This window comes from Amblyomma mixtum, chromosome 9 (genome assembly GCF_055824585.1).
Source record: "Amblyomma mixtum isolate Tamu chromosome 9, ASM5582458v1, whole genome shotgun sequence".
NCBI classification, from domain to species: Eukaryota; Metazoa; Arthropoda; class Arachnida; order Ixodida; family Ixodidae; genus Amblyomma; species Amblyomma mixtum.
In genome coordinates this window covers 47,384,400-47,513,961 of record NC_143020.1, presented here as the reverse complement: position 1 = coordinate 47,513,961, position 129,562 = coordinate 47,384,400, and the positions used below count along the sequence as shown (strand labels likewise).

The window sequence follows — 129,562 nt, the reverse complement described above, 5'->3', positions numbered from 1 at the left end:
GTAGATCTGTTTGGTCCTTTTCTCTAGTATCATACTTGCAACCACAGGAGAGTCGTTGGTATTCCTTACCATCATCGTTAATATTACGCAGCTGCTCTCCCATTGGCTATTGCATGTCTGGTCCCTATATTCCTGCTGCCCTCTGCTATCCTATGGCGTGGGCCTCCGCGAGTGTTCATTAGTGGCCGAAGACCTGAGATCATCACATCGGATTTGAGATATTCTAGTCGCTATCTTGAAGAAATGAATGGTTTGACAGAGCATACCAACCGGACCCTCAAAAAGATGCTTACCTGGTACTTCTCCTCTGACCACAAGCACTGAGACTCCCATAGGCATACAGCACCGCCAGACAAGGAAGGAACAACAAGCGACAGTCCGGTCTTACTATTTGTCCGCTTTCTTCTACACGAACTCGATGCCATTCTTCACTTCTTCGCCGACAATATTCCTTGGAATGCTTAGATTATCTGCAATGCTGAAAGAGGCCGCTGGATAGCTCTCCTGAGAACTCACGCCTCACAAGAACGCATCAAAGCATTCTACGATGACTTCCACCGCCAAGTCGCGTACCTTCCTGGCGAGTGGGTCGGCGTCCAGTAAGGAAGCGTGGCTGAAGCTAAAATTCTCGCGAATTGCATTCATCTCTACGTTATCTAAGAGAGGATCAGTCGCCTAACGAATCGAATTGCGGGCATCACGAGAAGTAGTGACGCCCGTAATACGTGCGATGAAACCCTATCATTCTTGCGGAGATGCCTCACTCGCCCAGAAGGAGACGCCTGCGGGTAAGGGAGGAAGAGTTTCGCAGTCCTAGGCAGGGAAACGGAGTGGAAGCAAACAAGAAAAAGATTACGGTCTTCATCCGAGAGAGAGAAAGAGAGAGAAAACTTTATTTACACAGGAATTCGGGGCACGCCCCAGGGTCCCCGCACGACCCCACTGCACTGAAGTGTTTATGTTCCTGAGGTCCATAACACTGCCAGCACGGCCGGTGGCGATGGTCTGCACGGCCGGGTCCTCCGAGCGCAGCAGGGTCTCCCAGTCCTCCCAGGTCTTGAGGTTTTCTAGGTCCCGCGGGAGAGGGTCCGCCGTGCAGAGGGAAAGGATGTGGAGGGAAGAAGCGAAGGGTTCTGGCACATGCGGAAATGGAAAAGGATGGATGATAGTGGGCTAGGCTAAGGGGTGAGGGGAGAGTGTGTGCCTGTAGTCTCCGCCAGAGTGTTGCGTGTTTGTTATCTAGGGAGGGGTGGGGCGGGGGTAGAGCTGGCGTGAGGCTCTGTATGCCTGGGTCAGCTCACTGAATGTGTGCATGCGCTCCTTCGTGAATCCCCGATCCGAGGCCACCTGAGCCCGGTTTAAAGAACCTCGGGCTAAAAGGTTGGCAGCCTCGTTTCCGGGATTCCCGGAGTGCGCAGGCATCCATGTCAGCTCCACATGGCGGGGCAGGGGTGCATCGGGCGAGTCCAGTATGCCAAAAGCAGGGACATGAACTCGGCCTCGACCAAAATTTAAGATCGCAGTTTTAGAGTCACTAAATATATACCGGGCTTCCGTGCGAGTGATAGCAAGTGCAATGGCGGCTTCCTCTGCAGCCTCTGGGGACGTGTCTGGAGGGAGAGGTAGTGTGAGGTGGGTGGATGAAGAGTCCACCACAGCTGCAATCGCTTCATCAGCCGTGCAGGCAGCGTCCACCCATACGGCGTCCGGCTCGGGGCCGTATGCTTGATTAAGTGCCTTCGCACGGGCTCTGCGGCGCTGCTCATGGTGGGACGGGCGCATATTCCTCGGAAGCGACCTAATGAGAAGCTCCCAGTGAAGGGGTCGTGGGATGGCGAGAAGGGTTGGGTCGTTGGCCGGTATTCTGATGCCGAGGGAGTCCAGGATATACCGATCTGTGGAAGTTTGTGTGAGCCTGATGTATTGGACCTGTCGGTGGGTCTCCACCAGTTCCCCGATCGTGTTGTGGAGGCCCAGGCCTAGTAATCTTTCTGTTGGTGTGTTGAGGGGAAGATGAAGTGCTACTTTGAATGCCTTGCGAATCAAAGCATCAAAGCGTTCATGTCATGTTTGGATAGTTGTAAGTATGGGGTAGTGTACAGCACACGGCTGAGGACAAAGGCACAACACAGTCGCACCAATCTTTCGCCTTTTTCATCCGATTCGATGCTACTTTGCGGCACGTGTACCTGTCTGCTGGATACGTGTCCCTGGTCTGTCGAATGAACTAGAACGACTCGCTTCCACATTAGAGACGTTACTATATATACGTGAGATTTTCAAAATTTTGCCTTAGTGTACAGTAAAAATGGGCCATCTGTACGAATGAGCAGAAAATTTGCATTGCCCGTTAACGTAACTGGCCAGCCAGTTTTCGTTTCCACCACTACGAGGCAGTATGCCCGCTTGCACGAATAATTACCCTGCAAGGATAGAGAAGCACTAATACATGAGCCCTAATGCCGGGGGCGCACGAGGAAATGTACACCTGTGTTGAGCAATACGGGCGTAATCAAAAAATAAAATCTCTGAAAGCAAGGGAGCTTTTCGATGCGATGGCTATTAGGCTTAGGGGTCAGAGTTGCATCAGCAAACCATCTGTTAGATTGCTTGAAAAGGAAGTTGATTGTTTATTTCCGTAATGGCGTGGAAGTGGGCGTTCACTGGTGCATGTGTTTCCGGGTCCCATTTTTGCATGTCTTGTACCACTTCCTTCCTTGTATATTTCGTGTAAAGCGGAATAAACAGAAATTGATAGTCAGCGCTGGTGGTCGGTTATTTCTTTATTTCTTTTCTCTTGTAAGCTGCGCTGTGTAAAGCCGCTTCTAAGTATGTGCCAACTTGCCCAGATCTCTGCCTTAACACATGAGTTGAGTGCACATAAATCTCAACCCCATTTGACCTGCGTTTACGTTTGACTTTGACAGCTCTCTATAACACAGATGCTTCGGTTTCAAAAGTGGAAATGATACATCGCATACCACTGCGTAGGATGCCGTATTTATGCATGTTCTGCTCGGTGCGATAACAATAAAAATAGAAAGCTACAATATATAAAACGCTCTGAAGAGACGCGCTTAAATCACTAGTGCGTAAGTTAAAGCCCTGGCGAGAGGCACAATGAAAATAGCTTTTCTCTTAGTGGCTACGCTTGATTGTCTAGCGATGGAGCTCAGTTCCGGTGAGTCGCTTTATTACTGCAATTTTTACTTGTGGTCATTGGATATAAACGTGGGAATTTCACAAAACAGGTTAGGTGTTCATCTTAGGCAACTTAGAACGCTTTCAAATGTGTGTTAGGCGTCACTTATATTTCAGTAATTTGACTTTGGCTCAGGTACAGCCTTTGTCAAAAGTTTAGAGCCCAGGGGGTTTGCTTCTAAGCACTATTGTGGCGCTCCGGCAGCACTTGTGGAAGTCCTACACATCGGAGGGAGCAGGACCAAAAATCTTCTTACCTTCAGGAGATTTGGGACACTGAGATCGCATTACGAGCAAAGCAATGCAGTCCAGAAGCAAACCCTCTGGGCTCTAAACTTTTGACAAAGGCTTTATGTTTAAGAGAACAAGCAGGCTTCTAAATCTGGAGCACTATCCTGACCTTCGTGAACCCTGGAATCTCTGACTAACATCCACACCTTACGCGCCATCAGCACAATAACTATACACAGGACAGGACTGAGGCCACTGCCATGTTCCGCCATTTAAGCACTTTACTCCCGCAAAGCCATAAAGCTCCACCGATCCACTAATTTCAGCCCCCTGCTGCGCCTACCTTCTCTTGGAATTCAACCCTTTACCTTTAACCACCATCGGATATCTTTCCTTCATATTACTTCGCCTGCCCACATCTTCCTGATATCCCCCAGAATATCAGTCGTTCGCCTTCACTCCTCTTACTGACTCACTTTAATTTCCCAGCCTTCCTTTTGCGAAAGAAGGTATTCATTATTAGAAACTGTTTCTTTTTACTAACCCAAAATTATCAGCTTCCTGCATTGTTAAACCCTTTCGGACCTGGTGGCATCCCCTGACACCACATCACAAACGTGCCGCTCGTGCCTCAGTATCGGATAAAAAATCCGTTATTTCTACTAGTATAGTTTCTGGAGGAATCCTATTAGTACCGGAATCTCTGTTGTCGCATTTAAACACAAATGGGCGATCTAAGAAAAAAGCAGCAGCACTACGGTGAGCATCGCTGAAGAAGCCGAAATATGTCAAAAGCACTTGCTAGTTTAAATGAGTAAAATGCTTTTCCGAGCTCATGTCCGCATCTTAAATCGTACTAAATGCGTAGGGACTTCCTTGTGCCACGATTATACATTTGCGATTTAGGCACTGAAAGGGCTGAACGGTTGCAAGCCATTGCTATTAAGTGATGGATAATCTTTCTAAAACTACACATATTTACGTTTTACGCGGATGCTCTTAAACTGATTATTTTGCTGTACTGCTGACTTCAATATTTCTTGCGGCAATTAGATGATACTTTAACTAATTTTTTTATGCCCTGAAAAATGGAAATTTTCCCCATCGCAAGAGTTGAATGTTGGGATGGAGCCAGGCAGTGACAATGCAATCTTGGCGAACAGCAACCGGAGCAAAGGAACAGTTAGAATAAATGGGCTCTTCACCTTGCAGTGCGATTGCCTTTCTTACCGCTCTCATCCACCCGGGAAAATCGGCAGCGAGCAGCGAAAAGCTACCAAGGTCTGCTAAACTGCAACTGGCGCTACGCCATATAGGAGCGCCTGTTAAAAACGGGGTCGTGGCAGTTGCCGCCATTTTCGGCTTGCGAATGATACGGGGTGGCATTTGGGAAAGGGCAGGGTTAATTGGAGAGACATGTGAGAGGTATTTGCCCTGCAGTGGGCGTAGTCAGGCTGATGATGATGGTTACTATGATGTCGGGTTGTCATATTCACTGGACTTTGTGGTGGTGGGGGGGGGGGGGGGGGTCGGGTCTCAGAACTGATTTGTTCCATTGGACATCGACTACTACTGAGCGCCTGAACACCTCTTTGTCCAAGGTCTCCACACATCACGAGCCGACCGGTTAGGTGCAAGTGCTGTGCAGCGAGTTCCTAGTGCTTGTTGACAGAACACAAAACCTGCTCAGAAGGTGGATAAACACCGAGGGCCTGAACACCAAAGCAAAGGGTAAAATTTGTACATTGGTTTTTGAGGAAACAAAATGCTCAGTATCTGTCTCACACATCCCGGTGGACACTGAACCAGAGGGAAAGCGCATAACTGCCCTCTCGGAACAGCGGACATCTCAATCGTGCTTTAAGTTACTTGGCGGTAGTGAGAGATGTGCGCTGCATGCTTTGGCATTGACAACCTTGTGCTAGAAACGCTGCCACCCGCCAGGGTGGCAGGGTGGGTGACGACTTTAATGTAGATATAGAGACAAGCAGGAATTTCTTACAACGTATGCTGGAGAACATCCCGTTCCTCTCGCTCGTAACGGCTCCTGCAGCTGTGACAACCTCTCGAACTACATGTGGAGACCTCGTCTTTGAGAACCAGGCATTGGTGCAGGAAGTCTATTCTATTTCCCTGGCCACAAATCGTCCTTCATGACAATCAAGAACTGTTAGTGGAGTGTTTCTTGAAGAAGGAGTATGTGTGAAAAATAACAAGTTGTCTGTAATTGTACAGTCGGGGACAAAAGTCTCCTGACCACGTGTTCCTCTAACGAAGCCGATAGCTCTGCTAATGGTCGGCGGCTGGAGACCACACTTGTGGAGGTAAAAGTTAAATTTTTGTTCTTTCATCTCCACAAGTGCGGTTTAGAGCCGCTATTTGATAGTAAAGCTATAAGCTTCGTTTGAGGAACACGTGGCCCGGAAACTTTTGTCCCAGACTGTACACACATGTCTTGCTCCAATTATTTGCCTCAGTCTATCGAAAAGCTGAAACAGCTGATGAGCTGCGCTTAAATTTCGCATTAGGGAGTAGCGTAATCGTCGGAAATCTTTTTATAGACAGAACTATATGCTTAGCACCTTGAAGGGTCAAGATATGTGGAGACCACGGAATATATTTCCCGTCTCAGCGGCCTGCTGCCATCGGGCGGAGAAGTAAACGGCTACTGCTGCAAATGACACTTTCCTCTTCGAGTTCAGTCTTTCCAATCTTTGTCCACAGGCGAGTCATTCGTCTCAAGATACAAAAATATCACCGCGTGGAGGTCATTACCAAGAATCAGTGAATAAACAACAGCGCAGCAGCCGCCGCCAGTCTTTCTTTTATTCTTGTTCTAGGCCCTACTAATCTCCTGACGGATTCTATATTTCTCATAGCGTAGAGGTTCACAACTTCCGCATTTTTAATGGAAACTGCCTATCCAGCTTTGTAAGCGATCGCTCAAAAAGCTACTGTTATGCGCATATGTTAGCCAGCTGCAGCATAACTGCTTGCGGTTACTGCTTGAGGAGATTGCAAGTTCACTTCGTCCTCAGTGGAGAGTTGTGAGTGTATCTTTACAAAACAATAGAATTGCGTGGTTATTGTGTCGAGTTGTCATGTGTCATCAGTAGAGCGGCCATAAATATTTGACTGAACTAATCATTATGAGCGATTTAGCACCTTAGACTTACATTGGCACCACATGTTAAGTTTCGATTGCCAGATTGCGTGTAGAGATACTTTATTATTTTGAGTGAACTTGACCACGAAGACTAAAATTAACTTGAGTCTCTATGAGGTCTTTTGCGTTAGTGCGTGTCAAATCGGTCGATACGCCTATTCAATAGTTAAAAATGTCGCATAGATATTGCATGCCTACCAGAAGGAAACTCTCAAAGGCACTGCAAAGGTATCGATTGTGGCAGGCGTCCTCTGAGAATTTTTCGCTAGCACATCTCATCTCAGCATATACAAGAGGCCTATGAAGGGTGCTGTAAATAATAAATTAACCAATAGGTAAATAATCATTCAACAAAGCGATCTGCATGCGGGAGTTGTTCGCTTCACCAGAGCAATGTTATGATCGCAGTCAATGTCCACAACATATTCTTCGGCAGAAGGTTGAGTTTGTATGATGCGCATAACTTGGCCTGTACACCTCAAGGCCAGCACAAATTGCAACTTACGATCAGTCTAGCGTTAAGAGATCTCCTATGTGTAGCTACACCAGGAGGCAGTTGGAATGCTGCTCCCGACATATCACTTTAGTGTGCCTTCAATATACTCAGTTCTGCTCTTTAGGTTGGTTCTAAGCACACGAACCTCTTACTGGATAGCACCGAGAATGGTACCGCTGGTAAAAAGAAAAAGCAGCAGAATACCACATGCATGTACCTCCTCCGGCTTCTGCTCATAGCTCTTCTCCTTTTACTCCTGAGGAGGTATCTTATCGAGTACCGCGTTTAGCTTATCGAGTGCAAGAGTGTTCATCAAACTTCATTGGTTATCGCTCACCTAGAAAAACGCGCAGAGTCCGGCAGGGGAAGCGTCTTGATAGTTCAAGAAGCTAACAGTGCTTTAATGCTGCACTTGAGGAGATGTAAGCGTGACACATAACAATCAAAGTAATAAGGCAAAGTAATAAATAATAGCTTGAGGAGTTCACAGGAAAATTAAGATGAATGGCCACGGGCTCATCCCATGACAACGGTATGGCCACTATTCCTGTAGGCAGCAGGTTCGTCACCAGACACAAGGAGAAGTGACAGAAGGAAAATAATCAAAAGGCAGCGACACTCTCCTGCTGGAGCCTGCATTCTTTCATTCTTATTTCTTTTCTTTTGAAGTTTTCTATGATCTGTCAGTCACCGCATTTGTCTTAGCCAATCCCCTCCAGTTGGTACGCGCCAGTATTTCCTTGAGAACAACAGCAGCAACGACTGAGAGCGTTTCAGGGGTAGCGGTCGTGGCTGCCAGTTTCGTATTCGCAAACACCGTTTGATCAAACTGCGCTATCTCTAGACCCACTGACCGACATCCGAAAATTCGCAAAGCGTTCACACCAACCGCTCTCCTGTTCGCCGGCAACCGATTAACAGTTCGTTTCAAAAGCCTAAATGCATCTGTTGTACTGCTCTGTGTCACGTATACTAAAAACTCCTCACCATTCGAAAGGTACTCCACATGCAGTTCCAAATTTTTTCTCGTTGGCTGATGCAGTAAGCCAAAGAAAACAGTGGAAGTCAAGTCAAGTGCTTTTTTAGCTATACAGTAGTTTTTCCATCTTAACTATACATTCCAATAAATAACTCAAACAGACACTTAAGATCCGCCTTAACGGTATGACTCGATAGTTTAATGAGTCAATTCCCATATATGCAGCAGGCTACTGTCTTCCTTATATTCATAGATCCTTGGCGGTCCTCACACGCCTCCAGGCGCAGTGGTGCAGCGGTTAAGCGATGCGCCACTGCCCTGCGATGGCACGTGCTCGCCGCGGTGGGTCTTGCGCGGCCAAGATTGCACTTCCAGAGCTACCAATCAATAATTTATCTGCCATCTTCCATGTTTGTCGTTTGCACACAATCCGGTGGGCAGTTTGCGATAATTCCGTGAGGTCACAAGACCTAGGTGCCCAGCTGCCTCTCAGATTGCTCTGTGGGCATCATCTACCAAAGTTATGCTCGTGATTTTAACTCGATAGCGTTAAGGACCCCATGTCCGTCAGCAAAAAATCACGGAAGCATTAATAAATAAAAGTCTTTCCGGTCGTAGCTTGGATTAGCCCACAAGGTTTTAACTGACGTAGTGTATTGAGTACCAGGACGTCCTAACTTGTCATGCTGGCCTTCGTCGGTACTGAAATGTAGCTGCCGCGTTCGCCGGGTGCTTATGCAAGTTCCTGGCGGGGCGCGGGGCGGCGGGGGGGGGGGGGGGGGGGGAGAGATCAGCCATACGAACTTCACACACAAAGAATTTATTGTGCACTCAAATAACATGTCACTGAAGAGAAGTTTATTTGGACCCAGGAGCATAATAGGGACAGCCGTCCCTCTAAAAAACAGAAAAACACAGTGTGGTGACAGACGTCGCCCGATGCGGACACATACAATCACAAGCAACGTAAGTGTCCAAAACACAAAGTGTTCAAGCTACAAGAGTTCAAGAGGGTCCATATGAACGGGGGAAGCACGCGGGAGGAAGACCGCGCACCAATTCCGCGCACAAACATCGCGCACTACACTGACGCGCGACACTCAAAATGGCAGGAGCCGCACCGTCACACGGCCCCTGATTGCGACGATGAAGCGGGTGCTCCACCGTCGCAGGAACTCTTCTTCCGGCAGCGTCACCCTGTCTAAGCACGCCTGCTGGAACAGCCGTGCGTGCACTAGCTGCAACGCTGCCACAAAGTGTGGCCAAGCGAAGCGTAAAAGTGCGCGGCAGGCATGCAACGCGAGTGATGTAAAAAATCTCTGCCTCTCCCGTAACCGAGAGTTGAGTAAGCATGAAATGTTTACGGGCACAACGCGGCCGCATAATCATGGCGTTATCGGCAGGGGCGAGCAGTCTTTGCTGTGGCGTATCACTCGCAAAGCGATCGCTTTCCGCAGGACGCTTGCTGGGGATACCAAACAGCTAACCCAAAAGGTAAAGCACTAGCAGCGGCAGTAGAAAACTGTGACTGCACCCTCCTCACAGACTCAGACACTCCAACCAGAATCGGAAACAGCGTCAGTACCGACACCTGCCCCGACCTCACATTCATACGGGGAGCGGAACAGGCAGTGTGGGAGAACCTATTAGAAAATCTGGGCAGTGACCACTATATACTTAAAACACAAGTAACCTCAGACAGGCTAAAGCGCCAGCTGGGATCGGCAAAAATTACGGATTGGAGCGCTTTTCGAGAGGCATGCGACGGGGATCTCGCCGCGAAAGGGATCCAATCGATAGAAGAGTGGGGAAACATACTGAAAGAAAAACAGCGCAAGTACACTAAAGAAATCGCGCGAACGACGCAGACACCCGAGGTGGACGCCAGGCTGCTCAAGCTATGGGAAGCTAGACGCGGGCTCACCAAGAGGTGGAAGAAACAAAAGTACAACAGAAAACTAAAACTTAAGATCGCAGAAGTCACAGCGAAAGCAGAAGAGTACGCGGCGCAATTGGCAAGGCAAAACTGGCAACAATTCAGTGACTCCCTCAACGGAACTTTGAGCACATCGAGGACGTGGCATATACTCAAGGCTCTCATAGATCCAACAAAAACCAAGGCAGAAAACAGCAAAGCCATCTACCGGTTAATCCACCAGTTCAAGGGACCAGATTCAGCACTCCTGGAAAAAGTACGCGTTAAGTGCTTCGGGGACACACACCCAGCAGCTTACGCAGAGCGCTATCGAGGAAGTGAAAACGACACCTTGGACAGACCCATCACGCGAGACGAGGTCTACGCAGCGATTCGAAACACAACCAGAAACACGGCCGCGGGTGCAGATAAGATCAATAACGCACTCATCCGCAACCTCAGTGATGAGCTAGTCGCAGAATTAACGGACTTTCTCAACAAACACTGGGAAGGGGAGACCGTCCCCGAGGAGTGGAAGCATGCGGAGGTTGTCATGATTCCTAAACCAGGCAAGAAACTACAAATTGAGAACCTCAGAGCGATATCGCTCACATCGTGCCTAGGAAAACTGTACGAACGAGTGGTGACGCTGAGATTGCAAGAGTACATCGAGGACAACGAACTGTATCCCCACAGCATGTTCGGTTTCAGAGCAAAACTATCGACCCAAGATGTACTACTTCAAATCAAAGAAGAAGTACTTCGGAACGTCCCCAAGAGCGGAGAAAACATAATACTGGCATTGGACATCAAGGGGGCTTTTGACAATGTCAGTCACGAGGCTATCCTTACGGGCATGAACGACCTGAACTGCGGAAGGAGAATCTACGGCTACGTCAAAGCCTTCCTCTCAAATAGAACGGCAACGATTGGCCTGGGGGAGCTCAGATCAGACAAATTTCTTACTCCAAATAAAGGAACACCTTAAGGATCGGTCATCTCCCCTACGCTCTTCAACATAGCCATGATTGGCTTGGCAAAACAGTTAAAAGCAATCGACGGCATACACCATGCCATGTATGCCGACGACATCACCATCTGGATCAACACAGGCTCGCTCGGAGAGAAAGAAGAGAAATTACAAAAGGCAGCCACCTGCATAGAGAACTACGTCAGAGCAAGAGGGCTAGCATGCTCCACCGAGAAATCAGAGCTCCTAAGAGTTTGGAGAGGAAAACAAAATCGCACCGTCCCCACTAGCGACGACTTAAAGTTGAACGTCTACCTCGAGGGGAAGTCGATACCGGAAAAAACACTCATCAGAATCTTGGGGATGTGGATACAGTCAAACCAACGCTGCACTCACACTCTCGCCCTACTCAAAGCATCCACTCTACAAGTGGCCCGCATGATCACGCGCATCTCACACAGACGTCATGGCATGCGAGAGGAGGACACACTCAAGTTGGTCAGAAGCCTGGTAGTCAGCCGAGTGACATACAGCCTCCCCTACTACAATCCCATCAAGAGTGAGGTACAACAGGCGGACGTGATTCTATACGCAAAGCCTACAAAACCGCACTCCACCTTCCTCACAGCACTTCAACCGAAAAGCTCCTAGCCCTAGGACTACACAACACTTTCGATGAATTGAGAGAGGCACAACTAGTCTCCCAACTGCGCAGACTACAACAGACCCCATCTGGCAGGGAGCTCCTAAAGAAACTGGGCCGCGCCGATCAAATTCAGAAATACAGAGGACAGAAACAATTCCGGACGAATATCGCAACACACTAAAAGTAACGCCAATACCCCGGAACATGGATCCCAACCTACACAAAGGACGCAGAGAGGCAAGGGCTGAATACCTACAAAAGACATTAGCACCCCAAGAAACCACGGTATACGTGGACGCAGCCACATACACCAGAACAGCGGGGCAGCACAACAGCAATGCGGTAACAACGGTGACTGTCTCAACCCTACGCGAGATCACCAGCGCATCACTACAAGACTACGATAGTCGAGGCTGAGGAAGTGGCCGTCGCTCTAGCGGCAGCGGAGGGCTATCGGTCTAAACGGTCTCTAAAAATCCTTACAGACTCACAAACAGCATGCCACAACTACCTACGCGGCAGAATAGGGCACAGAGCGCTCCGCATACTCCGCTCTGGGGGCCACATAACACAACGACAAACAAACGAAGAACCAATCAGGCATACGATAGTATGGACGCCGGGACATACGGGAGTAACAGGGAACCAAGAGGCAGACAGGATAGCTCGAGGGTACACTTATTACCGAGCATCCAACGTAGGCGACCTCGAGTGGAACGAACCTGTACCCCAAGATTATTGGGCGATACTAAATTATTACAAGGGCTGCAGAAAGCGGTATCCACCACCGGATAACTCCCTTAGCAGAGAGGACTCTGTCGCGTGGAGGCAGCTACAGACGGGCTCCTACCCGAACCTACACGTACTCAACAAAATATATCCAACACAATAGAGGGGGGACCCAAAAGAAACCGAACTGAGAGCGCGCTGCCGTTCGTAGACGTAGTAGAGAGTTTTACTGCTAGGTGGGGTTAGTAGAGACCTTCACGAAGCAGCTGTGCAGACGACATAAGTTTGTAGGTAAACATCTGAGCGTAGTGTTGTGTTTCGCTTGCAGTGATTTTGTTCCGCCTGCGAAATCTTTATCGCAAATTTAAAAGAACAAAGAGTGTGTTTGAAGTTTTGTTTCCTGCTTGAAAAATCAGCAACAGAAGCTTACCAAATGTTGCAAAAGGGTTTTAAAGAGGATGCTATGAGCAGCACATAAGTTTTTGAGTGGTTTGGGCGCTTCAAGCATGGTGAGATGAATGTTGAAGACCATGCTCGTTCTGGGCGTCCTTCAACGTCTCGAAACTAAGAAAACGTTGAAAAAATCCGTCAGAAATGAACGAAGATTGTCGTTCCACGATCGACCAAATTTCAGAAGAGACAGGTGTGAGTTGCAGCTCGTCTCAGCGAATTTTGACAAAGCAGTTGCAAATGAGACGTGTTTCCGCTAAATTTGTTCCTCGCATTCTCACACAGGATCAAAAGAACATTCGATTGAATTTGAGCCGGGATTTAAAAAAAGAGATTGAAAGTGATCCAAACTTCTTGACCAAAGTCATTACAGGTGATGAGAGTTGGTATTACGGGTATGACCCAGAAACTAAGCAAGCGTCAAGCCATTGGAAGTCTCCCAACTCTCCGAGACCAAAAAAAGCAAGACAGTTGAAGTCGAATGTGAAGACAATGATCATTGTCTTTTTTGATGTTCGGGGAATTGTGCACCAAGAATTTGTTCCCTTGGCCAGACTGTTAACCAGCACTTTTATTTGGAAGTTTTAAGACGTCTGCGAGAGGATGTGCGGAGGCAACGCCCGGAACTTTGGCGATCAGGTGACTGGTTCCTTCATCACGACAGTGCCCCCGCACACACGGCCTTACGAGTAACCCACTAATTGGCCTCTCGGGGATGGACTGTCGTTCCCCACCCTCCATATTCACCAGACCTACCCCGTGCGACTTTTTTCTCTTTCCTATAATGAAGAAAAGTGTAAAAGGGAAGCGTTTTGGTGATGTGGAGGCCGTACAAACAGCTTCGCAAAGGGCACTGGACGATATCAACGTTGAAGAGTTCCAGAGATGCTTCAAACAGTGGGAAAAAAAGACTTGATAAGTGCATCGCATTTCATGGAGAGTACTTTGAAGGTGACTGAAGGAATTTTTTGCAAGAGTTAATAAACAAAGTTTTTATACAAAAAATCCGGTTTTTTTTGGGTCCCCCCTCGTACAATGACAAATGCCCTTGGTGCCAAGAACCCCCCACGCTGTACCACATAACGTGGGCATGCCAGAGGATAAGCGTGGTACCAGTGATAACAAACCCGAGTGCGGAGCAATGGGAGGGAGTGCTCTCCAGCGATCGCCGGGTCGACCAAGGTCTGATTCGGCGAGCAAAACTGGCAGCAGCATCCAGCGGAGCCCTGGACTAAGGGCAACCGACCTTTGAGCAAGATGGACGAAGCCATCTCAAAACCGCCGAACACAACCGAATCTAGAGCTAATAAAGTTTTCACTCACTCACTCCTACCTCTCCTTTCATCAGGCTCCATTGCTCGGCTTAAGCAGCTGTGTGGTTGCATTCAGCCAGCGTCCGCCGGGACGCGGTTGTTGCGACGCGCGTCTATACTCTCTTTTTTTACTCTGTCCTCTTATCTTTCAACTCTTCTATCTGCACGTTGCAGCGGTGGTGCTCGGCTTGAGCCAGTTGGCAGGCCCGTGCAATTTCCTTTTTATCCTTCTCTCAGTCGCAACCAACCAACCTAAGCAGCTGTGACGGTGGCGGCATTGAAATGCAGGACGATGCAGAAGCGTACGCAGACACGACGAGACGCAGGCCTGACAAGAATGTATATGCAGAGCGTTCGAAACTGTCTAGAGTGCGTAGAGGCGAAAGCGTTTTGCGCACCACTTTGCCTATATGACAGTGGTGCCGTCACCACTGGATTACGTCACAAATAATTCATAACGAAGTAATGACAAATTACTAATTAGTGACTAATTACTGACTAAATACTAGTTAACTGCTAATTATTGAAGCTTAAGCTTCACCTTTAGCAGTGGAACGCCACAGCGTGTTGTAGCCCTGCCAGGCAGTCCACGGAGCGCCACCACCCGTTCGATGCGATGCCTTGCCCTTTGAACGCGACGCTTTTTGAGGAAAGGAAATTACGCAGTAATCCTCTGTCGTCTCGGTGGACACCCAAACCGCACCGTACAGGAAGGGAGGAACGCCACCACCCGTTCGGCGCGATGCCTTGCCCTTTGAACGCAAGGCTTTTTGAGGAAAGAAAAGGGCGCAGTAATTCTCTGTCAATGTCGGTGGACACCCTAATCGCACATTAAAGGAAGGGAGGAACGCCACCACTCGGTCGGCGCGAAACTACCGGCGCTTGTATGCCGGTCCTGTAGGAGGGCTTAGAGTCTCTCCTTAAATCTCGTACGGTGCCGGATGCTCTCCTTTCAGCTCCAGAATGTGTGGAATTCCGTGCGTGGATAAGTGGAATTCAGTGCCCGGATGTTTGCTATCGGTCTCGGCGTGACTTCACCCCACTGCCGACAACGGGAGCGATAAGCATTTTATGCTTAAAACAGAGCTTCGCGCACACGGAAGATCTGATGATATATGCCCGCTCCGACAGCGACAGGCGAAAACGCGCTGCTACTGCCAGACGCTGCTCTGCGGTCGCTCTCAACTATGTCCACGTTTCGCGGGCTACCTTCCCTGAGGAGAGGATTTCTCTGGAGGAGGAATTCTGGAGGCCCGTGTACTGTGCAATGTCAGTGCACGTTAAAGAACCTCAGGTGGTCGAAATTTCCGGAGCCCTCCACTACGGCGTCTCTCATAGCCCTAGTCGCTTTGGGACGTTAAACCCCATAAACCAACCAACTACTCCTAGGACCTTAACCACAGAGACCCACTCTACATCGCCAAGCATGTCTGACGAAAAAGCCTTGAAGCGCAGGGCTTGGCTCTTGCCCCTGGTAAGCACGGCACCGGACAGCTCGCTGTATTTCGAAAAAAAGCCATAAGAACGCTACGTAACTGTCCTCGTCCCGCAAAAACAGGGACACGTCGTGAGCGTACGCGGAGGCCTTCACCTGGCCTTGGCCCGGCAAAGGGAAACCGCGCACCGATAGACTAGCTGCTATGCGACGCAGGAACGGGTCGAAACGTACAACATACAATACTGGCGACAGGGGACAGCCCTGTCTAATGCCGCGTTCTAAGCTGAAGGGATCGCTCAACCAGCCGTTAAACAACGAACGAGCTGTAAGGCCAGAGTACAGCTGTTCTAGATGCTCCACGAACTCCGGCGGAAAGCCGAAAGCCCCGAGAACGCCGAAAAGGTAGCCGTGCTCGACACGATCCAAGGCTTTCGCTTGATTGAGTGAGACGAAGCAACCTGGTATTCCCGTTCTGGAAGTGAACGTGAGCAAGTCGCGCGTTAGTGCGAAAGACGAGAAAATCGAGCGTCCGGGCACGCTGCAGGTCTGCGCAGGGCTTACGAGTACCGCTAAAACCTTGCTCAACCTTTTGGCCAGCAGTGACGCCGCGATCTTGTAATCTGCATTAAGCAGAGTGATCGGGCGCCACGCCTGCGGGTCAGATGGACACCCGCCTGGCTTCAAGATGAGCACTACACGAATGTCTATAAAATACTCCGGCCTCTCGGCGACCCCGACAAAGGCAAACGGTTTACCATCTGGAGGAGGTGTTCCTCCAGGACGGTGTAGAACCTTAGAAGCAAGTGGGAATGCCGTTAGGGCCTGGAGCTGAGGCGGTGTTCATGCCTCTGACTGTCTCGAAAAGCTCCTCGGAGCTACCAGGGGCGCTAAGCTGTGTGCCAAGGTCAATCGACACCTGTGGCAGTTGTCCGCAAAAACTACGAACGGCGTCTGCGAAGGAGGCCGAGCCCCGCTGTCCGGCGCCCGAAACAAACAGTTGCGAAAAGTGAAGCGTAAAGGAGTCAGAAATCAGAGTCGTACTGCTGCTCCTGGACCCGTCAGGCAGAATCACCTCCAGCACCAACAAACCAGAACAAATATTTCTCCCACCAGTTGCTCTCAACGCTCGCGCCCCTGCGCCATGATGTAAAACAGGCGTGAGGGCCCCGGCCATGTTTTAATTTCTACTTCCGATGCTCATCTCCACCCCTGCGACCGAAGGCTAGCACTCCACGCTCGCGTGTGATGTCTCACAACCCGCGCATCTCTTACTCTGGAGTTGAGGTTAAAGAAACAACAGTTGACATGGCGGTCACCACGTGCGAAAGCAATATTCAACGGCAGCTGTTAATTCGGTATGTTATGGCTGAGAATATAAGCGTGACCTCTTATCTGTGTAGTTCTGTGCTACTCTTTTCAGTACACAACACTTGGTCGTGAACGCACCAGCGTATACAGCTCATTCCGTCGAAAAGTTGTCGGCGTCGTAGTTGTAGTTGCCGGCACCACGCGTCGGAAAAAGTCTATAATGCCAACCGTTTTCCGCAGAATGTTCGAGATGGTTAATACTATTCAGCGTTTCGAGCAGCGTAAATTTACTAATGACGTTAGATAGCTTGCCGCAAGAATTCGAACCGGCGACCTATAATCAGGGCTGCGAGTGTCCACCGAGATGTGTGAGACAGTAACTGCAACTTCCTTTCCTCAAATCCAGTTTTCGTTTCCTTCATTACGGCACCTCTTTCCCTCTTTCTCTTCTTTCACTCTCACCTACCTCCCTTTCCTTACGGCGCGGTTCGGGTGTCCACCGAAATGTGAGACAATTACTGAGCCGTTTCCAGCTAGGAAATTGTGAACTATAAATACTTCGCCACACCTCAACTCTCAAATGCATTCGGTTGAAAGCTGTTTCCAACTGTCAAGGCATCGGAAAGTGAAGGGCTCCGGAAATTTCGACCACCTGGGGTTCTTTAGCGTGCACTGCGGGATCGAACACGCGTGTTTCGGGTCAGCAGCCGAGCACCATAACCACTGAGCCACCGCGGCGGGGCCGGAGTCAATTAACGTCCATCTATAGCAAGGGTAGAGAGCATAAGGTACACCTATGGATCCAAAATGAAAACCGCGAAATCTCTACCGTTCATCAGTTTCCCGCCAAGGAACGCTTGCCTAATGCTCAAACTTTGGAGAGCATTAGAAGCCTGGTTCATGAATGCTAAAATTTTGAGGCGTTGTCGTCTGTGCGAAGCCTCCCCATGAAACGACGCCAGATGACGGGTGGTTTAGACGGAGCGCCAGCTCTCTAGCTCCCATCTACTACGTCTTCGGTCCCCGCCGTGGTGGCTCAGTGGTTACGGCGCTCGGCTGCTGGCCAGAAACGCGGGTTCGATCCCGGCCGCGGCGGCTGAATTTCGATGGAGGCGAAATTCTAGAGGCCCGTGTACTGTACGATGTCAGTGCACGTTAAACAACCCCAGGTGGTCGAAATTTCCGGAGCCCTCCACTACGGCGTCCCTCATAGCCTTAGTTGCTTTGGGACGTTAAACCCAACAAAACCAAACAAAATGTCTTCGGCTAGAGCAAACCGCTATCTGTACTGACAGACCGGCTATCAGGAAACTTTTGCTACATTAAAGCACATTCTTACTGAAACACCGCGTATAGAAACGTGAAAAGGCCACTTTACTGACAGGTGTTAGAGATTAGTTCCTAGTGACGACCTCGACATAGTGAAGTAAGCAGTGGCTACAGTGTTCGTAGTGGTATAGCTCGTGGCTGCTGAACTATTGCACTAGGTACAGGAGGCAAAGGAATCTTGTCTCGCAATTTCGATCGATTGTCCAAATCATTGCATGTCATGCGTTTTTGTTTCGGTGATGCGTGAGCAGTACGGTGTCCATTATCGCTATGATAACTCCCGTATGCATCTGAACCGGAGTCGTTTAGTAGTGGCGACAGTGTGCTGAAGCACATAGGTTCTCCAGGTCCGAAGTACTCTTCCTGATAAGTTCCACGTGTCTCTTCCAGAGTTAGCCGTTAGCCCTCTACATTTCCTCTAACAAATGTGCTCAGTTAGCAGCGCCTGCTGCAGCTGACCAACATTCCTTTCGTAGGCAATGTTTCTTAAGGCGACACCATCTGCAGGTTAGAAGGCACGCTGTTTTCCTTGCTTGGTTGATGTGGCAGGTTGCCGGTTCAGTTGCCCCTCGAATTGTTCCGAGCGCAATAGATTGATTTTGATTAAGCTGTCGTCCGAACATGAGCTCTGAGGGACTTCTTCCTGTATCAGCGCTTGGTATAATATTTTTTTGGAAAAGGAAGCGTGCAAGGCTCATCTCTATGTTTTCTTGGCCTAACTGTTGTAGCCTCTATTTCGTTTCGTTTACAAGCCACTCTACTCGATCATCTAAAATTAGACTCAAAGCTGCAACTCAAGCTTGACGAATGTAGCTACGATCCAGAAACAGCTACACTTCTTCGAAAATGAAGTCGGGTCGGTTCTCAGAAAGCAACATCTGGCATTCTGTGAGTAGCAGAAATTCTTCTCAGCTCCTTCAAGACAGCAGCAGGGGAGGTGGATGAAACGATGCGCACTTCAATCCATCTCGAGCAGCTGTCAATGACGAGAAGAAATGCCTTTCCTTCAAATAGACCAGCCACCTAGTTGTGTAGACTGAACTATGGATTTTTTTTAGTTCCCAGGAATACACTGCGGGATATGGTGGAGCATTCCGTCATTTTCAACACGCACCATATTGACGGACTCGCTGTTAGAAGTACTTGATCATCCCTGGCCACCAGAGAGAGAGAGAGAAACAACTTTATTGCCATAGATTGGTGGGATTTAGGGCAGGTGGGCTTGGTGTGGCCCCCAGGTGGGGGCGACTTCCTGGGCCCACGAAATGAGTGGCAGTTGGATGCTCTTGTCTGGCCTTTTGAGGAGTTGGTTCCATCCTTCTTCGGAGGGAGCTGGCAGTAAGGTTCGAGGGGGCGGATTTCCCGCGCAACCCCAGAGGATGTGTGCCTGGGTGGCGATTTCTCCCTGGTAACAATTTTGGCAGACGGGGTCGTATTCCCCGTCTGTGATGAGTGAAAGTCTAGAATGGCTAAGGATGGAGTGCGTCTGCAACCTGCGGAGCAAGCTGGCTTGCGCTCGATTCAAGTCGGCGTGTGGAGGCGGGAACTGGCGTCTCATCTCTCTGTAGAGGTTGGTAATTTCGGCAAAGGTCTGGGGAGCCTCGGCAAGAGCGTCTGGGTCCGTGGGGCCGGCCGCCCGGTTGGTTAGTCCTCGGGCTAGTCGGTCGACCCCTTCGTTTCCAGAGTTACCCGCGTGGGCGGGTACCCAGACCAGGTTGATCTTATGGTCGAGAGTGCAGCCGCGAAGGATGCGTGTAGCCTCTTGTGAATTGTGTCATCGGGATTCGTACAGAAGGCATGAAATTCAGGAAATGTACCACAACTTGCCATAATAGAGGGACTACAGCAACTCTGTTGACAGCTGGTCATAATCATTACACCCGGAGCTTCACAAACTTTTGGGCGTCTAAAACTTAACATCTTCACCACTTATGTCTTGGTTTTTATTAGACGTAAAACGCGTTACAGAGATGTCGTTCCCGGCGAAACGCGCGGTCTCCTGACAAGGGCTGGGAAGGCACCATCCGAGAATGCAAGCCACAGGCGGAGAGGGGATGCTTGCAACAAGCGGGATTACCGTGTGTTGCGGGGAATGCCAACGTCTTATTTTGCAGCGCGCTCTCGCGCACCACTGCAACGCATTAACAAGCGCCCTTGAATCGTGAAAGCTGCGACGTCGGCAGCCTCTAGATATAACACACACATTACGCATTCACCACTCTTGGTAAGCACCGGCGCAGGCTGGGCTCGAGCAGGGGAACGCGGACGCTTCATCGTGCTCATTATTTGTGTCGTTGAGAAGTAAAACCCAACCAACCCGGCAACATATTTTGCTAAACATTCTGGATAGTGCCCTTGCGCATAGACTGCAAGCGTTCTGACATTCATGATCCCAATTTGTTTTCTTGAAAATGTAGCGAAAAGATCATTTTGCTGCTTTTCCGTCATGAGTAGGGCTGGGGTGTGTGCTGAGTGATAACGTGTAAGCGGCTCCATCGTTTCTCTGCATGCGGGGCCGCTTTGTGAAGAGGCCATTTGAATGAAATTCAAGCCGCAAAATCTGCGCGCTCTCTTAAATAGGCTGCAAAAATTTGTCTGAATCTCATAAAAAAATTCGCTGTCGCATAGCTTGGTTAAGCCCGGTAATTGCGAAAGCAATATCCGTACCTACGCCATGGTTCAGCTGGTAGTGTAGCTGGTGGTGGTGCTTGTGGTTAGACTTGTGGTGATGCATCGGTTATACAATCCAATCCAATCCAATCTAATCCGATTCAATTCAATCCAATCCAATCTAATGTTAGGCCGCCGTTCATGTGCACCGCCGTCGCACACGGACGGCGCGAGATGGTCGCCCAGCTCTTCGGCGTGACGTCACAACACCTGTGGCGCGCCTAGCGGAGAGAGCGGGAGTTAGGCCTGCCGTTCTGTGCACCGCCGTCGCATACGGACGGCGCGAGATGGTCGACCAGCTCTTCGGCGTGACGTCACAACACTTGTGGCGCTCCTGGCGGAGAGAGCGGGAGTTAGGCCGCCGTTCATGTGCACCGCCGTCTCACAAGGACGCCTCGAGATGGTCGCCCAGCTCTTCGGCGTGACGTCACAACACCTGTGGCGCTCCTGGCGGAGAGAGCGGGAGTTAGGCCCCCGTTCATGTGCACCGCCGTCGGACACGGACGGCGCGAGATGGTCGCCCAGCTCTTCGGCGTGACGTCACACAGAGGTCATGCGAAAGGTCATTTCCTGTGCACCGCCGTTGCACCGCAAAGGCTTGAAAGTGAAAGTAGTATTGCTTTCCAATAAAAGACATTGATATAAGGGAGCAGATTCCTGCATATGTCCATTATTTGGGGTCAAAATTCTCGAAAATTGAAAAACTGTACGATACTAATATTGAAATATTGAAGGTAATTGTTCATTTTCTTATATGTTGCAAAATATTTCTTTTATTGCGTTCCCGTTTCTCGCATCGAGCAGTTAAGGCTGCCATAGAAAAGCTAGCTTCCCATTTGGAAGATCGCGCCAGATTTTAGAAGAATTTTTTGGGAGCAACGATAAATATAGCTTATCGTTTAATAAGTGGGGGTTACGTAAGCCTCCATCACATTTGCAGATTTTTGCAGACGGACTCAGTGGTGGGGAACGTTTCCCTCTTTTGTTGTACACGATGTCAGCAACAAATCTGCCACATCTGCACTGGCACTGCTCTGTTATGTAAAATGATTTCAGTTAGGAGCATGAACATTCTAAATAGTTTTGCAATGTCACCACATACACTAATCCATTGAAAACAACGACTCCGATATGTTAATGAGGTGTGTATTATAATGATAGCCCGAGTGTGGAAATGTTTGTTGTTAATTTGAGAACCTAGTGTGCGATCTTCGTATTGCGTTTGTGTCATGAATGTGTTATTGCGTGGATTTCATGTATAGTGTTTTGGCTTACCATGCAATGATTTATTTATTTCATTTCCACAATATATATCAAATTTACGTGCATTATTTATAGATAATCAATATATAAAAATGAAACCACCTTACAATTCTCTCCCTGCGAACAGACGCTACAACTTACATCTTCCTCGTAACATTGCTGTGTGTCTTAAACAAGCCGATGCTTTTTAGCGGCTCCAATCATTTCCAGTCTTAATCCATGATTTAGTCGATGATAATTTTTTGTGGGCAATAAAGGCCTTTATTTAGGCAGTGCTGCGTTTATTCGTTATCAGTGTACTGGTCTGACGTAATCTATTCGAACTTGCACACGAAAGGAAGAAAGGCTAGCGTTAGTATGAATTTGGTAATGAAAAGTCCAGGCTAGACGCACACATTAAATTCTTTGCAGGGTATATGACCAATACACAGTGTTAGAGAGAATTACTCTTTACCAGGTGCATAAGGAGGCGTTCCGACCCCGTTTTACAGAGGCCTGCACCGCCGTATTTTTACCCACAGATTACGACTGAACGTTGCCAGCAGAGCTGATTATGATGAACTGTTTTATATCGCAAATATGGCAGGACCGCAGAGGTGCTACCGAGCTGGTTTCGAAACATGTGACGTTAGTCACAGTGACGCCAAGGAACGACAGACAGAACATTCTTCCTAAGCTGCTCTGCGACCTTTAGCGCACGTGATCAAATCATCACCTTCTGCTAATTCTGACGCCTCAAGCGATACAATTCTCTCTCCTCCCGCCAGTTTTAGCGCATTCGAATGTTTGATCGAGAGAAGAGCTTGCTACGGGCCGGAATGTTTATTGATATTTTATGTTTATTTTAACATCGATTGTCACTCTCAGTGCTTTGACATTTTGGTGACTTTAACATTTGGCATTTGTGTGACTTGAACAGATTGTCGGCTCCAGTTCTCGCGAAGAGAAAATAGAAAATTCTTTAAGTAAAACGTCTAGAACTACGTTGCCAGGGATCAGCGCTTCTTTCTCTTTGGTATTTTAAGTCAACTAAAATGTCACGTAGCACATCGTACATAATTCTATGAGCCGTCGCGGTGGCTCAGTGGTTATAGTGCTCGGCTGCTGACCCGAAAGACGCGGGTGCGATCGCGGCCGCGGCGGAGGAATTTCGATGGAGGTGAAATTCTAGAGGCCCGTGTACTGTACAACGTCAGTGCATGTTAAAGAATCTCCGGTGGTCGAAATTTCCGGAGACCTTTCACTACGACAACTCTGATAGCCTGAGTCGCTTTGGGACGTTAAACCCCAATAACGAAACCAAACCATACCATAATTCTATGAAGGGAACAAATGATATTTACTTATGCAAACACGCCGGTGCAGCAACAGTTCCGTTGCTGCGCAGGTCAACGTTGGTCAACGCAGGTCAATGCTTGCTCCAGCGTTGTCCTGTGTTCTTCTTCTCCTCGTGTCTCGCTCTTTCGCTGGTGAAGTTATGTCTGATGTACACCAACTAGCCCACATAGGTACCTTGTTACAGTTTATTTCTTCTTCTGTGGACAACTTTCTATTTGTTGGGTCTTCCGGTCACCAAATTTCCATGTGTCCAGCGTTGTCCTGTGTTCTTCTTCTTCTCGTGTCTCGTTCTTTCGCTGGTGAAGTTATGTCTGATGTACACCAACTAGCCCACATAGGTACCTTGTTACAGTTTATTTCTTCTTCTGTGGACAACTTTCTATTTGTTGGGTCTTCCGGTCACCAAATTTCCATGTGTCCAGCGTTGTCCTGTGTTCTTCTTCTCCTCGTGTCTCGTTCTTTCGCTGGTGAAGTTATGTATGATGTACACCAACTAGCCCACATAGGTACCTTGTTACAGTTTATTTCTTCTTCTGTGGACAACTTTCTATTTGTTGGGTCTTCCGGTCACCAAATTTCCATGTGTCCAGCGTTGTCCTGTGTTCTTCTTCTCCTCGTGTCTCGCTCTTTCGCTGGTGAAGTTATGTCTGATGTACACCAACTAGCCCACATAGGTACCTTGTTACAGTTTATTTCTTCTTCTGTGGACAACTTTCTATTTGTTGGGTCTTCCGGTCACCAAATTTCCATGTGTCCAGCGTTGTCCTGTGTTCTTCTTCTTCTCGTGTCTCGTTCTTTCGCTGGTGAAGTTATGTCTGATGTACACCAACTAGCCCACATAGGTACCTTGTTACAGTTTATTTCTTCTTCTGTGGACAACTTTCTATTTGTTGGGTCTTCCGGTCACCAAATTTCCATGTGTCCAGCGTTGTCCTGTGTTCTTCTTCTCCTCGTGTCTCGTTCTTTCGCTGGTGAAGTTATGTCTGATGTACACCAACTAGCCCACATAGGTACCTTGTTACAGTTTATTTCTTCTTCTGTGGACAACTTTCTATTTGTTGGGTCTTCCGGTCACCAAATTTCCATGTGTCCAGCGTTGTCCTGTGTTCTTCTTCTTCTCGTGTCTCGGTCTTTCGCTGGTGAATTTATGTCAGCTATAATGGAGCGTGCAAAGCGCAATAGGCGGGTAGCACTCGGAGTATTCTGGGCCGTCGCGGTGTCTCAGTGGTTATGGTGCTCGGTTGCTGACCCGATAGACGAGGGTTCGAACACGGCCGCGGCGGTGTAATTCCGATGGAGGGGAAATTATGGAGGCCCATGTACTGCGCGATTTCAGCGCACGTTAAAGAACCCGAGGTGGTCGAAATTTCAGCAGCCCTTCAGTACGCCGTCTTTCATAGCCTAAGTCGCTTTGGGGCCTTAAACCCCAAGAACCAACTAACCAGTCGGGGTATTCTCAGGCAGGAGAATAGACGTGGTACTCAGATATGCGAAAAGTTAACTTTCTGAGAACGTTGCAGGGCCTAATTTGGTAGTGGTAGCGTCGGGGCTAAATTATGTCCTGAATGGTGACGCCACGCTAGTAGTGGAAACATTAGCTAAGAGAGTTGACGATATAAGGGCGATGGCACACCAAGGGCAGATCGTGCCGTTCACAGTACCGGAGGTGCAAAGAAGGAACGGAGAGGTTGCTAACGACGTTGTGACTCTCCATGAAGAGATAAGGAAGTTAAGCCTGTAGAAAGGCTTTGACGAGGCAGACAAAAACAGGGAAGTACGCAGAGCAGGCTTTCGCAGAGGCTTTACACGAAATGGCACCCATTTAAGTGGAAAGTCAGGGGCAGAGATCGGCTGGCGCCTGACAGGGCGGGTGGTACTTTTTATGAGTGTCAAGGCGGCTCAGGGCGTAGGGGTAGGTAGAAGAGAAGCAGAAAGTGTAACAATGGCGGCTCAGCCCAACAAAATGACACTAGGAGGCCCAGGAAGAAAACTACTAAAAGAAATTAAACGCCAGGATCAGTTACATAAACATGCAAGGGGGTAGAAAGAGAGCGAAATGGTTAGAAATGGAACAGCAGTTAAAGGACGAGGAAGTGGCTGTGCACGCTCTATGTGGCACTTCTCATAAATCAGGTCTGCCAAAATTGTTACCAGGGACAAATCGCCACCCAGGCACACATCCTCTAGGGTTGCGCGGGAAATCCGCCCCCTCGAACCTTACTGCCAGCTCCCTCCGAAGAAGGATGGAACCAACTCCTCAGAAGGCCAGACAAGAGCATCCAACTGGCACTCATTTCGCGGGCCCAGGAAGTCGCCCCCACCTGGGGGCCACACCAAGCCCACCTGCTCTAAATCCCGCCAATCTATGGCAATAAAGTTGTTTTTCTCTCTCGAAGATCCACCGTTAATCGATCGCTATTTCTGGGAAGGAGCAGCGGAATAACAGCGGTGAATAAGGGAGGAGGATAGGTATGCTGATGAATGACAGAACAAATTGGCTAAGAATAATATCATCTTGCAAAGAACATGTCTGGCTATCAGGTACGATTGCCGGTAAAAGGACATGGCTAGGCGCACTTTGTTTAGGGACAGGCGACAAATGCAGGCAAGAAAACAAGGATCTAGTTAAGTGTCTCATTGACGATATAAAGCAGTTTGGAGACAGTGCCAATATTATTCTGGTGGGCGATATACATACCCACGTCGAGGATGTGAATGGATACGCAGATTGTAACGGGAAGTTACTGTTAGACTTCTGTGAGCGACACAGCGTAGTCATTGTAAACAGAAAAACTAAATGGGGGGGACAAATCACGTGGGGATTCCGTAGCAGGCAGACGACCATTGACTGCTGCCTAATGTTGCAGGGCATCTATAGCAAGCTCACAATAATGGAAGCAGACAAAGAGGGAAAGTACAGCCTGGGAAGTGAAATGATCATATACACTTTAGTCTACAGTTGGGAGCCTTGATCAAAAGAGAAATGCAGAGAAGTAAAAAAAGAACGCAAAATTAAACGATGAACAAATAGCGCTTGTAGCAGACGACATAGAGGAAACAATAGAGAAACGCACCATTTAAACATTCGATTGTGATCATTAGAACTACTCATCAGTACAAAAATTAAACAAGTAAAAGGAGTAAACCAGTGGAGAAGAAAGAGGAAGCCACGAAGCTGGTGGAATGTGGAAATTAAATAGGCCATCGAATAATGACGTGTGGCTTCTGGATAGCCCCCGGATAGCCCGCCAGAGAACCCACGCCTCACAAGTATGTGCCGTAACCCTCTACGATGACTACCACCGCCAAATTACCTACCTTCCTGGCCTGTTCATCTGGGTTCAGTGTCCAGTAAGGGAGCGTGGCTGAAGCCAAAATTTTAGCTAACTATATTGATCTCTATGTTATCGTAAAGAGGATCGGTGGCGTGACAAATCAGATCTTGGGCGTCAGCAGCAGTGGTCACGCCCGCAATCCGTGCAGATGACACCCTGTCCCAATCGCACAGATGCCTCACTCGACCAGTGGGATACGCCAGCGGTGGGGGAAGAGTTTCGGAGCCCTAAGCAGGACACCGGAGAGGTAACGCAGAAGAGGGAGCTGACGGGTCTTCGCACAATTCGATCATATCGAAGCGGGTAGATGACGACTAAGGAACGAGTGGGATAAACGAAGACGACAACGAAGTTCTGGCTGTGTTCTCGGTGCTGCTCACAGCTGTTCCCTTCGCTTGTGTACATATCTGTATATATATTTTTTTCCTGCAATATATTTGGTGGAGGTGCGGATTTGCCCTGCGACTATCGACGACGGAGCTCCGCAGCGGTCGCTAGCTGCCTTCGCTAAACATGACTCAAGGCGCCTCCCAGCAAACTTCAGCCCCGGCCATGCCATCACTCGGTCCTTTTCTCCATCGTGACCCTGGGACATTTTTCGGCACCGGCACCGACGACGTTAGCGTCGACGACTGGATCCACATGTACGAACACGGGAGTACCTACAACCGCTGGGATCCAACCGTTATGCTCGCAGGTGTCATCTTCTATCTAAACGACACCGCCCGAGTCTGGTACGATACCCACGAAGATGGTTTGACCATCTGGGACGTGTGCAAACATGAACTGCGCGAACTGTTTGGATGGCCGCTCGGCCGAACGATCGCCGCTAAGAGGGACCTTGGCTCCCGAGCTCAAACTTCTACGAAGTCCTATATTCCGTACATTCAGGACGCGTTGGCCCTCTGTCAAAAAGTTGACAGTAAGATTCTCGAATCTCACAAAGTGGGCCGCATGTTAAACGGGATCGCTGACGATGCCTTCAACTTGCTCGTATACAAGAACTGCACTACAAGAATGTCGATGCTTCGAGGAAAACAAAAGCAGGCGTATTAGCCATCCGTACGCACGCCTCCTCAACACGGCTGCGGCTTCCTCATGTGAAGACCTCTGGTACCGGGAAACTACAGTCCCTCCAGAAAATATGACCCGCATCATTTGACGCGAACTCGAAGCTATGTCCCCCCCCCCCCCCCCCCCCCGCTGCATCTACATGATGGCGACAACCACTGCCCACCATCTCTCTGTTACAAGCCGTCGTCCGTCAAGAGCTTGCAAACCTTGGTCTCCAGCCCGTCAGCCCCGTATATCCTTCACCCCCCCCCCCCCCAACGAAATCACTGCGATTGTCCTAGACGACCTTCGTACTTCACTCCACGTCGACGAAACCCTAACGACTGGCGGACAACCGACGACAGGCCCATTTGTTTCCTCTGCCACCGCATTGGCCACATCTTCCGTCACTGTCGAAATTATTGGACCCGTCGTAGAACATACAGCCCTCTAAGCTCTCACCGCAATGATTAACAGCCCAGCCATTTCACGCCCTCTCCCGCCCAGCGCAGTGCTACCGTCGACGGCCAGATTCCCCGCTCCAGCCGCTCTCCCTCCCCCCTGCGCCGGCAGTCTCGCTCGCCCCAACGCCGTCGCTTCTTTCCTGGCCCCTACAGACGCTCGCAAGCGGAAAATTACACGCTGCAGTGTGTGGAGGCAATGGTGCAGTACAGCCCCAGTCCCAAAATCCTCGCTTAGCTATATGCGCACACCAGAGTTTGCTCGCCATACATGTCGATGGAGTGCCTGTGAGAGCCCTGATCGATACGGGTGCGCATGTATCCGTCATGAGTTCAACGCTGCGACGCCACCTCAGAAAAGCACTGACCTCTGCACCAACAGCCGCTCTCCGCGCTGCTGACGGCCGAACGCCTCCTCTGGTTGAACTATGCACCGCCCGTGTGACCATATCCGGCTGCTATACATCCGATCTATTCTCTGTTCTGGACCAGTGCCCTCGTGAAGTCATTCTTGGCCTCGACTTCCTGTCTGAGCATTCAGCCCTCATCAACTGCCCCTCTAGTGTTGTTCAGCTTGACCTTCCTCTTTCTGCTCCGTAGCCGTCCCCAGTTATACTTCGCCTTTGCGCTGTCGACATTGTCCGCCTACCGCCTCAAGCCGCAACTTACATTTCTTTCCCATCTGTTCCCCCTTTCCCTGGGGGTAACTACGTAGTCGATCCAGAACTTGACGTCGCCCCCACGCGAAGCATTGCGCTTGCGCACACTGTCTTTCCTACGCTGGCAACCCGAGCGTTCGTTCCGGTCCTGAATTTTGGCTTGTCCATCCAACCGCTCCTTGCGGGAGCGGTTGGATGGACCGCTCCCGCTCCCGCATCCAACTCGGCACGCTGTGCCCTGCTGCCGAATGTGCATATCAGTAGTGGACAGCTGCTTACCTTCCACTCATCAATGCCGGTTTGCTGCAGCCGCGTCAACAGAGTCACAAACGGACTACTACGCCGACATGATAGCTTATGACCTATCGCCGATGCAAGCTCACCATCTTAGGTGCCTCTTATCATCTTTTTGCGACATTTTCGACGTGGATCCACGTGATTTGGCTCGTACCTCTGTGGAGACGCAGCGCATAAACACTGGTGATGCTGCTCCTCTCCACAGACGGGCGTACCGAGTGTCCTGCACCGAACACACCATCATAAACCAAGAGGTGGACAAGATGCTCACAAAAGACATCATCGAGCCCTCGTAAAGCCCTTGGGTTTCAGTCGTTCCGATATAAGCGAAGGTCGGCAGCTGGCGCTTCTGCTTTGGTTATCGGCACCTCATCCGCATCACAAAAAAAGACGTATATACTCTCCCGAGGATCGATGATGCTTAGATTGCCTCCGCGGCGCCAAATATATCTCATCAATTGATCTTCGATCAGGGTATTTAAAAATTGCTGTTGATAAAAAGGACGGCGAAAAGACCGCCTGCGTAACATCCGATGGCTTATACTAGTTAAAGTCATACCGTTCGGACTCTGTAACGCGCCACCTACATTTGAACGAATGATGGACTGCCTTCTTCGCGGCTTTAAGGGGTCTACCTGCCTCTGTTACCTAGATGATATGGTTTTCGCGCCTACTTTCGCCACGCACCTCGAACGCCTGTCCAGTAATCTTTCAGTGTTCCGTAACGCCGGACTCCAGCTGAACTCATCGAAATTCAAATTCGGTCACCGGCAACTCCCTATTCTCGGACACCTTGTTGACGCGTCTAGTGCACGCCCAAATCCCGTCAAAATTCAAGCCCTGAAGTACTACCTCTTCCAAGGTGGTCTAAAGCTGTGCGCAGCTTTGTCCACTTGTGCTCGTATTTTCGCCCTTTTATCAAATATTTCGCCGGCACCGCTCGTCGCCTCACCAACCTTCTTATGAACGACACCACCTTTACCTGGAGCCCTGCTCAAGAGAACTCATTTTCCTTCATCGTTCATTTGCTGTCCACTCCGCCCATCTTAGCCCATTTTTACCCGTCGTCTCCCACAGGGGTTCGGACTGACGCCTCCGGATATGGAATCGGCGCCGTGCTAGCCCAACTTCAACACGGTCAAGATCGAGACATCGCTTATGCCAGCCGCCTACTTTCCGCCGCACAGCAAAATTTCTTAATTACTAAGCGCAAGTGTCTCGACCTTGTCGAGGCAGTAGCTTAATTCAGACCCTACCTGTTCGGCCATTCTTTCTCTATTTTCACTGATCAACACGCTCTCTGCTGGCTGTCTTCACTAAAGGATCCCACCGATCGCCTTGGTCGCTGGGCTTTGCGCCTCCAGGATATTGATACTCCTTCGTGTACAAGTCAGGGCGTCATCACCAGGACGCTTACTGTTTATCACAATACCCTTTGAAGCCACCTGACCTAGAGGACACTCGGACCCTGCCTTGCCTCGTAGCTATCTGTGATCTCACCGATTTTGCCTACGAACAGCGCTAGGGCCCATCTTTACGACCTATATTTGATGGCATCCTCTCTGCAAACCGATCTCCATCTGTGAACTTTGATGTGCTCCAGAATGGCATTTTGTATCGCCGCAAACTAGGCTCCGATGATTCTTCGCTGCTGCTCGTCATACCCCAACGTCTACGCTCTTCTTTCCTTGAAGAATTCCATGATCTCCGACAGCCGGCCACTTTTGCGTGGCCCGTGCGTACGCTCGGGTGCGGCACCGCTCCTTTTGGCCTGGTCTGTATCGTTCCGTCAAGCGTTACGTTGCCGCTTGCGACTTGCGTCAACGTCGAAAACGGCCCTCCACTTTTACTGCCGGTGTTCTACAACCCATCGACGTAACTCCGGAACCTTTTCACCGTGTTAGCCTCGACCTTCTTGGCCCTTTTCCCACGTCCCTTTCCGGCAACTAGTGGATCACTGTCGCAACTGATTATACGGCTCGGTACGCCATCACGTGTACTTTGCCTACCAGCTGCGCGTCCGACGTCGCCGAGTTTCTTCTACAAGACGTCATTCTTCACCATGGCGTCCCTCGTGAACTGCTCACCTACCGTGGTCAGTATTTTCGGTTCAGAATAGTTCATGACATTTAGTTCGTGTGCCACGTAGCACCAGCTCGCGACAGCTTACCATCCACAAACCAATGTGCTTACGATAAGTTCAACCACACGCTCACCGACATGTTAGCCATGTACGTCTCGCCAGACCACCGAGATTGGGACGCAGCCTTGTCTTATGTGACGTTTGCGTATAACTCTTCCCTTCATGACATAACAGGCTATTGCCCTTCCTTCCTTTTGTTTGGTAGGCATCTCACCTTGCCTGTGGACACACGCATGCTGCCTTCTTCAGTCCGCACCACTGCTTATGCTCTGGGCGCCATTGCTCAGGCCACGCTGGCGCGCCAACTAGTCCGTAGTCGGCTCCATTGCTCTCAAGTTTCCCAGAAGTGCGCTTACGACCACTGTAATCGGGCAGTCCAATATAACTCAGGATCACTCGTCCTTATCTCGACGCCGTCTTGCAGCGTCGGTCTCTCCGGGAAGCTTCTTTTCCACTACAGTGGCCCTTACCGTGTGGTGCGCCCTGTCACCGACGTGAACTATGAAATTGCTGCTCTTGCCTCCTCGCCATCGTCTTCTGGCCCCACCATCGACATCTTCCACGTATGCCGTCTTAAGCCTTATCACGAAGCTTATATGTCGCAACCTCAACGCCGAGGCGGCGTTTCAGCAGCCAGGGGTCCTGAAGCGGGTAGACGACGGCGACAATGAGCGATGGAAGGAGTGGGAGGAGACGAAGACGACAACGAACTTCTGGCTGTGTTCTCGGTGCCGCTCGCAGTTGTTCCCTTCGCTTGTATAAATATGTGTTAATAATTTTTCCCGCAACAATACCATGCGGCATCCATGTTCCTTCCTGCTGGCTGTGTACCCCTGGTCTGCCGATGTCACAAAATTCGGCGCAATTATGAAAATAAAGAAACAAAAAACAGCGCCGCGTGGACGCGTCTCGCCGGCGAGCCCAACGGGGGAGAAGGAATCCCCCGCGTAGTGAATAGCGTGTGCGCGTGGCTCCCTCTCCCCTCCACCACCGCTCACCGACACGGCGTGCACGGAGGAATGAGTCAACCATGCCGAAGATTTCTCTCGAACGTCCGAGTAGCTTCTACTGCTAACCGGGGAAAAGGGTGTAGCCTTGCGTGCGCTACAACATGTCCCCCTCCTGTGCGCTCGTACGTCGGCGAAGGCGCCATGCCAGAGCTAGCCCGAACCTTCGAGATGCGGGCCTCGACCTCTGACCAATTGGGACGCGCGGCCGTCGACAGAAAGGGAGGGTGTCTGCACAGGCGAAACGGCGTGTGTATATACGCGCCTACTCTGGCGTGTAGAACAAACAGACGTGGAAGCGAGCCTATAAAGGAAGGAGGTTGACCGCTGTCAGATTAGTCCGGACCGCCGTTTAAGCTTCGGAGAAGCGCGCCCGTTCGACTCCCGTAGAAAACACCACTCGGCCAGCCACGGACCAACGTGGCAACGTGCGCCAGTCTGCGGGACGGCATCGTCGTGGACCTCTGGTCGTCGGACTGTCGCAGTGCCCGGCGAACAAATTGTGTTTTGTTTGTTTACCTCTCTCTCTTGTGTTATTGCACTTTAAGAGAAATATTGCCTTTGTATTGTATTCTCTCTCAAGTTTAACTTTGCACGAGTTGCATTGTTTTGTTAACCACTTTGTATGTGTTTGTACTAGTGATTGTGAAATCCACTGTATCATCTCATTGCTGTATAAACTTCTTTCGTTTGTTTGTGATCCTTCGGCTCCGACCCATTCTCTGGCTTGCGACCGGCGAAAGCTGGGCACCAAACGACCAAAAACCTCTTGTCACTTGGTAGCTGGTCTCCGCTGAGCTTGCCACGCTGAGTCGAGGGCATCTCCTTTGAGTCAGAGACCGCTGCCCCCACACGCTCTAAGGGTGTCTGGGAGCTTCACGCTTAACAGTGCGCGAAGTGTGGGGGACAGCCGAATTGGCAAGAACGGCGCATCACTACGTTCGAGACTAATCTATATATGCCTGCATTTTTTGAAATATTGCCTCAGTGTGTCATAAAAATAAGCTCCTTGTACCACTGACAAGAAAAGTTGCATTACCAGTTATGTAACGGACCTGGGAGTTTTTTGTTTCCAACCATATTAGGCAGCATGTTCACTCTCCCGAACAATTACCCTGTAAGCATATCGAAGCCAAAATGCAAGAGTTCACCGCACATAACATTCAACCCCGTTTGAACTGTGTTCAAGTTTATTTTTGACTCCCTTTTTTACACATGTTCCAGGAGTCGTCTCTAATGAACAGATGCTCCAATTTGAAGGGTGCTTATGATGTATCGCATGCCAGTGCAATGCTTGCCGTATTCTTTAAGCATCATTTATTTGCGGCAATAAAAGAAAAGTAGAAAGCTACAATATATAAAGCCCACTAAAGAGACTGGGTAGTGTGCAGATTAAGGCCCTGTAGAGAGGCAGAATGAACATAGCTTTTCTTTTAGTGGCCATGTTTGATTTTCTAGCAGTGGAGTTTAGTACCGGTGAGTTGCTTCATTAGTGCAAATTTTTCTCGTGCTAACTTAGATAAAACGCAAAACGCTCACAAAATAGGCTAGGTCTTCATCTTAGGCAACTTCGCAGCGTTCATAAGCGATTTAGATATCACTTGCATGTCAGTAAATGGTAGTTGGCTCAGTTATGTTTAAGGGGAAGTCCAGGTTTCTAAATCTGAAACCATATTCTGAGGGGGGGGGGATCTTTTCAAACCTTGCAAATTTCTGAAAACACCATCATCCTACGCTAAATCACCGCAATAACTATGCCCAGACCAGGATTGCCGCCTCTCTCATGTTCCGCCAATCAAGCACTTTACCCCCGCAAACTTCTTAGCTCCTCCGCGCCCCTTATTTCCGCCCCCTTCTACGCTGGCCTTCTCCTGGCCTTCTCAAAGGGATGCTACCCCTCCAAGCTTTTCATCTGCGCATGTATTTTTGCACAATGTGCTCAAAATTTGTGGTTCTAAAACACGGAGGGCAAATACTTTTCGAAATTCTAATAACTGATAGGGGCATTACTTACGGTGGGGCACAAGCCCTACAACAAATAAATTTACAGTTAAAAAGTAAGGTATTCAATATTGCATAACCAACCGACTAGTTAGCAGCTCTTAGCAGTATTCTGATGTGCTACACGCTGGTAGTACTGGTCTAGATGGTTTAATGTCCCAAAGCAGCTCAGGTTATGAGGGACGCTGTAGTTAAGGACACCAGAAATTTCAACCACCTGGAGTTTTTATCGTCAGTTGACATGGGACAGTACAAGGGCCTCTCGAATTTCACCTCCATCGAAATTCTACCGCCGCGGCCGGGATCGAACCCGCTTACATCGGGTCAGCCGAAATTGTATGCCAAAGAAAGAGCTCTTCTAGCTCAATATGCCTATATCCTCTTTCCTGATGCGTCATACGCCTTTGTTTGTTATATTCTTGGGGGTCTTAATGAAGTTAGGTGCCTGGTTGGTCTTCTCTTAAATCAAAGTGCATGTTTTGGAATTTATGGCCAAATGCAAGCACGCTTTCATTTACCTTGGAAGAGTCGATTTTGACTATTCTGACCGCTTTTTTAGAACGGCCCAATGACGTAACCGTCTTCGGTCGCGGTTGGTTGAAGCTATATGTCTAATTAATCTAAACAGAGCGCGATAAATTTTTGCGATTAGTTTGGTTTTTTTCGCAGTCATTTAAGGCAAGAAAAGCAGGTTTTCTGGTGCTTTGTGTTGTTCGCGTCAATACTGGAAGCCTTTTGCTCAAAAATATCCTGTTTAATTTAACTGGTGTCAATCGGACTTGTGTGTCAGGCCGTTCTTACATCGTGTGATTCAAGAGCATCTACTCGGTTCGAATAGGTGGTCAGTAGTGTTTAATATCAAGCTTGGGTTGTGTTCGGTTGGTCAAACTCGCAACGCATGATTGCGTAACAGTCTACTAGTCGCTCCAGAGCATCGAGAAAGGAAAAAAGTTAGTATGGTTCGAGCCCAGGCTTAGGCTGAACGTCTTTCTAAACCAATTGTATTACCTAAGAAGGTAGATGCGCGGCTAGCTCGTAACATGAAACCTGAAGTAGAGCACGTAATTTCATGTCGGAGGGGCACGACTCCGCGAAAAGATAACGGCCACTTCGAGCCTCCTTAACAATGAAGGTAAATAACCTGAAAAGTCAGCATATTCTTGTAATCGGTGTTGTATCCCGACAAGATGACGTCAGTGCGCGGGATAAATACTGCTTGTCCTGTTCATGTGATCGGAGATGTGGTTGAAGGCAGCCGTTTCTGGGCTACTGTTTTCATCGGCAATTTCGCATCCTTTTCACAGCCCACACTATCGTCGCTACCTTTACGCGATGGCAACAGAAAAACCGCAAAAGACGCCTTTTTCGGCGAAACTCGGAATTAGCAAGCGAGTTGAATGATGGTATAAGAAATTCGAAGTCGCCGGAGAGCGTATGATTTGCAAACGCCCCGAGTGCCATTCTCAATAGCAAGTCTGACGTTCGATCTGAACGGGATAACAATCCCGTCACACGCAGCGCCAGACGTGTAGGCACTGGTACGTTTGAAAATGTTGTAAGTTGTTCATGGGCGTTCGATCATAAAACATTCCCCTCTCCCGCCTCAAGACTGAGCAGCAAGCAAAGGAATTTGCTTTTGTTCTCAACAGACCCGGCTTGCACAGCGGCTCCGGTTGGCTGCCACGCTTTACAGAACGTCATGAAATTGTCGGTGAGGCAATCACCTGCGGTAGCTCGGCAGCGGGCGTCAGCACCGTGAACAAGTGGATTGAAGAAACTTGGGGCGACATAAGAGCAAAGTAGCAACCGTATAATATTTTAATGGAAAAAAAAAACAACTTTAATAAAACCACCTAGATTACACTGCTCTATTTTGACAAATGCTCCCAAAAAACACGCAAGCATTTGGTGATTTCTAGTTCCTGACGCCGAAAATGAGCAGAACAAGAATATAAGTGTTGTTCACCATCTGCATGGGCGGATAGATGAGGCTTCGACCTTTCGGTATCAAAAGAAACAGGCCTATGCGATTGTTGCTGCGCCTAAGTATTCAGTGACATGCAGGTGTAGTTGAAAACCGTGGACCACATGCGAACTTTACCCCAAGTGGCTTAAACCCTGGAGCAAATATCGTGTAGGCCAAGATCGAAACCCTTGCCACCTCTAGACAACTGCTTTGCGCACTGCAGCCACACAGGTTTCTGGAGCGATTACTTTTGCTTCTTGCCGCCGAACGATACGTCGGTGGTTCAACCACTGGACTCGGGTGATAATCCGCGCGATAAAGGTTAGTTATAGAAAACGATTAATTGAGGGTCTTTTACGTATCCTGAACAAAGATGGGGCACTAAAAATCCTACCTTTAGAGATTCCATCTGTGATGAGTGGATTGTTGAATGACGTCCAATATGAAACTATGAAGAATTATTTCCGACAATCTATCTTTTCCCAAAGAGACAATGCAAATTTGTTTTTGCGATTGCCTCAATGACGCCTTCGCTGATCCTGATATTTTACAGAAACAGTTGTTAGAATCTCCAGGTGATATTGTGATAGTTGAACAGATGGTGAATTTTGTTCTGTGAACATCTTAGAGACCACGAAGGTGCTTGCGAACGTCGCCTCGTTGCCGCTGTTGCGGCCGACCAATACGATACTCAAGCGAAGTGTAACGAGTATTATACAGATCTTGCGCCAACGGGCTTCGACGTGCATTGTGTGGTGATATGCTTCGAATCTACAACTCGGCGATAGAAGACAGCGGCCCCAGTTCATCGGAATCAATGAGAAGCATAGAAAAATGTGTTCTCTCGGGAGCAATGAAGATCAAGAGACATAAAGAGAAAGCCACGGCTGTTTTCCTGGGTAACCTGGGCGCTGTGACTATCACAGAAATGCACTTTATGCATCTCAGTTTGCTTATATGCTGATAAACTGGTTGCTGAAACCCGTAAGCTTTTTATTGCGCGTTCTATATATGTGAGTTCAATTGTATGACGCCTGGCCGGAGCTTCCAGAGCCCGAATCGCACAAATTCCTTGCCCAACAGCCATACAGAGATAATGTGCGAAAGCCTCGGCACCGCGAATAGGCTATAAACAACCTAACCTGACGCAACCTTCGCAGATATTATGGCACCTGGTACATAATCACTAATACACCATGAACCACTTGCTCACCGAGGTGCGAAGTCAACTCTCATGGTACTATTATCAATACAGCAGCTCCATTGGCTATCTCGTGATCACCAGTTTCCTTCACAGATTATATGCGATTGTCGGCATTGCCAAATTACTTTATGTACATCTGTGGTGAGGCTTCTGGTGAATCAGTTATCTAATTTTATGCTAGTTGTTTCGCAACGCCTGGTGGCGTAATCAAGCATATGCGTTTCCGGGTGTGTCTCATGGTCTGCATTGAAATTCGATGTACCTCTGAACCGACCAGGCTTCTCCACGAATGTTCGAGGCCACAAAAACCAGTGTTTGCGTGGACAAGCATGAGGTGTGGGCCACCTTGCTTTAGGAGGCCGATTCCTTGCTAGATATACCAGGCTTCATTGATTGCGCGTCTCCATCTATGAACAGTCATGATGTGAACGATGTTATCCGCTCGCGAAGGGCGGCGGTGCATGTTGACGCGCGCTAAGAGAATGCTTCCCTCTCCCCAAATAATTGGTGTACCGTATTTACTCGCATATAGGTCCACCACGATTATAAGTCGACCCCTATACTTTGGGCTCTCCGAGAAATAAAAAAAATATGCGAATATAAGTCGACCATATATAAGTCGACCCACTGAACTAGCCCTTCTGCAAGATTTTAACTGACGCAAATTTTACATTTTTAATATATGTGTTATACGCGACTACGGTTTCGACATGCATGCCGGAGCTTTTGTTTTGATCACGACCCCTATATAATCTATAATACACTGCCTTTGGTACCTATTTAAGCGCCAAGATATACTGCTTCCCAAGCTCTCTACCACGATAAGACCACAGAAATGAGCGAAACAGCAATGCGGGTGCACACAGCAAGTTGCTGTGCACACTTGCGAACACTAATCTTTCCGCGCTGCGGTGGCTCAGTGGTTATGGTGCTCGGCTGCTGACCCAAAAGAAGCGGGTTCGATCCCGGCCGCACTGGTTGAATTTCTTTGGAGGAGAAATTCTAGAGGCCCGTGTACTGTGCGATGTCAGGGCATGTTAAAGAACCCCAGGTTGTCGAAATTTCCGGAGCCCTTCACTACGGTGTCCCTCAAAGCCTGAGTCGCTTTGGGACGTTAAACCCCCTAAAACCAAAAACCAAACTGATCTTTCCTTTATTTTTTATGTGTATATACTGCGACCATATAAAGTAAGTACCAGTGTAGCCGGCACTGCTTGAAACGGTGGGTGTGACAACAGAACTCTATTATGACGAGGAAGTTAGAGCGCAAAAAAAAAACAAAAACAAAGTGGAGACGTGGACGGGACAAGCGCTAAATTTCAACAACTGCTTTATTGAAGCGCGGGAAGGGAACCTAGCGGGGCCACCGCACATGCGCTAAACCTCTTGTCTCCCAAACTTGCGGTTGTTAAACCCTGAGGCGAGTGTGCAGAAGGTGGTGAAGGCATACATGTTTTTTTTGTGCTCTAACGTCCTCATCATGAACTACCAACAGGCCCCAGTTTCTACTGTGCAGAACTCTATTAGATTGCTACTTTTGCTCTCTTTGGTCACGAATATAGGTCGAGGTTCTTTGGTCACGAATATATGTCGATAACTAATTATGGGCAACATTTCTGAAAAAAAAAGGTCGACCTATATGCGAGTAAATACGGTACCTCATATTAGAAGGCGGTAACAGTATCTATCAACTGTAGCTCTCATGTATTACTACGTTAGGTCAGCCGCTGGCCATTCGTGTCAGGTCAACCTAGGCTGGATATTGTTACTGTCTTGGTGCTCAGGATTGGCTGCACGTGAGACCAGCACAGTTGCCCTCATTCTACGTTGCGACTTCCCACTTCTAGCCCTTGGGATAGTAGTGTTGCTCACGCCTTGGAGGATGCGTTCCTCCTCCCGTTAACTATTCCGGTTCAGTAGCGGATGCTATTGCACACAGTGTGGCATATGAGCTGGAGATTGTGCGGGGATGGGCTCTCACCATTGATTTGTGGCACTGTACCTCGATTCCTGAGCTCCTTAACACCGCTATTGCCCTAGGTCCTCACGCGTCAGGGGCACACCGGTTGTGTGCAAGCGCTGTGCAGCGAGATCTCAGTGCTTGCTGACTGCACACAAAACGAGCTCCAAAGGGCGAAAAACACCGACTAGGCAGACGTCGATTGACCATGCCCTAACATCGGCTTTGAAATCTTGTGGGACGCTCGGCGACAAGCACGATTTGCAGCTCTAAGAGAATCTGGTTCCCCATAGAAACTCACAGATAAAACATCTCACTGCTTGGCCCGATGATCAGACGATACTCTCGCGACGTAAAAGTCATGCTTTCTGCTAGAAATCCTCAAAAATTAATTTGAAGATGTGACAGCGCGGCTGTTAGGCGGCCGTTTCTGGGGTTGAGATTCGCGGTTTATACAATAACATCTTCTCCACAATATTTATTCGTTATATGTGATGAAAAGCCTTCCCTAATTACGTTGACATCAACGAAAAATGCCCCGGGCAAAAAAACTCCGCAAAAATTGATGCTTGTTCTTATACACGGGATAAAGAGTTCCTTGCTACTATCTTCTAAACATGATCTTATTTCATGAGCATCCACAAAAGCAATATTTTGATAACACTGGGGTGAGATAGAGATTAAGGTGCGAAGAGTGCGGATATCCTCATGTCTGATACAGAGGAAGTGCTGATAAAAATGTAACACGAGGACGTACCCTCGCCCTTTCTACAACCCATCGACGTAACTCCGGAACCTTTTCACCGTGTTAGCCTCGACCTTCTTGGCCCTTTTCCCACGTCCCTTTCCGGCAACTAGTGGATCACTGTCGCAACTGATTATACGGCTCGGTACGCCATCACGTGTACTTTGCCTACCAGCTGCGCGTCCGACGTCGCCGAGTTTCTTCTACAAGACGTCATTCTTCACCATGGCGTCCCTCGTGAACTGCTCACCTACCGTGGTCAGTATTTTCGGTTCAGAATAGTTCATGACATTTAGTTCGTGTGCCACGTAGCACCAGCTCGCGACAGCTTACCATCCACAAACCAATGTGCTTACGATAAGTTCAACCACACGCTCACCGACATGTTAGCCATGTACGTCTCGCCAGACCACCGAGATTGGGACGCAGCCTTGTCTTATGTGACGTTTGCGTATAACTCTTCCCTTCATGACATAACAGGCTATTGCCCTTCCTTCCTTTTGTTTGGTAGGCATCTCACCTTGCCTGTGGACACACGCATGCTGCCTTCTTCAGTCCGCACCACTGCTTATGCTCTGGGCGCCATTGCTCAGGCCACGCTGGCGCGCCAACTAGTCCGTAGTCGGCTCCATTGCTCTCAAGTTTCCCAGAAGTGCGCTTACGACCACTGTAATCGGGCAGTCCAATATAACTCAGGATCACTCGTCCTTATCTCGACGCCGTCTTGCAGCGTCGGTCTCTCCGGGAAGCTTCTTTTCCACTACAGTGGCCCTTACCGTGTGGTGCGCCCTGTCACCGACGTGAACTATGAAATTGCTGCTCTTGCCTCCTCGCCATCGTCTTCTGGCCCCACCATCGACATCTTCCACGTATGCCGTCTTAAGCCTTATCACGAAGCTTATATGTCGCAACCTCAACGCCGAGGCGGCGTTTCAGCAGCCAGGGGTCCTGAAGCGGGTAGACGACGGCGACAATGAGCGATGGAAGGAGTGGGAGGAGACGAAGACGACAACGAACTTCTGGCTGTGTTCTCGGTGCCGCTCGCAGTTGTTCCCTTCGCTTGTATAAATATGTGTTAATAATTTTTCCCGCAACAATACCATGCGGCATCCATGTTCCTTCCTGCTGGCTGTGTACCCCTGGTCTGCCGATGTCACAAAATTCGGCGCAATTATGAAAATAAAGAAACAAAAAACAGCGCCGCGTGGACGCGTCTCGCCGGCGAGCCCAACGGGGGAGAAGGAATCCCCCGCGTAGTGAATAGCGTGTGTGCGTGGCTCCCTCTCCCCTCCACCACCGCTCACCGACACGGCGTGCACGGAGGAATGAGTCAACCATGCCGAAGATTTCTCTCGAACGTCCGAGTAGCTTCTACTGCTAACCGGGGAAAAGGGTGTAGCCTTGCGTGCGCTACAACATGTCCCCCTCCTGTGCGCTCGTACGTCGGCGAAGGCGCCATGCCAGAGCTAGCCCGAACCTTCGAGATGCGGGCCTCGACCTCTGACCAATTGGGACGCGCGGCCGTCGACAGAAAGGGAGGGTGTCTGCACAGGCGAAACGGCGTGTGTATATACGCGCCTACTCTGGCGTGTAGAACAAACAGACGTGGAAGCGAGCCTATAAAGGAAGGAGGTTGACCGCTGTCAGATTAGTCCGGACCGCCGTTTAAGCTTCGGAGAAGCGCGCCCGTTCGACTCCCGTAGAAAACACCACTCGGCCAGCCACGGACCAACGTGGCAACGTGCGCCAGTCTGCGGGACGGCATCGTCGTGGACCTCTGGTCGTCGGACTGTCGCAGTGCCCGGCGAACAAATTGTGTTTTGTTTGTTTACCTCTCTCTCTTGTGTTATTGCACTTTAAGAGAAATATTGCCTTTGTATTGTATTCTCTCTCAAGTTTAACTTTGCACGAGTTGCATTGTTTTGTTAACCACTTTGTATGTGTTTGTACTAGTGATTGTGAAATCCACTGTATCATCTCATTGCTGTATAAACTTCTTTCGTTTGTTTGTGATCCTTCGGCTCCGACCCATTCTCTGGCTTGCGACCGGCGAAAGCTGGGCACCAAACGACCAAAAACCTCTTGTCACTTGGTAGCTGGTCTCCGCTGAGCTTGCCACGCTGAGTCGAGGGCATCTCCTTTGAGTCAGAGACCGCTGCCCCCACACGCTCTAAGGGTGTCTGGGAGCTTCACGCTTAACAGTGCGCGAAGTGTGGGGGACAGCCGAATTGGCAAGAACGGCGCATCACTACGTTCGAGACTAATCTATATATGCCTGCATTTTTTGAAATATTGCCTCAGTGTGTCATAAAAATAAGCTCCTTGTACCACTGACAAGAAAAGTTGCATTACCAGTTATGTAACGGACCTGGGAGTTTTTTGTTTCCAACCATATTAGGCAGCATGTTCACTCTCCCGAACAATTACCCTGTAAGCATATCGAAGCCAAAATGCAAGAGTTCACCGCACATAACATTCAACCCCGTTTGAACTGTGTTCAAGTTTATTTTTGACTCCCTTTTTTACACATGTTCCAGGAGTCGTCTCTAATGAACAGATGCTCCAATTTGAAGGGTGCTTATGATGTATCGCATGCCAGTGCAATGCTTGCCGTATTCTTTAAGCATCATTTATTTGCGGCAATAAAAGAAAAGTAGAAAGCTACAATATATAAAGCCCACTAAAGAGACTGGGTAGTGTGCAGATTAAGGCCCTGTAGAGAGGCAGAATGAACATAGCTTTTCTTTTAGTGGCCATGTTTGATTTTCTAGCAGTGGAGTTTAGTACCGGTGAGTTGCTTCATTAGTGCAAATTTTTCTCGTGCTAACTTAGATAAAACGCAAAACGCTCACAAAATAGGCTAGGTCTTCATCTTAGGCAACTTCGCAGCGTTCATAAGCGATTTAGATATCACTTGCATGTCAGTAAATGGTAGTTGGCTCAGTTATGTTTAAGGGGAAGTCCAGGTTTCTAAATCTGAAACCATATTCTGAGGGGGGGGGGATCTTTTCAAACCTTGCAAATTTCTGAAAACACCATCATCCTACGCTAAATCACCGCAATAACTATGCCCAGACCAGGATTGCCGCCTCTCTCATGTTCCGCCAATCAAGCACTTTACCCCCGCAAACTTCTTAGCTCCTCCGCGCCCCTTATTTCCGCCCCCTTCTACGCTGGCCTTCTCCTGGCCTTCTCAAAGGGATGCTACCCCTCCAAGCTTTTCATCTGCGCATGTATTTTTGCACAATGTGCTCAAAATTTGTGGTTCTAAAACACGGAGGGCAAATACTTTTCGAAATTCTAATAACTGATAGGGGCATTACTTACGGTGGGGCACAAGCCCTACAACAAATAAATTTACAGTTAAAAAGTAAGGTATTCAATATTGCATAACCAACCGACTAGTTAGCAGCTCTTAGCAGTATTCTGATGTGCTACACGCTGGTAGTACTGGTCTAGATGGTTTAATGTCCCAAAGCAGCTCAGGTTATGAGGGACGCTGTAGTTAAGGACACCAGAAATTTCAACCACCTGGAGTTTTTATCGTCAGTTGACATGGGACAGTACAAGGGCCTCTCGAATTTCACCTCCATCGAAATTCTACCGCCGCGGCCGGGATCGAACCCGCTTACATCGGGTCAGCCGAAATTGTATGCCAAAGAAAGAGCTCTTCTAGCTCAATATGCCTATATCCTCTTTCCTGATGCGTCATACGCCTTTGTTTGTTATATTCTTGGGGGTCTTAATGAAGTTAGGTGCCTGGTTGGTCTTCTCTTAAATCAAAGTGCATGTTTTGGAATTTATGGCCAAATGCAAGCACGCTTTCATTTACCTTGGAAGAGTCGATTTTGACTATTCTGACCGCTTTTTTAGAACGGCCCAATGACGTAACCGTCTTCGGTCGCGGTTGGTTGAAGCTATATGTCTAATTAATCTAAACAGAGCGCGATAAATTTTTGCGATTAGTTTGGTTTTTTTCGCAGTCATTTAAGGCAAGAAAAGCAGGTTTTCTGGTGCTTTGTGTTGTTCGCGTCAATACTGGAAGCCTTTTGCTCAAAAATATCCTGTTTAATTTAACTGGTGTCAATCGGACTTGTGTGTCAGGCCGTTCTTACATCGTGTGATTCAAGAGCATCTACTCGGTTCGAATAGGTGGTCAGTAGTGTTTAATATCAAGCTTGGGTTGTGTTCGGTTGGTCAAACTCGCAACGCATGATTGCGTAACAGTCTACTAGTCGCTCCAGAGCATCGAGAAAGGAAAAAAGTTAGTATGGTTCGAGCCCAGGCTTAGGCTGAACGTCTTTCTAAACCAATTGTATTACCTAAGAAGGTAGATGCGCGGCTAGCTCGTAACATGAAACCTGAAGTAGAGCACGTAATTTCATGTCGGAGGGGCACGACTCCGCGAAAAGATAACGGCCACTTCGAGCCTCCTTAACAATGAAGGTAAATAACCTGAAAAGTCAGCATATTCTTGTAATCGGTGTTGTATCCCGACAAGATGACGTCAGTGCGCGGGATAAATACTGCTTGTCCTGTTCATGTGATCGGAGATGTGGTTGAAGGCAGCCGTTTCTGGGCTACTGTTTTCATCGGCAATTTCGCATCCTTTTCACAGCCCACACTATCGTCGCTACCTTTACGCGATGGCAACAGAAAAACCGCAAAAGACGCCTTTTTCGGCGAAACTCGGAATTAGCAAGCGAGTTGAATGATGGTATAAGAAATTCGAAGTCGCCGGAGAGCGTATGATTTGCAAACGCCCCGAGTGCCATTCTCAATAGCAAGTCTGACGTTCGATCTGAACGGGATAACAATCCCGTCACACGCAGCGCCAGACGTGTAGGCACTGGTACGTTTGAAAATGTTGTAAGTTGTTCATGGGCGTTCGATCATAAAACATTCCCCTCTCCCGCCTCAAGACTGAGCAGCAAGCAAAGGAATTTGCTTTTGTTCTCAACAGACCCGGCTTGCACAGCGGCTCCGGTTGGCTGCCACGCTTTACAGAACGTCATGAAATTGTCGGTGAGGCAATCACCTGCGGTAGCTCGGCAGCGGGCGTCAGCACCGTGAACAAGTGGATTGAAGAAACTTGGGGCGACATAAGAGCAAAGTAGCAACCGTATAATATTTTAATGGAAAAAAAAAACAACTTTAATAAAACCACCTAGATTACACTGCTCTATTTTGACAAATGCTCCCAAAAAACACGCAAGCATTTGGTGATTTCTAGTTCCTGACGCCGAAAATGAGCAGAACAAGAATATAAGTGTTGTTCACCATCTGCATGGGCGGATAGATGAGGCTTCGACCTTTCGGTATCAAAAGAAACAGGCCTATGCGATTGTTGCTGCGCCTAAGTATTCAGTGACATGCAGGTGTAGTTGAAAACCGTGGACCACATGCGAACTTTACCCCAAGTGGCTTAAACCCTGGAGCAAATATCGTGTAGGCCAAGATCGAAACCCTTGCCACCTCTAGACAACTGCTTTGCGCACTGCAGCCACACAGGTTTCTGGAGCGATTACTTTTGCTTCTTGCCGCCGAACGATACGTCGGTGGTTCAACCACTGGACTCGGGTGATAATCCGCGCGATAAAGGTTAGTTATAGAAAACGATTAATTGAGGGTCTTTTACGTATCCTGAACAAAGATGGGGCACTAAAAATCCTACCTTTAGAGATTCCATCTGTGATGAGTGGATTGTTGAATGACGTCCAATATGAAACTATGAAGAATTATTTCCGACAATCTATCTTTTCCCAAAGAGACAATGCAAATTTGTTTTTGCGATTGCCTCAATGACGCCTTCGCTGATCCTGATATTTTACAGAAACAGTTGTTAGAATCTCCAGGTGATATTGTGATAGTTGAACAGATGGTGAATTTTGTTCTGTGAACATCTTAGAGACCACGAAGGTGCTTGCGAACGTCGCCTCGTTGCCGCTGTTGCGGCCGACCAATACGATACTCAAGCGAAGTGTAACGAGTATTATACAGATCTTGCGCCAACGGGCTTCGACGTGCATTGTGTGGTGATATGCTTCGAATCTACAACTCGGCGATAGAAGACAGCGGCCCCAGTTCATCGGAATCAATGAGAAGCATAGAAAAATGTGTTCTCTCGGGAGCAATGAAGATCAAGAGACATAAAGAGAAAGCCACGGCTGTTTTCCTGGGTAACCTGGGCGCTGTGACTATCACAGAAATGCACTTTATGCATCTCAGTTTGCTTATATGCTGATAAACTGGTTGCTGAAACCCGTAAGCTTTTTATTGCGCGTTCTATATATGTGAGTTCAATTGTATGACGCCTGGCCGGAGCTTCCAGAGCCCGAATCGCACAAATTCCTTGCCCAACAGCCATACAGAGATAATGTGCGAAAGCCTCGGCACCGCGAATAGGCTATAAACAACCTAACCTGACGCAACCTTCGCAGATATTATGGCACCTGGTACATAATCACTAATACACCATGAACCACTTGCTCACCGAGGTGCGAAGTCAACTCTCATGGTACTATTATCAATACAGCAGCTCCATTGGCTATCTCGTGATCACCAGTTTCCTTCACAGATTATATGCGATTGTCGGCATTGCCAAATTACTTTATGTACATCTGTGGTGAGGCTTCTGGTGAATCAGTTATCTAATTTTATGCTAGTTGTTTCGCAACGCCTGGTGGCGTAATCAAGCATATGCGTTTCCGGGTGTGTCTCATGGTCTGCATTGAAATTCGATGTACCTCTGAACCGACCAGGCTTCTCCACGAATGTTCGAGGCCACAAAAACCAGTGTTTGCGTGGACAAGCATGAGGTGTGGGCCACCTTGCTTTAGGAGGCCGATTCCTTGCTAGATATACCAGGCTTCATTGATTGCGCGTCTCCATCTATGAACAGTCATGATGTGAACGATGTTATCCGCTCGCGAAGGGCGGCGGTGCATGTTGACGCGCGCTAAGAGAATGCTTCCCTCTCCCCAAATAATTGGTGTACCGTATTTACTCGCATATAGGTCCACCACGATTATAAGTCGACCCCTATACTTTGGGCTCTCCGAGAAATAAAAAAAATATGCGAATATAAGTCGACCATATATAAGTCGACCCACTGAACTAGCCCTTCTGCAAGATTTTAACTGACGCAAATTTTACATTTTTAATATATGTGTTATACGCGACTACGGTTTCGACATGCATGCCGGAGCTTTTGTTTTGATCACGACCCCTATATAATCTATAATACACTGCCTTTGGTACCTATTTAAGCGCCAAGATATACTGCTTCCCAAGCTCTCTACCACGATAAGACCACAGAAATGAGCGAAACAGCAATGCGGGTGCACACAGCAAGTTGCTGTGCACACTTGCGAACACTAATCTTTCCGCGCTGCGGTGGCTCAGTGGTTATGGTGCTCGGCTGCTGACCCAAAAGAAGCGGGTTCGATCCCGGCCGCACTGGTTGAATTTCTTTGGAGGAGAAATTCTAGAGGCCCGTGTACTGTGCGATGTCAGGGCATGTTAAAGAACCCCAGGTTGTCGAAATTTCCGGAGCCCTTCACTACGGTGTCCCTCAAAGCCTGAGTCGCTTTGGGACGTTAAACTCCCTAAAACCAAAAACCAAACTGATCTTTCCTTTATTTTTTATGTGTATATACTGCGACCATATAAAGTAAGTACCAGTGTAGCCGGCACTGCTTGAAACGGTGGGTGTGACAACAGAACTCTATTATGACGAGGAAGTTAGAGCGCAAAAAAAAAAACAAAAACAAAGTGGAGACGTGGACGGGACAAGCGCTAAATTTCAACAACTGCTTTATTGAAGCGCGGGAAGGGAACCTAGCGGGGCCACCGCACATGCGCTAAACCTCTTGTCTCCCAAACTTGCGGTTGTTAAACCCTGAGGCGAGTGTGCAGAAGGTGGTGAAGGCATACATGTTTTTTTTTGTGCTCTAACGTCCTCATCATGAACTACCAACAGGCCCCAGTTTCTACTGTGCAGAACTCTATTAGATTGCTACTTTTGCTCTCTTTGGTCACGAATATAGGTCGAGGTTCTTTGGTCACGAATATATGTCGATAACTAATTATGGGCACCATTTCTGAAAAAAAAAGGTCGACCTATATGCGAGTAAATACGGTACCTCATATTAAAAGGCGGTAACAGTATCTATCAACTGTAGCTCTCATGTATTACTACGTTAGGTCAGCCGCTGGCCATTCGTGTCAGGTCAACCTAGGCTGGATATTGTTACTGTCTTGGTGCTCAGGATTGGCTGCACGTGAGACCAGCACAGTTGCCCTCATTCTACGTTGCGACTTCCCACTTCTAGCCCTTGGGATAGTAGTGTTGCTCACGCCTTGGAGGATGCGTTCCTCCTCCCGTTAACTATTCCGGTTCAGTAGCGGATGCTATTGCACACAGTGTGGCATATGAGCTGGAGATTGTGCGGGGATGGGCTCTCACCATTGATTTGTGGCACTGTACCTCGATTCCTGAGCTCCTTAACACCGCTATTGCCCTAGGTCCTCACGCGTCAGGGGCACACCGGTTGTGTGCAAGCGCTGTGCAGCGAGATCTCAGTGCTTGCTGACTGCACACAAAACGAGCTCCAAAGGGCGAAAAACACCGACTAGGCAGACGTCGATTGACCATGCCCTAACATCGGCTTTGAAATCTTGTGGGACGCTCGGCGACAAGCACGATTTGCAGCTCTAAGAGAATCTGGTTCCCCATAGAAACTCACAGATAAAACATCTCACTGCTTGGCCCGATGATCAGACGATACTCTCGCGACGTAAAAGTCATGCTTTCTGCTAGAAATCCTCAAAAATTAATTTGAAGATGTGACAGCGCGGCTGTTAGGCGGCCGTTTCTGGGGTTGAGATTCGCGGTTTATACAATAACATCTTCTCCACAATATTTATTCGTTATATGTGATGAAAAGCCTTCCCTAATTACGTTGACATCAACGAAAAATGCCCCGGGCAAAAAAACTCCGCAAAAATTGATGCTTGTTCTTATACACGGGATAAAGAGTTCCTTGCTACTATCTTCTAAACATGATCTTATTTCATGAGCATCCACAAAAGCAATATTTTGATAACACTGGGGTGAGATAGAGATTAAGGTGCGAAGAGTGCGGATATCCTCATGTCTGATACAGAGGAAGTGCTGATAAAAATGTAACACGAGGACGTACCCTCGCCCTTTCTCTGGCGTTCGGACCCGCGTATTCCCCTTGGAAAGGCCGCACAGCCCGCGGTGCTGCAGCCAGGAAGAAATCTCGAGTCAAGCTTCCTCTAATGAACTGTTACCATTCATTGCGCTTTCCAGACACACAAACAGTTTGTTGTTAAGGCGGTCTTTCCCACCTAAACAAGAAACAAAGCGGAAGATATTGGATGCAGAAGAATTTTCACTCCTTGACTTGCTGAGTAGAGCAGGAATGAAACTTCAATTTTCCTTACTGCTGTGATCCCTTGAATGGATGAATAACAGCCTCCGACAGTGGGCTTTTACTGCTAGCTTTTTTTTGCACCATGCACATTATTATACGGTTTCTTAACTTAGTGGTTGCGGGAATGACAGCAACGCCATATCATGTCAGATAATCTGCTTGCAGTGGTGCCACATTGTTCCGAAAGGCAACATTTTCGGCTCCTGTACGCCACGAGAGCATCTACTATAGATACTGGGCGTACAAAATATTGTGTAAGATCGATGTTTATAATCTACCTGTGCATACCAGATATCTAAGCAGTCCCTGTGAAATGCACTGACTACTCAAAACCGAATAGTGGTTGTCACCTCCGTAAACATAGACGCCGGCGTGAAGTTTCTCTTGGCGCTGCCATCACGACGGCAGACCCGTCCTCGCCCTGCATGTAAATGCCATGCCGGGTCTGCACGTTGCCGAGGCCCTGGAAAGCGCGATACGCACAGGGCAGAAGTAGTCAAACGGGCATTTCAGGGTGAAAATGGACACTTGGACGTAAAGTATCACACATTGGAGGTAGGAGAAAAAGGCTTTTCAAAATTATTTCCATACTAAAGCCGATTTTAGTTTAGATGCCTGGTCACCGCCATCTTACTTTGCTGATGGCGCCCCTTATGACCGAAGCCTAAAAGCCAGCACCTCGCTATCTTGGGCTGTCCGTACGGAGGTGTTGCAGCGGCTACTGCGCGGTGCTTGTGAGCGCTTCCCGGCAGCTTGTTGTTTTGCGGCGTTTCTGAACTGAGAATACGGCTGGTTTTGTTTAAGTTAGGCAACAAGTCAGGTGATCTGAGTAAGAGATCGTTAGTGCTGCATGGCGGTAGCGGTTGTAAGCAGCTATAGCGGCCACAGCGACGCCGCGCTCCACTAACTACCTAGATGCCTCTAATTTATATTTCGTGGAGCCCATATTTCGAATTATGAATTGTAACTCGAATCGCAACTGTGCATGCGAGCAACTGCATGCTTAGCTACTGATCGCGCGATGCAGGTATACTACCCTCACTGCAGTACGCCTCCATCGCGCACTGATCATCTCGCAGTGCGACCTGTTTCATGTATATATCTAACGATGGTACCTGTCACCACTAAAAGTGAGCTACCTTCATATTGCATGAAAGAATTTGAAGTTAATCAGGTCAAGTAACATCCGCATCGTTTACTGCTTGTTTGGATTGCCATCATGTGCTGGTCCAACTAAAACCATACGTCGTGCCCTTTACTTCCTGGGCTATGCTGTGGCACTGGAGTGCTGATTTTCTTCATCCATCTAGAAGTACTGAGTGTGCGCTTACGGGTGTTCGTGCATCTCTTCCTGATCAAAGTCGGTAGTCGTGCTTAGCATCAGCAGCAGGTAGTCTCCCATTTAACGGACATTGATCGGAAACGATCTCAGCATCGAGAGTTTGTACCGAAGTCACGCTACGAACATTTCTGTGTTCTACGGGAATGACCACTAGTGCCGAGATGATGCATGAGTTGTCTTCTATAGAGAGTTATTTCTATATTCACTGTATCATCCCATTCTTTCATCACTTTTTACAGACGGCCCATCATGCAATCATCTTCTGAAAGTTGTCGAATCGGTAACAACAAGGGGTGACTAGAAATTTGCAGTGGGCATATTTCAATTGCAACGCACAAACGAGGTCGCGTTTCCGGACGTGCACACAATGGATTAAAGTCTGGCAGAGCGCCGCAATAACACCTCTGATAACCAGGTCAAACGGAACCAAAAACAGCGGTAAATTTACCATCGCTCTTAGGACATGGTCTCGGTTTTTTTTCATGGCATCAAAGACAATTCATTAAACAATGCAGGACGCGATAAAAGTAGAGAAATTATTTGCCCTGCGCTTGTATACCAGGTACAACACCGGTAGCGGACTTTCTTCCGTGCGCCTACCATCCACGAAGTGCGTTGAACATATCCGAGAGTTCGTAATTGGTGCGAAGGCTCTCCCGTTTACGCAAGGCGTCGACTCAGAGTTTGATTCACAGTCGGTAGGAAAGCGGCGTGGAATAAACATATCGCAACCGCATTCGGACTGTCTTTGCATCCTTCTCGCACGAGCGCTCGGTGATCGCCTTCCGGTTTCTTGGATTATCTGTGCAGTCCCCGACCCCCTTGTAACCGAGAACGGCATTCATGACTGGAATAAAAACCTTTAAAACTGAAAAAAAATCTAACAAAAAAGGCTGCCCTCCAATGCATAAAGCGCGCGTCAGTACAACCCAGTCGAAACTGGCAACAATGAGCAGACGGAAACGGAAATGGCTATGCATGCCCAATGCGTGGGGTAAGAGATTGCTTTCCTCCTCTCCAGCTCGCGTTCAGTAAAATGATGCACACGTGAGTGCCACGCTGCCGCTGTCACTGGCACATACATTGAGTGATCATCTCGAAAATTTTCTAAGCTAAGCAACTCTGATGTCACATTTACAATGTCAGTCAACTCAGTGCAGTGTCGGTTAGCGTAATAACTGTTAGTAGCCAACAGTCAAATAGACGAATTCCAAAGGCTGGCTGCACATCAATTTACTTGTAGGGAAATTTAATTTTCTTTTCTTAACAAAACCTCAAAATACACTACGTGCATTTACAATTTCTTACCAAGCCCAGGCTTTAGTGGAGAGAAGGGCACTGTTTCGATGAAGAGATCAGTTTATGGTCGTGTGTGCTTCCAGTGGCTAAGAATCTTCTCTAAGAGCTCATTTATCAATCTTCCAAGCTCAAAATACACCTCGAAGAGCAAACCCTAGCACTTGCTAGCTTCACCGCTAATGCTTCGAGCATGCGGCATTTCGTTTTCATCAGGCCTAACAATGAAAGCCGGTTGCAAGCTTCTTAGAATAGCAACAACGTACTACTGTCGGGACGTAGCGACGCCGTATTTTATTCATCTCTGGAGTGTCGTTTTGTTTGCGGAAGCTGAAGCGCAAAAACCGCCTTCCTTCAATATTTCGTTCCCCTTTAGTGCAATGAAGAATACAATATTGTCACGTTGTAGTGACGGCAGTCCAGCGGTCAGGAAGACACCAGAAAGACTTGCAAACGAAGCTCTTTATTTGGGCTGACTTGCGCCCGCAAAACAACTGAATCACTCGGTGGCGGCGTAAGCAACAAGCGTGCTCGTCAATCTTCGAACTACGAATGTCCGCCGCTCGCGGCATCGCTCAATTAAAAGCCGGCAAGGACACTTCCAGATAGCAGGACAAGATCATCTATAGTAAACTGGAGAAACCTAGATGCAGCCTTTCATGGCTGTGATCAGTCGAGATTAGACTGGTCGCTTCTCGCGTCACGAACAAATATGATAATAGCCCTTTCCTGCAGCCTTGAGCGTGAACGAACAAACACTACAATGATACGTGGCATTACCCCCCTTCCAAAGAAGCATCGTCTCGATTATTTAAAATGAAAATAAACACGGAGAATGAAAACTTCGAGTCCTTTAGCGTTCATAATATGGCTTCAGGTGTACGACATGTACGACTTCCGGGCGTGGGCGGCGTCGCTGAGATGCTGTCGTGCCGTCGGGGATGACTTCATAGTCGAGGTCACCGATGCGACGGAGAACGCTGTACGGGCCGAAGTAGCGTCGCAGCAACTTTTCGCTCAACCCACGGCGGCGAACTGGCGTCCATATCCAATCCCGATCACCTGGCTTGTAATGCGTGTCTCGTCGGCGCAGATTCTAGCGTCGGGCGTCGGTGTGCTGCTGGTCTTGAATGTGAAGCCGCGCAAGTCTTCGGGCTTCCTCGGCGCGAAGAAGGTAGGCGGCGACGTCGAGGTTGTCTTCGTCGGGAACGTGAGGGAGCATTGCGTCGAGTGTTGTCGTGGGCTTCCTGCCGTATACCAGCTGGAATGGAGTAAACCTGGTTGTCTCCTGGGCGGCAGTATTATAGGCGAAGATCACGTTGGGCAGAATAGAGTCCCACGTCTTGTGTTCGGCGTCGATGTACATGGAGAGCATGTCTGCGATGGTCTTGTTCAGACGCTCTGTGAGTCCGTTGGTTTGCGGATGATAGGCAGTTGTCCTCCGATGGCTTGTCTGGCTGTACTTTAAAATTGCTTGCGTCAGCTCCGCTGTAAATGCCGTCCCTCTGTCTGTGATGAGCATTTTGGGGGGTGCCGTGTCGCAGGAGAATTTGTTCGACAAAAATTTTGCGACTTCTGTTGCGGTACCATTAGGCAACGCTTTTGCTTCGGCGTATCGCGTCATGTAGTCGGTGGCCACGATGATCCATTTGTTACCTAATGATGAAGTCGGAAAGGGGCCGAGGAGGTGTCCATTCCTATTTGCTGAAAGGGCTTAGTTGGAGGTGGCATGAAGTTCAGGAGTCCAGCTGGTCTAATCGGAGGCGTTTTGCGTCGCTGACACTCACGGCACGTTTTCACATAATGGGAAACATCGGCAGCTAGCCGCGGTCAATAGTGCATCTCCTGGATGCGGTGGAACGTGCGAACAATCCCGAGATGCCCCGCAGTCAGCTCATCATGACATGCCTGCGTAACTTCTTGCCTAAGATTCTTGGCCACGACAAGAAGATGTACTGTTCTTTGGGACGCGAAGTTCTTCTTCAGGAGGACATTATTGTGAACGACGAAGGACGACAGTTGGCTCTTGAACCCTCGGGGAGGTGATGCGGTCTTGCCTTTCAAATAATCAACTATGCTTTGCAACTCAGGATCGGAGCGCTGCTGCTGCGCGAAACTGCTGGCGCTTACCGGTCCTAAGAAAGCATCGTCGTCTTCTTCTTCGCTTGCTGCGTCGACGGGGGCTCGCGACAAGCAGTCTGCGTCGGAATGCTTGCGGTCAGATTTGTAGACTACAGTTATATAGAATCCTTGAAGACGCAGGCTCCAACGAGCAAGGCGGCCGGAGGGATCTTTCAAATTGGCTAGCCAGCACAGAGCATGGTGATCGCTCAAAACCTTGAGTGGTCGTCCGTACAGGTGGGGGTGAAATTTCGACGTGGCCCAAATAATGGCGAGACATTCTTTCTCGGTCGTCGAAACTTCGGCTTTCGACAGTGAACGGCTAGCGTACGCGATAACTTTTTCCTCTCCACCATTTTTCTGAACGAGCACCGCTCCTAAGCCCACACTGCTTGCATCGGTATGGATTTCGGTTTCGGCGTTTTCATCAAAGTGCCCGAGCACAGTAGGGTGCTGTAAGCGGCGCTTTAGCTCTTTTAAAGCTTCCGTTTGCGGCATTTCCCATTTAAAAGGCACGTCCGCCTTGGTAAGTTCGGTCAAAGGCTCAGCGATGCGCGAAAAGTTCTTGACGAATCGCCGGTAATAAGTGCGCAATCCAAGAAATCTGCGTATAGCTTTCTTGTCATTAGGCTGTGGAAACTCTGCGATCGCAACCGTCTTCTGAGGGTCTGGGCGAACTCCATCCTTGCTTACGACGTGACCAAGGAACAGCAGCTACTCGTAGGCGAAGTGGCACTTCTCTGGTTTCAGTGTTAGGCCTGAAGACTTGATTGTTTGCAGCACTGTCCGAAGCCTTCTGAGGTGGTCTTCAAAGCGTGTGGAGAAGAGAACAACGTCATCTATGTAGACTAGACAAATTTGCCACTTCAAGCCTGCGACCACCGTATCCATTACTCGCTGGAACGTCGCTGGGGCAGAGCAGAGGCCGAATGGCATCACCTTGAACTCGAAGAGTCCGTCTGGTGTGATGAACGCAGTCTTTTCGCGATCTCTTTCGTGGACTTCAATTTGCCAGTAGCCGCTCTTCAGGTCCATCGATGAGAAGTACTTAGCGTTGCACAGCCGGTCTGGTGTATGGTCAGTGCGGGGGAGGGGGTAGACATCCTTCTTCGTAATGCTGTTCAGGCGGCGGTAATCGACGCAAATGCGAAGGGTGCCGTCTTTCTTTTTCACTAGAACAACTGGTGCTGCCCAGGGGCTCCTCGATGGCTGGATGACGTCGTCACGAAGCATTTCCTCAACTTGCTTGCGGATAGCTTGGCGTTCTAGCGGCGATACGCGGTAGGGGCTCTGTCGCAGTGGTCGTGCGTGTTTGGCTGTGACAATGCGGTGCTTGGCAAGCCGGGTTCGTCGCACATTCGATGCTGATGAGAAGCAATCGGTGTACCTTTGAAGAAGACTGCGTACTTGGTCTTGTCTGCTCCGGGGTAATGCCAGGTTGATATCAAACGTTGGTTGATGGCGTTGGTCAGATGGTTCTACGGGGTGGTCGGGTAGGGCAAATATGTCTCTGATGTCTGCCAGCTCGTCGAGGAAAGCGATCGTCGTACCTTTGTTTAGATGCCGGTATTCTTCGGTGAAGTTGGTTAGCAACACCTGGGCTTGGCCATGTCGGATTTCGGCGACTCCCCTTGTGACGCCCAATCCTCGATCCAGGAGTAACTGGGTGTTCCCCTCGATGACGCCTTCGGCATTTTCGATGTCTCTAGTACCTATGCAGGCGAAGACACTTGATCAGGGCGGCACGCTCAATGCTTCGTTGAGGACGTTTAAGGCAACGTGATGAGTCGCGCTCGTCGCAACAGGTATGGCTTTGTCCGTGGAAAGCTTGATCGACTTAGATCGAAGGTTGATGATCGCTCGATGTTCATGCAAGAAGTCCATTCCCAAAATCACGCCTCGCGAGCACTGCTGTAGGATCAGGAAGGTTGTCGCATAGGTTCTCCCGTTTACAGCAACTCTCGCGGTGCAGCGTCCTGACAGCGTAATCAGGTTGCCACCTGCGGTGCGGATCAGCGGGCCATCCCAAGTTGTTGTTACCTTCCTGAGTCGGACAGCGAGCGGCCCAATCATGACGGGGTAGTCAGCTCCGGTGCCCACCAAGGCAGTAACCGCGTGATCGTCGACCATAACTTCAAGGTCACTTGTTCGCCTTTTCGTATTGCAGGTTGGCTTCGGTGTACGGTCTCGGCTTTGTCGGGCAGTGAGACTGCGGTGGGCGTATTCCGACGTTACTTCTCTGGGCGGTGGTATAAGGTTCAAGTCTGGCCGCGTCGTCGTCGTCGTCGTCGGTGTAGTCGTCGTAGTTGAGGCATGGTCTTGCGTTTTCGTCGATGGAGGATCTTTGTTCTTGCGCTCAGAAGCAACCTCACCTCCAGAGGCTGCTCTATTTAGTTTAACCTTCGGGGGCTGGGGGAGCGTCCATGCACTGCGTAGGCTCGGCTAGGAGATACATAGCGCGGTGACGATGGCGATGGAGAACGCGATAAGAGGCTCGGCGATGAGTATCCTTCCCGACGCAAAACCTCCTCGATTTCGGCTGGTCGCTGGCCGGGTCGGGGTCGTGAAGCGTCGTAAGAGAACCCTCGGATGCCCAGTCTTCTGTATGGGCAGTGGCGGAGGACGTGGCCGGCTTCGCCACAGTGGAAGCATAGTGGACGGCGCTGGTCCGGAGGTCTCCACTCGTCGCATTTCCTCGGGTGTGTGCGACGCTCGTAGGACGGGCGGGTTGGCGAGAGGGCGGCGGTTCAGCGCAGCTGGCTGAGGGCGATAGGGGCTTGGGTCCCGTCGTCGAGGTGCAGGACGGCGCACTGCTGCGGCGTAAGTCATGGCTGGGGGCTCCGCAGGCTGCGTGGTGGTCGGGGTCACACCCAAGGCCTGTTGAACCTCGTCCCGAATGACGTCAGTGAGCGATGTAAGCTGCGGCTGCGTTCCTGTTGGCAGCAATCGTCGGAGCTCTTCTCGCACAACTTGACGTATAACCTCCCGCAGGTTATCGCTGTTAGCGGTGTCCAGGCTGCTTGATGACAAAAAGCGCTGCTGGCGGTCATACTGGCGGGCTCTGGCATCAAGTGTTTTTTTCATGGTAAATGCCTCTTCGACGAATTCAGCGACGGTTTTCGGTGGGTTCCGTACGAGGCCCGCAAAGAGTTGGTCTTTAACTCCTCGCATAAGCAGCTTGACCTTTTCTTCTTCCTTCATGCTCGAGTCGGCATGCGGGAAGAGACGCTTCATCTCTTCAGTGTACACTGCAACGGTCCCGTTTGGGTGTTGTATGCGAGACTGTAGCAGCTGCTGGGCTCTCTCCTTTCTCACGACGTTCGTGAAAGTCTTGAGAAGCTGCTCCTTGAAGGTTTCCCAATCCGTAAGGCTAGCTTCCTCATTCTCAAACCAGACTCTTGCTGGTCCCTCCAAGGCGATGAAAACGTACAGCCTTTGTCAAAAGTTTGGAGCCCAGGGAGTTTGGTTCTGAAGCACACTGTCTGGTTCGTAGTGTACCTCTAGCGCTCCAAACTTGTTGAACGTAAGATTTCTGGACCTGCCTCCTCCAATGGGTAGGACTACCACGAATGTTACAGGAGTCCTACTGCGAGGCTTAGAAGCAAATCCCGTGGGCTCTAAACTTTTGACAAAGGCTGTACCTAACTTTCATGGCATCGTCCCAGTTGTTAAAGACAGCCGCACGGTCGAACTGCTCCAGCCATTCTTCCGGGTCGGCGCCAGGAGAAGCGTCGAAGGTTGGTGGCACCCGAGGCTGCTGCAGAAAGATTGGAGTCGTCGTCTGGGGCGAGCTCACGGTGGACGTTGCTGCTGGCTTTCACTTCCGGGTAGGGTCCGGCAGAGTCCCGAACTCAGGTGCGTCGCCTAGCAGACGTCGGCTTTCGCGGTGGACTGGAGTCAGGTCCTCCGGTGAATGACTCAGAGGGCTGGCGTCACGACTTTCTGGGGGTGTCCGGTACATAGAAGGCTACCCCACACCTCCACCAAATGTCACGTTGTAGTGACGGCAGTCCAGCGGTCAGGAAGACACCAGAAAGACTTGCAAACGAAGCTCTTTATTTGGGCTGACTTGCGTCCGCAAAAGAACTGAATCACTCGGTGGCGGCGTAAGCAACAACCGTGCTCGTCAATCTTCGAACTACGAATGTCCACCGCTCGCGGCATCGCTCAATTTAAAGCCGGCAAGGAAACTTCCAGATAGCAGGACAAGATCATCTACAGTAATCTGGAAAAACTTAGATGCAGCCTTTCATGGCTATGATCAATCGAGATTAGACTGGTCGCTTCTCGCGTCACGAACAAAAATGATAACAGCCCTTTCCTGCAGCCTTGAGCGTGAACGAACAAACACTACAATGATACGTGGCAATATCTGAGTCGGCAGGTTTACAACCATGAAAAAATTTGTGGAGGACTGTACCGGAAATGATATGCGTGAACAAATTAGGCTAATGCTACGACCGGCTGCCACTCAGTCCTCAAGCCGCAAATTCCCGTCAGAAGCGGCTCTATAGTAATTGGTGTCGATCTACTGCCACGACATAGAGTGGCACAGCAGGCGCAGGACTGTTACAGTAAAACGATATCATTGGCCGGACGGTTTTTCTGACCGGCATTAGCCTCTTTGTTCTCGAGTGGTCTGTATGTAACATCGATAAATGTCATCGCTGATGAAAAAAAAAACAATGTAACGCGTTTTCGCTTCCTGCCTGATTTTTTTTTCCTCAAAGAAAATCTCGGGCACGTCAGATTGCTCGAACTTCATGAAACTATTTTTTTTACGTACCCAGGTGTCCTAGTATATCCGAAGATCCTGGAACCTAGCGGGGACGACAATACTCTACAGATGCATATTCACGACGGCCTGACCCTTAACCTGCAAAAAAGTTCCATCCTTGCGGAAGACTTCTACATCACTTCTTCAACTGGCACCGACTTTGACTCAATAGTCGTGAGTGCGCTTTAACACAGCTATAGCATTCACGTATAAGTTTGAAACAAAAGCCTGGTAGTAATCAGTATTTTTGGCAGAGCAATAGAAAGAGGACATAAAAATATTATATAACACAAATATAGACTCACCATTTTTTTCTCCAATTTCGTTTTCCTATTGGTTGTTTCGCACGTCACAGTGGAAATCATTTATTATAAGAATTTTTTAGAGATGAGCCGTTCAGAGTTTACGCGGTCGCAGATTTCAATCACTGTTAAATACGTCTGCGCATGTAAGTGAAATTGAGGAAATTTCTTATGCTGCAGTGCTTTTAACGCATTTAAAAATCATAACTTCAATGCGCACGAGCCATGCACTTACATAGGTTTAGAACGTGGAAAAATTAGCACCCTGTATAAAGCGTCTTAGCTCATTTGTTGCAGCAAAAATGAATGCAGTACGATCGTTTAGGTACATTTTTTAACCGTTTTTCAAACGTCAACGCTCCCTCGACAGCAGTACAAGTGAAAAAAATTTCTTTCTCGCTATCTGTTCTGACGTGAAAGCAAAAGCAGCCATTGATGATCATGAGGAGATCATCATCAGCCTTACTAATCCCACTGCAGAGCAAATACCTTTCCATTGTTTATTGAAGTAACTCTGTTCTTTGCCAGCTGTGGTCCCTGCAAACTTCTTAATCTCATCCGCCAACCTTACTTGCTGCGGCTGCCTAATACGCTGACTTTCTCTTTGAATCCCCTCGGTTAACCTCAAAAATCAGCGGTTATCTTCCTTTCGCAATGTATGCCGCGCCGAAGCCCTTTTCTTCCTCTTGATTTCGACTAAAACATCATTAACCTGCGTTTTTTCTCTCATCCAATCCCCCGTTTCTGATCTGTTAACGTTACTCCTTCCATTTTTCTTTCCATAGCTCGCTGCGCTGTCGTTAACTTAAGCTTAACCCTTTCGTTTCCTTCCACGTGTCTGCCCCATAGGCTAGTACCGAAGAGATAGAGATGTTGCACATTTTTCTCTAGAATGATATTGGTAAACTGTCATTCATGATCTGAGAAAACTTACCATAACTGCCACCCTCTGGTTAACACTTTAGAATTCCTCTTTATTAATAACTATATTCTGATTGATGACGAATTGCACACCTAGTTCGCGTCTGTGCACTAATTGACGATAGCCGGCCAATGATAGACTTAAGAATGATTCGTCAAACAACGACTTACAAAATATGGCTCCTGGCCTGAATGCCTGAGATCCATACAATCAATCAGGATTTTATTTTTACACGCTCGCTTCTTTATTCATTTCTGAAATTTTGCATTATTTTATAATCATTTCAAATAGCCGAATATTTTATGGATTGTTTTGTAGGTGCCAGTCATATCTTCAAAACAAATTTTGCACAATCCATGTCATTACTCTGGTGTTTTTCATGTCCACTGGGAAAGACTGTAAATATTGAAACCTCATGTGGCACGTCAGTCTACATGTTCACGCTCAGGTATTACCATTATGATTGTTGTTTTCTTTCTGTGCTTTTCTCTTGTGCGCATTTTCGAAACAAATTTTCTGCATGACGTAACCAGCAGATAATTCATGTAAAAATATTTATGGTTTGGTGTAGCGGTGTCAAGTGGTTAAAAAATAATGGGAAGTATTTAAGAAAAATTGAAGGATCGTTTGTTCTTTTTATTGCAATTTCAAGTTGTAACTTGCAATTTACAATTGGAAGATGAAAAAGGATTTCAGAAGCAAATATACCAAGAGGCGCTTGCAAGCGTTTAACACTAGGCGCATACATGCAACTTGATGATGTGTAGATCAGAGAAAGCCTTCCTTTACTGAGCCACAGTTCGCGTTTCTGTTACATTTTTATGTCAGTATTACTTTCTGGAATTCTTTCGGCAAATATATTTTATTTAGAAGCCGCATGGTTGCTTAGTGAATATGGCACTCGCCTGCCGACCCGAAAAACACAGGTTCGATCTCGGCCGTGGCGGTCGCAATTCAGTAGAGGCGAAATGCCAGAGGCCCGTGTAATGTGCGAGCTTCAGTCGCTTTGTGGAGTTAAACCCCCCTAAGCCATAAACCACACATTCATTTAGACACTACGTTCTCAAAAATTAATGAGATCAGCGAATGATTGTTAACAAGAACTTCAAATACACACGTCTGGCAAGCAATCATCTACCTAAAAGCAATGAAATTTTAAAACAAAGCCGTCACTTGAAATTTAATCTTGGTAGCCATAATGAATTATTGTTTAAGGCAAAATTAGGAAATCTGGGATACTGTCGTTGCCTTAAATTATGTAAATAATCGCAGTAAACTGCATCTACGTTGTAACAATGCTCTCATGAGGCGAACAAGTGCTCCTGAATTCCTAACTTGGACAAGAAAACGGTGCGAAATGTGCATTGGAACATCAGAAGTGAATAGAATGTTCTAATAATGTTAAAAACAGCGGGAAATACAGGACAAAAAAGAGAAACAACCCACACAGCTGTGTTCTCTGTGCCGAGTTTCACTCTGATTTGGATATTCATCATGAACCAACTGGCCCAACAATTCTCCGTTTTGCGGTAGAATGTTCTGTTTTAACGACATTTCCAGCGCACATTTTTTTTTTAATTCGTGTAAGTCCTTGAATTACGAAAATAGAGTAAGCATCTATGAAACGGAATATTGCACGACTTAGAATGACTAATGTTCGCAAATAATGGTGTACTGTACTAAGCTGCCACATGAAGTAAGAAAACATTAAGGCCGGAAAGTTGATTCTGCCTTGTGATTGCGAGATGACAGCATTAAACTTTTTTAAAATGTAAGATTGCTACGATATCAACCGTAAGCTTGGAAGTCACACGGAGACAGGAGTTTTTGTGTTAAAAGAAAAACAGGCCTTTTTTATACTACTTGAAGGAGGAGGAAAATATTTTCAGAGAAATGTGCTTGATGACCAAGTCCGCTTTTGGAGATCCCTTTAATTAAGTTTATTTATGGCTTACTGATATAAATTTACCACCATTTTTCACTAGCCCCCTCTGTAAAATGGTTGCTTCTAGAATTGTACTTAAAGAAAAGTTTTCACTCGTATTATTTTGCCTTATTCTTTAACAGGTAAATGGAGCACTACTGGAAAAGAACTTATACCATGACAGCAAGCGGAAGGCATCTGTTTATATAAATCCACGGGAAGAGGGCTTGGAAATCGTATGTATATATTCTTCATCAGACGTGCAACATAACTAAACATTACTTTGTCATTTTTGTGGCACTAAGATCTTAAGTAGCTTCCTTGCCAGAGATTTCCTTAGCAAAAACATGTCAAACACTCTCGGACAAAAATTTTGAAAATTGAATAATTGTAAGGTATTCTCATGGAAATGTTAAAGGCAATGGTTCATTCTTCTGATATGTAGCGAAATCTTAAAACAGTTTCCATCGATCGCATCGTACAATTAAGGCTGCCGTAGAAAACCGATGGGGAATGCTTTTGATGACAGCAAAAACAGAGCCGCCGCGGTGGCTCAGTGGCTATGGTGCTCGGCTGCTGGCCCGAAAGACGCGGGTTCGATCCCGGCCGCGGCGGCTGAATTTCTTTGGAGGATAAATTCGAGGCCCGTGTACTGTGCGATGTCAGTGCACGTAAATGAACCCCAGGTGGTCGAAATTTCCGGAGCCCTCCACTACGGCGTCTCTCATAGCCTTAGTCGCTTTGGGACGTTAAACCCCATAAACCATCAACCAACCGACCAGCAAAAACGGTAATAGAAAAAAGTACAACACTTCTGGGGGGTGATCTACGAATATAATGATTGTTATAGTGAAATTTTATATGAAAACATAGTGTTCATAAATGGCTTCGAGCTCAAAAATGCTTTCGTCCAGAATCGCGAGGTATGAGAAAAGGTACTTGCGCCTAGAATTGCTACACAAAAGTGCCGGGGCAATTGGTAGTTTGAGCTGTTTCAGCATTTCGGGCGATTTCAATTTCAAATTTCTACAAAACGCCAAGCGGAAAATACAGAATACGCCCTCTACGAGAAAAAAACGAGAGCGGAGGCGGATGAACCAGTTCAAGGTATAAATTTTGCTATGCTAACAACTAATTAGCGCGGCACATCAAACGAAGTTTAAGACATATTCCTAGTGCGAACTTCACTAGCTGAAAAAATTGGTTCTGAATGCCTGCTAGATGTTTCTTCCCCTTGTTTGTTTTGATTCTAAATTTCCGTACGAAGTTTTTACCATACAATTCTTTTAGATATTTGTTTTTTTTTGTTGTAAGAAAACAAGATTACTGACATGTATGTAGTCACTCTCCTCATTAAGATAAGAGCATTAACGCAAACGCCTGCTTACACATTCTATAGAGGAAAATTTCAGGGACATTCCGTTTGTTTATTTTTACTGCTATTTGATAAAGAGTGAAAACAAAAGAGCTTTATTTGTTAAACCAGGATTCTATCGCTAGAATGGGGTCTCCTGCTTGTGCACACAAACGCAAAATTTTCCTAATGCCCTTTAGGTGTTCCTCAATAGAACTCTCACCTCCCAAGGTATAGCAGTTGCAACAAAGGGACAGATGTTTGAGCAATGAAGTTCACTAGGCTAGCCCTTGTCGAGATGAAAGCATCGAAAAGGACCCATGCAGCTAGAGTTCCAAGACGCTGAAGAAGAAACTTCACTGGGCTATTTGGCAGATGAAGAAAAAAATGTGTATGTTGGCTCAGCCGTACTGAAGAGGCAGTATTTTTATGCCAGTATAGAGGGCTAAATCAAGCGTGCAAACTTAGCAAAGTAATCATCACAAATGGTTCACTTTCGACAGTGCTGTCATGTATTCCTGCAGCACATTATGTGAACAACTAAAAGTGCTCCATTCTGTTTTCAGCGAGGCATGCTTAGCCAGGACATGAGGATTGCTCCCGTTGTTGGTGCCCTGAGATCCGACGAAGGGGCTATACAGCACCAAGTGGTTAAACTCCGGGAAAGACGAAAAGCTCTCCTCAATCCAAGTAACATTTAAATTTTCTTCAAAGAATTTTCAGCTTGCTCGCCAAAATGTGTATATCGCGTAAAGCCATTCTTGTTTCAGAACGACTGTGCGTACTTTAGCACACGATAATAAATTTTCAGCCTTCAATTTTGCTGGGAAAGCCCGTGCGCTGCAACCTGTCCCGGTGCCCAAGTCGCTACAGCGTTCGGCTCCTGAGCACAATGATTTCAGCTTCCCGGAGCAGTAGTCATGTTTTAGTGCGAGCAAATGTCTCGAGTTGCGCTCTGTCTTTTTTCCAATTGTAATGTCAGCGATATCGCTGACTCTCTGCTTAGAATATAATGTCACCCTCCGCTGCACTGGGTCGGGAACCGACAGTTGGCATGCAGAGATAGCATGCTGGCGCCATGTGCGTCTTAGCTGGCCAGGCAATGCGCATTGACAGCTAGTGGCGCCAGAAAATGGCGATGATAGACAGTACCTGCTACCCTAAAACTAAGCAGTTTAAATGTGTGTCACCTGCGCTTACCGTAATATCCATACATTAAGGTAAAACTGAAGGATTTTAGGTCATTTATAACATATACCATCGGCGTTTACAGCACTCTGCAACCACTAGTTCGCAATCGCTAATGGTGCAGGCAGTGTAGAACAAAGCAAGCTGCTTGTACACATGGAACCCCTGATCTCCCAGCGTACGTGCGCTGGCAGTTGACGGCAGCGTTAGCGCCGGTGATAGATGACATGGGCTACGCTAAAATATCTGGTCTCTAACTCTTCGCTGGTACAGCGTTCCGGTTATACAGCAGGTCATCAATAATGCTAGCAGGTCATCAATAATGCTAGTCTCACTCTATGAATCAATGTAGGCCAACTAGTACACGTGCTGAGTGCGACATTCTCCTTTAGATATCTGACGTTAGTGGCGTTTGGATATCTTCTCCTGTTCTTCTGTGGTAGAAAGCAGCCGTTTCCAACCTTTCGAGAGCGTGCCTCCTCCGGTTCCAAACCCACAAATTATGTCGAATTATTCGCATCACTGCAAATTCCTTGCTGATAACCTATTGAGATAATATGTCGCGATGCGTTGTCTGTACATCACTTTGTCGCCTGTTTGCACATGTATTAAGTGTTGTTCGCCCTCACTGTAATGCCACTTGGGGAGCCGTCGGACTCGCATAAATATATAAATAAATGCATGGGCAAGCGGTGGAGCACTGCTGAATTCCAACACGTGGACGTACAGCCGGCCAAATCTTTAGCTGGCGTGCATGAAGGCCGCGTTTTCCGTGCTCCTGCAGCTTGTGACGGAGCAAAATCGCGAAAATATATAACCTAAGAACAGGCTCACTAAGCACGTGCTTACTATTGAGCTTTCCGCACGTTTGCTTCGTCGTAAAGTGCAGGAGTGCAGAAAAAGCGGCTGTCGCGCACGCCAGCTAAAGATTTGGCCGGCTGTACAAGATAATTCTACCAGGCGTATAGATGAGCGATTATAAAAATAATGATTTCGATCATCACACATACTGTCACTGCCGTACACGGCGCCACCTGTGCATTCAGGCAGTCACTTCAAGCGTGTCTGAAGCACCGCAACTTGAATGCTCGGCACCGAACACTCGCCATATGGATGCACCATTTGTTCAAGAGAGACAAGTTACAACCGCTTTATATTTGGATGATAGAAGAAAATGTGTTAGAAAACACCTTATGATCAGAATAGCCACAACTCTGAGTCAAAATAGAGGGCCGAATCATGTCCAGACTGTCATAAATTATCATCCTGTTGTTGCGACGGATTTCTCCGCAGTATTGTACTAGTTTTTCAGAGTTCTGTCGCTACAAAAACATATTGCATTAGTACAGGAAATTCGTCCATGCCCCAACATATTACTAAGAAATGGTTGTGGCGATAGAAAATTTTGGTCTAGTTTTTCGATATGGCAGCTGAAGTAGTGAATCCTGCCATGGTCCAGGACTAGTTTGTTTTAAGGTTTCGTGTTTTCTGCAGTCTGTAAAACACGCATGTTCTAGAACCACGAGGTTGCGGTTGTGTAGTAGAGGCATCATGGGTAGAAAGCAAGCAATTAAATGCGCCCCTCTGACACTCGAAGGGAGCGCATTCATTGAATCTGGCGGAAAACTGTAGTAGAAAAGTCGTAAAATAATGAAAATTATTCGGTCTGAAAGAAAAGTTTATGCAACTAAATATTGCCGCGATTCTTTGTAATATTCCTTTGTTCATGTTCGAAGTCGCCTGCACGCCTGTACGGCATTGTAATTAGAGAAACAGCCAAATATCTGTGGAAAAGTTGTTGTCACGGCCATGTGCTTCTACGATGTTTGTATTTCCACACGAAATTTCTGTTCCTTATCTCAAGGTCATATCATTCGCTCTACAAAGACGCTCGACGTCATACAACCAAAGGTAACCGAAAGAGAGAACTTTGATGTCGCCCCTACCGTCAGAGATCAGCTGCGCACCGAAGCTGTGTGGTACAGCATGCTAAGAAGTAAAACGGAATACAACAGAGGTGCAAGAGGCTGGGTTTGGACACCCATTCGCTATCACATGCTCAGTAAAAAATTGCGCCGCCGGTTAGCACCATATTTGATTCTGCTTTGGTTTATTTTTGATTTATGCGAGTGAAACGTCCCAATGTGAATCAGGTTATCAGGGGCGCCGTAGTGAAGGGCTCCGGAAATTTCCCCCCAAGGGTTCTTTAATGCGCACTACGTCGCACAGTACACGGGCCCCTAGAATTTCGCTTCCATCAAAACGCGACCGCCGCGGCCGTATCTAACTCGCATCTTTAGAGTCAGCAGCCGAGCATCATAACTAGAGCTACCGCCGCCGCGGTGGCTCAGCGGTTATGGTGCTCGGCTGCTGACCCAAAAGACGCGGGTTCGATCCCGGCCGCGGCGGCTAGAATTTCTTTGGAGGAGAAATTCTAGAGGCCCGTGTACTGTGCGATGTCAGTGCACGTTAAAGAACCCCAGGTGGTCGAAATTTCCGGAGCCCTCCACTACGGCGTCTCTCATAGCCTTAGTCGCTTTGGGACGTTAAACCCCATAAACTAACTAACTAACTAACTATAACTAGAGCTACCGCGGTGCCCATCATCCTGCGTGGGGTTGTGGGTTGCTTTGGCTTTTATGGCACCTAGGCAACTAAGGCTGTTATGTGCCATGATAGATTGCGGAAATGTTTGCTGCATATTTCTATAGAAAGGTGAAAAATCACCGGTGGTATAGAGGGCCTGAAAGAATATTTTATACTACCTATAGTGGCGACAAATAATAAAATTTAAAAAATGGCTGCTGCTAAGATGATTTAGAGGGCCCGCGAACCTCAGGAACGATCTTTGGGTGGGCAAGGATCGTGAGGCTCCCAACAAACCGAATAAAGCGATCAGCCTTCTTCGCAAGATTAAGAAATTGGTTGCGGTGTATCATAAAATAGCGATGGATTGGGAGTATATGATAGCGCCTAGACCGAAAAAAAACACTACTAAGATGCCATTCCCGACACGATCAGAGGATTTCAGTGATGCCATGCGCTCACAGAAGTGTTACATATCTGCAGCCGAAGGCGCAACTATGGGCGCTAATGATCTCAACTCTAGCTTTTCTATTTACACCGTATATTTCGGCTATCTTTCGTTTCCTTTAAACCGTACAGCCGAGGCTACTTTAGGAGGTGGGTAACCAGGCGTAGTATTATATTTCTTCTATTTATCACTTTGTTTCTGCTGAGAGAATCGACCCTATTTCTGTGGCGAGTTTTGCAGCCATGGTCAACTGCTCCTGCAGCGTTCAATATTACAGTTCTTCAGCGATTTCAAATGGAACGTGGTTGAGAATCGTGGTGGTTCTGTGCTTAACTGACTACTGCGCGAACTTACCACTGTTGCCGAACTGTTTGCGCTGGCTAGCTCAAGATCCCCCATTAAACAACGTTCAAGTCTGACGCAACTCTGCCGGTATACCTTATCGACAGTCATGTGTCACCAGTCCGTGATATTATTGCTTGCTACAAAGCAGACGACGAAGTCGCCGGCAGTGGCGTAAGTTGGAGCACTCACGCTCGAGGTAAATAAATTCCGTCCTATTATTTTGTTTCATCATCATCATCATCGGCCTGACTACTCCCACTACAGGGCAAAGGCCTCTCCCGTGTCTCTCCAATTAACCCTCTGCTTCACCAGTTGCGTCCACCGTATTCCCACAAACTTCTTAATCTCATCTGCCCACCTAACTTTCTGCCGCCCCCTGCTACGCTTGCCTTATCTTTGAATCCACTCCGTTACCATCAAGGACCAGCGGTTATCTTGCCTTAACATTGCATGCCCTGCCCAAGCCTATTTCTTCCTCTTGATTTCGACCAGGATTATTTTGCTTGCCACCGCCTAAAATCTTGCGGGTCGACTGTCCATCTTCATCACAGCCCTAAAGTTTAGACGCCTTTCGTCTGGCTCAGTCAAAGGTTGAGCACTCCTGGATCCCACCACCCAGCTTCACCTAAGACCGACCTGACCCCAACAAATCTAGCCACTCTTCGCTGCCACACCCCTGCACCGACGATTCGAGACCATAAAGAAGCGAATATCCTACACGGTACATCAGACGCCCTCACCACGAATGGAGTGCCGCCACCACACTGCGACAGCAAAATAGACGGCACCAACCGCCAATGCTTGGCAGAGCATCCATGGGCCATCATTACCTTCGGCGCTTGTCGTCTGCGGGTCATACATCCCTGGGCGTCAAGAATTTTTGAGATCAGCTGATTCATTGACGTTCTATTCCCTCCATTCTCTTCTACCCTTTATTCTTGATCTCCATAGTCTCGACATCAATCAGAATCCAAGTCTCCAATCGGGACAACTGGTTGCGGCCCCGAGTAATTATACGAGCAAAACTACGACGAAGCAGGCTTTGGCGCGGGGCGGAAAGATCGCGTTACGCTTTTTGGTCATTGCGGAACTTTTCGCCCTGACAAGCTCTTGAATTTTTTTCTTTAGTGCCACAAAATAAAATTTATTCCACTTATTCAAGCAATATTCACATAATATTCCTTCTTAAACTTGGGCGCACTCGGAATGTTTTATCGATTACAAAGACAAAATATGAAACATTTATTTTGTCTGCGAACAAGGAATCAGCCGAATGGAGCTAGTGTATAAGCTGTTTTACAGGGAAACTGCGCTTCTGTGATCATCGAGAGGTTCTTTATAAAACAGATGACTTTCTACAATTTGAAGTTGTCTAGGTTGTCGCGTACGCGCTCATCTTGCAGACAAATGAACAGGACCTTGTAAGCAGTTACCAGAAAAGGGAGGAAGTAAACATGCAGATCACAATGAAAACATGAAGCAAAGGCATGAAAAATATTTTATGGCCAGTTAAAAACTGGTAATTATCTCAATGTCCCATGTGATCGAAATTTTTAAATGTTTAGCGTTATTCCAGGTTTATCTGAGCATAATTCCTTGGCTTCGATGTGACACAAAGTGTTGAAGGGAAAATGCAAAATTTTTTACTATAAAACTTGTTCAAATAGTGATTTATCGACACCAATATTTAAAATTATTACGTGTTTCACAATAATATGTGTTTCACAAAACAGAATATTATGAATATCCCCCGCTACTGATATCACTCTGAGCAATCGTTATCATTCACTTTCGTGCACGGGTACACTGTCACAGCAGAATGATTTGTGTTTTTGCCAGGTTCTGAACCAGAAATCGAAGAGCGCGGTCTATCGGAGCAAGAAGGCGCTTATGAAGCATCTGGTAAGGTTCTGAAATGCATGTCGTTGTTACGAATTCTCCATTCAAAAGTTAAACCAGTCAGCTTATCCTATGGAAGACGTGCTGGCCTAGCAAAATTATTTCGATGGTAATATGATTCAACTGAGATTCTGCTTCATTATATATTTTTGACGTTTGTCCTACTCTGCTGAAGAACATCAACTGCGCTGACTGTAAAAATTTATTATTTGCTGCGCAATACCCTTGATCATTCTTCTAGTGAAAAGTCATGGCTACACCGTTGGGCTAATAATTTCCACACAAATTTTGCCGTTAAATGTACGGTGTGCAGGAAGCTGAAAAAGTTAAAGTGACGAAAATGCTTATCTCGGCGTGCTTGCATCAAATCTGCGCGCTATTTTGGTACTTCTACGGAATGCATTATGTGCGTCTTCGTTGTGACTATCTTCGTAATTGCAGCAAATCTTGTGCCACTCAGTGGACGAATGCGCTCGAAATGCTTCGTTATTATACACGGTTTAGACGTTAGTCGATAAAAATTGCTGCTGATGGGGACACTAGCCCCAAAGTGCTTCCAGCATCGATGGCACGGTGTATGAAGGTTTACACTTGTGCCGACGACGCGTCTGCCGAAGCCATTGAAAAAGCGCTGATTCAAGCAACGCCTGACGCGCTGGTATTTATGAGGCACTATGGCAAGCGATGCATTTGGCGCGGTGTTTGATGAGGCGCCGGTGCGGGTGACGCGCCAGCTTTTGCCGATTCTCTTTAAGCAGGAAGTGGTCTGAGGATAAATTACAGTGTTCCCGGCACAAAACAAATAACCCTTGTTTAGCTCAGCTATGCCTGGATACACATGGAACAGCGTTATAATGTCGTGGTTATGCCTGATTAGCTGCTGTTTAGACAGAGACATAGACTAAGATTAGGAAACTCCATAGCTAAAGCCTCCAGGTCTCTTCCTTGTCTTCCTTCGGCGTCTTTCAATCGGCGCTGAGCCAGGTGAGCCAGGTGATGCTCTCGCTCTTCACCACGCCGCGGTGACTCAGTGGTTACAGCGCTCGGCTGCTGACCCGAAAGACGCCGGTTCGATCCCGACTGCGGCGGCTGAATTTCGATGGAGGCGAAATTCGAGAGGCCCGTGTGCTGTGCGATGTCAGTGCAAGTTAAAGAACCCCAGGTGGTCGAAATTTCAGGAGTTGCTTTGGGGCGTTAAACGCTAATAAACCAATAAACTAACTCCCGCTCCTCGTCAGTCTCTGCCGCCATCTTGGTACCTTTCCGCTTGATTATATTCGCTAAATCCATCAAATGGTTGGCAATGTCAGCTGGATGATCAGACTCGGCTCGCCGCCTGCGAGAAGAAGACGTCGGCCCCGACCGACTCTCTCTGTCCCTACCGAGAAACTGGCGGCTGCGCACGCGAGAGCGGCGCTTTCGCCTTTTCAAACGAACGGAGTCGTGTGGTTAGGCGCGTGACCATAGCTGGCAAGACGACGGCGGGCGCAGCGGTGGTGGCGGGCGAGCGGCTTCAGCTGCGGCGAATCACGTGGTTAGTCACGTGACAGACAACCCTGCCTCCCGGTAACCATGGCTCCTGCTAGGCGAGTAAAGCTTTCGCTTCAAAAGCGTTCGACCAAACCGTGCATAGGCTTAGGCATGTTTTTAGGGTGTAAAGAATTTCGACGTTATCCACTTTTTTGTTTATATTTAACATCGACCTTCTTTTATTTGTTTTCACAGGCAGTCCCTTTTGTAACCTAGTCAGCAAAAGATTAGGAGATAATTTCTTGTTACAAGCACGGAATACGCGTTCAATTTTAATAACAAAAGCAGAATGACACCCCGACCTTCGAAAGGCATAAATTGTTAAAAAAGTATGGAATTCTTTCGTTACTTCCTATTTTCAATGTTTGGGACGCGTACGTAGAAAAAACTGGGTTTTATCATGAAGACTTGTCACCTCAAAGGCAATTTTCATTGCTATAAACGAGCTGATGGACAAAAATTTCAATAAAGCCGAGGGGGAAAGCATACGCCAGTATTTACTCGTAAAATAGGTGATCGTCTCATTCTAGATTACATTTTATTTAATATCGCAGAATAGTAGGACCTAATTCACGAAACAGTCTAACAGTTCCCGCCGAAAATGAAGGTTGAGACCAACTATTAGCTTACTAAATCAAGCTCTGGATAATGCTAAAATTACTTTAAAAACTATCATTCTAATCGTTCCTCTAAAGGTATGTTCTCCATTGAGTGTATGCGCATCATAACGCATGTATAAAGTTTTAGTAAAATATTAACATTGCAAGCAGAAGAAAGGAGTCAAGAATTATTACGAAGAAGGCGTGAAATTCTGAGCTGGGGAATATTTTGTTGATAAACGATGTCTTTTGCGGTGGAAAAGATAAGCAATTTCATGGAGGAGAAACGCAAAAGGCGCCCATGTTCTGTGCGATGTCAGTGCACGTTAAAGATCTCCAGGTGGTCAAAATTATTCCGGAGTCCACCGCTACGGTACCTCTTTCTTCCTTTCTTCTCTCACTGCTTCCTTCATCCCTTCGCTAGAATTTCGCTGGCGGTCGAATTTCGATGGAAGCGAAATTCTACAGTCACGTGTACTATGCGATGTCAGTGCACGTAAAGAATCCCGGGTGGTCGAATTTTCTAGAGCCCTTCACGACTGCGCCGCTCATAGCCTGAGTCGCGTTAATACGTTAAACACCCATAAACCGCAAAAGCTTTCGACGTTTTTTTTTCTCCCGCCACATAATAAAATTTATTGCCCTATTCAAGCAATCTTCACATAATATCCCGTGTGAAATTTGGGCGTACTTTACGTATTTTAACAATCAGAAAGAAAAAAATGAAATATTTTGTTTCTCTACGAAGAAGGAATCAGCCGAATGGAGCTGCTGTAAAGCTGTTTAAAGCTGTTTTACAGGAAAACTGAGCATCTGTGATTATCAAGAAGTACTTTTTAAAACTGATGTCTTTATACTGTTTGAAAGTCTCTAGGTTGTCGCGTACGTGCTCACCTTGTAGGCTCATCAACAGCACCTTGCAAGCAGTTTAAAGAATACAGAATAAGTAAAAACATCGTTCACAATGAAAACATAAAGGAAAAATATGAAAAACATTTTATAGAGAGCGACAAATATGTAATTATCGAAAGGACTCATGTGGTCGAATTTTGTGAATGTTTTTAGCATCATTCCAGTCTCATTTGAATAAAATTCCATCGCCTCAATACACAAGAAAGTGGTGAAGGTAAAACACAAAGTTTGTGCTATGAGACTTGTTCAAGCAATGATATGGAGATACTAATATTTAAAATTATTACCAGTTGCTGATATTATGTATTTAACAAACAGAATTTTATGAATATCCCTTGCTGCTTATAGCGCTCAGAGCAATAATTATTATTTATTTTTGAACGCGTCCACTGCCACAGCAAAATGATTTGCGTTTCCGCCAGGTTCTGAGGCAGAAATCGAAGAGCGCTATCTATCGGCGGAAGTGGACGCTCCTGGTAAGGATATGAAAAGCATGTATTTTTTTTTGCTATGACTCCCTCAGTCAAAATTTAGAGTCCGGTTATCCTATAAATTTGTGCTGGCCTAGCAAAATAATTTTGATGGTATCATAATTCAACTAAAGTTCTGCTTCATTATGTATTTCTAACATTTGACCAACTGTGCTGAAGAACATCAGCAGCGCTGACTAAAAATTTACTAAATGCTCCGCAATACGCCAGATCATCCTTCAACTGAATAAACATTGCCGGTGGGCTAATCATTTTCACTCAGATCTTGTTGTTAATGCACTGTCCGCAGGACGGTCACAAATGTGGCGACGAAAATGATTAGCTCGGCGAGTTGCACCAAAGCTGAAAGCGATTTCGGTGCTTCTACGGAATGCATTATATGCGCCTTTGTTGTGACTATCTTCATAATTGTTGCAAATATCGTACCGCTCAGAGAATGAATGCCCTCGGAAGCGTCGTTGTTATACGCGGTATAGCCTTTTGTAACTAAACATGGCTGCTGATTGTGACATTAGCCCCAAAGCGCTTCCACCATCGATTTCACGGTGTGTGAAAAGGTTTGCACCTGTGCAGCAGACGCGTCTCTCGAACCCACCGAAAAAACTGATTCAGGACACGCGTGGCACGGTGGTTTTGATAAGGCAGCTAGGAATGCGAAGCATTTCGCGTAATGTTTGATTTGGCGCCGGGACAGGTGCCGCGCCGATTTCGCTGCTTCTGTTCAAGTAGGAAGTGGACTGAGGCTAAATTAAAATGTTCCTGGAACAAAAAAAAATGGGTGTCGCTTAGTCCAGCTATGCCTTGACGTAGAAGAGAAAGCTTTATTATGGTCTAGTTATTCTTATTAACTGTTGTTTAGACAGCGTCATAGATTAAGATTAGAAGACTCCACAGCTGCAGCCTCCACAGCTCTTTGTTGTCGACCTTCGGAGTCATTCAATCGCCGCTGGGTCATGTAATGCTCCCGCTTTTCGTCGGTCTCTGCCGCCATCTTGGTACTTTTCCGCTCGCTTCTATTCGCTAAACACCTCGCATGGTTGGTAATTGTCAGCCGGATGGTGAGACTCGGCCCGCCGCCTGGGAGAAGAAGACGTCGTCTCCAACCGATTCTCTTTGTCCCTACCGAGAAACTAGCAGCTGCGCACGCGGGAGGGGTCGCCTTCGGCTTTCGGAGTCATGTGGTTAGTCACATGACCACAGCTGGCAAGACGACGGCGGGCGCACCGGCGGTGGCGGGCACGCGGCGGCAGCTGCGGCAAACCACGTGGTTAGTCACGTGACAGACACCCCCCCGCCCCTCAGGTACTCCTCTGCCTGAAAGTGAAATGTGGCCTCCCGGTAACCTTGCGTCGTTCTAGGTCAGTAAAGCTCTCGCTCAAAAGCGTTCGACCAAACCGTGAATAGGCTTACGCATTTTTTATGGAGTGAAGAAATGCGACCTTATCCACTCCTTTGTTTATATTTAACATTGACCTCCTTTTATTTGTTTTCATGGGCAGTCTTTTTTGTAACTTAGCCATCAAAAGATTATAAGATAATTTTTTTTTATAAGCACGGGATACGCTTTCATTCCTTACAACAAATGCACAATGGCGCACCAACTTTTGAAATGTTATAAAACTTTGGAATTTTTTCATTACTTCCTATTTTCAAGGTATGGGACACGTACATGGAAAAACTTGGGTTTTAGTATGAAGACTTCTTGCCGCAAAAGAAACTTTCCTTGCTATAAAGGAGCTAATGTGACAAAAATTTCAGTAAAACCGAGGGGGAAAGCATATGCCAGTAGTTACTCGCAAAATATGTCTGTCTTTTGTTCAATTATATTGTATTAAATATCGCAGAATAAGGTACATAATTCAGAAAACCTCTAACCTTTAGACGTTTTCGTGAATTATGCAATATTTAAAATCATTATCAGTTGCTGATAATGTGTCTTTCGCAAAGCAGAATATGAATATCCATTGCCGTTTATATAGCTCTGTGCTGTCATTATTATTCATTTTCATGCACTGGTGCTCTGCCACAGCACAATGATTTGTGTTTTTCCAGGTTATGATCCAGAAATCGAAGAGCGCGATCTTGCGGAGGAAGGCGATTCTGGTAAGGATCTGAAAGTCATGTCTTTTTGTTACGGATCTCTCACTCAAAAGTTAAACGAGTCAGGCTGTCCTATAAAAGACGTGCTGGTCTAGCAAAATCATTGCGATGGTATCATGATTCAACTGAAATTCTGCTTCCTTATGTATTATTAACATTTGTCCTATTGTGCAGAAAAACATCAACGGCACTGAGTAAAAATTTACTATGGGCTCCGCAATACGCTGTATTATTCTTCTATTCAATAGACATTGCCTACGCCAGTGGGCTAGTCATTTTCACTCAAATCTTGCCGTTAAATGTACAGAACGCAGGAAGCCCACAAAGATAACGCAGCGAAAATAATTAGCTCGGCGAGCTTGCTTCAAAGCTCTGCTCGATTTTAGTACTTCTACGGAATGCATTTATTGCGTCTTTGTTGTGACTATCTTCGTAATCGTTGCAAATCTCGTGCCACTAAGAGGATGAATGCCCTCCAAAGCGTCGTTGTTACACACCGTTCAGACGTTTGTAACTAAACACGACTGCTGATGGTGGTGACACTAGCCCCAAAGTGCTTCCAGTATCGATGGCACGGTGTGTGAAAAGGTTTTCACCTGTGCAGACGTCTGGTCCCAAGAAGCAACTGAAGAACCGCTGATTCAGGCGACGCTCTGGTTTTTGCAAGCGAATCATTTGGCGCAGTATTTGATTAGGTGCCGCGGCAGGTGACGCGCCAGCTTTCGCTGCTTTTTTTCAAGCAGGAAGTGGTCTGAGGCTCAATAACAATGTTCCCAGAACAATTGGCTGTGGCTTAGCTCAGCTAAGCCTGTATATACAAGAGAAAGCTTTATTATGCTGTAGTTATGCTTGATTAACTGCTGTTTAGAAAGAGGCATAGACAGATTAGAATCCAGCGCAGCTGCAGCCGTCACCGCTTTTCTTATTCTTCTCCTCAGCAAACCGTTCGGGCATTTCGTCTTCTTTCAATGGCCGCTGAGCCAGGCAATGCTCTCGCTCTTTGTCGGACTCTGCCGCCAGCTTAGCACGTTTCCGCTCTCTTCTATTCGTTAAGTAACTCAAATTGTTGGCAATGTCAGCCGGATGATCAGACTCGTCCCGCCGCCTGCGAGAAGACATCGACTCCAACAGACTCGCTTCGTCCGTAGCGAAAATCTGGCAGACACGAACGCGAGAGCGGTGACCTCGCCTGTTCAAGGGAAAGGGGTCATGTGGCTAGTCACGTGAACACAGGTGGCAAAATGATGGTGGGCGGAGCGGCGGCGTCAGGCACGTGGCTGCAGCTGCGGCGAACCACGTGGTTAGTGACGTGACAGACGCCCCCCCCTCCCCATCCCGCTCCTTTCCCTGATGGTAAAATGTGACCTCCTGGTGACCTTGAGTCCTTCTAGGCCAGTAAAGCTTTCGCTTTAGAGGTGTTCGGCAGAGCAGTGTATAGGTTTACGCATTTTTAAGGGAGTAAGAATGCGACCTTATCCACTCCTTTCTTTTTATTCAGCATAGAACTTCTGTTTATTTGTTTTGGTGGCTGGTCATTTTTGTGACTTGGCGAGAACAAGATTGCAAGCAATTTCTTGCAATAAGCACGGGATACACTTTCCTTCCTTCAGAGAAAAGCAGAATGACACACTGACCTTTGAAAGGTTTAAAATCGCATATAATTTACGAATTTTTTCGTTATTTCCTGGTTTGAAGATTTGGGACACATGCTAGAAACTGGATTTTAGCCTGAAGACTTCTTATCGCAAAAGCAAATTTCCATCGCAGTAAGCTAGCTTATGTGGCAAAATTCCAATAAAACCGAGGGGGAAAGCTATATGGCGCTCTGTACTCGCAAAATGTGTCTCTCTCTTTATGATATATACTTCTTAATTATTTCAGAATGCTAGACTTGAGTTCACGAGAAAGTCTAACAGTGTGCGTAGAAAATGAAGTCTGAGAACAAAAATTACTTTCATGAATCATGCTCTTGATAGTGATTAAACAATTTTAAAAACTGCATTCTAATCCTTCTAGAAGTATTTCGCACAGAACACGGGCACCTTTGCGTTTCGCCTCCAGACCGCTCCAAAAATGACGATCCACAATAAACAAATGTTTCGGCTAACTAAAGGTCCCATGTTAGTTGCAGCGATCGTGCGGAAATAAACCGCGTTAGTGCAGCTTTAGAGAGTAAGTTAAACCGGAAGTGATGTACTTCAAATCGTGTTAGACTACATCCCGATGGCTCGCGCAGTCCACCTAGCTCGTGCCAAGCCGCAGCAGTGCTCCCGCCGTCATTCCACGGTAACGCTGCTTTCGCTGCCGTTATCAAGTCATTACTGCAACAATCACATAGAACATCTTTTGAGCAACAGTTCGGTAATGCACAGATGCACTGCACAAGCACGCTTCTACATCACTAGAAGAGAGCGTGCGAAGTTTAAATGGCTAAAAAAGAGCCATAGAGCCCCAGACAGAGTAAAGTCTCTGTTTGGGAGCAAAACGTTCTGGAAATGCAATACAGGATAACGATAGGTGTTCATCCAGGACTCGGAGGCGCCGCTGGTCGGCGATCGGCTCCGCATTGCTCACGAGTGGCACACAGCCTCCACTTAGCTGCCTCCAGGAAGTTTTAATGGAGCGGAGGCAGCCTTACCCCTTCTCCTCTACAATACCCCCTCCCCTTCCACCGTAGCGCCTTCGGCGCATTCTAATGTGGAATAAACGTGGTTTCAATTAATCACTCTGACTACATCAAGCGCAAGGACATCACTTGTCGACTTTTGAAGGGAGAATTTTCTCCTTAACGATTTATAATCTGAATAGCCTGAACTGCAATTACTACATTGCCTGAGAGGACCATTTTGGCTTTACAACTTCTTACTCATGCGGTAAATTTTCGCAGCAGGTAGCTGTACTTGTAGACGGCGTAGAGAGCTGTACACTTATTTCTATGATCTGTTACGGGTGGAGCCCTTCCGAGTGCAAGGAAGAGGCCTTTTTGCAGTAGTTATCATTTTTCGTCCTTATATCAACTGCTTCATAAAAACAAAGTATATAAAGCAACGGATGCACCCAGTAGGAGCACCGAAAGGTTTTCAGGAATATCAAGGTAGACAAATTTAAACTGAGGCTGTTATTAGGATTTTGCATTTGTGCTAAACAATCATCATGCTTACACAGGCTGATTGTTTTTATAGCTGAAGAAGACAACTCCAGCGATGGGGCATCCGGAAACCAGACAAATTCAACTACTGGTGAGTCCTGATTATTATATTTTTTATTATTTGTAACATTTTCAGTGACTGGGAGACACATATGGCAAGAGCTACATCGTATTCTTACAGCCTGGATAGCTAGTACATTTCTGGTGCTGTCTCAGTTCCGAGTTTCTTGGGCAGGCAAGTAAGCACTGCGAAAAAGAGGCATTCAGTTGCAACGAAAGGAACAAGAGACCTTCACAGGAATGATGAGAAAGAATTTTCTGTCTGTTATAGTTTCAGAGCATTCCATCCTATCATGGAATGATTCGCGCAATTTCTCACAGCGACACCGCTTTGTAAGCAGCACTCAACGAGTGACTACGCGTAGGATTCATCCCGCTGTTTCCCAGGGATAACACCGTGGTCACGCTCGTGGGGACGTGGTAATGGGTGAACGAAATCCCCACTTCGATATGACAGGATGCGCGATGCATAGCGCCTGGTGTTGCAATGATTTGAAAAGTGTAAGAGTAGACGCGCAGTCGAGGCAAGCAAATCCGCAGGAAAAACGGAGACGGAAGCTTCTGCTCGTCACTGCGGTGTACATCGAGGCTCCAAGGGTCAACGCAAACAAGTTACTGCCGCGCAGCAACAGGAAGCTGATAGTTATAATCTATCTGCTACTCCATTTATCTACCCCACCTTGGGGGATTCCGCTAGACATTTAACGAAGACTGTTCCCACTTCGAGTTATTGATTAATTCGCTCTCGCCCTACCATAAATTTACTTCCCGGTTACTCAGTTGGTAGAGCGACTGCTCCGGTGAAGCGGTGGTCCCGGGTTCGAAACCCGGACCAGGACGAATTTTTCTTTAACTGCGAAGTTTCTGAGAAAGCTCTATAGCTTTCCTTTGTAGTCGTATGGCTGCGCTTCGGTGGATGTCAATGAGTAATTAGGACCTTATTACAAATCTTTTCTGCCTTGCGGGATTCCCCGAGACATTTGACCGAAGCTGATAGTTATGTGGCCAGATCGAACTGCACCATTGGTTGCAAGGCGCCGCTCCACGTCAACGACGAATGCGACGAACGAAGGCTTCTATGAAGGCTTTGGCCGTGTGAATGGGCTCTCCACAGCGCCTGCAGTGCCGCCTGGTAAGCGCGGAAGCCGTTGGATGCAGATGCGGAGGGCCTCAGACTTCGATCCAGCGAGAGCATCGAAGGACATCAGCGACAAGTGTTGTCGATGGACGACGGCAGGGCACACAAGATCCTGCTGCCGCTGGTGTTGCAGGTGAAGAACCCAAGGTTTGCAACATATCACAACGTGACCTCTGAATGCGAGCGTGAGAGGTATGAAAATGTATTCAGCCACGCGAGGTTGATCTGCGATACACTGGTGCAAACAGAGTGCTTAGACCGCTTGTGTCGGGAATCCTGACGGCCGTTCTGAGCGCGTTTGAATTGTGTGCCACACACAACAACTGTGTGCGGAATGGTAAGGTGCCTTCTTTCTCTGTCTCCGTCGTGTACGAATCCGCCAAAGCCGTGGCATCTGCCGCCACCAAATACAGTCGTCTCAATAGCGTCTTGGCCGCTTTCTCTTACCTGAGCACATCACGCAGCGAAGCGCAGCCTACGCATTAATATCCTTTTTTTAGGGTTCAAGGCTAATTATTCATAGACTCTTCAAAGCCCAGCATATAAAATGCATTACTTGATGAACACTCAACATCACTGACTCTCGCGTGGCAGTCATTTTAGAATATTTTGTGCGGATATTTTGGGCGCTTTCTAATTTGCCTTACGGCGGCAGTTCTCCATACTGTTATTTATGGAATCGGCCGATATGGAGGGAGCTTAGTGAGTTTTCCTTCTGCTTAAGACACTTAGTAAGGCTGTATAACTCGTAGGAGGGGAAAATCTGACTGTGCGGCCTGATCCTGCACCCCCCCCCCCCCCCTCCCCGCCACCGGATACGGGCCGGTGTAGTTTCGGCTACTAGGCTTTGTTCCGGTGCAATGCCAGCAGTGGGGATGGGACGGCCGGGACCCATCCTCTGGGGATACAAAACCCCATGGGAGTGGCAGCGACTCCCAGGAGGCTGTAAGGGCCAGTCGCGCGCGTGAGGTCCGATGCCTGAGCGGAGGCAGACCAGGGTTCATACTCAGGATGGACCCGCGAAATCCGGCACGCAAGGCATGTCAAAACATCAAAAGGTTTCAAATACATGCTATCTCCTACCACACGCGGGCGCGTGCAAGATAGTATCCTTTTACGAGTTATACAAAGAATAGGTGGCGGCAACCTGAAAGAAAATAAAAATAATAAGCATCTGCCTGCACCACATACGTACCAAAGGCTTAACCCAATTCGAAAATAAAAGAATAGGCCCGTAGGCAAATTGTATTTTCAGCACCCATAGGTGGAAAAGTAAAAAGAAAAGGGAAAAGCTGCTATAGCGACCCACAGCCGGGGGAGCGGGCCCGGGGAGACTCCCCTGATCTCCCCTGGGAAGTAGCGGAAGGGGTGGAGAAATGGATTTAGGGAGTGGGTTGGAACAAAGGCTGTGAATGGTGACAGCGAGATATTCTTTTATTTTCGAATTGGGTTAAGTCTGTTGTACGTATGTGGTGCAGGCAGGGCTTATTATTTTTATCTTCTTTTCGGTTGCCCCAACCTATTCTTTGTATAACTCGTAAAAGGACACTATCTACCTCATCTTTATTTTTATGTGTCGGAACGGAGTAAATTTCTGATTTTCCTTGTAAGGCGGCATTTATTTCGAAACGTACGATCCTCGCGTTTCCTTAATAAATTCCACGTCAAATAATTAACGCTGTCCTTCTTGTTTGAGAGATGCCAAGCGTCAGTTTTAGCCCGGGAGTATTTTGCAAGCGATTGAAGCTGAGCTTCTAAAAAATTATTCTACAGCTGCGTTTACCGGCTCATCGTTGGACTCAGCGAGAGCTGCTGTAACTTTGATTTCCCCATGGAGCCCTGCATTCCACCGTGAAACCACCCTCAGGTTGCATATTCCTCGCCCATCGCGGTTACAGTCTCCTCTCACGGTAGCTGCATTTTGGGTCCTTCCCGCGGCAGTTGCCTTCCGGCTGCGCATTCCTGCGCTCTTGCCATAACCTTCAAATCCACTAGGCCACCCGCCACCATCCTCCCTTTATTTCTCTCGTCCTTCTAGAACTTTCTCTCTATTTCCTCTTCTGTAAACTTGGGGAGGAATATTGCCCTCTTTTCACTGTGCCACCTGCCATGGTTTGAAGTGGCAGCCATTAAAGGAATTTTAGTTGAAGTCATTCACCTTTGCGTAATTATATTCTTATGATTGAAATAAATTTAAATCTTTTCATGTAATTAAGCTCGTAGAGGAGAAGCACTAAATTCAACTGGAGAATTCAGGCCTAGATAGCTAAATTGCAAGAGCTTCCGCTGTCAAACAAAATGCTACATTCGCATTACGTCTAAATGCTTCATTTTTTTTTCAGGTTTCGCGAATAGGACACGGAAGGAACGGCCAGGAAAGTTCCTCGTAGAAATGTGCATGGTTACAGATGCGGACTACAGTAATGAATTTAATACAACCGAGGACCTTGTTCAATACTTGATTCTCATGTTGAATGCGGTACGTATAGTTCATTATATACTGAGGACTTTGATGGATGTTTTTCTTGTAGACCAAATTATGACCGCCTAATGGAACCAGAACACGCACTAAAGTCTCCTTATGAATTGAAAAAGCTTGGACCTATTTGCTGTTCTCAAACGAATGCAGATAGGATCATCTAAGTGCAACCGCGATGTTGAAGTTGAAAGTTTATTTAGGAAATCAAACAAAGTTACAAACGTATACACTAGAAACATGCGGAGAAAAAAATTCGCATGAGTGAATTGGAATTGAAGCGCTGGAGAGGGCTTCTAAAGACTTCTTAATGATTGCTTTTTTTATATATATAATGTGTTAGTCTTAGGATTCCTGGACCTGTACGCTCTCATAGATCTGCAATTTAAGCGCACTTTTGAATTTAGTGCCTGGCCAGAAACAGGGAGGAAAACAAAACACTTGAAACTGTATTTATAACCTTAACGTGAAGCCCAAGCGAAGATTTCTTGTGCAAACCAACTTTCTACAGTTTATTTCCTTTGAAGACAGTGCTGGGCTGTCTAGAACGGGCGCATTGGATGTTTATTGCTGCATGTAGTCGACATGAGGAAAACAAAGTATGCGTGAAAGGACGCTGATTGCTGCTGTGGTGAAAATTTTAGGTACAAGTTTTGTAGTATTCAAGAAGCTAGGCCGATGTTTAGATCCATTAGCTAGAGCTTCCTTACCATAAGCATCATTTCATTTTCTGCGGGCGTTTCCATTGTCTGCATTGCGTGTCTGCATATCAGGCATGTGCCGGCGTATCTCAGTTGGCAGAGAACGTTGCGTGAATTTAATAGGTCGTGAGTCTGACTACTGCCATCGGCATGTGGTTCCTTTCTAATCGGTTATCATTCAACCAGAAAATAATTACACTACTGATTTTTTTTTGATAAGCGCCACAACGCAAATAAATGACGATTTATTTGCGTAGTTACGCAAAATGCGAACTAGGTGCGCTAGCAGTTGTTCAGTTCTTATGTTTGGGTCTAGTGTTTTCGGATGGCACTTGTTTGGATAGCGATAATGGGTAAATGTCCTTATATGCCGAATTGGTCATTCTCCTGAGTGCTCACGAACTAAAAAAACTTAAAACATCTTCCATACTTTCCTTTGTTTTTGTGACTGCTGACATCTTTGATATCTATATCATGCAGCCATCTCATTTTTTTATATTTGTTTGCTCAATTGCTGATGAGGGCCTCGGTTCTGACGCTCTAGGTGCCATACGCAGCATAAGAGGGTTCTCGCAGAGCTACTACCCTCACACTTCAATCACGTTCCAAGTTACGCTCGCTGTAAAATTGGGTTGGTTTGGCTTTGCTTGCAGTGGTTTAACGCCCCAAAGCGACTCACGTTATGAGCGACGCCGTAGTGAAGGGCTCCGGAAATTTCGACCACCTGGGGTTCTTAAACGGGCACTGGCATCACACAGTATACTGGACGTACTGTATCTCTGCCTGTGGACGAGAGTGGGCCTGGTAAATTCTGTCAAGCTTAGGCTATAGTCACCATAAATACCGCGAAACTGGAAGCTTCGGCAGTCGACGCCGTAGCTACGTTGGTACAGCACTGGCTCCGTACGCAAAACTCGAAGCCGTGAATTCGGACCATACCCGGCGGCGTGTATTTCTTTCTTTTACTCTTTAACAAATTATCGTTCAGCCATGAATTGATTACATAGCTAATTTCCCATTATTAAGTACCAAAATATTTAACAATAAGACATCTTTGATGTTTGCTTTCATTTCGGTGACTGTTCACTTCTGTCATATGCATATCACAACGAACACCTCATTTCCCTACAATTGCCTTCTTAGAGCAACGTTATTATTCTCGCATATGTCAACGGTGCGAAATCTGGAGGTACAGTACTGCATTGCCGCTAGAATATTGCAAACTCGTATACATTAAAGGTAAAGGGCATTTACAGAGCAGAATATTTAGGCACCTGTACGCCTTTTACTTTGATCGCGAAAGGAAGTGGCTGATTTATGATCTAGATAAAAGACGTAAACTTACTACTTTTAGGGTTTGTGTGAATATGTGCTTGCCAGTAAGTTTCACAATAACTCCTGAAATAAAATTCGCAAGCAACATATTTTGCGAGATGCTGCACCTCGCTGTAAACCCTGAGGTTATTGAGCCGTAGAATATTTTCCACCCTCATCAGTTTTAAAAATTTGTTAATATGTCAATTGATGACTCACATATCCTTATAAATGAGTAATAAAGCTTCTTTTTTCTTGGATTCAAAGGCTGCTCTCAATTTCATTGATATGACAAGTCCCAAAATACGCTTCCAACTTAACGAAGTGTTTACAAATATGGTAAGTACATCCTTCGAAAGCAAAACTACTGTAAACTTTAAAATAGGCCGCAGGAAAAATTTTTTGTAAAGCTTATTTTTCGATAACTTTTATGGTCACATATTCTGATTTAATGCATGAGCAGAGAACGATAAAAATGTAGGCATCCCACCAATAATATAATAGTACTTCCTGCATCGAAAGTCACCAAATGTTTTGTAAATTCCTTGTTATCAGCGCTTTACTGAACACAGCAAACGTTTATTCAAGTTTCATTGCATGTATACATATTCGTTAAATATGAAACCTTCACTCATATGTTGAAATCTGTATTCTAGGCTGAAATCGTAGTGAGAAATTTCTAATTGTCTTATAAGTTTGATCATTTTTCTGATGTTATGAGCTTATCGGGCTAATGAAGAACCATCATATTCTATGACCTACACTAAAGGTTAATTGCAGTAGCCTACAAATCGTATATTGCTTACATTGTGTTGTTAACTTGCATCTTGTTATTTATAAATCCACTCCTGTAACAGTCCCAAGAAGGGACTAACAGTATGTTCAAATAAAATAAAAATAAAATAAATAAATAAATTTAAATACTGCTTTGCATCTGTTTAAAATTTTCACTGATATTTTATTTTTATGTTTTCCTTAGAGTGATGAAATAATTAACAGCACAGAAGAGGCACCGGACATAGTCGTGACATTACATAGGATGAGAAACCTATCACATCGAGGTGCTTTCAATCGGTGTGACATTGCTTTCTTCCTATCAAGGTAAGGTAGGGATAAAGAACGGATTATGTAGTAACAGTCAAAAGTACTTTGTCACAGAAATTTCACCATCCATTTTCGCTTCTCAAGAAAGCTGCAGATTTAGTGCACCTTGGCAAAGTCGGGAGCCCTGCGGTTTCATTGCAGTAAAATTAGTTTCACCTCTAGTACTATAAAAAGCTGCAAAATATACAGGTGGCTTAAGGCCCCGTGATGTTTAGGGAGCCTTTATTCAAAAACCAAAGTTCAGTTCAGTTGACTTCATGCAAAACATCATAAAGCATTCAACTTGCAATCTTGCCAAACAGATTTTTCATAACAGGCCGTGACCAATGAAATTGCAGGTTGCTGCTCAAATAATTCAAGTACGTAAAACCAAAGGAATGAGTGAGAGCAAGTTCTCTGGTAGAAGGGGAGGAATTAAGAAAGTTTCAACAAATGTCTTTGCGTTTAGATTCTTAATTGGAACTTAAGGCATGGAAAAATAAAGAAAGCTCTTATATCCAAATTTTTGCAGGCACACATTTATATAGAAAATGTACTGTTCTCGCAAAAATTGTCTTAATTAGCTGCAAAGAAACGTCGGTAGCAAATGTTTTATGGCAGGGATGAGTGAATTAGACGCATTTATAGAAAGGTTTTCTTGCTCATTTATTTAAAACACAAGGTGTCTGATTCAGAAGAGCAGGAAAGTCTCAGAGAAAATAGCACGAGAAGCAAAGAGGAATTAGAAGTTGTGAGGAAGTCCATTTGGCTGGGTAAATCTTTCAATGCTTAAGCAATCTTTCTTTGTCGGGACATCGGAAAAGAACAGCTTGTTAAAGAATAATCGGCAACACTTGACTCTTTTTTCTTAGCTTACGGTTGGTACCTGGAAATGCTCTTGAAGTGGTTGCTGTGTATATGGTCTATCCTGCCAGTACTGACTGATAGTGCCAAAAATGAAAGTCTAAAAAAAAGGCTTTGATCTAAATTGAGAGCAGCGCACCAGCTCCTGAAAAGTAACGTCAGAGATGACTTTCTGAGAGAGCGGGACCAGGAATGAGTAAAAAGCAGTTATCACGACTGTATCGTTTCTAGAGCGAAGTGTAACAAATGGACTTCGGATGGATGAATTGTTTGAACAACGTAACCTTGTAATGACCAGTGTGTTAGAGCTGCAGTGGTGTTGACATTGCAACGAAGTGTAGCTAGTAGTGAACGAGGGTAAGGGAGGTAGATGAAATTAGTTAATCTGCTTGATGTAGGTGGCCCAGGCTTGCAAAGGACCGGATAGAGGAGTTATGGTTTGCCGTTCGATATACCTGCCCAGATGCTGATTATGTAACCATTTATACCATGATGACTTCCCTGTATGCCTGTGGACGTGTTCCCGTCGATGATAAATTTGATAAGATCTACGATAAAGAAGCTGATTCGCAAAAGAAAAAGCAGGAGATAAAATTGGTCCAAGCATGGTCCTTCCATACAGCTCACTTACCAAATAACTTTCGCATGAATCAATCGAAGTGTCTAAATAAGTGGCTATTGATTCCGCAAGACGTAATGAATTGCAATGGACGAAGTGTGTGCAAAAAACGATCAGAAACAAAAAATCTCACTAGCTCTAGAAACAAGCACGCTTCTAAATGCACGTCGGGAAGGCGCACATTGATGGCAAATAAACAGTAGTGAATGATTTAGCGCAAAAAGTTGTATCCACCAGGCACTCCACCAGTAAACTAAACTTACGAAAGAAAACTATATTTCACGGCAAGAAAAAACAAAACTATCTTGCCTCTCGTAATTTGACACAATGTTTTATACATAACTATAAAACAGCGAAAACCAAAATTCGTTTTGTAAGGTTTTAGAACTATTTAGAAACAACTGATTTTAGAGCACTTGTCCTCGATACGACGGCTACTAAAAAGCCTACCAGATATGCTGTCATGTGGCTTTCTTTTCTTGAGTTTCTCTGATTCACCTAAATCCGTAAGTTAGTGTGTCAAGAAACGAGAACACCACTGCCGCAGCGGGGGGGGGGGGGGGGGGGGGGGGGCGTCGATTTGAAAAGATTTGGATCTAATTGCTAAGTTCTCGTAATTCCACCGAGTCTTTTAGAAAAAATACCCTAGAAGCGTTCCCAATGTACGTATACTCTACAAATCTAACTTAGCATCGCGCTTGCTTTTTTTCGTGTACATTTAGAGATGAGCAGATAATCACCCATACTTTAGGAGAAACCTTTATGTTCGGGTTACTACCGCATTTCCTGAGGTGCTACTAATAGAAAGTTCTTAATTTTTACATAACGAGAAGCCTCGCGAGAGAGCATAAATTTTAGCTCAGTTGAATGGAGGATTTCAACCGATCGCAGAGCCAATTTCTCTGGCTTTGGTTTTTTGCAGCTTGATAGAATGTGTTGAACTATATTGTGAAAGACGTCTGTAACGACGATATCGCCAATACCAGTTGTTAGCGAGTTGGTGTTCATGGTGATTCATTATAACAGCTCGACAGCCGGGACAGATAAGAAGGGACACAACACATCACTGACTCACAACTAAAACGTTTATTGGTCGCCAGCCATGTATAAATACTGCCCTGGTGACCGGTAAGGATACAAGCACGCTCAACTTGCGTGAGATTCAAAATCGCCAGTACATCAGGCACGTGTCAACAGGCTAGTGTCATAGGTTTGAAATAATGTCACTGCTACAGCATGCACAAGTTAACATTCACTATCAAGGTAACGATTTTCCTTACCTGACATCGCTACAGAGAGAGTACTGATATATTCGCATGAGGTCCTAGCTATTAGCATTTAGCCGATGTTAAATGTGCTATTTTTTGTTGTTAAAAATTCTTTCTTAGCAAGTCACGGATATTTTGAGAGTATTGTTAACTGGCTCGGTACTGTACAGTGGAACACACCGCGTATATAAGTGTCGGTAAAATCCACTCCGAAAGAAAAGCGGAAGTGTTCGTTAACCAAGAGGTCGACTTCTTTATGAAAAGTAGGCTTACGGAAATGTTTTGTTTTTCTTCAAGCGAATGTGGCTAGTTTCCTACACTAATATTCCTTTACAGAGGCATGACAGGCAGCGGTCGCAGCCGCGGCCGGTTAATTTATGGAGGTAGTTGCATCGCGCATGGAAAAGTTTTGCACGCCTCGACTTATAAGATAAAAGAACACAACGCGCTTTGCCACTCGTCTTAGTATCGCGAACTGTTCCAGGTTTTCTATACAACTTTTTCAGACTTGTTCTGTTGAATATTTCATTCGAGAGCTTTATTTTGGAATGTCTTAACCGTCAACAGTTTCATTTCCTGATTTAAATGGTTCAATTGGAAAAATATTTGAACTTCATGTTAGCCTTTCTTGGCGTTAAAGATCCCCATTCCCGAGACCTCCCGAAATTCTTCCCGAGACCTCCACTACGGCACCTCTTTCTCTCTTTCTTCTTTCTCTGCCACCATCCTCCCTTCCCATACGGTGCAGTTCAGGAGTCCACCGAGATATCGGAGACAGCTACTGCGCCATTTCCTTTTCTCATAAACCAGTTTACCAATTTGCTAATTTTACGCTCTCACAATTAACTGGGACAAACCGCAGTTGTGTTTTTTTGCGAGACGTTAGAAATCACTTTAAAAGCTGCTGCTAACTTACCTAATGTAATCGTTTGACAATTTTCTGCCCTCTTCTAAAGGAAAAACTTTGTGATGTATAATAATGGCACGGCGGATCCCCGCGTATATGGTAAGTTCCAATATTCCACTTACGTATATTTTCAAGGCCACAGGGAAGCCTTCAGAACGCCTCATTCAGTCACGCCTAAGCACGTCGCAACGCTTCTCGAGCAGTTCGAAATTTATTGCTAACAAACCTAGTGCAGAAACCCTCAAAACGGGATATGTCTGTATCAAGAACTTAAATTCGGCATGAACGTTCCCAATGGAGACTTCACATGAGCCAGTGTACTTAACCCCATCTATTACAGGCAACAAAACCAGCAACAAAAGCCAGCACCAACAAGCAACTTTGCATACATAAGCTTTTTTCATGTAAAAAATAAAACTTTCATCACGTTTTCGGGGCTATCATTCGGTGGTCCTTTATTTTTATGCTGAGCACAATTTGTTGGACTCCTACCCCAGATGCAGATACTTTATATGGATTGAGTCGAAATGCAAAAACAGCCGTGCGCTCTAGGTGTCAGTACAAGCTATTGCCACCTAGTATTGCCAGGTGGCGCATAGCTGACGACGACGAAGTAGGGCTCGCGCTATGAGGGATCTGTCGCCATTGCTGCCTCAGCTAACCTGGCCTTGTCTGCTTTCTCGCTTGCGTGGAATTAAAGCACCCATCGTCAACAAGTACGCTACAGTCTGGTGGAGTGCGCTGGGTAACCGTTAGCCAATGCAAGAGACCCGTCCAGGTAGCCGTCGCGCCCGCCCTGTATCGCTAGACACCCCGGTACATCGCTTCAGTCGGAGGATCCAGGGACTGTCTCCGGAGCTTGGACCATTAGAGAGAGGCGCCATTGCGACGGCCGCTCCTCCTCCTCTGCAAATCGCCGCTGCCACGCCCTCCCACTACACCTTGCAGACGCCGCGGGTTCCCATGACGTTCCATGCGGAACTTTTTGAGGATGTGGAGGACTTTTGGAGGCTTTTTGCTAGCACCCCGTTGCATCACGAGTTCTGTAACATCATTGTTGATGCTAAAAAAAAATTTGAATTTGAATTTGCTCCTTTATTTTGAACGCGTAGCTGCGTTTAACCAGTGGGACGACGGAGCCAAAATCCGCAATGTCTACTTCAGCCTCGAGGATGGTGCTCGCACCTGGTTTGAAAACCGAGAAGACGCTTTAATTTCTTGGCGAGAGTTCCGTCGTTGGGTGCTAGAGGCCTACACCAGCGTAGATCGTAGCGAACGAGCTGAGCGTGCACATCGGGCAGCAGCAGACCACCGATGCACGCCGATACAACCTTCGCCACCGACAGGTTGACTACAACCCCTGTGACCAAACCTGGGTGTGGACTCCTGTCCGTCGCCAAGGCTTGTGTGAGAAACTGCTCTGCCGCTATTTTGGCCCTTACAGAGTGGTACGGCGTGTAAGTGAGGTTTAACTATGAAGTGGCTTCGGACGGCGTTGCGCAACCCCGACACCGACAGCCAAAGCTCTGACATTGTGCATGTTGTGCGGCTTAAGGCGTACTATACCCGGCGACGCAGACGTGTTGATGTCTTGGCTCGCTTCAGTAGCGGCACTTTGCTCTTTTGTTGTTTATTTTTTGTAGCGTCGACAGCTCTCTTCTTTTTCATAAGGGGGGAATAATGCCACTAGTATTGCCAGGTGGCGCATAGCTGACGACGACGAAGTAGGGCCCGCGCTGTCAGGGATCAAACGCCTTGCTCTGGAATCCGTGACCACCACGAACCACCGGTTCGGCCACGAGTGCCGAGGAACCGACCCATTGTGCGAGTCCCGCTGCGGCGTAGCGGCTGAGTACCTGGCGGTGTTGTGCTAGCTTGCCCAATTTGTCCTTCTTGTTTTCTGTGCCTGCTCCTGTTATAGGGTGATTGGGCGCGGTACGACGGCTTAATGTCTACTTCTTCTCCCGGCCAAGGGTTTTCCCCTTGGTCGGCTTCTCTTCCACAGGACCAGCTCCCAATCGATGTCTTTTTTCGCAGTGGAGTCACCAGCATTCCTGTGGCTTTAGTTCCCGCTGATGGAGGCGCGATTTGTTTGAACAACCCGGAAGCGGTGCAGGTAGCCCTTCAGACTACATCGCCTCATTTCATGCGAATCACAGATGTGCGGCAGTTCGGCAAGGGTGGGATATTGTGCAGGTCACCGGACAAGGATTGTGTCGCCGACCTTTCGACGTGTACCTCCTTCGCCAACCACCCGGTGAGCGCATTTATTCCGCCTCATCTAGCATGTTCCAAGGGCTTAGTTCGAGGTGTTGACTCTCGATTGAGCCCTTCGGAAACGCTGGAGAACCTCTCGTCTGCGGGCGTCATTGCGGTCCATCGTTGCAGTGAATGGTAGAGGGGGTGAAAATACCTACAGAGTCCGTCATAGCCACATTCGCAGGAGTAGTGTGCCCTTCAGAGATCAAAGTGTGGCCACTAGTGTTTCGAGTTGACGCATTTAACTCTCGTCCCCTTCAGTGTCAGAACTGTTGGAGATTTGGCCACAGCGCCAAAGCCTGCAAATCGGGCTCACGGTGCTGTGCATGCGGCGAAAGCCATGCTAGAGAAGAATGCCCTGAACAGGAAGAAAAATGTTGCCTGTGTGGTAATGCCCACTCTGCCAACTGTCCTGATTGTCCTGCGCCAGCTCAAGAAGTGCAAGTTCGAGAGATAATAGATAAACGTCGATACACGCGACGAGAGGCCTTTGCCGCAGTCAAAGAAAGAGCCTCATGTTATTCTAGTGCGGCTGCCAAATGTCCACCTGCAATGGACGCCTCTTGGACACAAGCAATTACCGCTGCGGTTGAAAAAGCAGTGGCGAATGCAATGGAACGTATTATGGAAACTGTATCCACGTGCATCTCACAGGTAGTAGCTGCCCAGATGACTAATCTGCTGCAAGCGCACGCCGCTCCGCTCTTGTCCTCTATGGTTTCGGCTGCTCCTCCACCATCTGTGGACATCAATAGCGCTCCACAGGGCCAAAGTCAGCATGAGCGACAAACGACTCCTGAAAAATCTCTCCCGAACAGAGTTAATAACGCATCCTCTGATGAATGTGTTGAGATGGAATTCGATACCCGCGCCCAAAAACGAAGTGGGTCTCCTTTGAGTATCCCGGGCCCATCTTGTCACCAGTCCAAGTCCAAGAAAAGTCATGCAAATCAAAATCCTAAGACCAGGATTCTCGAAGCAGCAGTTGCCGCTGCAGCACTCCCGCCAAGATAGGGTCGTTAAGTGTTCTCCAATGGAATTGCCGATCTATATCCTCAGCTTCAACAGATTTAATATGCCTAAGCAATCAACTTCATCCGGATGTAATTGCGTTACAGGAAACATGGCTTACTTCAGATAATAATTATCATCTTAAACATCACCGTTCGTTCCGGCTAGACAGGTCTTCACGAGGGGGAGGGTTGTTGCTGCTGATTTCCTTAAAGTTTTGTCACAGGGCCTTCATTTCTTTTCAGTATGCGGACAGTCAGTGCAAAATACTTGCGGTTGATCTCAATATCTCAGGTCAACAGCGCTTTACTGTAGCTAACGCATATTTCCCTTCAGGTGTGCATGACACTCGGCCCCTTGACTCATTCATGTCTAGCAGCAGATCTCAGGTTTTATTAGTTGGGGATTTTAATTCGCACCACGTGACGTGGGGGTTTAAAACAGATTGTTTCGGCTCTAGACTATTTGATTGGATTTGCGACAACAACATAGTCTTCAACAATTAAGGAATGCCTACATTTGTACGTGGTTTATGCCGCTCTGTTTTAGACTTAACTTTTTCCTCCCCAGGAGTCTCTGTCTCGTCTTGGGCGCCTGTTGACTGCGCTACAAACAGTAATCATCTACCTATTAGTTTCAGGGTTGCGTGTAACTTAAATCTTCCCGAACGACAACAGCGCACCTTCATAAATTACGGTCGCTTTAAAGACACTCTCAAATCAGCTCTCACAATCGATTCGGACCGAAACACCACTACAAGTTCCGAATGTAAAGCTACATATATATGCACAGTGTTGGAACGCGCAAGGCAAAAGTTTCAATTCATTGTCACAGGATCCAAGGATGCAATCAGCAATAATTGGTGGAATGCAGAGTGCACGCGTGCCTATAGATGGCGGAAAGTAGCCTGGAAGAAACTCGTCCTAAATCAATGCCCAAAAAATTGGTTGGATTATAAGTATGTCGCAGCAACATTTAAGCGCACTATCTCCCGCGCGAAGGAGGAGTATATTACAAGTCATTATGATTTTCTTTCTCAGTCAGGAAATAAACGGGCCTTGTATAATTTTATGAGGAGAAGGAAAGTGGTTCCACCGGCTGTCAATATTGAATCCCTCGTTCAATCCCCTCCTGACATCGCTAAGGCCTTAGAGGGAATTGCGGGTGGCCTAGAACGTTGATTCGCATCTGCACTTCATTCTCCACCTACATTCTCATGCATCTCAAGTGATTTAATTGAGGTCACTATGCCTGAGCTTTCGCAAATTGTTCTGCGCCTATCTCCAGCGGCTCCTGGCCCCGATAAGGTGATTACATCTATGATTAAAATTTTCTTTACCGAATCTCCTGAAAATCTATTGGCTCTGGTTAAGCATTCCCTTAAAGGTCCATGGATACCCCATGAGCGGCGTCTTGCGGAAATAGTTCCACTACTTAAAAAACAAGGGGAGGGTTTCACTTCTGACAACATACGCCCGATTTCATTAACATCGAATTTAGTGAAATTGGTGGAACGGGTCCTGCTTCGTCGTATCATGTATTTCATTTCTGCAAATGATATCTTGAATCCTTGTCAAATTGGTTTCAGGCCGGGCTGTTCGATTTGGTGTGCTCATACTGACCTTGAGAGCCGTATTAAATTAGCTCTCAGCACTAAACAGTTTGCCGCGCTTGTCACTCTGGATATCAGTAAAGCCTACGACAGCGTCGAGTACTCGATGCTGTTACACAGATTACAGGTCCTTAATTTCCCAATCTATTTCGTAGCCTGGATCTTTGCTTTTCTGGAAAACAGAGAATTTTATTGCTGCCGAAATGATGTTTCTTCAAGGAAATTTCGAGAGACAAGAGGTGTACCGCAAGGCTCAGTTCTTTCCCCTGTTCTTTTTAACATCTTTCTAAGCTCCATTCCATGCATCCATAATGTGTCAACTTACGTGTCCGCTGACGACATCGCATTTTTTGCTTCTGCAAAAGATATTCCCTCTCTGTAGCAGATCTTGCAGGATTACCTCAATATTCTTGACAATTGGTTAGGAAGTATTCATCTGTCCCTCAATGTGAACAAATGCGCCTTGTTGGTCTTCCCGGTTTCTCATCCTGTACTTATCTGCGTTTCTTATAGAAATCATATAATTCCTCAGGTTCAAACAGTGAAGTATCTTGGAGTGATCTATGACTCTACTCTTTCCTGGCGGACTCACATTGAGCAAGTTTCTGTAAAAGGAGTTCGGGCCATTGGCATCCTGCGTCGGCTTTGCAGCGCTAGGTCAGGGATGAGAAGGCACACACTTTTGCTGATCTATAAAATGTATGTCCGCCCAATTTTGGAGTTAGGATGTGTTTTATTCTCAGGAGCTCCTGCCTATAAACTTCGACCGCTTGTGCTCTTGGAGCGTGAGGCGTTGCGCCTCTGCTTGGGACTTCCAAAGTATGTAGCTAATGTTGTCCTGCTCCTTGAGGCGCGAATTCCATCTTTATGAGCCAGATTTCGCCTTTTAACAGTCCAAACCTTTTTAAATTTGTGCGACTCTCCTCTCCACACATCCAATGTAATATTTCTTAGTCAGCCCGCAGTCTTTTTAAATGCCACCTGGTGTCGTTTGCATACTCCACAGATATATTTCGTGCAGTCTCTCCTCGATCCCTTAAACATTAAGCTCACAGATCTCCATCCACTGCATAACATCTCACCTTCAGTCGAGATTGCATTTGATAACATTTTCCCATCGAATGCCAAGCTCCAGCCCTTTCCTCTCCTTCTCGGTTTGTTACAGGACCACCTAAGATCCTTTCCTTTTCATATTCTTATTGCTACCGATGCCTCGCAGGATCGTGAAAAGGCAGGTGTGGGCATTTTTTCACCTGCATTGGGATGGTCCTTTTCTCTCCGTCTCCCTGACTTCACTCCAATTTATCTGGCCGAATTATTAGCTGTCATTCTAGCCTTACGTAAATTAGATCCTGCCGTTTCCCGAGTCATGGTTATGACGGACTCTCTATCTATTTGCTTTTCATTATCATCACCCTCTGAGTCTCGGGCATTACGCCTCTTTAAGCAGCTGATCCCGCTCCATCTAAATTCGGTGAGGTTCCTTTGGGTACCGGGTCACGTGGGCATTCAGTTAAATGAGGTTGCTGATTCATTAGCAAGGGCCTCTCTCTGTGGCCCAATAATTGCTGTCCTGCCAACCTGCGCATATACAGCTGCGGTGAGGTTTCGCAGTTACACAATATTTCAGGAATTTTCAGCCTCGGCGCTTACTTCATCCCCCGAATATCAGCATCTTCTGCACCCTTGGAGTAGCAAAGACTGGAGTTCGCGCAGACTGGAGGTCTCTTTCACGCGTTTGCGATGCCGAGTTCCTCTGCTAAATTTCTACCTTCACAGATCTGCTTTGGCGGTTTCTCCACTGTGCCCATTTTGTGCCGAGCCTGAGACAGTGGATCACTTCCTGCTGTTCTGCCGCCGATTCTCTTCTTTGAGGAGGCGCCTATTAGAAATTCCGTTTCACCAGCTGGGTCTCCCTGTGTCCACTGAGGTTGTTCTTTCCTTTGGCGCTACTTCGCTTGGACGAAGCAACAGGAGTGCGCGCTGTGCAGTTCAAAAATTTCTTCTAGAAACACAGCGACTCCCATGCTAATATTAATTTTATTTATTTATTATTCTATTTGTTTTCATTTTTCTGATTATCAAACGTTTATATTATTATTATTTTTTCTCTCTCTCTCGTTCAGTCAATACAAAATTGAACCATTCCATATGTTGCATTCAAATTTGCACATAAAGCCATCGTCCCATCTTCGATCTCCCTGCTAACAGGACCCCTTTCGTTGCGTCGTCCAACCTGTCAGCCTATACCCTATTAATACTCCTTTTCCTCTAAAACTCTTAATCATTCCAACAGTTCACCGCCTGTGTCTTGGCCACTCCCCCGTAGTGGGTATGTGCCATTCTACTTGAGGCCAACCAACCAACCAACCAACCAACCGACCGACCGACCGACCGACCGACCGACCGACCGACCGACCGACCGACCGACCGACCGACCGACCGACCGACCGACCGACCGACCGACCGACCGACCGACCGACCGACCGACCGACCGACCGACCGACCGACCGACCGACCGACCGACCGACCGACCGACCGACCGACCGACCGACCGACCGACCGACCGGCCGGCCGGCCGACCGACCGACCGACCGACCGACCGACCGACCGACCGACCGACCGACCGACCGACCCACCGACCGACCGACCGACCGACCGACCGACCGACCGACCGACCGACCGACCGACCGACCGACCGACCGACCGACCGACCGACCGACCGACCGAAAGACCGACCGACCGACCGACCGACCGACCGACCGACCGACCGACCGACCGACCGACCGACCGACCGACCGACCGACCGACCCGACCGACCGACCCGACCGACCCGACCGACCGACCGAACGACCGACCAACCAACCAACCATTGCTGCCTCAGCTTGCCTGGCGTTGTCTGCCTTCCCGTATGCCTTGTATTAAAGCACCCATGCAAGACGAAGAAGTCAGGCAGCTGTCGGGCTGTGCCCGGTCGTCTCTGCCAATCTTTGTGAATGTTTTGTGATCGGTGTTGAACATTTGTGTTCAGATAACCTGCACTGCAACATCCTGTTATGATTCCGGCAGTGGGTGCGGCTCCGCCGGTGCCGCACGCGGTCTCAACACCTGAATGTTCTCCTGGCATTCCGTCAGACCCAGCTCAGCTGGTCATACCTGCTGTGCAAGCCGTGCCTCCTGCAATAAACGTGGTGCCCTGCAGCTACTGTACTGCTCCAAATGCATCAGGACCAGCATATCCAGACCCTCATTGACATCGCACTCCTGAAGCTTCCAACTTAAGCCGTTATCTGCCGTTACCTTCAGATCAGGGTGATTTTTCTTATTCGTCAGATTCTTCTACCATATTCTACATGCACACTACTGCGAAGTCCAGAGAAGGGTCTGAGAAATTTATTCGTGTGCCTTCAAAGCGTCGTCGCAGCTCAAAGCGGTCACTTTTGAGTGTAGACACTCCGAACGTCACTCAAACACCTAGGCACAACTTTACAGTTGTCATCAAGCCAGTCCATTCTGGACACCGCATTACCCGCTTTAATCCATTGACATTGAGGCAAGGATTTGAATCTGTATCTCCAGACGGTGTTCCTCAAGTTCGTCCCAACGAGTGTGCAAACCTTCTGGCAGTTGAAACCCGTACAGCGCACGCTACAGAACGCCTTTTGCAAATAACAAGCATAGCTGGAGTTGCCGTTCAAGCCTATGAGCCCCGTCCCAGCAACTAAGGTGTTGGTGTCATCAAGGGTGCCCCCTGTATCTTCCTCAATCTGGGATTTACTCTACGCTGCTACAGAGAGCTCCGATCAAATCTGTCCGCCGGCTTGGCAATTCAGAAAACATCCGGATTGTATTTGCGACAGAATCTGCGCCGCAATACTTTATTATCGGCTATAAAAGATACCGTGTGTACGAGTACATTCAAAAACCGCGTCAATGCACCAAATGTCAGTGCTTCGACCATGTGGCTAGCGCTTGTCGACTTGCCCTGCGCTGCTCCCGTTGTGGTGGGAGCCATGGCCGAAATGAATGTGCAAGTGATGACCCCCATTTGTCCAAACTGCGGGAAGCAGCATGAGGCGACGTTTATCCATTTCACTGCCTATCAAACGGAGAAAATTATCTACAAATACAAGAACTCCAATAATGCAGATTATAAGACAGCAAAATATGCTTTAATTGAGCAAAATAAAATCCGGGCAAGTCGTCGCAGAAGAAAATCATCGCCGGGGAAGAAAGCTCCTCAACAATCGAATAAAGATAAAGCGAATCACCTGCTCATTGCTGACATAGTTGAGTTCCCTCCTCTTCCACCGCGCCAAAACGCTGAGCCACCTCTTATAGCGAGTACAAGTCTTAATACTCCACGGCAGCCGCAGTATGCACCCTGGAACCATTCGCGCGAAGGATCTACTCGCCAAAACTCCGACGGTACCAGTTCCCTACTGTGCTCGCTTGTTGAGGCCATCCACGCTTTTCTTACACCACTCTCCTCGCCGGTGGCACAGACCATCCTTACAATCCTTGACTTCATTTCACCTCTACTTGCACAATGGCAGTAGCAGTCAATAGACCAGCTACTCTCCCTAGAGTGCAAAGCATCCGTAACACGGCCACCATCTTTCAATGGAATGCCTTCTGCCTTCGTCCACGATTATCTGATTTCCGACAATTTGTCTCAAAGCACCGTTTCCCCATTGCTGCCATTTCAGAATCTCGTCTGCGTACTACCATTCGTCTTTCAGGCTATATTGTTACCAACTCGATGACCGGCACTGGCATCAGAAGAGTTCTTTTAGCTGTTCGGAAAGACGTCACCTCCATCCCACAACCGATACCTGCCGACTCACGTAATGAATATCTTGCAGCCACCATCAAGATCATGGATCTGTCCTTCACAGTGATCGTCGAGTACATACCCCCGCGTGTCACATTTGATGTTGACCGCCTTCAAGATACAGTACGCAGTACTCCTGCACCACACATCATAACGGGCGACTTCAATGCACACCATTCTGCTTGGGGAGGCACCAGATCAACAGCCAGAGGACAACAGTTATTTGATTTTGCACAGTGTAATGATCTAACTTTCCTCAACAACGGCCAGGCAACTTTTTATCAAGGTGCAAGGTCCAGTGCCCTGGACATTTCTGATTTCTGCGCATCTGTCGTCTTCAGCAACTTGGAATGTAGACATAGAAACTATCGGCAGCAATCATCTACCTACGTACATTAAGGTTGGCGGTGCTTTTTTAAGTTCCGATCGGCGTAAGGTGCGCTACACGAATTCGGATGTTTTCTCTGACACAGTAGAAAAATTGCAGCTCTCACACGTTGATTATGAAAACTTCATTGATGCTGTAGCACGTACTAAAACGACCAGCACTAAAGTTATAACCCTACCAACAGTGTACTAAAGTGTAGACGCTGAATATGAGCGACTTCGAGCAATTCGCCGCAGAGCAGAGAGACGAGCACGCACGACCAATAACAGAGAAGACGTCAGCGTTGCTAGGCGCGCACAGAAACATGTTCAGCGCCATTTGGACAAACTCGCAAGGCGGGAATGGCGATCCTTCTGCGCAAAGCTTGATCCCAGAAAGCCTTTTTCGAAGATTTGGAGCATTGTGCGCAGCCTCAGTAGTCAGCCGGCGCCATTAAATCATTTTCAGTGCGTAGCTGTGAATGCGAATATTTCTCGTCTCGACGCAGCGGAGGCTTTCTGTTTTAAGATAATTGCTCGTTCAACACCCGTAGCGGTGCCACTATCTCCCCAAAGCTTTATCTTTTCACCTAACACCACCCTCCTTGACGAACCGTTCACTATGGATGAACTTCATGCGGCTCTGGCAACTACCAATAAAAGATCCTGCCCTCGACCAGATGGAATAAGCTACACTACCCTCTCTCACCTGACAACTAGCGCCAAGCCTCAACTCCTCGCAGTTTATAACACCCCCTGGGAGTCTGGCCGCCTTGAAACGTGTTGGAAGCGTGCGCGTGTCATACCTATCCTCAAGCCTGGAAAACCATCAACTGACTTAAACGCCTATTGTCCCATAGCCCTTCTTAGTTGCGTCGGGAAGTTGATGGAGAAAATGGTTCACTCCCGTTTAACCTGGGACCTGACGAACAGGGGAATTTATCCTCCGACCATGTCTGGTTTTCGAAAAGGACGCAGCAGCATTGACAAGGTTATTGCCCTTGCCAATTGTGTCAAACGCAGCAAAGCAGTGCGGTCTATGATCATTGCAGTGTTTCTTGACGTGAAGGGAGCCTTTGATAATGTAACACATGAGGCAATTCACTCAGTTTTACAATAAATTGGCATTACTGGACGAATGTATAACTGACTGCGTGACTATCTTCCCGAAAGATCGATTTTTATGTCAACAAGTGAAGGTGACACAGCTCCTCATCAAATATCTCGCGGAGCAGCTCAGGGGGGTATACTAAGTCCCACCCTTTTCAATCTCTCACTTGTTGGTTTGGAAAAATACTTGCCACCGACAGTTGAAATCTCCCTTTATGCAGTTAGCATCTATATATGGTGTTCCGGACGCAATAGGCGCATTGTGCATGCCCGTCTACAGAGGGTAATAGGCTGCATTGAATCATTCTTAAGCAAGCGCGGTCTCGCCATGTCGTCAGATAAAAGCTCAGCAATTGCATTTTCAAGGCGTGATCTTTCGCGCTACGTGCTGAAAGTTGCTGGTACTCCAATACCGTACGTCACAAGCCATAAATTTCTGGGGGTAACGTGTGACAGGTCACTGTCATGGTCCCCACATGTGCAAGAGATGAAAGTCAAGCTCTGCTCTTACGCCTCTATTTTTCGTATGCTCTCCTCCAGCAGAAGACGCTGTTCTACACCATGATTACTACGACTGCATGGAGCGCTCTGTGAAGGCCTTCTGCGCTACAGTCTCCCAACTCTGGAGGGTATTTCGCAAAAAAATGTTAAAATCCTTGAAGCCATGCAAGCTATAGCCTTGCGAATCTGTCTCCTTCCCATAACCACCTCCACAATGGGTACTCTAGCTTAGAGTAGACGTCTATCGGCATCAGTGCTCTTAACCCAGGAGCTCCTTCGTGCCCAGGTGCGGTTTGTGGCTCGTGCACCAAACCATCTGCTCCCTGAGTACTGCATGGAGGAAATTTTTAACATTCTTCCATCACAGTACCAGCGTCCTGTCACAACCTCCACCGCACCTTGGAGGTATGCAGCATGGCAAATTAAGATCATAATCCCTGGTATTAAAAGAAACACAAACACCTTCAATCCTGCACTTAAATACTTTGCGCTTGAGCACATTCATAGTTGCTACAATGCGTACGGCCACATCTAAACTGATGGCTCTGTCATGTTCTTATCATCAGCGATTGGCGTCTGGATTCCGTCATCGTGCACCATACTTTCAGCGATACTCAGTCACCGCAGCTCGACTACTGCTACCGAGCTGGCTGCTCTGTGTGTTGCATTTACTTACATCCTACAACAACCGCCAACAGTGTGGGTTATCTTCAGTGACTCTCGCGCTGCACTACAGTCGATAAATTCACCAGGAAGCCTTCAGGAGCAGATCGTCGATGACTTGAACAGGTTACACACCGAGGCCTGTGAGTTGCGTCACCGTGTTGTGCACAAGTGGTTGCCCGCTCACTGCGGCCTCGCAGGCAACGATCGCGCTGATGGTGCAGCAACATCGGCGCATGGCGACACATCCTTGTTCCTACCCATACCCTTTTCTCGTAGTGATGGCGCGAGACTTCTCGCTACTAAATCCTGGCAGATGCAACGCTCTTTGTGATGTGATCCGCGGCGTCAATACAGACCCCTCTTTCGCATCGACCCCGCTTGTGAATTCCGCATGCCACGCAATTTAGATATACGTGACTGTAATTGTCTGCACCGAATTCGTCTGCACGTTGCCTTTACTAAATTCTATGTTTATAAAAATGGTGTATCAAGCAGCCCTCTGTGCCCGACATGTGGTGTGCGCGAGGATATTCGACACTTGATCTGCCACTGCCATATCTTTAATACTCATCGCAATGCACCGTTAGGTGCTTTAGGACTTCATCAGGACGACCCCGTGCACCTGGAGCATGTCCTTGGACACTGGACTGATGCGACTTCGGCTGAGCGAGGGACAAAAGCTTTCTTAGTTTTTCTGAGGGACACGCGTTTAGTGGACATACTTTGATAGTCATCTAAGGGACACGGTTTTAGTAGACATACTTTCATAATCATGTGTGTTTGTGAGTGCGTGTGTTGAGTATGTTTGATGTCACCTTTTTTTTCTTTCTCTCTCTCTCTTTCACCCTCTTCTTTCACCCTCATCTGGAGTAGCATGCCAGGCCTATAACCAGGCAGACCTCTCCATTATTCATTAAAGTCTCGTCTCTCTCTCTCTATCGCCAGCAAGTACGTTACAATATATAACGTTAGCTGGCCAGCATTTACCGACGGCCGTCCATGGAAATTACAATGCCATGCGCAATGACGGGATGTTAAACCTCGTATGTGCCCAAATAATCAAATAATCACAGCACGTTAGAATATTTCTGTTAATATTAAGTTGCTACATCCCCTCAAGGGAGAGCAGTCAGATTTCCGCGTATGTGTAGAAGACTGCGCCTCTATTGACGATTTAAATTTTAAAGGTATTGCAGTCCAATACCCCTATAACGAGATTTATGACTCGTAAAAAAGAGACACATTTAAATAGAAGATTGGTTCCCATAAATAAACGCGAAGAGGGAAGCGTGGACCACTGATTTCTTCGATATTTTTCCCTGTAAATGGATGATTTCACTCAATAATTTCTTTAAACGAAGGGTAGCTGTCGAACATATACTTGATTATTCATCCGCGAGTGCTGGCATTTTGAAAATATACTCTAAGATTGTCTTTTTTCGAATGCTTTTGCTGTTTCCGTTTTACCTATTCCATGAAAGCTCTCGGCTTCACAAATATAATTTTTATTCTATACATTCTAAATTGTAATACTACTATTTTAAATTCCCTAAGTGACGTATCGGCATTGGGGAAAGGCATACTGCAGCGCTTTGGGTTATTTTATACCACCTGCGAGCTTTTAGTGCGCACGAACATTGCTTAGAACATTGGTGTCGGAATATTTTGCTTGCATAAAAATACTGCCGCGATGGCCGGTACTGAAGTCGGGTACTCACGTCAGGTTCAGCAGAGCAATGCCAAAGCAGTTGAGCCACCGCGGGGGTTTATCCTAGAACGGCGCCAATGCACTACCGATGTTTCGAAGGCTATTTGACTAAGCGCGATTGCAAATGAGACTTCCATTTTTCTCAACGGTTGATAATTTTTACCTTGGCAATTGCGAATAATGAGTCATTAATCAATAACCTAAGAAAGCCACATGGCCAGATGTAAATGGTCGCTGGCACAGTGATACTTTTCATTTGAAAGGTGCTTGAAATGTCCCAGTGTTAGTATATTTTCTCGCAGTTGTGACTGCAGTCCGGCGAACAGGAAAACAGCTAGAATCGCTTTTAAACGAAAATCTTTATTTGGGCTGACTTCCGCCCGCAAAGAACTTAATCACTCGACGGCGGCGTAGCACCAAGCGTGCTCGGCGGCCGTCGAACAGAATGCCCGCCGTTCTCGGCCATGCTGTTTTTAAAGCTGAGAGCAAACATTCGAGATAAAGCTTAGAAAGATACAAGAACACTCTGGGACAACGTAGAGTCGGCTCCGCCTCGATGCGATTGATCGAGATAACCCTAGGCGCGTCTTGCTTCGAAAACAAAGTGCCGGCAGCTGTGAATAATGAACAAGCAAACATTCGCGACAATATAAATTTAGCTTTTTATGTAGGCCATCACACGAGATATTTCATAGATATCCCTCCCAAAAACACCTTCACTTTGGTTTGTTTTGGAAAAATGCAGCAGTTATTAGGCACTGCAGGTTTCTGCTTCAGAACCAGTTTGAAAAGCTTAAAGAATACAAGTACTCTATTGTGCGAACACCGAGTGAATTCCGTCCGTGACGAATATACGGAAACACTTTCCAGGTGTCGCTTTTCTTGGTGGGGTATGCACCGAAGCAAAGGTTGGAGTTGGTGAAGACGAGCCTTACACCTTCGACGGGGTGCACATGATGGCTCACGAGATAGGACATCTGTAAGTTTCAATGGAAGCGCAGGTTGGACAAAAATGCATTTTTCTGTGATGGGCGTAATGCTAAAAGATTGGGCTTATTTTTAATCCTCAACTGATTATCTTCTTCTAGAGAACAACATATCTATTTCAAAGCATCAGGGAAGTGGTCGTAATATTATGGAAAAATAATTGTTAGAGATATTCTATCCACTTCAAATGGTGCAGTTGCTGCTATCGTATTTTATATGCTGCAATCGTATTTTATAGGTCACCTTTCAAAGATAGCAATGGTTTTAGATCTATCGAAAGTAGTTACACGCCTGATTGGCAACATCCAGTTGTCAAGGCACGCAGGCGTGCACTAAAGGCGATGCTCCAGTGGTCGGTACAATAAAGAGCACTATAGGGCAGCGGCTTCCATCTTAACTGTGTTACTTAGTATAGTAAGTTGAGTGCCCTTGGCTGTCTTCCTTTCCCTATAAAAACATAGCACACAGCATTCACATTAAGATGTACCTCCCGCCTTTTGTTGCAGCAGCCCTTAGACACCATGGATTTAGCGGCATGTTATTGCCATCCCGAGAACAAGCAGCTCGCGTCTCGTGAACATCAGGTGTGCAGTCGGATCGCAAATATAAAAAGGCATGTCTGTGGTACTAAGTGTAAAATAACAATTAAAAAAAATACACAAAAAATAATAGCGTTGAGCATCAGGCATTTATTCTTCCTGCTCAAAAGAACAAGAATCAATACTGCGAAAAGAATGTTGGAAATTCTGTTTTGAAGAATGGAAGAGTACCTGGAAGGGTCCAACTGTTTCTTCAAGGAATAGCGAAATTATATGCAGTCAATAAATGTTACTTCCTCTAAAACAAGATTCCTAATTTAAAAAAGAGCTTGAAAACGAAGAATAATTTCCTTGAGCTTAATGCGTAATACACCGGACAACAGCCTATATATGAGTAAATAATTCGCTCGGGTAATGAACAAACACGCGACTTTGGTCGTAAAACAATAGGAGCATGTTTTTTTTCGTCACTTTAAATATTTTTACGTGGAAGGAGGCGTTCACAACACGTAGAATACTGGTGCACTCACGCTGAACACACAACACAAGCACAGGGCGCACCGGATGCCAAAACACAGTCCACTGCACAGGATTCGGAGACCGAGCACGCGCCAAGCGCCCTCTCACTTCGTCTGCCTCATCTTCGCTGAGTCGACCCGTAGCATGACCCCCGGGCGCAAAAGCACCGTCGCGGTGCAGCTCAGCGAGTGAAGTGCACTCGGGGAAGGCAGGCTCAATCTCGTATGTGACGGCTGTGACTTGGCGCAGCACACGATACGGGCCCACATAACTAGAAAGAAGCTTTTCCGAGAGCCCTACACGGCGAGAAGGCACCCAGAGCAGTACAAGGGACCCAGGCAAGAAGGCACTGTCTAGGTGGCGGCGGTTATAGTGCTCTTGCTGAGAAGCTTGGGAGGTTTGCAAGCGGGAACGGGCGACTTGGCGAGCATGGTCGGCATGGGCAATGGCTTCACGGGTGTATTCAGAATGTGGGGGAGGATACGTTCGATACAATGTGTCAAGAGGCAGTTGAGGCTCACGGCCGTACAAGAGGTCAAACGGAGAGTAGCCGGGAGTGTCGTGGCGGGATGAGTTATATGCACACGTAACGTATGGGAGTGCGACGTCCCAGTCTCGGTGATCAGAGGAGACGTACACGGTGAGCATGTCGGTAAGCGTGTGATTGAGTCGCTCAGTGAGGCCATTAGTTTGTAGGTGGTAAGCGGTCGTCAACTTGTGCTTAGTTGAGCACGCGCGAAGAATGTCGTTTACCACTGCTGTAAGGAAGGTGCGGCCACGGTCAGTGAGCAGTTGGTGGGGTGCTCCATGATGAAGAATGACGCCCTGAGGAAGAAAGTCGGCGACATCAGCGGCAGTACACGTGGCGAGCGCATGCGTTATCGTGTACCGGGTGGCATAATCTGTGGCTACTGCACCCAATTTGTTCCCAGAAGTGGACTCAGGAAAGGGGCCGAGAAGGTCCAAGCAGACACGGTAGAACGGCTCGGGAGGGATGTAAATGGGCTGAAGAAAGCCAGGGGGAGCAGATGCGGAGCGCTTGCGACGCTGACACTTATCGTAAGCACCAACGTAACGGCGCACTGAACGGTAGAGGCTAGGCCAGAAGAACCGACGACGGATGAGGTCGTACGTGCGAGTAACGCCTAGATGGCCAGCAGTCGGGAGGTCATGGAGTTCGTGGAGAAAGACTGTTCGTAAGTGCTTCGGGACGATGAGAAGGTCAGGACCAGTTGGTTGAAGATTCCGGCGGTATAAAATACCATCAATGAGAGAAAAGCGGTTCAGTGAAGGGTCGGTTTGGGCGGACGTTAGGCGATCGATGATGGAGAGAAGCTCCGCATCCCGACGCTGTTCTTCGCCGATAGTTGTAAACGGTGATAGAGAGAACAGGTCGATGGCGCTTGCGCTCGTCGCAGTATTAGTGAGGGCATCAGGGCAACAACAGAGGCAGTCGGCATATTTGTGCAACCGGCCGGACTTGTAGATCACAGCGTAGTCATACTGTCACCGAAGGAAGAAGACGATCTTCGAGTACCTCGAATACCTAAGGCTTGGCAAGTCCCAGCTTAAACAGTTCATCCGCGGTACGGCGCCACTGATTGGTTCGGACGGTGGCATTGCTCCCCCTCTCTGAAGGGCACCGCCTCAGTGCCGCAGCAATGGGCAGCAGGAAGAGAAGGGACGCTGCATGTGTCCGGCGGCAGGTGTAGACACGCCTGAAGCGCTAGCGGGCGTGGTATGGCTTCATCCGTGCGACATGGACAACTTCGGAGGTCGGCCGTCTGGAGGAGCGAACTGTTCCTTGGGGAAGAACTTCATAGTTCACCTCACTTACTTGGCGGAGTACCTCGGAGGAGCCGAAATATTGGCGCAGAAGCTTTTCGGAGCGTCCACGCATGCGGATTGGGCTCCAAACCCAGACTTGTTCGCCGGGCTCGTAACTAACAGCTCTGTGGCGGAGGTTATAGCGGCGAGCGTCGTGGGATTGCTGGTGCCGGATCCGCTGTCGAGCGAGTTGGCGGGCGGCCTCGGCGTGACGAACGAAGGGGTCAGCACCCACAACAGTTGAAGTAGTACTAGTCGGAAGCAACATTGTGTCCAGCATGGTGGTGGCTTCGCGACCATGGACTAAACGAAATGGAGTGAAACGCGTCGTTTCTTGTAGTGCAGTGTTATAGGCGAAAGTGACGTAAGGGAGTATGGCATCCCAGTTCCGGTGGTCTGCGTCAACATACATGGAGATCATGTCGGCGATCGTCTTGTTGAGCCGTTCTGTGAGTCCGTTGGTTTGAGGGTGGTAAGCGGTTGTTTTTCGCGGTGACTTGTGCCCCTAAGGCGCATAACCTCCTGTGTGAGGGCCGAGGTGAACGCCGTTCCCCTGTCAGTTATAACGACGATTTGAGCACCGTGACGAAGCATAATGTTTTGAACGAAAAAGTTCGTAATTTCGTCAGCGGTACCACGGGGGAGAGCTTTAGTTTCACAGTACCGGCTGAAGTATTCGGTGGCCACCACAATGTAACGGTTACCCAGCGAGGACTGCGGAAAGGGTCCGAGTAAGTTCATGCCGACTTGGTGGAAGGGGACTTGTGGCGGATCAATGGGCTGTAGTAATCCGGCTGGCTTAGTCGGTGGCGTCTTGCGACGTTGGCACTAACGCTGTACAACTGCAGCAACCCTGGGCCAGTAGTACTTTTGGCGTATCCGCGCCAAAGTGCGAGAAAAACCCAGGTGACCAGAAGATGAGTAATCATGACACGCCTGCAGGAATTCTTCGCGCAAAGCCGCAGGTACGACGAGCATATAGGCAGTTTCCGTCGGGCGGTAGTTTTTCTTATACAGAACGCCATCGCGCAAACAGAATGACGACAGACCACGTGAGAAGAGTCGCGGGGGCGACTCTGCGCTTCCTTCAAGATACTCAATGAGAGGCCGTAGTTCACTGTCGTCTCTTTGGTGTTGAGTGAAGACGGACGTGGAGATGGCGCCGAGAAACACAGAATCGTCGTCGGGATCAGCTCGGTTGTCCTCGACAGGGGCACGAGACAGACAGTCAGCATCATTGTGCTTCCTACCGGACTTATAAACGATGGTGACATCGAACTCTTGAAGACGAAGGCTCCAGCGTGCAAAGCCGCCGCGAGGGATCTTTCAGGTTCGCTAGCCAACACAGCGAATGGTGATCACTGACAACTCTAAATGGACGACCGTATAAATATGGGCGAAATTTGATCACTGCAAACACAATTGGCAGGCATTATTTTTCAGTAGTGGAATAGTTCGCCTCCGAGCGTGACAAGATAGGCTTGCGTATGCGATTACGCGTTCGAGACCATCCTGCCACTGCACAACGACCGCACCGAGGCCGATGTTGCTGGCATCTGTGTGTAGTTCAGTGTCGGCTGACTCGTCAAAGTGGGCAAGAATGGGCGACCTTTGGAGACGAGTGCTGACGTCTTGGAAGGCCTGTTGTTGCTCTTCGCCCCAGAAGAACGGTTCGGCATCTTTCGTGAGGCGGATGAGGGGCTCATCGATCTGGGAGAAGTTCTGCACAAAACGCCGATAATAGGCGCAAAGACCCAGAAAGCGGCGCACACTGCGTTTATCGGTTGGCACGGGAAAAGCAGCGACAGCGGCCGTCTTATCGGGATCAGGGCTAACTCCCTTAACGCTCACGATGTGACCCAGAAACTTGAGCTCCTGGAAGGCGAAGTGACACTTTTCGGGCTTGAGGGAAAGACCGGCTGAACGAATGGCGGCAAACACAGCTCGCAGGCGCCTCAGGTGCTCTTCGAACGTGGCGGAGAAGATGACAACGTCATCCAGGTAGACGAGGCAGGACTGCCATTTTAGATCGGCAAGCACGGTGTCCATCATCCGCTGGAAGGTGGCAGGAGCCGAGCACAGGCCGAAAGGGAGCACCCGGAATTCGTACAGACCACCCGGTGTAATAAATGCTGTCTTTTCCCGGCCGCGTTCGTCCACCTCGATGTGCCAATAGCCGCTGCGTAGATCTAGTGACGAGAAGTACGTGGCGTGGCGTAGCCGGTCCAGGGAGTCATCAATGCGCGGCAGAGGATAAACGTCTTTTTTGGTGACTTTGTTTAGACGCCTGTAAGCAACACAGAACCGTAGAGTTCCATCCTTCTTTGCCACTAGAACAACAGGCGATGCCCATGGGCTCGTCGACGGCTGTATCTCGTCCTCCTGGAGCATTTCTTAAACTTGTCGGCGAGTGGCATCACGTTCCTTCTAAGAGATTCCATAAGCCGGCTGGCATAACGGTCACTGGTTTGCGTCAACTATAATGCGATGCTTTGTGAGTGGAGTCTGCCTAACCTTGGAGGTTTAGGCGAAACAGTCGCAGAACGATTCGATAATGCTCTCTAAGCAGCGTTTCTGATTAGACCGGAGGTTCGGGTTCACGTCGGTTTTTATGGGAGTGGTCGGTGCCTCCACTGATGTCGGGATTTTGGACAACGCGTGCTGTCCCGAGAATTCAGCAAGTTCTTCGAAATACGCAAGAGCTGTTTTACCAGGCAAACACTGAGGTTCAGAACCAAAATTGGTCACCAGAAGTTCAGTTCGCCCACTGTTCAATTCAATAATTCCACGAGCTACACAGATTTGCCGACCAAGGAGCAGCAAGGTGTTGGTTTCAGCGATGCCACGAGTGCTGGGGCTGTTATCGCACACTACAGTAACAAACATGCTGGATCTTGACGGGATTAGTACCTGGTCGTCAGAGACGCATAGCTTAGCCCTGCGAGGCTCGGTATCGTCGTCGACAGGGCCTTGGGTGGAAAACGACACGATTAGCTCCTGTAGATTGATAACGGCACCGTACTCGTGAAGAAAATCTAAACCGAGTATGAGGTCCTTGGAGCACTCGGGTAACACAGGAAAGCAACCAGGGAAAGTAACTCCGCGGATCTGGATTCGCGAAGTGCAGACACCGATCGGAGTTACGACGTAACCACCAGCTGTCCGGATCTACGGCCCAGACCAAGGGGTCAATACCCTCCTCAGGGCCGTGGCTAACCGACTGCTCATTACAGAAAAATCGGCCGGTATCCACCAGTGCAGTAACGTCGTGGTTGTCAGCGGATACCGGAATTTCGGCAGAAACCAGTCGGTAGCAGCGTGTCGTTGAGGTCGTCGGGTCAGGTCGTCGTCGGTCGGAGCGTCGCGGCGAATCTTCGAATGGAGGCTCTTGACACGGTCCAGTAGCGGCGGCCCTACCCCCGGAGGACGCCGTCTTCAGTTTTCCCCGATGTGGGGACACACCTCTGAACTGGCCAGAGGACGATGGGCGGCTGGGCGAAGAGAACCGCCTTGGGTAGCGATCGGGACTGGCGCCGCTGCGGGGTCGAGGCCTGCACGTTATCAGCCAGGTAAAGCTCCATATCCCGTGGTCTTTCACCGTAGCGCGGTCGTGGTGCGTCAGGCGAAAACCCCCTTAAACCCATTCTGCGGTAGGGGCAGTGGCGGAGTATATGGCCGGGCTCCCCGCAGTAGTAACAGAGCGGCCGATTGTTTGGCGTACGCCACACGTGCGCTTTGCTCATGGGGGGCGTGTACTCCTGCGGCACAGATGGTACTGCTGCGCTCGGGTACTGCAGAGATGCCACTGGCATGGGAACGACGGGGGAAAAGGCTTGCCTCGCTGGCCCAGTGCCTCGCTGTACGTCATAACAGAGGGCGCCGGGTGTGGAGCTGGGGGCGGCTACACATCTCGTCGGATTTCATCGCGGACCACGTCCGTTACGGCAGCGACACCGGCCGTTGGAGCTTCCAAGCGAAGTTTCGCCAATTCCTCGCGTACAACGCTTCTTACAAGCTCCCGAAGCTCCTCGGCGGGCAGCGACGTAGGCGTGTACTGGGAAGCGGGTGCTACAGTAGCCTCAGGTCCGTAGTGCGCGCCCCGTTCCTGCAGTGAACGCTCGATACTCGTTGCTTCCCTTGTGAAATCTGCCACTGTTCTTGGCGGGTCACGGACCAGTCTGGCAAATAGCTGCTCTTTTACTCCGAGCATTAGGTGGCGCACCTTCTTGGCCTCTGGCATAGCAGGGTCGGCCCGATTGAACAGTCGCGTCATGTCCTCGATGGACATCGCGACGCTCTCGTTTGATTGCTGTGACCTCGAGTGCAGGGTGATTTCAGCCTTTTCTTTTCTTTCGCTGGTGGTAAACGTCGATAGCAGTTCTCGTCGAAACACTTCCCAGGTGGTAAAGGAGGCTTCGTGATTTTCGAACCATGTTTTGGCTGAGTCCTGCAGCACAAAGTAGACGTTGCGCAATTTGCGCTTACCGTCCCAGTCGTTGAAGCCCGCCACTCGGTCAAAGCTGGCGTACCAGTCTTCTACGTCCTCGAAACTGTCTCCGTGGAACGGCGGCGGCGACCGAGGTGCGTGAAGGATGAATGGCGGGGCATTCCCGGAATGCTGAGTTGTCTGGCTAGCCACGGTTGATGTCATTGCTCTTACCGCTCTTACCAGCGCTGTCAGTTGGCTGAACTCCGGTTGTAGGCCTCGCAGACGGCAGCTCGCTTTGTGGACGTGTGTTGTGTCCATGCGTGGAGAACAGGTGCCGAGAGTGTCCTCGCAATCCGAGTACATGGGACGCCACCCAGCACCTCCACCAAATATGTCACCGACAAACGGGTGAAGAAATAGCCCAGGTTATAATTAGACGAGGTGGCCGCGCCAGCCAGCAGGCAGCTCGAGCGAGGAAGAAGACGATCTTCGAACACCTCGAATGCCCAAGGCTTGGCAAGTCCCAGCTTAAACAGTTCGGCCGCGGTACGGCGCCACTGATTGGTTCGGACGGTGGCAATCTTCTTGGAGTCGTAGCGCCCAGCGACCGAGGCGACCGATAGGATCCTTCAGAGAAGAAAGCCAGCACAGTGCGGGATGATCTGTCACAACTGTGAATGGCCTGCCGTATAGGTAGGGTCGAAATTGGCCAACAGCCCAGACGAGGACCAAGTACTCTCTTTCGGTAATGGAGTAGTTCTCGGAACGGGATAGGAGGCGGATAGCATAGGCAATTACACGAAGTGTGCCGGATTGACGCTGGGAAAGGATTGCTCCGATGCCATGGCCACTAGCATCAGTACGGACTTCCGTAGGAGCTGACACATCAAAGTGTGCCAAGACCGGTGCAGTGGTAAGCTTTCTTATAAGGTGGGCGAAGGCTTGTTCTTGGGAGGAGCCCCAGGAAAAACTGACATCCTTTATAAGATGATCGGTGAGCGGCTGAGCAATGTCGGCAAAATCTTGAATGATTCTACGAAAGTAAGAACAAAGACCCAAAAACCTTCAGACGTCATTGCTCGAACGGGGTACTGGGAAGTCCTTTACTGCTCGGATCTTGTCTGGATCGGGACGAACCCCCGTAGCATCGACGACATGGCCTAGTATATTGAGCTGACGACGGGCGAAATGGCATTTTGAAGAGTTGAGTTGTAGCCCAGCATGGCGGAAGAGGGAAAAAAACTTGTGAGAGGTGGCCCATGTGGGACGAAAACAAGGTAGAAAGCAGAATTACGTCGTCTAAGTAGCACAGGCAAGTGGGCTACTTAAATCCTTGCAGCAAGGAGTCCATCATGCTCTCGAAAGTGGCTGGGACGTTACATAAGCCGAAAGGCATAACCTTAAACTGATATCAACCATCAGGAGTAACAAACGCAGTCTCCTCCCGGTCCTGGTCATCCACAGCAATTTGTCAATAGCCAGATCGTAGGTCTATGGAGAAGAAGAATTTGGCTCCGTAAAAGCAGTCTATGGCATCGTCGATTCGAGGAAGCGGATAGACATCTTTTTTAGTGATCTTATCAGGTGACGGTAATCCACACAGAAGCGCCACGAGCCATCTTTCTTCTTGAGCAAGACGACGGGCGAAGCCCAAGGACTGTGAGAGGGCTCAATGATGTTCTTCTCCAGCATTTTTGCCACTTCCGCCTGGATTACCTGTCGTTCTGCATGGGAGACCCGGCATGGTCGGCGGCGGATAGGAGGAGCGTCGCCGGTGTCGATGCGGTGTGTAACGGTAAGAGCTTGGCCGAGGGCGCTGTTATGGAGGTCGAAGATGTCGGAATAGGGCTCGAGAAGCGCACGCAGCTGGCACGATTGGGGCAGGCGCAAATCGCAAGGCATCATTGCCGTGATCGCGTCAGTTGAAGTAGGATCGTGAACAGGGTCTGCAGGAGCTGATGCATGGGAAGTGTCCAACGGGGCAACTTGGCAGGAGCCAATAGGTGAGAACGCTGCCACGCATATGGCAGGTGGAAGGACTCGGGCTGAATAATTGAAATTGATTAACGGTAGTGACACACTGTTTCCCCTGATTGTAGAGACAGTATGGGGCAGTGCAACATTGCGGTGCAGCAAGACAGCTCAAATAGGGGCGACTAAGTAGTCACCACCATCGGCGACTGATGAGGTAAGACGTAGGGTAACGAATAAGGCGGCTAGTGAGGGCAGAGAATCTTGGTCGGGCGAATACAGTCGGAGATAATGCAAGGGTTTAGGATCCATGGCTGGGAGATCGAGGTGTAGGACGCCTTGCGAGCAGTCTATGAGGGCGGAGTGTTCTGATAGGAAATCGAGGCCGAGGATGAGCTCATGAGCACAAGGGTTCAAAACATTGAACTGCACCGGAAGGTCATGGCCAGCAACACTAACGCGTGCAGTGCAGAGTTCAACACTAACTGTTCCGCGGTCCGCGACACGAACTCGAGACCGAGCCGGCGTGAGAACTTTACGTAAACGACGACGAAGTTGTGCACTCTTGACAGATATATGCGCTCCAGTGTCGATAAGCGCACGCACGGGAACACCATCAACACAAACGTCTGGTTGGTTCAAGTGGGAGGTCTGTAGAGGATTTGTGGGCCTGGTCGTGGATGCAGCGTCACCTCCGGGAGCTGCATCAGCTAGTTTTCCAAGTCAGAGCGGTCGTATGAGGCTGCAGCCGAGAATCGAAGGGGCTGCGGGGATCGGAAACGACGGCCTCGTGGATATGGAGAGCGGGAAAAACGACGTGTTCGGGAGCTGGCGAGATCTTTGGCCGAATCTGATTGGTCATGAGGTGGTCGGGGCGGGAAGCGGCGGGCCATATCTGAACGGTTGTCATAGGATAGCTCGGTGCGAGGAGTTGGAAACCATCTACTGCGGCAGTGCCGGGAAATGTGGCCGACACAGGAACAGTTGAAACATATCGGGCGATCATCAGGCGTCCGCCACTTTGCTGGATTTTGGTAGCGACGAAAGTACGGAGGCCTGGGACGGAAAACATTCCTGGTTGGCGGCCGGAAGCTAGAGTTCCCGATGAAACAGATAGCAGGTGAGAGATCCAAATTTGCGAGTTAATCTCGCATGACGGCTTGAATACGAGACACATTGGGAGAGGGGTGACTGGGGATGGTAGGTTGGGGTACCGCAGGTGCACAGGTTTCCATTTCGCGGCGATCGATCCTGGTGACTCTGTCGGTGATGTTGAGAGGCGAAGTGGCAGGTGGGCTAGTTGGTAGCTGCTGCAAAACAAAAGAAGATGTGGCGGATGTAGGGGGGAGTCGTTGAAACTGTCGAAATATGCGCCGGCTTTTTACTTGCTCGAAGAGACGGCAATCTTTAATAAGGGCATCCATAGTATCACAGCCTTTGCAGAGAAGCAAATGGAAAGCGTCGTCCGCGATCTGTTTTAGGATGTGGCCCACCTTTTTTGATTCCGACATGGAGTTGTCAACTTGGTGACATAAGGCAAGGACGTCTTGAATGTACGTGATGTAACTTTTACTGGAGGACTGAGCACGCGACTCAAGGTGTTTTTGGGCTGCGAGCTTCGAAGCATCTGGAGGTCCGAAGAGAGCACGAAGCTTTTGTTGGATATGTCCCAACTTGTGCCAGACAAATAGAAAATGACGTTTGCCAGCATGAAGGTGGGGTCCCACCTGTTACGGGCGCTGACACGTTTGTACATCGAGATCCATCTGTTGACGTTTTCAGTTGAGGCATCGGAAAAGATTTCGGGGTCACGGGGATGACCCATGACCATGAATGTAGTGGCAGTGGGACTTGGCGAGTCGCCAGGCTGCGTCATTATAGAGGTCCCGGTGTAGCGACCACTGGGAAGATCCGTGAAGGAATAGGCCAGAACGAGAGGAAGGGGAAAGTCCTCACCTCCACCAAGATGTGTTCTGTGTTTTCTGTGTTTTATGGAATGCAAAGACGCACATAAATATTGGTCTCAAGCAGCTACAAATGGCAACCCAAAATCGGGCACTTCAGACTTTCTGGATGATATTCTCTGTGACTTTTGGTGGATTACAAACCGCCTCCTAGAGCCGGAAACTGCAAAATTGCAGTGACCGCGACTGCTACAAGTGATGCAACTACAATGATTGCAGGAATAGACTAGTAGGATATATACGCTTACGGCTTTGATTCAGGACATATTCATGATGTTTACGGGAATTCAAAACGATGCGTACGTTATTACCCGAGAAGTACAGAAAACGCTGAAAGCAGCTCTTTGTGTCCGTGCTGTACTGCTACCTTTTGTCGGAGCTCTCACGGCTCATTCATTCACCAGTAGGAGGCGCTAGTTTTGCTTGACTTGTTAAGCGAACAGTTTCCCATCATGTCTTCTAGATTGGGGGCGGATCACGACAATGCCAGCGGAAGCCCTAATACCTCGGGCTACCCGGGAGCGGAAGGCTGTTCTTGGAATGACGGATTCCTAATGTCCTACCACGACCACCCCAGGAATAGATACAGGCTATCAAACTGCTCCAAGAAACAAATACAATTGCTGTACAAGTAAGAAATATTTCATTATGTGTTTTTGAACGCCGACAGTTACTGTCTGGATTGAAGTTTGTGCAAAACGCCTCTTCTTCGTTTCATGCCTTGTGCCAGGATGATTTCGCAGTTCCCAATCGAAATTTTCTGATGTATACAGAGCCAACTGTAACCAGATCTAGTGTCGCGTACAGTAGTCAAAATATCTTCTTATGCGTTGTATATCTGGAGACACCACTCTTTGTTCGGTAGTTCTCTGAGCAGATCTCAGCAGCCTGGTTTAATGTTGCTGTCCGCGTGAGTTTCCTTCAGGTGTTTCCACCTTCTGGAAGGCTGCTGTGTGCCGACCACCAATGGCCCTCTAGCCTCTGATTGGTGCTGATCTCTGCACTTCAATTTCATACGCTTCCGTTACCCGAGTTTTTCGAAGTTCGTTGTCCAAAGTGCAGCTACAGCCAGGTAATCCCTGAACGACAAAACAACAGGCATGTTCTCAGTACTTTGTATATTTGGTTCGAGAAAAATTAATGAACACTTGTAGAGCAACCCCCCCCCCCCCCCCCTACATCTCTATGCCAAAAGGAACTGCTGTGTGTCTTAGCCAACATATTCATCGAACTTAAATTCCAATTTCTAAGGAATCATCTGTATCAGAAGTGTGCAGGTACTGAGCATTAAATGAGTTTTCGCCCATACACGAAAAAAGGCCGTGCATAAGCAGAAATTCTCTATGAATCTCAAATTGCTCGTGCTGGTGCTGTCCCCGGAGGCACGGCACAAAGTCCCAATCTAAATGTAGAAATCGGCATTAAACTAGTGTTTTGCTTAATCTACTACCAAAAGAAGTCGGGTTGATCTGTAAACTACGGGCTGCGCCCCCACGGTGCCCGTGGTGGTGAATTCAACTGTCCGCTTGTCAAGCATCATGCCGCGCTCGGCGCTTTCTATGCTGCAGTTTCTATAATAGAAGCTCTAGAAGCAAAAATATATATTCAAAATTACCACAGAACAGGCGGGAAGAGCTGCCGTTGATTCGTTTTCTTGGGCGCCGTCCTCAGTCTACGCCACTGGCGGCCGTGATGCGACAGGCAGGACGATTTGCTTTTGCTGGTTTTATCAGCTTAGCGTCGAACAGCGGAGTCTCATAAGAAGACGAGGTGTAGTGAAATATGAGGAATGGGCGCAATGTAGACGGGTAAGCCAATTCTGAGCGGTAAAGTGTGCATCGGGGGTGTTCACATGTCTGGCGTCTATCAGAACACCGAAGGGGAAGGAAAGCTGTTTGTGAAAGGGGTTGGGGTAGGGGTGCTTGCCGCTTACGCCCCGCTGTAGCTTCGATGTTGTTTTAGAGCGCAGCTCTTTGGCGTCCATTCCTGCGTTTCGCGTCGTCGTCGGCGTTGTCGTCGGCCTCGTAACCAGCTCCGCCCCCCTTTCATCCCCCCAGCGCTAGCAGCGACCGACTGATACCGCTGGATGCCGCTGACGCCGCTAGAGAGTCAAGATAATGTGACTGCATAGAACACCGTCGCCGCCATGCAGAAAGAGGAGGAAAGGGTCCCCCCCCCCCTGTTCTTGTGTGGCGGATATGGTGCTCTTCAGTTGCCGACGCGCCGGTAATTTCACGTAGGCCCCGGCACGTCGACGAATACGTGACCACCTTCCCACGGCTAGACCTGGTTCTTAGCGCTGCGGAAGCGAGGGTATCATATTGTTTGTGTCGGCATCGGCGGCGTTGTCCCTGAAACCAACTCCGCAGCTGGGGTTGACTCACTATCGAAAAGGTGAAACAGCTTATTTGCTGCGCTCAAATTTCGCATTAGGAAGTAACGTAATCGTCGGTAATTTTTTTTTAAGTGAGGGAAAGGGGGAAAGGGGGCTGTGCTCTGCTTTGTACGCGTTTGTGTTCTGTTGAGTGTCTGTAGGTGTAAAGATCTGCAATGCTACCATCTTCACTACTGGTGGTGGGGTGGCCTATTAAGGTGTTGTAACCTCGATCAGCAAAGGAGAGCCTGTCCGACGTCACCATCCCAGCTGGTAGGGCTGGGAATGTTGCTGCTCGTCTCAGCACGTGAGCGCTCTCGCTGCCAGGGGCTGTGGCGGGGCCGGATGTGCTTTTCGCGAAAGCTCGGGGCGCCATTTGCGTGTAGGTTGAGGTCGTGTAGGTTCGCGTGACAGCCGAGTTCTCCTGGTGGGCGCAGTGTTGTCTTTCATGGATGGTGCAGAATCGGATGCGGTGAATATACAGGGAGTTTCACGTAACTTGAACCAAAGATTTAAAAATAGTGGCTCACCAGAGCTGGGCGAAACCAACGACATATTGCTTCCTGTCGTGTGGCGCTCCTCAGAGTATTTTTAAACTCTGCTTAATTAGTTAATTTGCTAAGATTGTCATGTGGCGCTCCTGAGAGTATTTCTTACCTCTGCTTAATTAGTTCATTTGCTGAGATTAATTATGCAAATTTGCTATTAGTCACTTTGTGGTCACGTGCCTTCCCTTAAATTGTAGAAGGGATTAATAAACAACCGAGCCAGTTTTTTTTCAGCAACGTATCTCCTACATGGTCATTTTTTTCGGCGTTTAAAGAAAGCCCGCGAATTATAAAAAAAAAAGTCACGTCACTGCGCTCATGCGCTACCATATACCAGCACTCCAAACCGTGTTTTGAACGAACGAAAGGTGTGCGCTGACCGTGCCCAAGTGAGCGGCCACCGCTCAGTTTGACAGACTACGAAATGATAAAAAAAGAAAACGGAGGTTACCTTGAAATAAGCCGCTACACTGCTTTCCCTTTCTTTTTTGTTTGCCTGTGCGATGGTTCAACTGCAGCTCTGTCGGAATTGGCTGTCGGTGGCCTGCCTAGGAATTATCGCGGATCGCGGCGCTCGCTTTCCATATTCACGAAGAATGCGCTGACGCACTTTCAAGACTATGCTGAGAGCGGCGTCCGCGGCTCACTTCGAGACGGTGAACATGCAGGCTTCGTTCGGTCAGGACGCGCTTGACAGAGCTACAATACGTTAGCGCAAGAGCGCAATCACGTGGTTTTTTAATATTTCGCTATCTTTCCTTAAAGGCTGGAAAAAAGGACCACGTAAAAATGTGTTGCTACAAAAAACTAGATCGGTTGTTTCGTAACCCCCCCTAGAGCTTAATGAAAGGCACGCGACCGTTAAGCGAATATTAAAAATTTTGCGTATCTAATCTTAGCAAACTAACTAATTAAGCGGAATTTAAAAAATACTGTAAGGAGAACCACATGATGGAAACAAAATGAATTTGCTTTCAATCCGCTCTGGGGTGCGACTTTTTTTAATCCTTGGTTCAAGTTATATGAAACGCACTGTATATGAAACTACGTAGTATGGCGACATCTTCCACCATACTGCTTCACCTTTTCCCTCTAAAGGAGCCAGTGGTTCTGGTGGATCCATTGACTTGCATGAGGACTAACCTCAACAGCGGGAATGTCGGGCCGTTTGCTTGCTGAGGATGCGGAGCCTGAACTTTGCCCCTCTGCGTTCCGCTTGGGTAATGGGGTGCAAAATTCATAGCAGCGACTCCACCTATATTTTGGTTCGGAACAAAGAGATGGAAAGCCGAGAAGAAAGGTGTGCAAGGAGTGTACTCCCTCTCTCGACATACCATTCGGGACACTAAATCGAGGAATGGGTTAGTGGATTAGAACGAAGAAAGACTGGCCGGGGCGAAAGAACGGAGTAAGTGATACGCAGAACCCGGCCTAATCAAACAGTGCTGGAAGAATGCTTGAACCCACGAGGGGCGATCGGTAGAAGCGGGTAGCTAGCTGTGTTTGCCTCGCTGAGGAACTGCACCAGAGCTTGCACTGCATGGCGATAGGGGGCCGGGGTCCTTTAGGGATAAGTACGCCCTCGGCTGTTACAGAAGGGGACCGAAGCTCTCCTTAACCTTGGCGGAGCGAAACATGTGCACTAAAGGAGGACGCAAGCAGAGCAAGTGTTCCATCGTTCTCAGGCTACCGCAATCACTGCGCAGGGCATCCCCTTGCCACAATAAGTGACGTTCTGCTGTTCATACAGATCCGAATCGCAGTCCGAGGAGAAGAGTTCGAGGATAAAAGCCGAACTCCCAGAGAATGAATGAATGAGGAGGTTTTCCTTCCGCCAATTCAGGCATCGGATGCCGGAGAGCGATAATGCGGCAAATAGTAAGTCGTGGAGGTTTGTAGGCCATGACCACATCTGTCAATGGCAGTCTCGTTGTGGCGGTTGGGGGGTATCCACCACAGCGGCCGGTTTTTGTCTCTACGGGCCAGTTGATTGGCTGCAGGGAGGGGGGCGACGGCCCCCGCCATCTTGACCACCTTGCCAGCCCGCGCCAGTTATAATGCCCGCTTTCTAGGAGGCTCACAAGCAATCCCGTCGCAGGTTAAGCTCCACATACCAATTTTAACGGGTGTGCTTTCAGACACCAGTGTGGTGCGTCCTTGTTCTTAGCAGCTTCCTCTGTACCCCTGTGCTGCTACTGAGCTTCGAAGTGGCGAAAATGGGCGCCTGCCAAGGCGCTGGCCAATTTTCCTCCCCTCTGGCAAGTAAAGGTTTCCAGCGGACATTTTTTGTCGCCCGGTTCCCACCCTCGCATTGCCGGCGCGCGCCTTTATGTGCGGACACATCACCTATCGCGAGAAGTGGCGTTGTACGTGCGCCCGGCCCTCACTCCGCCAGCTTAGCGCGAAGTTTTAAATCCGATTTCCCCGTCTACGCTTGAACTCCCAAGCCATGCTGCTCAATCGATCTTCCGATTCTGAATTACTTCTTGAAAGGGTTCCGAAGGTGGTTTAGTGCACCGCGGCCCTTGCGGTGTGCCTGCGACAGCTTTCGGTACTTCTTTTGTGGACCTTATACTGAGGTTGCCGCAGTTGTAGTATTCGGCTCCGAAGTGGGAAGTAATCGAGTTTCGCTCTGAGGGCCGCAGCCTGAGTGGAAGTGTCAAGCGTTTTGATGCCTCGGATCTTCTCAAGCTTCTGCTGCTCCAGCTGCATCTCGTGAGTGTTCCTGCAGCCATTGGTGCCGAGACCAGTGTCATTCCATCTCCTCAGCCACGGCGCGTAGTGTACTCAGACGGATCGCTTAGATCTATGGCCTATCCTCTCCCCCTTTTCATGTCATGCCTCTTCCCGTCCCTCTCCCTCTCCCACTTCCTCTTTTCTGTTCTTTTCATTCTCCTTCCCCTGCATAGGATCTCTGCGGTGACCAATTTTAAGGAGGCCATTACTGGGCTGCGCGATTCCTGAGTAGCTTCCCGCATGTGAAGCTCATCCAGTAATAATCCGATTTTTGTCAAAGGCACAAACGTGTTATGTGCGCCCTTGGCTCACTTGCCGGCTGCCTCGGGGTTGAAAGTCGTAAAGTAGGAGGGAAGACACTGAATTACTACATGACATAAGCGCTGCACAAGCGGAGTTTGCTATCAAGCCGTTGAACGACTTGGAGCGCCACTGCTAGGGAGCAGAACGTCGGGTTGAGATGGCGGGGGAGTTCGCAACCAGTTATTGTTAAACCGCAAGCTCAATTTTCCCAAATTTCATTTTGGATCTACACCTTGGCTTGGGTGCTGCAAGCGAGCAGCGGCGGCGGCCATGCGCGGGCAGGGAGAAAAAACTATCTCGTTTTCCTCACATGTGGCTGAGTCCTTCACACCGAAATGCGCGCCCTACCAGGCATACGAAAGCTGCTAGTAGTTCTATTTTACCTGAACAGATATGTACAGGAAAAGTAAGCGAATATTTAAAGTTGGCACCTGGCAGTTTTTTCTCTGGGACGATAAAGCAAATAGTAATAAGGCTAACTTGAAGGTTTTCACACATAGTATAACATAACGAATAAAAAAAGAGACGAAAAGTGATTACTATCAAATTAGATGATTTGACAGAGTTCAAATGTGTGCTCATAGTGCTAATTTTTCGACCGATACGAGTGACATAACGAAATGATTTGCCAGCGTTAGTTAAGAAATTTGAGGTATTTGGAATGAAATCGAACCTGTGAACTTTGAGCAGCAAGTCAGACACGCTAACACTCGGCTATCTAGTTTTTTTAGGGGTGGTATTTGATACAGTGATGACATGTTCTATATATGTGAAATATGCTCAAACCATGAAGAGAACAATGGCAAATCAACAGAATGCATTATACACACATCTAAACATCCAAGCGCTAAAAAAGACGCAACACAGAGCATATCTAGGCACGTTTTTTCCGGATTGCTTTATTTGAGGTTTTGGGAGCCTTGCCCAACAGTGTCCGCATCTATGAAGTGATACACAAAAAGGCCCCAGAATGCAGAAAGGAGGCATTTACGCTATCTCGTCATATATTTCGAACTGTGCCTAATTGTCCCTCGAATTTCTGTGCTCACGCCAAATATAGTGCCTTTGTTTACTTATGTAAATGGCGCGTGCCCTCAGAAGCCACTGTGTTTTTTTTCTATCGCGAATGAAAAATTGGTGTTTTCGTAGAGATTAACGCAATACATTTGCTTACGTTTGTTAGGCTGTGTGCTCTGTTACACTGCCTCTTACAATCGCTATTACAACCACTGTTGTTGGCACTGCTTGTTATGATTAGTTAACAGTGTTTGCCATTCATTTTGCAGAAATATGTCGAGATCTTGCATTGAAGTGAAAGAAAAAGTAAACCATACCAGAGAAATATATCCTGGCCAGAATATGACAAGGAAAAGATTTTGTGAAATGCTCTACAGAGGAGCCACCGGCGTAAAGCCTGCATCCGTACGTTCTATATGAAACTCTTGCTGTGCCTAACACCATGCTTTTTCTCATGTAACATTCACAATGCCGAAAATTTAAAGACAGCTATAGTGCTTTAGGACTTGAGTGAGAGCATTTTGTAAGATTGAATGTCTTGAAGAAACGTGAAAAAAGGCGATAAGCGAACTGTCGATTTTTAACCTTCCTGTCTTCGTTAAGAGTCGGAAGAAGTTAAGAAAAGTTAAGAGACCGGAAGCGGGCAGAAGGAGAGGAGGTAGAAGAGGAAAGGCAGGGAGGTTAACCGAAAGCGCGCACAGTTGCTCAGAGAACGCTTCCTATAAGCTTTCCAATATTCAAATTTTTTTGTCAAACAAGGTTGGACATAAAAAGACAGAGTATGATTAAATGGAATATTTCGTAGTTACGTCTCTACTGGCAGCGATCATAGCAGAATACGTTATACTGTCCCGAATTGAGCATCATCGCCCGTCTTCCATTGTGCTGTAGAGCTCGCGCCGAGCCGTACATTGCGCAGCGACTGTCAACTTCAAAAATTTTTCCCTTTTAAAAGAAAGACTGTTCTGCTGAAACTACACAGGCTTCATTAATATCAGCAGGGCTATGAAATGAGCGGCATCTCTTATCTTCACATCGCGCACCAGTGCGTGCAATCGGCGGCAGGATGTAGTGAACAACGGTGCATTTCTCTTATTTTTAATCTGTTGTGGAAATTTGATATGCCCTACATCGGAAGCCAAATTTTTTTCTTCTGCTTTGATCTACACCTCTTAAATGGCACTAAACTAATTTAAAAGCCTGCAAGTCATTCTCATTTTTCCAGAAAATGTCAAATAAATAGCAACATATTTTAGATATAAAAGAAATATTCAAAAAGCAACAAAGCGAGAATTATTCCGTGCTTAATGCGGCACTGCGGTGCAACATGTGTAGGTGTAGGAAATAATATAGCTGCAGCGGTGCATCAAACGCTTCATTTTCTAGAAAATTTTTAGTCATTTATCCCAAAATGCAAAAAAAATTTCACCAAAAAATTTCAAGAATACAATTCTTTGTACAGCGCAGCCCGATTTGTTTAGCCTAAGTACTATTTTCCAACAAATATCTGAGGTTACTTTTTCTTAAGGATGTTTATAACGTTTCAACTTAGAGCTTGCTTGATAAGTGAATGTTTCAGAGTGAGAAAAATACTCGCTTGAAAAAAAAAATCGAATCTTCCAAGACAATATTTTTCTGCAAACATCTGAATCCCAGTTCTCTTCAGGCTGTTTATAACGTTCGAACTTACAACTCGCTACTGAAGCGATTGTTTCAACGTGAGCCATATACTCTCTTTAATAAATGTATCTGCCTAGATTTCATTTTGCTGCAAACAACTCAGCCTACTTTTTTTTAAGGCTTTTTATAACATTCGGACTTACAGCTTGCTTGTGAAGCGATTGTTTCAAAGTGTGCAAACTGCTCTCTTTAAAAACGTTTCTGCCTATATATTATTTTTCTGCTACGATTTCAGCCGACTTTTTTCCGAGGCTATTTATAACGTTTCAACTCACAGCATACTTCTGAACCGAATGTTTCAAAGTGTGCAAAATACCATATTTAAAAAACTTTTCTTCCTAGATCGAAAAACGCGTTATAAATTTTGTGGCACCATTTCAAAAGCAAACATTTTGTTACAGTAGCGTAAGAAGCTTCTAAAAATAATAAAAAATTAATTAAAAAATGTTTGGTAACACTGTTTTCTTTCAGCTGCGGCACCGCACGTAATATGAATCCACGATAGCCATACATTTTTCCACTGCGTTGTTTCATGTGTCAGGCTGAATCTTCATCATAACTGTTGTTTCGATCCCTACAGAAGCACGACGAACGTCATAAGAGGTGCCAAGTCAAATGCTGTTGGAAGGAGGATTTCTACGACTATGATTTTAAAGTTACAAAATGCCAGGTACGATACATGGCGGAAGGACTACAATGTGACTTTCAGAAGGTGAGCATCAGTTGATTCCTGACATGTATTACTGGCACAGTTATTGGTCAGTCGAATATTTTGAAGAAAATGAATTATATTTATTACTTATTTTCTCTCTGCTCATGCACACAGGCGCCAGCCACTTTAAAGCGAACATTTTCTATTGCAACGCATGTGCATGCGTGACTTTCAATACTACCTTTTCAAAATCCAAAGTCATCGTTGTTTACCCGTGTTCTCTCCGATCTCAATATTTTAGTTGTTGTTTTTTTTATTTATTTCGGGTACGAAATTGCGGACGTTGTCGTCTGCATAATGCAACTGGGGCCGTCAGGTCCAGGTTACCACAGTAAGCTCTTTTCTCTGTCGGTCAAGTTAGATTGCCGGGCTTATGATTGCTCGCCACATCACGAATCATACTACAGCTCCGCTGAAGGAACTACGGGCTCTGGTGAGGTGTATATTGTGTTAATTGATCACCGGTTGAGATGCAGCCACGGCCCGAAATCGACAATACCTATGTTGAAATCTCAAACGTGAGATCTTAAAGAATATTTACTGTTCCTGATGATGATGATGAAATTTTATGACGCAAGGGCATCTGCGGTCAAAGACAGCCATGCTGCAAGGTATTTGTTTCTACTCAGGTAGGGTCAAAGTACATTTCCCAAGCGTTTCGCCATGATTGAACAGAGCACCAGGCCAGGGTAAGCTTGTACCCATTGTATCACTGGTGGGTAGCCAGTGGAACTTGGGATCAAGCCCCACGCCTCCCGCACACCTGATGCCTAAGCTCCGATAACGTTTCAGTCAAATGAACAGTCCGCTCTGTGACAACTGCCGCTCGATCGGAACTGTAGAACATATCCTCCTTGAGTATCCTGCGTATGCTAACGAGCGTATGTACTATGAACATTGCATGGAGAAGCTCTCCCCAGTGCCTCAAACAAAGGACAGTGTTTTAGATTCCTTAGCCTGTCGTAGGCAACAGAGATAACAAATAAACTTCTTGTTTGGATACTTAAATGACATTGGACACCTTAACAAGCTCTCATTTCACCTTCCATGCTACCCTCGTGCATTTTTCACGTAGTAAAATTTGTTAGGCCATTTATCACATTATGCAGTTCATCACTCGCCGATGCACTTTAGTACGCATTTAAGACCACATTTTATCTTCTCCCCTTTTTATTTCTTTTATTTAACCTTTCCCGCACCACTCTTTCCTTAAAAAAATATTTAATGACTTTCTTTAGAAAGTCTAGTGACTTTTGAGGTTAGGATCTTATGCCTTTCTCGTGACTTCCTGGTGATTTTCCTAATGAATTCCTAATGGCTTTCAAAAACGAATTGGCCACCTTGGTTTTAGTGTGTTCTTAATGTATGCTTCTCTGATGATTTGTTCTTGACTCTCTCATGTGCTACCGGCCGTTGCAAAACCCGATCCAAATATGGGGATCGGTAGCGCAAAATCGTGAAATGTTAGGAAATGTGAAATGTGTGGAAATGTGAGGAAACGTGAGGAAAGGAACTTCGTGAAGTGTGAGGAAACGAAGGATAATATCTCGATACATTTACATGGGGTTCATTTCGAGCATCTGATTCCATAGTTCGCATTGTTCCTCTGCATGCGATTAAGATGTGTTAGACAGGTATATTTATATGCATCCTTAGTGCACCTCAGAGATTCCTGGGTTGTCTAAACTATTCCAGAAACTACCAATATGGCGTGCATCAAAGCCTATGTATGCCTACAGGGCGTTAGACGCCTTATCCTACAATTTATTCTATATGCATACGATTTCCAGCCTGTGCAGTGCCATGTATGTCTGAAGAAGGGCACGTAACCTTAGTATGCAAAGACACCATGGATCATGACATGCCGGAACGCTGCTCGTACTGATTCTACGGTGGTAACAGTTCGAGCTCACGTTGTGTGCCTCTTTAAGTGGGCCGCTAGATGACCTATGTAACAACCCGCTTCATTCTTGTGAAGGGGGATGAAGTTTACGCGTAAATTTCGGCGAATCCGGTCGTTCATGACGGTGTCTCTTTACGAATAAGCGACGATTTGCAAGCCCACACACCTTGCAATGACAAGCCCTTAGTCATCAAGGCTGCCTTTATTCGTCTACATTGCCACCGACGCTTCAGGCAGCGAGAGCATCTGCACAGGAAGTCCTTCGTACCATTGTTCCGTCAAACAGACGATCGCAGCTAATGAGCCTCTGTTTCTCTAAATGTTTCTGATCTAGATTTTTGCTATCCTCGCCCAGAAGCGGGAGGGTTTGGCTGCACTCGGCGGAGTTGAATAACCAGCTTGTTGTAGCTGTACAGGCTGAGTCTGTTACATAGTATTCGTAGGACCCCATGTGAAAGTCAGTCTTAGGGATTTACTTACTAGTTCGTCTCCTGTGTATCGGAGAGTTCTTACAAAAGAGTTGGCTCTCATCCATAACTAGGCGTTAACGGAGGTTTAAGCAATGAAAATTTAGGGATATAATTAACGATATGCTTATTAAATATGCGCTGGAGTTCCCATCGTGAGCCCTCTGCCAATTCTGACTTTAATGATTGACCTGTTACTTCTGGCATTATTTTCAAGAACTCACTACAAGGTTTTTTCTGCGGCGCCGCTAGCAAGGAAGTCCATTCTGAACATCACATAGCGCCATTTTAGCGATGCATTTGAACGACATCGGTGCAGGTGATGCATGCCTTGCATGAGCCTCATGTGTTCATTCTTTTTCTCTCTATCGTACTCGCCATCCACCACTGTTTTATTTACCTTCCCATATTCTCAGCAGCAGACCACGTAAATACTTGCGACGCCACCCATCCCGCAGGATTTTAATGATGATTGTGGTTGCCCTCAACGACCAATTCAAACAAATTCTGTTTTCTTGCCGAGGTGCCCATCGCTTTCAAAAAGAGTACTACGCCTAGCTAAGTAGAAACATTTATTTCAATGCTAGAATACAAACCTGCGCTTCGTATGACACTCATATATTGGAGTAATTTGACGGTCCTTTACTGTCTGGCTGGCAGATGGCTGTTCTTAAGAATCTAAATTTTAACATATGTCTTTTCTATACATATGAAGTTCCAAAACCAATATACTTTTCTTTTTCTTCCACAGACATGCAGGCGTGGTGTTTGCGCCAAACATGAATGGAACACAACAGCCCGGCGAATAAAGAAGCTCGAGAGGTTAGGGAAATCCTTCATAGCAGTGCCCTAATATGAACAATGTTCCTTGGGCACTTGAGATACCACGTTCTATCCTTGGACAGTGCTGTGCACGAACTTGCAAAATGTGCACAGATGACATCGACCAGTGGATGACAGAAGCCAAGAGCCACAGAAAACAAGGAGCATGGGGGATGTTTTATTGTAATCTGTATCAATGCGAATTTAATAAAAGCACACGAAAAAAATTGGCAGAGGCTCAGCTTGGTTAAGCCCGGAAATTGCGAAAGCAACTTCATCCGTTTCTTCAGCCCGCATCCGCCGTGTCTGCCGCCGCTCTGCGCCGACGGTTGGTTGGTTGCGACTGGGAGAAGGATGAAAAGGAAAGTGCACGGCCTGCCTACTGGCTCCAGACGAGCCACCACCGCTGCCACGTACAGATAGAAGAGAGTTGAAAAATATTTATTTATTTATTTATTTATTTATTTATTTATTTATTTATTTATTTATTTATTTATTTATTTATTTATTTATTTATTTATTTATTTATTTATTTATTTATTTATTTATTTATTTATTTATTTATTTATTTATTTATTTCATATACCCTCAGGCCCATTGGCATTAGAGAGGGGAGTGGTTACAGGAAAAACAGAAAACAAACAATACAATAAACGAAATGGGGCTATTATCAAAAAAGTTCCAGATGTGTCTAATCATACAATGTTAGCTAAGGCGTTCTTGAAAAGGTGGTAATCTTTGATGGTTGCTGTTGGTGCGGGAAGGTGATTCCACTCTGCTGTTGTTCGAGGTAAAAACGACTGAAAGAAAGCTTTAGTTCTGCAAAATGGGACACCGACTTTGTAGGCATAATCTATTCTTGATGATAGGTGATGCGGGGGAGAGATTAATTCACTGCGCAGGTTTGGATGATGAAACATCTTATGGAAAAGGCAGATACGAAGTATTTTGCGACGTGAAGCTAAGGATGGCAGATTAAGGATTGATTTCATTGAAGATACGCTAGCGGTCCTGTTATAGTTGGAGAGAATGAAGCGTGCTGCGTTATGTTGGACCATTTCTAGTGAATGAATAAGGTTTTCATGATGAGGGTCCCAGATGGATGCGGCATATTCTAGTTTTGGAGGTATTAATGTCTTGTACAATAGCAGTTTGAGGGATGAAGGAGCTCTGGCGAAGTTGCGGGAGATGTAACCGAGCATACGATTGGCATTGTTAACTATGTATGTGATATGTAAAGACCAAGTGA

At 47.5% G+C, this 129,562-nt stretch overlaps 2 protein-coding genes across 2 annotated transcripts; both read left to right on the top strand.

Moving 5' to 3' along the window:
- The first annotated feature begins 9,219 nt into the window (after positions 1-9,219).
- On the top strand, positions 9,220-76,510 carry LOC149328908 (uncharacterized). Its single transcript, XM_089559134.1, has 7 exons — positions 9,220-9,298; positions 59,284-59,444; positions 62,562-62,654; positions 64,339-64,462; positions 70,179-70,241; positions 75,823-75,873; positions 76,434-76,510. The coding sequence occupies exons 1-7, from the start codon at positions 9,220-9,222 to the stop codon at positions 76,508-76,510; spliced, it is 648 nt and encodes a 215-aa protein (XP_089415260.1).
- Positions 76,511-79,057: 2,547 nt separating this feature from the next.
- On the top strand, positions 79,058-128,344 carry LOC149328907 (venom metalloproteinase antarease-like TfasMP_A). The gene is made up of 10 exons (XM_089559913.1): positions 79,058-79,109; positions 82,559-82,695; positions 84,975-85,046; positions 85,687-85,808; positions 89,498-89,547; positions 104,386-104,494; positions 116,215-116,382; positions 122,999-123,134; positions 124,990-125,121; positions 128,243-128,344. The coding sequence occupies exons 2-10, from the start codon at positions 82,609-82,611 to the stop codon at positions 128,342-128,344; spliced, it is 978 nt and encodes a 325-aa protein (XP_089416039.1). The 5' UTR covers positions 79,058-79,109; positions 82,559-82,608.
- Positions 128,345-129,562: the final 1,218 nt, after the last annotated feature.

Bases quoted from the DNA above. Each gene is read 5' to 3' on its own strand.
- LOC149328907 (XM_089559913.1), top strand. From the start codon at position 82,609: ATGTGCATGGTTACAGATGCGGACTACAGTAATGAATTTAATACAACC. The intron at 85,809-89,497 runs GTAAGGTAGGGA...CCTCTTCTAAAG, and splicing joins ATTGCTTTCTTCCTATCAAG to GAAAAACTTTGTGATGTATA. The intron at 123,135-124,989 runs GTACGTTCTATA...CGATCCCTACAG, and splicing joins CCGGCGTAAAGCCTGCATCC to AAGCACGACGAACGTCATAA.
- LOC149328908 (XM_089559134.1), top strand. From the start codon at position 9,220: ATGAAGCGGGTGCTCCACCGTCGCAGGAACTCTTCTTCCGGCAGCGTC. The intron at 59,445-62,561 runs GTGAGTGCGCTT...ATTCTTTAACAG, and splicing joins CCGACTTTGACTCAATAGTC to GTAAATGGAGCACTACTGGA. The intron at 70,242-75,822 runs GTAAGGTTCTGA...GTGTTTTTCCAG, and splicing joins AGGCGCTTATGAAGCATCTG to GTTATGATCCAGAAATCGAA.